At 41.4% G+C, this 123,248-nt stretch overlaps 1 protein-coding gene and 1 non-coding gene across 2 annotated transcripts; both read right to left on the bottom strand.

Moving 5' to 3' along the window:
• Window positions 1-3,771: 3,771 nt before the first annotated feature.
• DENND5A (DENN domain containing 5A) lies at window positions 3,772-99,508 on the bottom strand. The gene is made up of 23 exons (XM_057749661.1): window positions 99,399-99,508; window positions 61,726-61,797; window positions 60,843-60,952; window positions 58,502-59,159; window positions 48,976-49,163; window positions 38,200-38,517; window positions 36,756-36,971; window positions 36,026-36,260; window positions 30,347-30,497; window positions 29,569-29,662; window positions 25,744-25,875; window positions 22,298-22,450; window positions 16,901-16,985; window positions 15,252-15,336; window positions 14,650-14,778; window positions 10,943-11,064; window positions 9,631-9,776; window positions 8,936-9,054; window positions 8,351-8,532; window positions 7,685-7,767; window positions 7,071-7,194; window positions 6,308-6,476; window positions 3,772-4,757 (listed from the first exon to the last, which is right to left on the bottom strand). The coding sequence occupies exons 1-23, from the start codon at window positions 99,505-99,507 to the stop codon at window positions 4,574-4,576; spliced, it is 3,864 nt and encodes a 1,287-aa protein (XP_057605644.1). The 5' UTR covers window position 99,508; the 3' UTR covers window positions 3,772-4,573.
• Window positions 75,940-76,046, bottom strand: LOC130829609 (U6 spliceosomal RNA). Its single transcript, XR_009047622.1, has one exon. It is a non-coding gene; the product is annotated as a U6 spliceosomal RNA (small nuclear RNA).
• Window positions 99,509-123,248: the final 23,740 nt, after the last annotated feature.

Here is a 123,248-nt window from a genome sequence, read left to right as displayed (position 1 = left end):
CCAGGGAATCACAAAGTAGGCCCCTGGGATTCTGGAGCAAAGTCATGCCATCTACAGCAGAGAATTACACACCTTTTGAGAAGCAGTTCCTGGCCCTGGGCCCTGGTTTAGATGAAATGCTTATCCATGAGCATCAGGTGAAAATACATCAAGAACTTCCTGTTATGAACTGAGTTCTGTCAAGCTGGCCAAGTCATAAAGTCAGTACAGCCAGCAGTAGTTCACTGTAAGATGGAAAACTGTTTCCATCTTTGCTTAGTTTGCTGATGGGTCAGCTTGGTATGTGGGTGGAAGCCAAAAAGGACAGTGGCCACATGACTGCCACATTGAGGAGTTGCCTTCAAAGACAGTGGGGGACTTTCCTGGTGGCACAGTGGTTAAGAATCCACCGGCCAATGTAGGGGTCTCGGGTTTGATCCCTGGTCCGGGAGGATCCCACATGCCAAGGAGCAACTAAGTCCGTGCGCCACAACTACTGAGCCTGTGCTCTAGAGCCCATGAGCCACAACTACTGAGCCCTCGTGCCGTAACTACTGAAGCCTGTGCACCTAGAGCCCATGCTCCATAACAAGAGAAGCCACTGCAATGAGAAGCCTGGGCACCGCAAGGAAGAAGTTACTGTAAAGGTCAAGAAGTTGGAAGGAGGGAGGCAGCTGGGACGGGGATGGGGAATGGGGAGCTGGGAGGACTCTGGGGAGGCTGGCAAAGCTCGATTCCTGGCCTGGGTAGTGGTTACAAGGGTGATTGCTTCATAACAACTCACTGAGTTCATTTGCTTGCTTGTTTATTGACCAGTCCCTGAAATCCCAGAGTCTGAGAAGGTGCAGAAGCTGAGTTAGAGCAGGTGCAGAAGCTGAGGCAGGAAGGGCTGCTTGCTGAGCAAACTGAATGCACTTGATCTACCCAGAGCTGCTGGAGAGGCAGTTGATCCGAGTGTCCTTGAAACACTGAGCTACTGAACACGTCTGTTCTCTTATATCACACGTCATTCCAAAAAGGATTTGCAGCAGATTATAAAACAAAACACAGTAGAAAGTGAGACATTCACAGCACAATCAGCTGTTAGGAACAGAAGATAGATGGTTCCAGGAGAGCCCTGATTTATAAAACATGATTCACACTTACCTACTCAGCAGCACCTGCTGTAAAGGGTGTGGCTTCTCTACTGCTTTTGGCTGACTGAAGCCACCATCATCTTCCGTCGGAGCGCATAACCAAGTGCTGGGTGCTGTGTGCCCACCACACAGAGCCATGACCCACTGGACCGCTGTACAAGTTAGACCCACCACCGCATCCGGGAAGGCCATGTAACTCTAACTGGCTTGACTACTAATCAGCACCCACAAGCGGGAAGAAGGCAGAGGAAAAATACTCCCAGGTTACCTAAACAATATTCTTCCCCCTGCTCCTCTGAGACGTGGTCCAGTCATGAGTGAGTCTGCCATGCAGTAGAACATACACTTTTGTTATGAGCACATGCTGCCGGTGACCTGTTCAGGCCACACACTGCACCGGGGACATCCAACTGTCATGTCTCAGCCCAGCCGTTACGCTCTGACCACAGGTTTCCATTTCTCATGTCAGAGGAGGGACAGAGCAGCAATAACATTCTTCACAGGTGTAAATGTTCACAAGAAATGCCACATACTGGTGGCATGGCTTTGGGTTTTTGTGCCTGCAGCATGGGTTCGTTCATTCATTCGGTCCATGTCTACTGAGCACCAGGCAAGGTTCAAGGCCCTGAGATGCCTGTCAGCCCTTCCCTTGTCTCCCACTCTGTGGATGCAGGGCGCACACATCTGCTCTCCTTCCTGCCTAGGACTCAACTCTAGAACTAGACTTCCCCAAGCTTCACAGTCCGGCAGGCACCTTCACATAGCCACGCCTTTGCCCATGCTGTTCACTCTACACGCAACGTCCACTCCTCCGACAGTCCTCCATCCTAAGCAGAACTCGTCGTGGTTGGTATCTTCTCTGATGCCATACTCCCCCACAGCGCTTGCCTCTGAGCGCCTCGAGGACAGGGGTCTGGCTGGGTCTCAGTGAGGAACCAGGAGAGGGCTTGATCCAGTGGGATAGTAACCACCAAGCTCCGCACACAGCTGACCTGTTGCTGGCATGTGTGCAGAGTCATTCAGTCCTCACAACCACCCCAGGAGGCAGGCAGCTACTATCACCATTCCCATCTCACCGACGGTGAGTAAGCTGAGGCTCGGCAAAGTTCCAGAGCTTGCTCTAAGTCCAAGCAGCAGAGCAAGGATTCAACCAAAGGACTTTGGCCCATAGTCTGTGTTAACCAGCGCCAATGAATTCACGTATTCCACAGACACCTACGAGGTACGTAGCATGTGCCATTTCACTGACAAAGTGGATTGCGTTCCTCCCTCATCAAACGTACATTTAGAATTAGCAAGTAATTAGTATAATGGCTGCAGATGTTGAGAAGAAAAATAAAGCAGAATAGGGGATAAAAAGCAACTGTCGGTATTTTAGAGTGGTTAGGGTAAGTATCTCTAAGGACATCTGAGCAGAGACCTGAATCCAATAACGTAACAGTTGTCAGTGGAAGAGCCACAAGCTTGGACTGAGACAGTTCTGGTAACAGCAAACTACTTACATGATGTGTGGCCTTGGGAAAGTGACTAACCTTCTCCGAACTTCGATTTCCTCACCTGTAAACTGGGATTAACCTACACTGGCCTCGCAGAGTTGTGAGGAAAAGGGAGAGGTATGTGTGTAAAGCACCTGGCTTAAGGTCATCTCTGGCCTAGGCCTGCAACACACATGTGCTCAGGAGGCACTGCCTACCTCCCCCACTTCCAGAGGAACCCGAAGACTCCCGCCACCCGGTCACACCCCCTGCCGGCAGAATGGTGCACTGCAGCTGTCCCGGAAGCCTCCAGTCACTCTCCTCGCCTCTTCAAAAAGCCTCACCTGAGCACTGCCAGTCACCAGGGAGGGAGGTGAACAAGAGACCCTCTCTGCCCTCTAGCAGCTTAGTCGAGGGAGTGGGCCCAATGCGAAAGCAGGCAATAACAAGTCAGAGAGGAAGTCCTAGCATCTAAGAAACTTCAGGAGCACATGAGGGAATGATTCACCGTGCCCGTGGGGAACAGTCGGTGACTCCTAAAGCAAACCCTGAACAATGAACAGAAGTGGACGTGAGGGGAGGCATTCCAGGCAGAGGGAACAGAACATGCAAAGTCAGGAAAGCATAAAAGAGGACACTGATTGGCTTGAGGCGCTGCACTTGATTGTGCTACACTTCTGGAGCTTCCTGCCAAAGCAGCTTAGTTGAAGAATAAAACCGAAGGAAGCCGATTCCCAGGACCCTTATAAAGCTCTATCACCTGCCATTCTGGGAAAAAGCAAACCTTCGCTCAGGAAAAAGCTTTCTTTCTCGAGGGCAGACAGGGTCTCCTGTGCCCCGTTGTTCCCACACCCGGTGTTTCTTACCCTTCAAGAAATGGCCCATCCCGTCTTGGTCAAGTGACAACCTCTGCATCCTTGGCCAGGTCCTCTCCCCCCGTGTCTCAGCCTCCTCCTCTGGGTAGTGAGAGATTAACCCTGTCTGCATCCCTCTCAAACAGCCACGAAAGCTCCTGGTGCTGCAGTGGGTAGGACCCAGGCCACGCAAGCCTGTCTAGGCAGTCCTGGCAGGGGAGGCGACGCTACAGCCCAGCCCTCTCAGACAGACCAGACTGCACCTGCCACCACCCACTCCTCACAAACCCCATGAAAGCCAGGAACTCACGCAGTTTTGTTTCAGGTGTTTTATTAAGTGGGCCATACTGCAGCTGGTTTCTAAGTTGCAAAACAACATAAATTTAACAATAATAACATAGCCAGTTAGACTGTGACAGCTTTTTCTTTCCTTAAAAAAAGAAAAAAAGAAAAGAAAAAGACTTAAAACATACAATGGAGGGTTAAATAAATAATACATAAAAAAAGGAAAAAGCTGTTAAAACATGCTTATGTTTACTTCTGTGCAACTGCGTGCCAAGAGGAAACGTGATATTTTGCACGATGATACATCCTGGCATGTCTCCTTCCCAAATAATACTGACGAAAAAAGAAAAGACGTGGAGCTGACTCATCAGTGCTTGTAGAGGCACTACTAAAAATCCCTCTGATTGGAGCTTGGGGCTTCCCGTGAAAGCCACATATCCATAATAATGTTAATATAGAAAACATTAGTTTAAAAACAACGTGGAATGGCCTCATGAACGCAGCAGGGCGAGGAAGCAGAACGGCCCCGCACGCGCCGCAGGCTCAGTCCAGGGAGGCCGCGGGCTCCGGCGCGGCCACGGCGAGGGAGGGCACCAGCTTCAAAATAAGCGGCACCAACCTCGTCTCCCTCTCCCTATCACTCTTTCACATGAAAGTGTGTAAAAAGCAAATCGGCAAATAAACTCTAAAATAGATTATTTATTCCAAAAATCCTCTACTTTTCTTTTTACAGTGAGTGTACATCTCCTCTTATCTCCTGCGTAACTCGCGTAGGTCCCTTTGGGAAGAAGGGGGTCAGAGCTGCAGGAGTCTCTGGGTCCTGCTGCTAGCTGGTGCCGGGAGGTCAGATGTCGATGCCCTTGACCAAGGACGTCTCCAGCGTGATGTTGAACTCCTGCAGTGTCTGCAGCACGCGGATCAAGGAATTGACAAGTGTGTGGTCTTTGATCAGCGCTACATCCTCGTACATGTGTGCGGTGATGGGGCAGTCAGCCAGCAGGGCGATCCAGTGGTGCAGGAGGTGATCTCTGGCAGGGAAGGGTCAGTCCGGATGGTCAGAAGGGAAGGGAGGCGGTTAGCGAAAGGCCAAGGGGGAAACCTGCTCCCTCACTCCCTAAACAACGTCTGAAGCAAGAGAAGCAGAGCTCTCCCCACAGCTCCCTTCCCCTCCCCTAAGAGCATGTGGCAAAGATGCCTCACACGGCTGTAAAAGGCTCCCACTGGGGGCTACCCAGCCCCAGGGATGCAAACCCAACCTGACCCAAACAGGCCCTGGCACCCGCCACAAGGCCTGCTCCTCCTCCCCTGCCTTCCCCTCCCCGCCCCCCCACAGCCCCACCAACCAGATACCATGTGCCGTCAGCACCCCTTCCTCCATCTCAGCAGCCACTCTCTCCTAGAGCGTGGCTCCTTCCCACAGCGACCACCACCACGAATGACACTACAAGCTGACATCCCACACAGCACTTAGCACGTGCCAGGAACCATCATAAGAGATTTAACCTTCACGACAACCCTACGATGTGAGGTAGGTGCTATCAGTGCTATTATTATCCCCACTTTATAGATAAAGAAAGCGAGGTTGACGGAGGTTAAGCAGCTTGTCCAAGAGCACACAGCTAGTAAGTGGCTGATCTGCGATGTGAACCTGGCGAACCTGGTGCCAGGGCCGGTTTGTAAGCACTAGGCCAACTCCCCGCCTTCCATGGCCTCAATGAAGACTGCCTTGCTTACCTGGGCTTCGTGCTCTCACCTGACCCGCTCGAATGAACTAATAACCTCGCCCACTCCGACGCACACCATCCATGATATCAAATTACCACCATCTCAGTCCCCTGATGAGCAACCAACTCTGTCCCAGCTCCCCATGGACCCTATCCTTTCAAGTGTCTCCTCCTCCTACCCTGCCCACATTCTACCTGTTATTTCCTGAGCCCACGTGCTTCGCTTTCTTTAGGGCCTCTCTGCTGCTTTTCCTGAGCCCACGTGCTTCGCTTTCTTTAGGGCCTCTCTGCTGCTTCTGGCTGCTTCCAGCTCCCTCACGTCTACCCTTCTGTCAAGGCTCACCTCAAATACCACCTCCTCCCTGAAGCCTCCTCTGATCTTTCCCCTCTATATGTTCAGCAAACCTTATGAATGCGTACTTTTTTGAACTCTCTCAAACTTCTGCCTTGTACTGTATTTAATCAGGACGCGTGAACTTCTAAACGCTAGGGACTGTGTGTTACTCAGCTCTACTCCCACACCTTCCATGAGGCCTGGCACATTCAAATGTTTGTGAAAGGAATGACTGGATATATATACTCTACTTCAAATTCTGTCGGGGGGAGGTTTTATTCCTTCCCATCAAAATGTGTCCCCTCCTCCCCAGTTACATACATGCTTTCACCCCCCCACCCCACCCCCACACACACGCGTGGTATGTGAAGAAAATTAAGGGTCTCTACCAAGGCCTCCCAGCCCTCACCTGCCCAAGGGCACCTGGTCACGAGCCACTCCGCACCCCCCTGCATCACACCAGGCCTCCGGCACCACCTGCCAGGCTGGCTGCGTGCACAGGGCTGTGAGGCTGCAGTACCTGGCTCCCAAGCACACCAGCATCTGAAACTTGCCATCCTTGCCAATGTTGCGGGGATTATTGTTGATCGCAGTGACAAAGCGGCAGAAGTTCCGGGCCCTCGTATGCCAGTTTTCCTCGGGGACACGTTCATTCTGCTCCAAAGTCTCATAATAGGTTTGTGCTTTTTCTGTGAAGAGGAGACAAGCTTGCCAGTGACAAAGGCTCTCGAAACCCACCTACTCCTGACTGTCCTGCAGGTCCCTTGCCACAGGACTCTCCATGTCCATGCAAGTCACTCAGTGAGAAGAACATAAATGCTCTGATGTCACCAGTCACATTTCAAAGCGATCCTTACGTTCCCTATCTCTCTGTTTTAAATTTCTTTATGTGGCCCTTGGTATGAAGATGGTCCGTTCTCAACAAAACTCTTGAGGGAGACGCTTCTTGCGTCAAATTCTCCACGTGGGTTTAACACAGGGCTTGGACTCCAACGCAAATGGCCTTTTGGACTTACAACGCGCGAGTGTGAGGAGTCACACCGTATTACATACAGCAGATGCTCGGAAAGGAACTTTCCTGTCCAGTTCTCAGGAGATGAGGGGGGACGGGTGGGAGGGCTTCTGCTACTACCCCCGAGAAAAGCCAGGGCAGACAAACAACAGCTGAGTCACCGGATTTGGCGTCTGTACCTCAGACCCCAGCGGTCAGCACTCCCCTTAGGCTGAGGACGCCCCCGTGTCTCTGCATGCTTTTCCCACCCTCACAACCCAGCCCAACTCACCCAAGAAATCCCAAATGAAGACATTTTTGAAGAGCCGCGGTGACTTAAATCCATGCTGGAAAGCCTGTTCCAGGGCCGAGACAAGGCCACATTCTCCACAAAGCAACAGCGTCAGACTACCTCGCTGCGTAAGGAAACAGGGGAGAGCGCCAGGCTCGCCTCAGCCAAGATGCCCTCCCGCCACTGCATCCCCAGCCCACCACCCACACCCGGGCGGGCAGCAAAAGACACGCGGGGATCTTGGCTAGCCTCCTCCCCTGCCTCTGGCAGGGCCTGACTCAGAGCAGCTCTCAGTGAATAGCTGTTGAATGAACAGATGACAGTTCCGGGCCCACAGCGGGGAACCAAGCCCATGTGGCCATTGTTCAGGGAGACCCAGACAAATTCAGAAGAGGACAGACGTACACACGGTTCACTGGAGGTCCAGGGACTCTGCTGGTTGTCAGTGGGTAAGGAAAACAGGGCAACCCGAGGCACAGGACCCCAGAGGAAGGAATCTGGAGAATCTCAGACTGACTGAGGCGCACACTCCATGCGCTGGACGGCCCACAGCACGTGGGCCTGGAACAAGATTCAGCACATTCTCTGCTGGGCTGGAGGGCAGGGAAGCTCACCTCTTTCTCAGGCTTATGGAAGTGCTTCACGATGCCATTGACTGCCTCACCAATGGACTCCTGGATCTGCCCAGTGTTCAGCTCTGATAAAGATCAAGCAGATATCCAGTCTCAGAGGCTAAGAGTACTTAGCTGACTGAGTGAAAGACTGAGGACAACGGGAAGGCCCACGGGAGCGGCGGGGCAGCCTGGACCCGGGGAAGAGTGGCTCCTGCCCACCAACTGTGCTGAGCTAGCTCCTCCTAAAATCTTGGGACAAAAAGCAGAAGCTAATACCCTAGTTCTAAGAGATGCTGGTCAAATTTATTCTCCACTTTGCCCTGGAACATTCGGCAACTAAAAAAGTGACAGGACTTGACAGCGAAGCCCAGGAACCAGGCTGGGGAAGGCCAGAAAGTAGGGTCACAAACAAATAGCACAGAGGACCCCGGCTGGGCTCCAGGAGCTCTCCCCTCTCCTTCCAGTCCTCCAACGAGAGTGCCAAACCCCCACACTGATTCCTGAGAGGAGGGTGACAAGTGCCTGAGGCTGCTTTGTCTCTGCAGGCAGGGGTGGTTCCTGAGGCAGCTGCACAGGCGGGGATCGAGGCTCCCTCCTCAGGGCTCCCAGAAATCTGCCATTCCCCGCGCGGGGCAGCACGCGGACCCACTCCCAGCCCCCACGTACTGGGCTTGTTGTTGGGCGAGATGGTAACGAGCCTCCGGATGACGCTGGGAGACTGCTGCAGGGGCGGGGTCCGGCACAGCCTCTCGTCCACCTCAGGCTGGGATGTGAGCAGCTCCCCGACCAGGACCCGCTCCAGGCTTCCGTCGTCCATGCCCTTGCCCAACCACCGGCCGCACGGGAACCTGAGGGTCGGCCAACAGCCTGTCAGAACGGCCAGCTCCTCCAGCGTCCTTCCCCTTGCTGATCAGCAAGGGCCCTCAACAAAACCAACCCCTGGCAACAGGCTCTGGAACTGGGCTGGGGATCCCCCAAGGCCCTGCGCCGCGTCCCACCGCGCAGCATCAGGGAAGCCACCCAAGTGATGGGTGGTCTGGAAGCTGTGCACCGTGCTGTCACACACCTCCACTTGGAATGCCCTCCTTCTATTTCTTTTCAGGGCATGAGGCAGAGCCAAACAGGAAGTTGCCTCAGCCTATCACAACCTAAAAGGTCTCCTTCAGAGCTTCACAGACCCAAGCATCAAACACAGCCCCTGGGAGCACACCCAGCCCCACTGTCTCAGGGCACAGCTGAGGGAACACTTACTTGTAGGTATGTCCAGTGATCTCATTCCTGACCATCACATACTCCACCAGCCATTTGGCATACAGCCCAGAGTTATCATGGCCTATCTGCACAGTAGTGAGCTTCCCCAGGTTCTGGTACTGTGAGAGAACAGCCAAATAGAGGACAGGGGCTAGGTCAAGAAAACAGGAGGAAGGCGCCACCCTCCTCAGAGGCACAGGTCTGACTGGCTGCCTGCAACCTGCCCCCCAGTATCCGCAAGGGCAGAGATCATGGCTCCACCTACCACCAAAGCTGGCAGAGCAGTACTCACTCTTGAGGGACGATGCCAAGAAAGAAAGAGACCACTGCCTGGGGGGAGACCAGGGCCTGGGGGCAGAAGGCTCTGGAAATGGCAGAGTAGTCTGAGCTCTTGGTGAACATTTGGGCTCAGCAGCTGAAAGAACTCTTGTAGATTTCTCAACACACCATGGACAGGGAGGTATGCAAGTCCAGATGGCTGCCTTCCAGCCAGAGACCATTTAGGCAGGGTGGGCTCCCCCGTCCTCAGTCAACCCTTGGCTCTGGCCTCTGGTCATCTCAGGACAAGTCAGCTGTGCTGAAGCATCACACTGTATAGAGCAAGGCCTCTGAAACCCTGGAGAAAGCTCCCCAAAGTGGCTGCTGAAACTCAGATCCCCATCGAGCCTGTGGCTGTATTCCCGGAGGACACATACCTCGAAGGTCATCTCTAACATGTTCCTGGGAATCTGTAGGATCTGTGTCTCCCCCAGCTCTCCCGAGATGCAGATCCACGGGTTGGCGGTGAACATGGAGCCCCCCAGCTTCTTGCTTGGTACGATCAGGATGTGGTAAGGAATCACTGTTTAGGGGAAGCCACAAAGGCATTGGAGAGGATCAGGAACCCCTCCCATACCTGACAGGGCCCTGACCTGCCCCAGGTGTGCTCACATGATGGCGGGTCCTGGTGCGGAACCTGGAGCAGCAAGTCCTGAGGACCCAGTCTCTCTGGTCGGCTTAGAACATTAGCCAATCTTCCCCTCAATCTCACTCCCCCAGGGTTCTCACCCAAACATCCAAATCCAAGCCCATCTGCAACCTCAGTGCTAAGTTAACCTGTTTCTTCAACAATATCACCAACTCAACACTGTACTGGATTGCTTTTCAGAGCACTTTTCTATCATCTCAAGGACTCTAATAATCATCTCTAGAGAGGCCAGGCAGGTATCACACTGCCTCTCCTGAGGCACTGAGAGGGAAATAGTTTCCCCAGGCCTCCTAAATTCCAGTCCAGTGCTGCTTCCACCGAAGCCTACAACCCTCTTCTCGGAGAGGGAGGATGGGTGTCACATAGAACAAGTTGTTTGGCTGCTGAGTCACTGGCCAACGCGCTAGCCACGGGGCTAATTCAGAATACCCCCCACCAAACAAAGCAGTCCGGCACCAAAGAAAGATGAGGCTCCAGGGGCCTTCTCAGACCATTTTAAACCCTCTTCCTCACTCGGCAAAGAGGGAGACTGAGGCCAACTGCAGGCACAGACACTGCTCACAGACGCACAATGCGTTAGGGCAGAACAGGGCCTGGACCCAAACTTCCCACTGCATCTGGAGTTCTTTCTACGACTTAAGGAAGAGCTGTTTTTCCCTGGGGGCTGGTCGGAACCTTTCAGTGATCTTGAATGACTCTCTCAGCCCAAAACAAGAGGGAGATTTCTCTACAGGAAACGTGTGCAGAGAGAGCAGCGAACGTCAGCCCCCCACCCCCACTCCCCCTTGGGCCCCCAGAGCAGTGCTCAGGACCACAGTGACAACACAGTGGCCAACAGCACGCAGCTCCCTAGTTCAGAACAAGAGTAAGAAGCTTCGGAGGAAAAACAACCTCCAAGGAAGGCAAGTACACCTCTCTCCCCACAGAAGAACGTACAAGTGGTAATCTTCTTTCTTTAGAAAGGGGACCGTAAGTTAGCCTCAGACAGGCTCATGAAGACTGGCATTGAGAAAGCTAGCGGGGAGCACAGGGCTACTCACGGATGGTTGTGAAGACATTGGTGAAGCAAAAGTAATCCACGGCATTGAAAGAGAGGAGGTGATAGAGGAACTGCTCCTTCTCGTCGTCACAGCGCAGGAAAGCATAGCGCTTGTACAACTTTCTGCGGGAGAAGAGGCAACACATCAGTCTCCCAGCCAAACGGAGGGGGCAGAGGCTAGAATGATTCCGTTCGGGCAGGAGACAGCCAGGAGAAGAATACGAGTCCAGCCTCAAGTTCTTCAGGGCCACCAAAGAAAAGGAACAAGCCAGATACCCCTTCTGAGGGCTAAAGGGAAAGTGGCTTCAGCTACAGTAGGAACAGCAAACACCAAACTGCAGCTGTGTCCGACGGCTGACATTCCTGTAACATAAAGCGCCAGAGGTCGCGGGATCCTCTTCCCTAACATGAGGGCTTCTGCAGGGCTCACCCCAGTGTGTGGTGCGGGAGTGGCAACAGCAGGAGGTCTGTGGTCAGCGTTCCTCGCCCTCAGCGGACCTGAGACCCGCAAGGCAGGACGCTGCTCTGAACAGGAATGTACGCTGAGGACGGCTTCAGAGGCAAGCAATGGAATGATCCAGGTCACAGGCAAGGAAGAGCTGTACAGACGACGTCCTTCCTCCCCTCTTTCCAAGTTTCTTCCCATCCCCACCCCTCATCCACTGCTCACTCATCAAAGGCCAACTCCTCTACCTGACACTGCAGGCCTTCTGAGCCTGTACAGCAATGGGGCCTTCTCCAAGCAGCAGGGACACAGAGAGGCAAATGCACAGGCCCCCCGCACAGAGAAACACACAGAGAACAAAGGAAGGTCCCTGTCCTGTCCGCCCAGACTGCAGTCACCATGCCGGAGAGGTATGGGATTCAGTAGACCTGTGAGGTTCTACCTTGACAGTTTATAAGGTACTGTGCACAGATAATTCACCAACCAAAACCTACTGTGTGCAAGTGCTGGAGAGGGAAGCATCTGTCCTCACGTATAGTCTAGATGAATAAATCTGATAAAGGCCACAGTATAAGACATAATCAGTTGTCAAATGAAAGGCCTTCTCTGGGAATTTAAAGAGCCATAAGCGTCAATGGGGCCTGAAGGACAACACAAATTTAGACAGGGGTTATAGGAGAAGGAGAAGGACAGGGTATAAAAGCCAGTTTGGCTAGAGTTGAGGGCTCAGAGGAGTGATCAATTAGCAATGAGACTGAAAAGTGTGGCTACGGTAAAAGGAAGGCAGGCCCTAAACACACAGGCTAGAGAGCTTGTGAGCTGCCCTACCAGTAACAGCTTTCTTAGAAGTAAAGGGAAAGCCATGACCAACTTCAAGAAATTGAGATTTAGCACAGCTGAAGGCTGAAAGGGGCATGAGGATGAAATCCAGGGAGCGGCAGTAATTAAGGAGACAGACGGAACATTGGCTGAGCACCTGCAACGTGTATGTGGGAGGAAAAGCTAAACAAAGAGTCGCACGGACTCCAAACTGTGAACCTGGGTAGGGAGAAGCAGTACTGGGAAAGGTGCATGCTTCATGCCTCCAACGAAAGCAATTTTAATAAGTGGCAAACAAATCGATAATGATAACACAGCCCACCAGTGGTTTAAAAAAAAAAAGGAATGGACAGATACTGTCACAAATGCCATGGGTGCCTGGAGGAGGGATGGACCAAGTCTCTGGGGAGTCCAGGCAAGCTCTGGCAAAGAAAACTGCTGACTAGACCCTGAAAGGGCTGAACACACCCTGAGAAGTGTCATGGGTCTGGTGTGGCTGGAGCTTTAAGCAAACTTAGAAGAAAGATGAGACAGGGGAGGATGGAGTAGTTAGGTTTTGCTGAAGTACACCTTTCTCTCTCCCTATACCCCCAGAAGGCAATCTGTGGCAGCAGCTCTCCTCATTTTCTACTCACTGGAGAAGCACACGGGTCAGCATATCATGTAAGAAGTTACTACATACTGAGTAAATTCTGAGCTTTTGTCCTCTAACAGAGCTACAGTTTAAAGAAACCAAAATCAGCCTCCTCAGCATGGCCTGTCCCGTTTGCTCCTGCCTAGGACTGCAAGTTATAGGCCCTAGACCTTCATAAAGTTCCTGGGCTTGACTCCTCTCGGCTACCTCTCTGCCATGTCCTCCTGCCAACTTGTAGCAGCTCCTGATAGACGATGCCCACACCGACCCATAGGAATCACTCCCGCCCTGTCAGACCCTGGTGCCCACATAGCCAAAGATTCTTCTAAGACACAAAACTGTCCCCTAGAATCTGGTATGCAAACAATTCCCTTCCAAACTCCAGGCTTAAATATTCACTTGTTCTCTTTTAGCTGTCCTTCCAATCTTCAAATTTTATTCCTAAACCTTTTTGTCCCTAAAGGGAATCAAATTTAAGCACTTTAAGAATTGCTATTTTGTAACCTCTCAAAGTGAGCTCTCTAACCTATCAAGATTTTGAAACTGGTTTCTTGCTGTGGTTTAAACACACAATAAAATCTAAGAAAATTACACTTTCACTTTACATAAAAACAGATTCTGTGGCTTTCATCAATTAACTTACACAAAATTTCCCCAAGGTCCACTTCTCTGCTGTCATCCACGGGAAGTCACATAATAAAGGATACCATGAAAAGATGCCCAAGGAATTGACAAGAAGAAAAATGCCCAACAGGCTTGCCAATGATGAAAGAAACAAATGTTACATATAGGAAAAGACAGAGAGGTGGTTATCTGAGAGGCAGAGAAGGGGGACAGCCAGCCTTCCTCCCTGCTCCTGCTCTAGTAACAAAGGATACAAAATCAAGAGAAGGGAACTGTAGGTTTAGTGGCTCCCAGGAGTGAGGAAGAGCAAGGGCCTGGTTACACTGGGCTGGCCCTAGGCTCAGGAGAGAACAAAAGAGATAAGGGGATATCTTAGACGTTTATTTTTTAAAAAATTCTCCAACCCTTTCCCCCTTGAGACAGGAAAGAGACCAAGAAAATGCCCTATGTCCAAGAGGTACACAGGTCACTTGAGTGCCACAAGCAGAGGAGGACTCCCAATATTCTGAGGTATCCAATGAGGATTCCATCCTTCTCACTACCCCTGTAAGAAAGCTATTTTGCAGGGGGGATGCAGATCAAGAAGGTTGGGAGAACAGATAGAACAGAATTATTCTTCTACAGATAAACAAGGAGAAGAAATGCTGCATCACAAAAAACTTCAGGAAGAATACACCACCAAAACAAGAAAAGTCTTCCCATTTTCTTTACGGGAACTGATCCGAGGTAGAACACAACAAGAGCTCATTAGTTGACCAATGGCTGAAAGAGCCTGGATAAACCACAGTAGGTCCCAGAAGAGAAATGAACAGACAAAAGGGAGGACCATTGTTTCCTGCAATGGTTGTGGCTAGAGGCCCAAAGAATCCAGGCCTTTAGAACTAAGTTACAGAGCATTCAGTCAACTGATTATGTCTGAATGGTCCTACTAAAACAAGTGTGCTGTGCTGAGCAGTGCCAAGAGAGTTCATTCATCTACTGCAGTGTAAGTGTACAATAGTGTTCTACACAGAAAGGAATAAAGAAAAAAGAAAGAAGAAATGCTGCAAAACCCTCATATGCAACTTGAATTTAGCCGAATTAAGCAGTAATGACACACTGAATACCCACCCCCCTTCCCAAGGGGATTTCCAAGCCCTCCCGCCATTCCTGGGAGCTGGTTCCACTCCAGGCAGAGTGGCCTTACTTGGTGAGCTCATGGTCTGAGAGAAGCTGCTTCAGGTGTCTGGAAAGTAACTTTTTTTCCATGGACAGTCGCACCCATGCTCTGGCTTTTCCCACGTCAGTCTTGATTTCCCCGATGTTCTGGATGTGCCTAAAGGGGGGATGGGAAAGGGGAAGTGGAGGGCGGGGTGGGAGAGGAACTCATCATCAGTGCCTCCCTTGTAACACCAAAGGCAGCCGGGCAAGGCAGCCCTACCCCATCCTGAGAGAGTCCCTCTCTCTTGTTCTCTAAATCCTGAGCTTCCGTGTAGCTTTGCCAGATAGGCTCACCATAATTTGGGGGGTTGGGGGGAAGACAGTATAGTTCTCAAAAAGCAAGCCTAACCCCAGAACTCTTAGGCCTTCAAATATACTGGTGTAATTCTCCAAAAATGTCAGCAAACACGACTGCTTGTACAGCTCTACAAATGCATCATGAAGCATAGGACCAATGAGGAGGGCTTCCTGGTTAAATGAGACGCTATAGAAACCCAGGTCACTGAGACCCTGCTATTTAAAGTGGACACTTAAGCAGCAACTGAAAATGGGATTTTAGTGGCTTATTACAAATGAGCCCAGACTGACCTCATATCCTGAATGAGGGAGATTCTCAGGGGAGGCATGACTGAGCTGGCATCAGACTTCCTCCTTTCTGAATCAAGAAATATTCCTAGAACAAAAAGTTGGTTAAGTCCAAAGAGATCTGACTACCCAAATAGCTGACTACCTTCTTAACTCAAATCACAAATTTTTACAGGAAAACGCTAGGGTTACTTTGGTAACACTTTGATCAATCATTTCATGAATATTAAGTACCTACTAGGTATCAGATTTTATACTTTTATGCATATTATCTCACTTAACTCTCTAACAACTTATAAGATAGCCATGGATGGTATCACAGAGGAGGAAACTGAAATTCAGAGGTTAGCTTTGCCTCAGTCACCAAGTGGCAAAGTCAGGACTGGAAGGAACGCAGATCCTCTGGCTCCTAACCCAGTGTGTTCTCATCATAACCCATGGAAGAGGTGTTTCCACTAGGGGCCACCGTGCATGTCCTGCTCTTGCCTCAAGAAGGACTACAAAAGAGCCAAGGGAACATGTAAAGAAGATGATCCAGAATGTTTAGGGCCTCTAGATACAACACCTTTATGTCCTCGTGTCTGGCCCAACATTTAAAATTAGTATCATCATTCAGCTGTTCAGAATTTTTGGCTACAGTTTATCCCTTGGCAATAACGTCTACAGCTTTCCTGAGAAGGCTGCTCTCATACCCAGAAAGTGGACAAAAAACTCCTTATGAGGCTACTTAGGGAGCTTTTGTACCTGGTTTTTCGCCAACTATTTCCCCCATGTTCAGTGCTAGCTGAGATCAGCTAATCCAAGGGCAAAGACAACACTGAGTGCACGCCTACCTTTTCAGCCCCACTTAAACTGATCTTTACCATTAGGACAAGAACATCTAAGAAAGGTAAACAAACTCCCTGGCAGAGAGAGGAGAATGAAGGATGGTATGAAGGGGAGATGCTGCCAAGAAGAAAAGGAAGGAGGGAGACTGTCCTGGAAGGAACACTGCAGGATGTTATAAAGAACAATTCCTTGTGTGATCCTGAGTAAATTCAATTCCTCTCTGGATCACAGTTTCCTCCTCTTATAAAATAAGGGGGCTACCTGGTGTACCCCCCAAAAAATAAAAAATAAATAAAAAATAAATAAAAAAAAATAAGGGGGCTGGACTAGATGATTTCTGGGGTTCCTGCCAACTCTGTTATTTTTATTAAATAGAAACAGAAAGCAAGTGTAAGGAATCATGCACACCAGGCCTTGACTTTGAGAAGTTCCAAGGCAGGACACTGACAAACAGCATCTCTTAACTGACAGGACAGATCATCGCAGTGCTCATCTCAGAGAAATAAAACAAAAGATTCTGAAAACACTTGCTCCTAACATAGGACATCAGTATCAATCCAAATTCATTTAAAACCCAAATTTATTCTAAGACTGGCCTCTTGCTGATATAAATCTTCCATCTTGCTCACCAAAAATGTATGAAACACATAATAAAAGCAAACCCCATGGCTTTGGCATGCTCTGTGGTTCAGAGAGCCCTGTGGCTTAAACATTACAGAGTAAAGGCTTCACTGACCTGGAGCGGTCTGCTACAGATGATCACTTCAGTGGGGGATGGGAAGTGAGTGGAGGGAGTTCATCCAATGGTGCAGAGACCATCTTACCTGAGGTACTGAGGCTTCCTGATGTGAGTTTTCTCTGACGGTTTTCCTGATAATGTAACAGGTGGGACCACAATGCTGATTTCCCCTGGAACCAATGCAAGGGAGAAATATCTATCAGTTTCCATTTCTAAGGGCAAGGCATCTAGTGAGCAGAGTCACAGATAATTTGAACACATAACTATGGGCTTTTGCTAAAAAGTATCTGTCCTATTTCTTATCTCAATGTACACCCAGATGCAATGTATACAAATATATATATATTCTCCCTACTAAAATCCAGGAGAAATATAAAGAAGAATGAGAGGGAATAGAAAAAAGAAATGTCCTCCCACTGGGAACAGGAAAACCATTTCTTTTTTGGCCATGAAAGGACATAGCCAAAAAAGAGCCTGGGAGTGGACCAGTGGATAAGAAAGAAAAAAGCAAATAATTTATCAATTTCTAAATGGTCTGTTGGTTGAAGGTCAGCTTGGGTAGTGCATGATGGCTTTTGCACAAAGGAGTGGATACCGAGCCCACAAGATTCTGTGACAGCTCCCGAATTTCCTAAAATATTAAAGGCATTCCCACCCTTAGTGCAGCTTAGGCAGAGTAAGTCATCACAAGGATGAGGATTTACTGTGGAAGGTACTTTGAAGAAGCCTGCAGGAAAGGAGGCTGGTCCTTAACTGCAAGTCTGAGACCTACTATAGTCAACACAGCAGAACCCTGGCATTTGAAAATGTAAAAGCTGCAGTTTAAACTGTTGGAGACACGCAGTAATTTCTCATTTTACCAAGGCACAAATCTGAACAACATTTTCAAGCCTGACATGAGGAAGCAATTCGCCTACCTAGTGAGTGAGCCCAGCTGGCCACCTAGCAACTGCTTTGTCTCTTTCTAGTCATCCTTTAGTACACAGTGACCCTTGCTATGGGATTAAAAATTTTGTTTCATACTCATGCCAAATGCTCCTATATAGTTGATATAATATAAATGTAGTATAAGTTTGTTTTAAAAGTAGGATTTATTGTGATCATTTTATAAGTGACTTAGTTCTGTATTTTATAAGAGTAATAACAAGGACAGAAGCTACCATGTCTTGAGGTTTTCTACGAACGAAACACTATGTTAAATGTTTAAAACACAATACTTTAATGCTTCCAACAGTCCTACAAGGTAGGGACCTCTATGATCATTTTCTTTAGAAAAGAGCAAATTGAGGATGAGAAAGACTAAGTAACTTGTAAAAGATCACACAACTAGTAAGTAGAGTATTGGGACTCAAGCTTAAGGATATCTAATATTTGAACCATGGCTGTAAATAATGATGTTTCTGGAAGAGAGCATTTAACTTTTGAAGTTACATTTTCTGAAGAAAATTTTATTCTCTGGAATGAATGTGGGGATTTAAGGTCTCAAGATTTTTCCCTTGAGAATATCAAGGATCTGTTTTATTTTTATCCACCAACTTGATCTGTTTTGGGGGGAAAAAAATCAAGCATTTGGATGGGAAAAAACCCTCATCTATAGATTAGCAAGCTGTTGACATAAACTTGCTGTATGTTTGGATTTCCTACAAGATTTAACCAAGTTAAAACCCAACAACCTCAAAGGCAGTTTTTTAAAAAACACAAGTTAAAACTAGAAAAGACCATTTTTAAAAAATTCATTGAAATACCAAATGTTTGAGAAAACAGATGTTCAACAACATCAATGAGACAACTCCTATACTGTTACTAACTGGTATAGTACAATATATGTAGAAGACAATATGAGAGCTTAAAACATTCATGCTCTTTTGATTTAGTAATTCAACTTCTAGAACCCACTCATCCGTCCATTTACCGAAACCATTGCATAGGCTCCTAAAAAGGCAGAGACTGCCTTATTCATCACTGTATCCCCCAAATCTAGGCAGACTAGGAAGGCAGCCTCCCTTAACAGAACTGTCTGGATGTGACACACAAATACAGCTGGTCACCAGAGAGTCCTCACATGCAATGATGCCAAACAGCCAAAGGCAAGAGCAACACCAGGCCACTGTGCCAGAAGGATGCCCGGGTGCTCAGGGGTTGCACTGGTGAGAGCCAGGGCAAGAGCGAGAGAGCAGCAGCTGGGCTGATGCCTAGCGACAGGGCAGTGAGGGTGTTCTAGTTCAAGAAGGGGATTATTCTTTCTGCACGAAAGATGCGAAACAACCCCTTTTCATTTACCAGTCCTCAAATGGCAGCGGTTACAAAAGCAGTATGAAAAAAACCAAACCTCCCCTTTAGCTGTCAGAAAACCATACTAAAGAAGGAAGTCTGTGTCCTTGGAAAATGTCACCAAAGCCAAAGGGAATGGTGAGGATAACAGAGATTCTTATGAGGACTTGCTGCAGGCAGCCCTGCAGACAGGCAGCTAATAACAAACCCTAGGAGGCTGGCAGCAAAAACTGCAGTTTGGTACTTTCTAAGCAGATAACATGGGTAGTTGCTCAGTAAGGTGCCCCCAGAGGTGGGTGATAAGATCACCCTCTGAGAGTGAATCTGGTCACAATCGGGTACACGACGGAGGAGACGAGGGAGCCAGGTTGTAATTTCTGGACTGGAACATAACTGAAGAACGTCTCAGCAGGAGAAAAGTGGTCTAAACACGAGCCAACAAAATGGAAGCCTAAGGAGAACATGTTGTAGGAATCCCACAAAGACAGGCACGGAGTTCAGTCCCCAGCTGAACACGTGTCCTTGCCAGCAGGCACAGACCCTCACTTCCTTCTGTGACACTGTCAGTGCTTCACTTTTAGAGCTCCAAAAGCAGGACTCAGAACAAAATGGAACCTCTGCTGAAAAGCCCCCACTATTCTGTACTGGTTTCTCACCAATAAGTAGCCTCTGTCTATCCAAACCGAGAGGGGGCTCAAATGGGCTCCAAAAGAAATTCCCCAGGCTATGGGAATTCTTGAAGGATGTGGCTGCAAAGCCTCAGGGCACAGGTTTAAAACACCTGTGATGATATGGTATTATTATTTTTTAATGCCTCACTAACTCCCTAAAGACTTTCATGGAGAACATTTAAAAGTTTGGGGGCATATGTTTTACCAAAATACCGAAAGAGCTCACCTATATTGCCAGGCTTGCTAAACTTCAAGGAAAATGACAAAATGATTATGTATATTCTACACATTTATTACAGAGAAAAGGAAAGAAACAGAAATCCTCAAGTAGAACCTGGTATAATAAGAGCTGTCATATGCTGCATACCTACCACATGCCACGTACTTTTTTTTACTACATCTAATTATCATAACAACCCTGAAAGGTAGGTTTTTAACGCACTATACTACAAGACTCTCAACATTTTAGGGATGTTATGCACAATTATTAACATTTTTAAAAATCTATAATTACGGTGCTGTTTGTAATCTTGAAAAATCAGAAATAACTTCAATGATCAATAATAAAGGACTGATTCAAGTACTGCACATCTCTAGTGGAAACAATTAAAACTGAGTTTCAGAAGAAGAATAACCACAAACATTTATAGAGAACCTCCCAGATACCAGGCTCTGAGCTCAGTGCTTTACACAAATTATCTTATCAAATCCTCACAAGAATCCTACAGAGGTGGTTCTTTTAAAATTTCATTATACACAGGAGGAAACAGGAGCTTACAGAAGCTAGGTACCATGCTTGGTTTCATAAACTTAAAGCAGGAATTAAACCCAGGACTGATTTATAGTCTCAGCTCTTAAACACTGACTATACTATCACCTAAATTAGCTAAGGACGTGGAAAAGATATTCTGAGGTAAAACATTATGTACGGTATGATCCTATTTGGACTTTTAGAAAAAGCTTTATTGAGACATACTATACATTACCATAAAGTTCACACTTATAAAGTGTACAACTTTTTGTACCAAAAAAAAAATCTTTTAATATATTACAGAGTTATACAACCATCACCACTACCTAATTTTAGATCCTTCCCACCACCCCCAAAAAGAAACCCCATTAGCAGTCACTCCTATTCCTCCCTAGCCTGTGGCAACCCCTAGCCTACTTTCTGTTTATGGGTCTGCCTATTCTGGACATTTTATGTAAATGAGACCATACACATGTGGTCTTTTGTGACTGACTTCTTTCACTTAGTATGTTTTCAAATTTCATCCATATTGTAACATGTATCCATACTTTATTCCTTTTATTGCTGAATAATATTCAACCACATGAATATACCACATTTAGCTTATCCATTCACCAGCATATGGACATCTGGGTTGTTCCAACTCTTAGCTATTAGGAATAATGCTGCTAGGAATATGAACATCTTCATACACGTATTTACATAGATATGTTTCCCTTTCTCTTGAGTACATAGCTAGAAGTGGACTTGCTGGGTCAAATGATAACTCTAGCATTTCAAGGAACTGCCAGGTTGTTTTCCAAAGTGGCTGCACCACTTCACATTCTCATCAGCAATATCTGAAGGTTCCAATTTTTCTACATCCTTACTAACACTTGTTATTGTCTCGCTTCTTTATTTTAGCTATCCTAGTAGATGTGAAAGGGTATCTTGTTGCAGTTCTGTTGGATTTTTAAATACACAGCTGTACATGGGCATATGTGCACAGGAAAATGTTTTGAAGGACAGGTGAGGTAGATTGTCTCTATGCCCATGAGAATGAAAACTCCAGGAGGGCAGAGATCTTGGTGTGCTTTGTTCACTGAGGTATCTCAAGTGCCTACAACAGTGCCTGGCACACTGCAGGACCTAAATAAATATTTGCTGGATACTTATATATATATCCTAATTTTTCCATAATAAAACTGCTTTTGAAAGCTTTTCAAGTTCTTTTCAAATTTAAAAATGCATGAAAGTATAAGTTGTCCATTTTCCCTAGTTATTCAAAGTACAGTATTTTGAAATAAGGAGATTCTCTTGGTATTAAGCAATAAAAATCAAACTTACTCAACTTTTTTGGTTTTCTCTCAAATCTTTAGAAAGTTAAGCTATCTGCATATAAAAGAAATCTTAATGACAGACCTTTTTCCACTGGGAATGTACAATTAGTGAAGGACCCTTAAAATACATTTCACACTTCCTGAGCTCCAAGTTATCTTTCTTTTGTGTTCTATCTCCAGACTAGGGCCAGCTACCAAACAGGATCTACCCAGTTTGGCCTTCAGCTCTATTTGCAGGAAAAAGCGTGCCACTTTTAAAATGTCTGACAAATACACAGATATATAAAGCTTATTTTTAAAGAAGATAGCTTGGATCACACATTTACTTATTTGTTTAACTATTTCAAGTCTCACTCCAAAAGCACCATGCACCATTCTTCAAAGTCAGCCAGCTGGAAAAGTGTAGGAAAGCTAGTGAGCAAAAACAGGAGGGCAGTCTGCTCAACAGGGAAAACCCAGACATTCATTACCTGTTTCACTTGTAGCCCATGACTCCAAATCCTTTCCAGGAGGTCACAAAGGCTGGCAATCAAGGTGTTCTCTTCCACCCCTGTGATGTTGACCTCCCCGTGCCCTAGCTCCACAGCCTCTCGGCCCATCTTCTCCACCAGCATCCTCTTGGTCTACAAGAAAGCAGTCAGTAAGATTAGATACCCACAGTTAGCTGGATCACATTCAACTAGACAGGGTTGTGGCCACCTGCCCAGCATATGTGCTGGGCTGAGAGTAAGACCCCCAGATAAAGAGCGTATTTATTCTCCACCATTTAGGTCAGGTTATAATAGAGTGCCTTCTTTTATAAGAAGATAAAAACACAGAAATCACTGTTTGACCCTAGGCAAGTGATTTCATCACTCTGAATTCAGTTTTCGCATTTATGAGATGAAAAGAGTTGAATGAAACCCTTTAGTCATGCTCACCTCTGACATTCTCTGACTCCCACTGCTTAACTGACCTTATTAAACAAAGCTTGAAGCATTTAATCCTAGAAATATATCTAAAATATTTGTCAAGGGGATAAAATTTGAGGCGGAATCATTTACTTTAAGGTAAAATATCTCATATGCACACTGTAAGACAAAAACAAAAAAACAGACTTTATAATGATAACGGCAGCTTTTATTACTATGTGTCAGGCACTGTACTAAGTATTACATTATCTCATTTAAGCCTAATAACTCTATGAGAAGTATTATTATTTTTCACAATTCACTGATAAGGAAATTGAGGTCAGAGAACTTAAGTAACTGCCCAAATTCACACAGCAAAGAAGTAGCAGATCTGATCTTTGAACCTAAGGCTGCCTGAATATGGAATGCAAGTTCTTAAGTAAGATTTAATGATGTTATAAATTTGTGACATAAAAATCTAAAGAACAAGGAAAAAAATCACCTCACACCCTAACCTTGCAGAAGCAACAACTCAACACTTCGGCATATTTCTTTCCAGTGTTACTATTTTTTAATTTTTTATTGTGAAATATATCTCATATACAGACACATATATGTGTATATGTCAGTGTATGCTATTAGACTACTATAACCATCAACCAGGTTAAGAAAAAAAAATATTGCCCATCTATACCTTTGAAGAACCCCATGTGCGCTCTCCAATCACCCTCCCACTCTAGAAGTGATCGCTGTCCTGACTTACACAATAAAACTACAGAAAAGCAAGGAAATGATGAACACCTATATCTGCATCCCTAAGCAATGTAGTTTAGTTCTGCTGGCATGTTTTGCTATTTTCTTTTCCACTCAACTTTATGTTTGTGAAATTCACACACTGATCAATATATCTGTTGTCTACTTCCAATGCTGTATAGCATTCCACTGTATAAATACACTGCAATTTATTATTTAGTCTCCTACTGATTGGCGTTTGGGTTGTTTCTGGTTTGGGACTATTACAAAGAATTCTGCTGTAAACTTCTCATACATATCTCCTGAGTCAGGCTGCAAAGGTTTCTCTAGGGAATATACCTAGGAGAAGAATACCGGATAATACATGCTATGCTGTTCTCCAAAGCAGTCGTACCAGTTTACACTTCCAACAGCACCAGAGTTCCCTGCTGCTCCACAGGCTAGCCAACAGTTGAGAGCATTAGGCCGATTACTGTATTTCTTCAAGTCTAAGATGTACACTTCTCTACATATTAACAAATCTAAGATTAGGATATATTTCACCATCATTGCTGACCAGGCAGTAGACATAAGGAAGTTGTCACTACCAGAACATGCATCTCGAAACTTGAGAATGAATGCAAGGGGCATGGAAAACAAAGCTCAGAGACAGGAGACAAGCCCTCTTTCAAGAAAGGCAGCATCACCAATGTTCTTGATGGGAGAAAAGACAATATTGTTGGGAAAAAATCATGGATATTGACGACTCAGAATGAACTGATGAAGCTTTTTTGAAATGCCTGAATTCAAAATACCAGTACTGGTATATCAACTTAACTTGTAACAGTAACAATTTTTTCTGCAAGAGGAAGTATATTTGATTTCATCCTATAAATGAGCATCACTTAGAAACTGAAATCATGAAAATCTTTTTTTTCCACTGATGAATAAAAAGGATGTAGTAGGGGCCAAGTTAGCTCAATTGTCCTATAAAGCATAATATACTGACTTGGTTGAAAGGCTGTATTTTTACTAGAAACTTAAGTTCTTAACTAAAACACTGAGTTAAGAATGACTATCTTTTGATCCAGCAATCCCACTTCTGAGTATATATCCAAAAGAACTGAAATTAGGATCTCAAAGATATACCTGCATCCCCATGTTCACTGCAGCATTATTCATGACAGCCTAGATATGGAAACTACCCAAGTATCTACTTATAGATGAGTGGGTAAACAATATGTGGTATATACATATGATGGGTATTATTCAGCCTTAAAAAAGAAGGAAATCCTGCCATTTGCAGCAACATGGATGAACCTGGATGACATTATGCTAAGTGAAATAAGCCAAACAGGACAAACACTACATGACTAAAATAGTCAAACAAATTCATAGCAGCAGATAACAGAATGCTAGGGGCTGGGGGTAGGGAAAAATAGGGAATTGTTGCTCAAGCGGTATGAAGTTTCAGTATTCACAGGCAAGATGAATAAGCTCTGGAGACCTGCTATACAACCTAGCACCTATAATTAAGAACACAACACCGTGCAATTTAAAATATGTTAAGGGGACAGATCTCATACTGTGTTCTTACCACAAAAACAAACAAAAAATGCAAGAGAATATAAGGAAACTTTTGGAAGTGACAGATATGTTTACCTTGATTGGTGGTAATGGTATCACCTGTGTATGCGTATGTCCAAACTCGTCAAGATGTATACATTAAATGTGTGCAATTTTTTGTATATCAATAATACCTTAATAAAGATTTAAAAACTACTATTCTTTTAGAATGGGGGAAAAAAAAACCCATGCCAACAGCAAGCTTAAACTGAATAACACACTTTGGTCTGGCACATAGTAGGCACTCAGTGAATCCTTGTTTCCAGATGCATGAGATCAGTGCTATCAGATTAGAAAGGCAAAAGTATTTGCATACATGTAAGACTAACCAGTCCAAAACAATTCAACTACATTACTTACTTACAATGTTATTTAAAATTAATGATTTTAAGTAACATAAGATGTGTAAAATTAAAAACTACATCTGTCTCTCAGTTTTAAAGAATACATATTAAGTTTTCATCAAGCAAAGTGTGCTTGCTCTCAACTCATGGTATATTTTATTTAAAACAAATACACCTAATTCCAAGTTAACAGGATCTTAACATTAGTACTATTCCATTATATTAACAATATTTTCAAAATCAAGAAAAAAGTGGCCAGAGCTAAGCCTTGGTCTCACCTTAGCTACCAAGGGAAATACACATTCAGAAGTGCCCACAGCTCACCTTGTTGCGGCATTCCTTCAGCAGACCCTCCACAAACTTCCAGTTGGTTTGAGCAATCACCGACGGGGAGAGGTTGGACAATTTGGGCTGGCGGATGGTGCTGCCCATATTCCTGGCTTCCTGGATGTACTTCTAAAGCAAAAAGAAAAAAATCAAAGACTCTTCGTGCCCATGCACACAGACCACAGGCAACCAGTACTGATGGGTGCCTGAAGAGGGCACTATCACCCCTCACTTTCTTACTGCCTCTTTCCTAGGCTCGGGGCAAAGTTTAAAATGCAACACTTGTATCACAGGGAAAACTGAGAAAATATGTCAAATTAATTCTGTTTTTTTCTGATGAAAAGCACTCTTGGCTCTAATGATACAAGAGGTAAAAAACACATGGCTGCAACATGTACCAATGTGCAAATGCCTACAAGCAAGCAAACCAACTCACATCTCAGAGTACTGTTGAGAAAAATCATTTTCCCCACCAAGTTGGGAGGAATTTAATTCCTCTACTCATATCAAAGAAATCCACCCTTGCTAAATTAGGGCCTGGAAAACATGTGTGCACACTCAAAACAACAACTGCACTTTCTGCTTTTCTACAATTTGCTGGTGATTCCCCACATGCTGTCTGTTTTAACAAAGAACCCACATCAATGCAGTAAACTGCACACTGACATCCTCTCACTACCCCAGTTTCACAACCAACCTGTTTACCCCCGACTTCTTTCTTTCCCCATATTTATTTCAGTAGCACAATTCTGTCCATTCTATCTGCTGGCCCTTCAATCTGCCCCTACTACCAGCTTCCAAGATTAGGCTTCAATTACTATCACCTGCATTATCGCTACCTGCCTCCTAACTTGCTAACTACCTCCAGTACCTCTTGCCTCCAAAATACTCTGCCCACAGCCTCCTTCACACAACCACAACCAAAATTTGGATCCTGCCATCTCCTATATTTGCAATGCTTGTCTTTGTCCCTAACAATCCTATCATCCTCAAGACTTAAACAGATGCTGGTTCCTCCAAATAGTCTTATCTGAGATTACCCCCAGACAGAACTGGCCTCTACTTTCTCTAATCTGTGATCAAACACTGGCATGCCTCTCATATGGCCCTTTCAAAAGACTATCTTCTACTAAAGATAGTTGTGTACCTCTGCCTTTGCTCCCTTAATAAACTGGTGTTCCCTTTCAAAGTGTTTACTATAGTGATTTGACCAAGAAAACGTGCTCAATAAACACTACTGAAAGAAATAATATGGAGGTGAGGTGGAAGACCCAGGGGAGACTTTCAAAATAACACCCATACCCAACACCGATTATACCACCCTCACAAAAATTCTAAGTACAATTGTATCCTACAAACCAGCAGTTAAAAGTTCATAACCATATTTGCAATTTTAATTTATTCCTTTAAAAAAAACAGCAAAGGCAAAATATTTTCCCATTCATTGAGGTGCCAGACACATATGAAAACAACATGTTATACTGCAGGGTCTTTTCTCAAAGAGAAGTTGCTGAAATCGGTTTCTGAAGGCCAAGCTCCATTTTCACAACTTCTCTGCAACTCACTAAGGGGGTCTCCAACCTGAGGCTTGTAACTGGAAACTTTACTGGGAATAAGTTGTAGAAGAGCTGAGAAACTGAGCTTACAAGCAATAAGGACTCAGGTGAATTTAAGAATCCTCAATTCCCAGGCACCTGATAATAATATGCCTTTGCTTCTCTGAGAAAAAGTCAAGATTACCTGTTTTAGAAATATGTATCAATGGAACAGAATAGAGAGCCCATAGATAAACCCACGCACATATGGGCACCTTATCTTTGACAAAGGAGGCAAGAATATACAATGGAAAAAAGACAGCCTCTTCAATAAGTGGTGCTGGGAAAATTGGACAGCAACATGTAAAAGAATAAAATTAGAACACTTCCTAACACCATACACAAAAATAAACTCAAAATGGATTAAAGACCTAAATGTAAGGCCAGACACTATAAAACTCCCAGAGGAAAACGTAGGCAGAACACTCTATGACATACATAAAAGGAAGATCCTTTTTGACCCACCTCCTAAAATAATAGAAATAAAATCAAAAATAAATAAATGGGATCTAATGAAACTTAAAAGCTTTTGCGCAGCAAAACAAACCATAAACAAGACAAGAAGACAACCCTCAGAATGGGAGAAAATACTTGCCAATGAAGCAACTGACAAAGGATTAATCTCCAAAATATACAAGCAGCTCATGCAGCTTCATACCAAAAAAAGCAAATAACCCAATCCACAAATGGGCAGAAGACCTAAACAGACATTTCTCCAAAGAAGACATGCAGGTGGCTAACAATCACATAAAAAGATGCTCAGCATCACTAATCATTAGCGAAATGCAAGTCAAAGCCACAATGAGGTATCACCTCACACTGGTCAGAATGGCCATCATCAAAAAATCTAGAAACAATAAATGCTGGAGAGGGTGTGCAGAAAAGGGAACCCTCCTGCACTGTTGGTGGGAATGTAAATTGGTACAGCCACTATGGAAAACGGTATGGAAGCTCCTCAAAAAACTAAAAATAGAACTACCATATGACCCAGCAATCCCACTCCTGGGCATATACCCAGAGAAAACCATAATCCAAAAAGAAACATGTACCACCATGTTCACTGCAGCACTCTTTACAACAGCCAGGACATGGAAGCAACCTAAATGCCCACAGATGAATAGATAAAGAAGATGTGGCACATATATACAATGGAATATTACTCAGCCATAAGAAGGAATGAAGCTGAGTTATTTGTAGTGAGGTGGATGGACCTAGAGTCTGTCATACAGAGTGAAGTAAGCCAGAAAGAGAAAAACAAATACCGTATGCTAACTCACATATATGGACTCTAAAAAGAATGGTACAGCTGAACCCAGTGACAGGGCAAGAATAAAGATGCAGATGTAGAGAACAGACTTGAGGACATGAGGCGGGACAAAGGGAAAGCTGGGACGAAGTGAGAGTAGCACTGACATATATACACTACCAAATGTAAAACAGCTAGTGGGAAGCTGCTGCATAGCACGGGGAGATCAACTCAATAATGGGTGATAACTTAGAGGGCTGGGATAGGGAGGGTGGGAAGGAGTCATGCATGGGAGGGAAGGGATATGGAGATATATGTATAAATACAGCTGATTCACTTTGTTGTACAGCAAAAACTGGCACAAAAGTGTAAAGCAATTATATTCCAATAAAGAGCTTAAAAAAAAAAGGACTACCTGTTTTAAATTAAGATAAAGAAAAAAAATAGGAAAAAAGGCTCCTTCTCCCCAGGTTCAGATAGTCACAGCATTAACCCAAGTTCAGCTTTTCCTCTTTCTCACCCTAACAAATTAACTTCTTTACCACCATACCACACATCCCCGCCCCCCCATGCCTGAAAAAATTTTAAAGGATTTTTCCCAAGTATAGAATCTTATCTTCTGAGGTTCCTGTCACCCCTCCCACTCTCCCTATTCCTGGAAGGAAGTGAATATCAGGCATAAGTGACTACTGAAAGGACAGAGAAAGGCTCTCTTCCAAGCACTGTATCATTCCTGAACATAGGTGCAAATCTAGCTCAGGGAGAAGACGTACATGGTTAGTGGCCTGCTGCCACTTGTGAGACACTGTACAACCTGGATTTGTCACAAGTGAGGCCCATATCAGGTATCAGGAACTAACTTATTAACACTTCTTTGTGGGGAGGACATTTGAATCAGACCAGAGGCCAAGGAAATAGGAAAGAGAAAGAGGGTGTAGCATGATAGCAGGGTCATTCCTTGTCATCCTTAAGGTGTCTTACCTCTCTCTGGTCATTGTCTAAACGCAGGTGTTCTGTGTGCTGCTTCTGGCGGTCTTTACGCCTCCACTGGGCAGGGGCATTCCTTTTTGTCCACCTGAGAGAATTGAAGCAGACAATTAAGAATATTCCGCTGAGAAAGTAAGGTCAACTGACAGGAGAAAATTTAAACATCTAGGGACTAAGGCTGGCCATGGGAAACCACCAAGAAATCACCAGCACTAGCTCAGAAAGCTTGAGAAGGATAGCTTAAAGATTAGTGACCGGGCAAGAAAGAGATGACTCTCCAGGGAACAGAGACATCTCTCTCTCTTGAAACACCTACAAAAACTTCACTTGCAGACCCAAAACTATACTCACGCAACTCTGCCTGGACTTTGATACAACCATCTCCAAAAGTAATGAAGAAGAGCAACCCTGCTAAGTTATCTACTTTCAGTTCAGTTATTTCAACCACCACTTAGCTAAAGACACGGCGTTAGCTAGGTGTTGTATGGATTTAGTCATGAGACAATTTCAACCCATCTGCAGCCTGGCCTTCTACAGGTCCTGACACATGGAGCTATCCCAATATGCACAGTGGAGACAAGAGCTGATGATACTCTGTCAACCTGTTTCCTTGTTCAAACAAGTGAATAACACCTGGATAGTTTCTGTCTTCTCCATATTTGCTTTACAAAAGTCAAGGTCTTCTGGAGATAACAGTCTAGGTCCAGATAGTGTAATAACCCTCACCACTGTGGCTAGGGAGCTAGAACGGGAACCCCTGGGGTTGACTCACTTGTTGCTGGCTGGCCCGGTGGAAAGCACATCAGACTGCAGCTTAGGGAAGAAGCCTGGTTCATACTTCCCTTGTCCAATCTTCATGTCAAGTAAATGGGGGTGAACCGCAGTATGATCAATTTTTGCCAGTCGCAGCTCAATTGCTTTCTCTGGATGAGAATGAAAAAGTAAGTCCAATATTTTAGAAAATATACCATATTCTGGGCCATAAAACAAGTCTCAATAAATTTTAAATAATGTAAATCAAAGTATGTCCTGTGACCAACAATAATCAATAATACCTTAAAATTAACACACTTCTAAATAACCCAGGGGTCAAAAAAGAAATTAAAAAGGAAACAAAGTATTTTGAGCTGAATAAAAATGAAAACACAAAATATCAAAATTTGGGGAACGTCATTAAAATGTTACTTGAAAGATTTACAGCCTATCTTAGAAATGAAGAAAGGTCTCAAACAAATGACCATGGCTTCCACCTTACGAAACTAGAAAAAGAAGAGCAAATTAAATCCCAATGAAGTGGACTTCCCTGGTGGTGCAGTGGTTAAGAATTCGCCTGCTAAGCAGGGGACACGGATTCGAGCCCTGGTCTGGGAACATCCCACATGCCACAGAGCTACTAAGCCCGGGCACCACAACTACTGAGCCTGTGCTCTAGAGCCCGTGAGCCGCAACTACTGAAGCCCACATGCCTAGAGCCCATGCTCCGCAACAAGAGAAGCCACCGCAATGAGAAGCCTGTGCACTGCAACAAAGAGTAGCCTCGGCTCTCCATAACTACAGAAAGCCTGTGTGCAGCAACGAAGAACCATCGCAGCCAATTAAAAAATAATAATAAATAAATAAATTTATTTATTTTTTTAAAAATCCCAATGAAGTACAAGAAAGGAAATAATTAAGGGGAAGGAGATCAATGAAACAGCAAATAGAAAATTAATAAACCCCAAAACTAGCTCTTTCTTTGAGGCCAGCATTATCCTGATACCAAATCAGACCAAGATATTACACAAAAACTATGAACCAAATTCCTCATGAACACAGATGCAAAAATTCTAAACAAATTTTTAGTAAAGCAAATCCAATAATAAACAAAAGGATAATACATCATGACCAAAGAGAGTTTATCTCAGGAATGCAAGACTGGTTTACACATTCAAAAATCAATGAATATAATTCACTATTTTGACAAACTAAAACTACAAACCATATAATTACCTCAAGAGATGCAAAAAAGCATTTGGCAAAATACAACCACCTGTCTTCTGATAAAAACTCTCAAGCAAGCTACTAACAGAAACCAGCACTGTCAACTGATAAAAAAATACCCATGAAAAACCACAGTGATAACACCATACTTAATGGTAAATGCTTTCCCCTTAAGATCAGAAATAAGACAAGCATTTCTTATTCTATTTGACATTGCACTAGAGGTTCTAGCCAGTGCAATAAGGCAATAAGGCAAGAAAAAGAAATAAAAGACATCAAAATTGGAAAGGAAAAAGTAAAACTATCATTATTTGCAGGCAATATGACTGTCTACATAAAAAAATCTGAAGGAATATACAAAAAGCTACTAGTTTAGGATGGTTGTAGGACACAAATCAATATACAAAACTATTATATTTCTATATATTAGCAATGAGCAATCAGAAACTGAAATTTTAAAATACCATTTTCAATAGCACTAAACATATGAAATACTTAGGAATAAATCTGACAAAAGATATGCAAAACCTGTTTCACTGAAAACTACATAACACTGCTGAGAGAAATTAAAGAAGACCCAACTAAATGGAGAGATATGCCATGCTCATGTATCAGAAGACTCAATAATGTTAAAATGTCAATTCTCCCTAAATTGGTCTATAGATTCAAGGCAATCCAAATGAAAATTTCAGAAGGTTATTTGTAGATCGACAAGCTGATTCTAAATATACAGGAAATACAAAGGATCTACAATAGCCAAAGCAACTTTGAAAATACGAAGGAAGTTGAAAGACTAATACTACCTGACTTCAAAATTTAAGAAAAAGCTACAGTAATCAAGACAGTGTAGTATTGGTATAAATGTAGACTAACAGATCAATGAAACAGAAGAAAGAATCCAGAAACAGACTCACGCATATATAGATCACTAATATTTTGACAAAGGTGATGACAATTTATCAGAGAGAGGATAGTCTTTTCAACATATGATTCTGGAACAACTGGACAGCCATCCAGAAGAAATTAACCTGGACCCTTAGCTTACACCATTCACCAAACTCAACTTGAAATGGATCATAGACCTAAGTATAAAGCCTAAGACTAAAAACTTCTAGAAGGATATATACAGAAAAAAAAATCTGTGTGACCTAGGTTAGGCAAAATTTTCTTAGATGCAACACCAAAAGCATAATCTATTTAAAAAAAAAACTGATAAGTAGGCTTCATCAAAATTAAGAACTTCTTTGGAAGACACCATTGAGACAGAGAAAGGACAAGCCACAGAACGGGGAAATACCTGCAAATCATATATCTGATAAAGGACCTATATCCACAATACATAAAGAACTTCCAAAACTCAGCAATAAGAAAACATAATAAAAAAAATGGGCAAAAGATTTAAACAGGCACTGCACCACAGAAGACTTGTGGATGGCAAATGAGCAAACGAAAAAATTATTAGTCATCAGGAACATGCAAATCAAAACCACAATGAGATGCTACTACACACCTATTAGATGGCTAAAACTGGAAAGACTGAGCATACTAAATGTTCACAACAATGTGGAGGAACCATAACTCTCACCCCCTGCTCGTGGGAATGTAACATACACAACTACTCTGAAAGACGATTTGGCAATTTCTTTAAGAAGTCAACATATGAATATCATGGTGCAGTCACTCTACTCCTAGGTATTTATTCAAGGGAAAAGAAAAATATGTCTATATAAAACCTTATATACAAATGTTCACAGCTCCAATGCCCACCAACAGGTAAACAAAGCGTAATAATATCCATACAATGGAATGCTGCTCAGCAATAAAAGGAGCGTGAATGAATCTCAATATTCATTATTACTCAATATGCTAAGAGAAGACAGACTAAAATAAAGAGTACATACTATATGATTCCATTTATATAAAAACCTAGAAAATTCAAACTCTATAATAACAGAAATCATATCAGTGGCTGCTTGGAGATTGGGAGAGAGAGAATGAAGATGGGACAGGATGGAGGTATCACAAAAAGGCATGAGACAACCGTTGAGGCTAACAGGTACGTTTTCAAAACACATAACAAAACTTTTAAATACGTAAAGTTTACTGTATGTCAATAATATCTCAAAAATTTTAAGGAGTAAGAACCTAAAAAGCTGGTAATTCCCCTGGTATTGTCTAGACACATAAAAACATCTCACCTTTGGGCCTTGCTGAGTATCCTAGGTCAAGTGGCCTTCTCTCTCTGGGCCTACCTTATTTCCTACCCTCACTTACTCTCATTCAACAGAACTTATTAAAGTCTCTCAAAGGGCCAAGCACTATTCTAGGCCCTCCAGATACAATGGTGAGCCAAAGGAAAATCTTTACCTGTAAAATTAGTGAATGAGTAAACTGCCATCAAGACCCCTTCTAAATGTAACATTTTTAAAAATCTCTGAAAACACCCCTTTAGTTATATTTTTACCATTTTCCAAACTGACTGATTCAAGAAGCTGAGGTGTCCATGTGGAATGGGGTGAGGCAGATGAATTACTCCTCTAGGCTAGAAATTTGATGCCAGTGGCAAGAACCCTGAACTAGCATATTTGAAGTGCACATCCCAGGGGAATATCTAAGGGATATACCAATGGCATGTTTCCTGGGAACAGAGCATGTAGCTGCCTGGAGGGTCTCTGTGATACCCATTCTTCTGAAATGAGTCACAGAAATGAGGGTTAGTTAACTCTCCTTCCATATCCCAAACCCCACATTCTAACAGGACCACAAGAATTCATGACCTAGCCACAAATGAGATCAGAGTAACTCACATCAGTATCTGGTGTTCAACAAATGGATTACAGATGAGCTGAGAACTGACTACCTCAACCCTTTGGGCAGAAGGGCAAGGCCTCAAGTGACTAGAGTCTCATTTTACAGCCTCCAGCTATAGGCAGACTCCTCCCTTTATTCCCACAAGCCAAAGATAAATATTGTCATTTTCAAGTGTAACACAACATGAAAAGATAGGGAAGTCCTGATTTAAAGTGATGGTTTAGGAGATGTTTCTCTAAACCCACAATCTTGTAAAAAAAAAAAAAAAAATCTCCATCAAGCTCCCAAGGGCCAAAGCCTTAGGCAGGGTTCTGGATCTGAAACTTGATGTGTTTCAGGAGGCAAGGATGGCGGTGTTAGAGTACTCCACTTGCACGGGCAACACGTCCTCAAGTCTTGGCCAAGAGGACTGTCACCTTAATGAAAGGCCCGAAGCAAGAGCTGAAAGATAAAGTCAGAAGGCTACTGAGCATTAACGCTGAGAAAGCCAGGACTCTGTCCAAACTGTATCTTCAAAACCTAAAAAAACGCCTGGCACATTCGTTCATTCAGTAAACACTTGGTGAGCACTTACCAGACACTGGGCATGTAGGGGGTATTTATATTTGGTAAATGAATAAACAAAATATACAAAAGGCTACAACAAGGACACTGAATATCGCACAAGGAAGTGAATACACCACTTAACTGACACCTCAAGCTGAGACTATTCTCTGGCTAAACTGATCCAGACGGGGCCTCTGTGAACAAACAGGCGTATTCCATCGTGCAACTAGCAAACAACTTCTAACATCTATGTGTTCTAGGCACAATGTTAGAGGACTGGGGGTAAGGCAATGAGTAAATACAGTCTCTGCTCTTAAACTGCTCCTTGATAATGATCGCTCAAAAGAACAGAGTATAAAGGGGAGGCAAGAACAAAGCACAACGGGAGCTGAGCGGAGGAATCAGCTCAGCCTGAGAGCGTCAGAGAAGGCTTCCAGAGGAGGAGACACGTCAGCTGGATTTCCACAAGCTGCTTACCCATAACTCACTTGCTCCTTCTTTCTCACTAAAAGAATCTCAATACAGTTCAGGGTAACATTACACCCAGGTCAATACTCACTTTCACAGATTCCCTTGCAGTTAAAGGTGGTCAGGGTTCTGGCCTATGAGACAACAGAAGTTGCTAGGAATTTCTGGGAAAGCTTTTGCTTTCTGATATGAGGGAAAATACAGCTGCCATCAACTTTCCCCTTTGCCCTGAATGTGAACGTAAAAGGCCTCTTGTAACAATGAGGCAATAAGCACGAATATAAAAGTCAACATGCTAAGGACAGCTGAGTGAAAAGATAGAATCTCAATTTCCTGACTAGATTGCTGAACAGCTAAGCAACCACTGATTCTGCACTTCTTGATAATTTGAGAAAAATAACCCCCATTTATCTAATGCACTGCTGATTAGATTTTCTAGTACTTACGGCAGGACCCATTCCTAACTGACACAGTGTTAAAGGATGAGAAGTCGGCCAGGCAAAAAAGACAGAGAAAAGCATTTCAGGCAATGAGAACAACTCATGCAAAAGCAGAAACAGGGAAAGAAGCTGGCATGTTTAGGAGCAGGGACACATTAGTGACATAATCCAAGAGGCTAGAAAGTGCAGCAACAAGGAGGCCTCACTTGCTTCATCCACAGTGGTACACTTCTGGTACATGGATGTGCGCAGAGTAGGTGTCCGAACATTCAACAGCCTGATCTTGTCTACTCGGGAATCAAACACCCGGAGCACAGGATCTTTATCATCATCGTCATGACACATGATTTTGTTGTCAATGAAAGAAGCAAACATCTGGGTCTCCAAGAATCTTGAGAGGAAAGGCAGGTAGGGCTCAGGCTGATCTGATAGAAAAGATGCCTGGTGGGACCAAAAGGAAAAAGTCATCGACAGGGAAGAGGGCATATCAGCCTTCATCAACCAAGGCTACATACCCAAGGGATTCAGTACGTTAATTCTTCTCTGAAGCTTCCTAGGTCTTTATAAAAAGCAAAAAGCAAAACATCTTCACCATTTTTAAAAATTCATGTAATTTCAAATATCCTGAAACTTTGACACACAGGCCCAAACTTACGCAGGTAACCTACTGTGGCAGTCAACGTTCCCAGAATCCTGATGTTCACCCTACATGTGCATCTCTGCCTAAGAAAACTCTCTGACTGAAGGTAAACCACCTGATAGCAATAACCAGCGCTCTGCTCTAAAGCAACCAGACCTTATATTTTATCAACATCAGAAGGGCCATGAACTTGTTTCCAGCACATATTATAAAAGGAAAACTTATCTCCAGTCACATCTTACGAGAGCCTGGCATGTTCTCATTTCTTACCACATCCCCAGCAGGATCATACTCACTTTATCAAAGTTTTGCATCTGCTCCCTGTTGGTGAACCAGGACTCCTTATCCTGGCTGGGCTGAATGACAAACACCTCATAATCTGCAAACATCTGAGTGAAACGATTTGCAAAAACTTCTCGGATCTGAATGTTTAGCTGGTAAATCCTGAGTTCTTCTTCATCACACTGAACTTTGAGATCCTTATTACTACTGGGGTCTTCACGCATTTCCAGCTACAAAAACAAAACAAACCAACCAACCAACCAGTTGAGAACACGCAAGCTTTTCCTTTTATCCCAAAGAAATACAACTCATCCTACACACATACGCTCTGCCCCCGCAACCCCCCCCCAGCTCCGCCATGGTCATTTACTTCCCAGCAAATGGAGAAAATAAACAAAAGAGAAAAAAATGGGAAGAGAAAAAAAAGAAAGGAATTCTGGCATGGAGAAGAGATAAATGAGGGTGTTCCACCAGCAGGTACCCAGCAACTCAATGAAAGTGGAGAGAAACTCTTTACAGGCAGAGAGAGATTCAGCAATAGGGGAAAAGGCACTAGTTATCTCAAGGGTCAGGGGAAGGAAGGAATCTGGGAAGTCAACAAGAAAATGACAATGCAAAGCAGCAAGATCAGACTCTGGTTCTCCCTTCATCTCTTTGATTTTTCTCCCCCATATCACTTTCCCTATCTTTCTCCCTAAAAATGTTTCCTTACTGGTCTTTCTTAACCTTTTTAATCTCTCTAAATATGTATCTGCTCTTCTTTACCTGGCCATGATTTTTCTTTTTTAATATCTGCTCTACTAACTAAACAAACCAGGAAAATGAAATGTTTCACACTTCACTAAAAAAAAAAAAAACAGCCCAACAAAATGATTACATTACCCCATTTTGTTTATATGTAATTTAAGAAAGTAATTTGACAGTGGGGAGGGTGAAGAGATAGGTAAACAACTACAGAAAGTGGACGGTCTCATCAAAGTCAGGAAATGGAAAGTTAGCTACATCCCTGGGAAGAACAGAGGACTAGAATTCAAGAGGACCAGGTTCTAGACTCAAGTCAGCCATAGTATTTAATCTTAGGCAAAACACTCAGGCTCTCTAGGTCAACAATTGCTACTCTATGTGCTTTAGGTTTCTGTGAAATTCACAAGGCAATGGATCTGAAAGAGATCTGAACACAAAGATTGCCACCAGCATCTCTCCAAGTCTCTCTGCTGTAGTGTTTTCAGAGAATGACAGCAGTTTCTCCTTGATGCTGAAGTGACAAGCTACCCAGATTTAGATTCAAGTAGCATTTACTCTAGGATAATGTTTGCCACAGCTAAATCCAGAGTCTCCCCCACAGAGCATCCTTTCACTACTCACAAATATGTTTTGCTCTGAACTGGGTGCTTTCTCATCCCACACTTTATTGCACCAGGACATCACCTTAGCACAGACCCATATACAGCATCTTACCTTCTCCAGGCTCACCCCAGTCCTCTTGACCAAGGCCTGCAGGCGGGCGATAGTTTCATTCTCCTTGAGGAACTCATAGGACTGCAAAGGGGAACCTGCGATGTTTCCATTCCTCTTGTCCGAGACAAGCTCAGAGGCCCGGAGCCTCTTCAGCTTGGAGGCACTCTCGCTACAGTGAAGATTCCCTTCAGGGGGAATGCCAAATGCCATGAGAATCTCCGAGACTTCCTGGACAAACTCCAATTTGTTGGGAAACTGAGGCAAGTCCTCTGGCAGCTCAATGAAGTGGTTGTCAATGTCCACAAAGCAGAGGTTAGCCTGGCAGTCAAAGGAGGATGATAAGTGTGAACAACTCCAGAGTATTAAGGAAGAAGCTTTAGAGGAGATAATGAGTAAGAGAAGAAAGAGCAAACGTCTGCAATGGGCACAAATTAGGTATGGTATACAGAAGATGGGGAGGACCTGAGTTCCAGTCTTCCCCTGTTGCTTTCTAGTTGTGGGACCTTGGGAAAGTTACATAACTCTGTTTCCTCAGCTATAAAACGGAGATAAAAACACTTGGAGAGCGATAAGGATTATATAATGACATAGATGTTCAATATCTAGCACAAAATTCTCACATATAGTAAATGCTCATAGAATATTTCTTGAATTCACAAATTCTTACAATAGTAAAAAGAATGCTATGAGTGTCTCAGAAAGTCTAGGTTCCAGACCTGACTCTGTCACTATCTCCCCATATGACCCTGAGCATATCAGTATCCCTTTCTGAGCCTCACTTCTGATCTGTAAGATTTGGTGGCTGGTCTTGATTTTTGTGCTCCCTTTTAGCTTTAAGATTGCTTCTGAGAGGATACAGAGAGACAGTACTTTCATACATTGCTGGGGAGGTAGGTAATCTGGATTACCAAAGAACAACATGGCAATGTCTACCCTTATTTTACAGACATAACTGACACAGAGAGGTTAAGTAACTTGTCCAAAGTCACACAGCTAGTAAGTAGTAAAGCTGGGATTTGAACTCAGCTAGCCTGACTTCAGTCATACCCTCAAGCTCTTAACCATCCACTCTTCTCCTTAGAGGTCTTACACATTTCTTGTTCAATTTAACTTAAATATTTTATAGTTCTTGTCCCTATAAATTAGAAAAGTCTTTTATTTTTGTATATTTATTTTATACGCATGAACTTGTTCTAGCCAAGACAATTGTCATTTCCTTCACTGCAGAGCATTATTAAATGCTTGTTTGTTATAGCAAGGATGATAATATTACCTATGTCATAGGTTTGTTTTGAGGATTATGAGACAATTAGCATCAAGGATTTAGGACGGTGTTAGTATACAATAAATGTCAATCAATTAACACTGTTATTATCACTGTGGAATATAAAACTCCAATAAATGAATACACACACACACACACACACACACACACAATATACACTATATTACTAAGTAGGAAAATTCCATAATGAAAAGATGCTAATAATCCCCACATTTATTTGTAAATTTAGTGTAAATTTTTTTTAAATCCCAGAAAGATTTTTATTTTCTTCAAGGGAGTATCTGATGAATTGATTCTGAATTTTACCTGAAAAAAATAAAAGAAAAAAATAGCCAAGAAGATTTTGAGTGGAGACTTGCCTTGCTGGATTCTGATACAAACATAAAACAATGGAACTTCCCTAGTGGTTCAGTGGCTAAGACTCTGAGCTCCCAATGCAGGGATCTAGGTTCAATCCCTGGTCAGGGAACTAGATCCCACATGCCACAACTAAGAGTTTGCATGCTGCAACTAAAGACCCCATAAGCTGCAACTGAAGATCCCACATGCTGCAATGAAGATCCCACGTGCCACAACTAAGACCTGGCACAGCGAAATAAATAAATAAATATTTAAAAACAAATAAAGTGCTTTAAAAAAAAAACAAATATAAAACAATAATCTATTGGAAAAGAACAGTCATGAACAGACCTATCCATTGTGGAAGAATATTCAATAAATGTTTGGGGGACAACTGACTGTATATTTAGAAATGTTAAAGTATAATACCATACTTAAAAATAAATTTGAGATAGACTGAAGGTTTAAATATAAAAAATAAAGCTACTTTCTGTTTTAAAAAAGAATCTCTATCATTTAGAGATACATACTAAATACATGATGACATAATGCTGTGTGAGATTTGCTTCAAAATAATCCAGTAGGGAAAGGGTGGAGGATATAGAAAGAAGAGTGGCCATGAGTTGATGATTACTGTGTAATGATGGATACTAGTCTCTTTACTCTTACATGTGCTCAACATTTTCTATAACAAAAAGCGGAAAAATAAATACACCCACAAAAAAATTAAAAGAAAATATAAAAGATTACTATTATGCCTTAGGGTAGAGTTGGGCTTTCTAAACTTTATACAAAGCTAAAACCCATAAAGGTAAATACTGCCATAAAAAAATTAAAGATAATCTGGGAAACAATAATTGTCATACATAACATGTAAAATGTTAATGTCCAAAGAAATTATTGCGATAAAGATAATTTACCCAGCTGAAAAATGCAAACAGGTTATAAAAGGCAAACACAGAAGAAGTTTCAGTTAATTAACTTCAAATATATGAAAAGATGTTCAATTTCACTTATAAACCAAGAAACGCAAACAAAATATTTTTCACCTACTGGGTTAGCAAAGATTTAAAAGATTTACAATGTTCAATGCTGGCAAAGCTACTAGGAAACAAGCACCTCATACACTGTTACTGGGAATGTGAACTAACAACTTTCTAGGAATAATCGTAAAGAGATTTTTTTTTTACCAGTCCAACCGAAGAACTGGAAATTACCAGTATTTTTATCTATGTACTCCTCCCCAATCCCACCCCCAATCTACACAGTTCCATCCCCATGTAATCACTATCCTGAATTCTATGTTTATTATCTCTTTGCCTTTTGTTTTTTAATTTATCACATAGGTATAGTATATGCCTTTAAATTTTTGCTTATTTTTGAATTTTATAAAACGATTTAAGCAGTCCTATGGTACTACTTTTCTTCACTCAAAATTAAGCTACTAAGATTCAGCCATTTTGTTGTATGTGGCTACTCATTATTCATTTTCACTCTTATATGATATTCCACTATGTGGATATACTATAATTTATTTATCAATTTTCTGATCAAAAGGCATTTAACTTGCTTCCCGTTTATTGCTTTTACATTGTTATACATGTCTTCTTAGACACGTGTGCAAAATCTTCTCTTGGGTATGTGCTAGGAGTGGAACTGCTGTGTTGTGAGGTATGCAAATGTTCAACTTTATAAGGCCTAGCTGTGTTCCAAAGTGGTTATAACAATTTACATTTTTACCAACAATCTAAAGTGGTCCTACTGTATATTTTCCAAAGCTTGGGATCATCAGATTTCTTAATATTACCACTTTAGTGGGTACATTTAATTTATACTTCCCTGACTGCTCGTGAAGAAATGTGTATTTTTTGTGCAATGCCTCTTCAGGTTCTTTATAATCTCCTGATGCTAACTCTTTTTTTTTTTTTGGCACACGGGCTTAGTTGCTCCGTGGCATGTGGGATCTTCCTGGAGCAGGGATCGAACCCATGTCCTCTGCATTGGCAGGTGGATTCTTAACCACTGCGCCACCTAGGAAGCCCTGATGCTAACTCTTTATAGGCTATATGTGTCCTACACACTTCTTCTTCTAGTTTTTATCTTTTCATTTTAAGATATCTTCTTAATTAAACAAATCAAATTTATCAATCTTTTATTTTACGGAAAGTGCTTTCTTCATCATGTTTACAAAGTCCCTATCTAAAGGTCAAAAAAGTATTTATTAATATTTTCTTCTAGGAGATTTAAATTTTTGCTTTTGACATTTACCTGCTTAATCCATCTCAAGCTGATTTTATTTTGGCGTTAGGTAGGAATCCATCTTTACTTTTTTCCCCTATGGACAAGCAATTTTTCCAGCTCCATTGTTAAAAAGTTCTTTGGGTTCAGGTTTTTCCATTACATTTTACGGAAAAACCCAAACGAACTTTTTGGCCAACCGATTATTTTACAAACAAGCATAAAAATAAATAATAGAAATATTTTTTAAATTATCAATTACATTTCAAAGTAAAGAAGGTAAACATTACCTAAACTGTTGAATGATTCCTTTATAAATTATAAGATTTTCTACATTTGGTAGAGGTCTTTAGGTATTGTTATTTCATTAAGCTACAGAAAATTTAAAGACTCTATTTATAACATCAAGTGACAAGATGATTATAATAAATTTAAAAGAACATAAATCATAAAAAGAAAAATGGCTTTCATTAAAAAAAAAACTTCTTTGGCACGGTATGCTTATTACATTTCAAAATACTGTTCCACTGACCCTGCTGCTTATCCCTGTACCAATAAGTCTTATATTCTAAGAGGCAGGAGGACCGTAGAGCAAGTCCAGCTTAATATAACTATTCCACAAACTCTCGATCTCTTAAAACTGCACGTTTTAACATATCCATGTGTGCATTCATTCAATACACATTTGCTGAGTGCATAAATTACTCCATTTACAAACTATAGCTAAAAAAAAGGAACTTTCCTATATCCAAGATTCAAAAATTAGAAGAACCACTTTAAATTTCACCTTCTAGAGTTTCTCCCCTAGATAACAACTTTAAACCCTTCCTTGTTAAAGAGGCAATAAATGTTTAACACCTAAAAATAACACCTATTTTTTGTTTATTCCTTTAAGATTTTATAATGATAAATGCCTTCAGGTCAAGCAATTAAAAAGTATAGTAAAGGCAGAATTAAATCACCTAGTCATGAAGATCACCTGCCTCATAAGCCCTGTCCATACAGCTAACAGAAGGAAGCACTGTGACCCACCAGAGGCACACAATCATTTATCCTCTTTTCTCCTCTCTTTAGAGGGAAAAGCCAGTTTGTCCAATAGGAAACAGAGAGGCAGCTAAATACAACTACATCCACTCGACCATGCTTGGCTGCCTCTTCTTCCACTGCTACTGACCCAACACAGCATGTTTGTAAAGAATGTTACAACCCCCAAATGCTATATCCACATATCGTAGATAGTCCTGGATAGAGGTGGCTAGAGAGAAGAAAGCAGCTCAGGCACACTTCAGAGACAGGAGCCTCTGAGACAAGACTACTAGCCATTCTTTACAGAGCTGGGCTGAAGCAGGCAGGGATAAGAAGGCAGAACGAAAAGGAGGCCGTTCAATTCCTAGGCTCATACAACAGCCTCACGCTTTTTCCTCCCAGGACACAGAGGGCTCTGGCAAACAGAAGTAACTTGCAAACCTCCCTCACACCTCTCACGCTCCCCCTTCCTCATCTGAAAAAAAGCCAACTTCTGCAAAACTACTTGGGAGACAAGAAACGGCCTGGAAGAGGCACTGAACCGAAGTAATCAGTGTTCCTCAGTTAACCTCCTGTCTCATTGGGAGAGGCCAGGAAAAGACTTAGCCACTCTGGGGTAGTGATCACATGGATATCCCAAACCACAAAAAGTTTCCCAAATCCCTTCCTGCAAAAGATCACAATGGCCTTTCCCAGCCCTGAGTTCCTAATACCAAATCACAAGACAGCCTCACTTGCTGGTCTATCGCCAAGTTATTCACTGAATGGGAGCTCAACAGATTACTGGGGAAAAGCTAATGAAAAAGTGTCCCAAGAAAGGAGAGAAAAAAGTAGGAAAGAAAGAGGGCCCCAAGATAGAAAGAAGTAACACCCCCTTCCCCTGACATAGCTATGGACAAACTGCCTCCTTCCTGTGCTCAGACCACGAAACCCAAAAGAGAAGCACAGGACAAAGAATGCCTCACAAAGGCAGCTCAGCCCTCTCCCTTGCTCAGGGCCAGCTGAGCTCATGGGTTGGTGTAAAAAGAAACAAAGGGCTTTTCACAGACTTTTGAGGCCCAAAGATGGGGCAGCAACTGATTAATTCCGCCTTGGGGGTGAGGGAATGTACGCGCTCCGTGCCTCTGGAGAAGGTCCCTTTCATAAATCAAGGGTGCCCCACCCCACTACCCTGATGATGCCCACTTGCAAAGGCCCGAGTGAATTTCCCAGCCTCAAAGCTTCCTTCTAGCAGAGTAAAGATACCACAGGATGTCCACCACAATGGTGAAAGCAGTTACCTCTGGGTGGTAAAATCTGGGCTAATTTTTTTTATACTTTTGTGCATGGTCAGAATTTTTAACGACAAATGTATCATTTCTGAGACATCCCAAAGTTGTCTTTCAGAGATATCATCACTCTCCATTCATTATGTGTACCTTTCATGGTGCTTCACTCCTTGAGAAAGCCAGTCTTTTCTCACCAGCCTAAAGTTTTCCATGGGGACTACACAGACTCAGGTATTCCAGAGGTCATCTGCTAAAAATCAAGGTAGAAAATATCCAGCTACATAACTGTCCCCACATATACGTGACCTTCAGAGGAACAGACTAGATGAAGTGGGACTCTGAAACCCTAGAAATGCTTATGAAGTACACACAGGTACTCTACAATCCCATTGTCACTACTCCTTCTCAAGCAGATCACAAGGAGAAGCAAGGTACAAAAGATGCAGCAATGGTGGAGGATGCCAAAGTGGAGGATCCGATATCCCAGAACACAGTAAAATTTTGGGTTTCTCAAACAATCCACAGTTTCTCAAACAGTGCTATTAAAAAAACTGCTGGTCTCCCAGCAGCCTCTTCACATACCTACACATATGAAGCAAATACAGAATGATGCTGAGAGAGCCTACAGGAAACAGAATTTGCCCCAACTATACAGCAAGTGATGCCAAAGATGAAATTAAAACTGAGAAATCTGGCTTCTTGCCTAGTGACCTATTTATCAGATTATGCATGCCTCTTTGGCCCTCTATCTTCAATCATTTTTCATTGTTATTCTTATTTTGACTTTTACAAAATTATAATTAGGTTTACCAGGAAGAGGTGTCAATATTAAATATGCAATCATTTAAAGCAACAACAAAAAGCTCCTCATTCTCCAGTCTTTGATGTCTAGTCTTTATGCACATTTATCAGTAGACAAATACACATAAAAACCCAATACCCCAAAACTCGATGGTTTTCTCCATCACTGTGAAAGGAAAGTCAAAATGGAGTCAGTATGGCAAAGAGGGATCTCTAAACTGGAGCCGGGAAGCCATTAATGAAGTGCTATGTTTGCATGGCTCAGCCTGCATGGAACCTGACCTTCTGACCTGATGAAGAAGAGAACATCAGGACACCTGCCAGAAACGCAAGATACTAACCAGACACTTAAACAACTCGTGACAGTGTATACACTTATAGGACCCCTACCCTAAAATAATTTGTGATTTCTTAAGGACAAATATTTTAACTCGAATCGATCACAACTTTCACCAGGGTAACTTTTAAGAATCTCATGGTTTTTTGTATTTATAAGCCCCAGACTCTCTCTTCATCAGAATACTCTTTCAGGGTTACCTGTATCTGTGTCTCCCCAATCACAATTCTTAAGTTCCCAAATAAACTATTCTTTTTGCAACCTCCTGTATTTTTTTTTAGTTGACATCATTTAGATCTTTTCTTCCTTAATTAATCTTGTCCCACCCCAAATAGCACAAAGCTCTATAGAATCAAAGGAGCAAAGGAGGTAGAAATGGAAAAAACTACAAGGAAGACATTTTGATTCTAAAACCAAAGAAGAGACCAAAAGAGATGCATTTGACTATAATTTAAATATTACAGGTATCATCTAATTATCAGGTGTGTTCATCAAGCAGGCTGACCAGACATGCCCAACAACGTGAGTGCTGCTCAGATCCAATTCCATGAGAATGGTCTCTTCTTTGGAGGTCCTCTTACTTATATTCCTAAGCTATACATAAAAATCTTCCTCCCAAAAATCATTGGTGGAGGGATGAGACAGAGTCATGTTGATTCCAGTGTGTGCATACTCCAAAGTCTTCTTCCCAGGCTTTTTTATTGACTATGAAATTCAGAGTGGGAAAGCCCTTCCCCCAGCTAGTTTCATACCAGCCACAAAAATGACCAAAAGAGGTAGACCAGTTCTATTGGTAATTCAAGGAAAATAAAAAACAAAACAATCTTATTTCTAATGATGCTTCAAGTCTATTTTAGAATGAAGTAGTAAACAAATATTTTTTTTTAATTTTTTTTTCTTTTTTTTTTTTCTCCTTGACTCCCCCCCCCCTCGAGTCCCCCCCACCCTCCCCGCCCCAGTCCTCTAAGGCATCTTCCATCCTCGAGTTGGACTCCCTTTGTTATACAACAACTTCCCACTGACTATCTATTTTACAGTTGGTACTATATATATGTCTGTGCTACTCTCTCGCTTCGTCTCAGTTTCCCCTTCACCCCCCGCCCCCTCCCATACCTCGAGTTCTCCAGTCCATTCTCTGTATCTGCGTCCTTGTTCTTGTCACTGAGTTCATCAGTACCATTTTTAGATTCCGTATATGTGAGTTAGCATACAATATTTGTCCTTCTCTTTCTGACTTACTTCACTCTGTATGACAGACTCTAGTTCTATCCACCTCATTACATACAGCTGCATCTCATCCCTTTTTATAGCTGAGTAATATTCCATTGTATATATATGCCACATCTTCTGTATCCATTCATTTGTTGATGGGCATTTCGGTTGCTTCCATGTCCTGGCTATTGTAAATAGTGCTGCAATAAACATTATGGTACAAGTTTCTTTTGGGATTATGGTTTTCTTTGGGTATATGCCCAGTAGTGGGATGACTGGATCATATGGTAGTTTATTTGTAGTTTTTTAAGGAACCTCCAAATTGTTTTCCATAGTGGCTGTACCAACTTACAGTCCCACCAACAGTGCAGGAGAGTTCCCTTTTCTCCACACCCTCTCCAACATTTGTTGTTTCCAGATTTTGTGATGATGGCCATTCTGACTGGTGTGAGGTGATACCTCATTGTGGCTTTGACTTGCATTTCTCTGATGATTCGTGAGGTTGAGCATCTTTTCATGTGTGTGTTGGCCATCTGTATGTCTTCTTTGGAGAAATGTCTACTTAGGTCTTCTGCCCATTTGTGGATTGGGTTATTTGCTTTTTTGGTATTAAGCTTCATGAGCTGCTTGTATATTTTGGAGGTTAATCCTTTGTCCGTTGTTTCATAGGCAATTATTTTTTCCCATTCTGAGGGTTGCCTTTTAGTCTTGTTTATGGTTTCTTTTGCTGTGCAAAAGCTTTTAAGTTTCATGAGGTCCCATTTGTTTATTCTTGATTTTATTTCCATGATTCTAGGAGGTGGGTCAAAAAGGATCTTGCTTTGATGGATGTCATACAGTGTTCTGCCTATGTTTTCTTCTAGGAGTTTTATAGTGTCTGGCCTTACATGTAGGTCTTTAATCCATTTGGAGTTTATTTTTGTATATGGTGTTAGGAAGTGTTCTAATTTCATTCTTTTACATGTTGCTGTCCAATTTTCCCAGCACCACTTATTGAAGAGGCTGTCTTTTTTCCATTGTATACTCGTGCCTCCTTTGTCAAAGATAAGGTGCCCATATGTGTTTGGGCTTAATTCTGAGTTCTCTATTCTATTTCATTGATCTTCCTTTCTATTTCTGTGCCAGTACCATACTGTCTTGATCACTATGGCCTTGTAGTATAGTTTGAAGTCAGGAAGCCTGATTCCACCAACTCCATTTTTCCTTCTCAAGATTGCTTTGGCTATTCGGGGTCTTTTGCAGGTGGTTTTTTTTCCTGCTCCTTTGCCTGCATGGTGTTTCTTTGTTTCCTCATGGTTGTCCAAACTTTTGGGGTTGCTTGTCCAGCCTTGGGTTAGTTTTATTCAGGAACTCCAGAGCCTTGGCATCTCTTTCAGAATCTTGTTCCACTAGTCACCATTAATGAGATCTCAAGCCTTTCGGAAGGTCAGAGGTCTCAAAGTGCTCCGTTTGGAGGTTCTGAGGGGAATCTGCTTCCTTGCTGCCCACGTTTTCTGTCTTGTAGCTTCCCCCTCCCACCAACCTAAAAGCCAGAAATGGCAACTCGAATCTTTCTCGAAGGGCGTCACTTGGATACTCCAAATATATATTTTTAATCAATTATTTTATATTTGAAACAATAGGACAGAGGAGCGGGCCATCCTCACAGCAAGAGAGGAAAAGCATTCTCTCAAGGCCTTCCTTATCTTGAGCAAGCAAAGTTTTCAAAGCTATCTCAGAATCACTATGATCAGGTCAACTTTTACAGAGCAAACTGTGGCCTATAAAAGAAAACCACTGATTTATTAATATATATCTGGCTACTAAAGTAGTTATAAAATTATTCTATGTGGAATTTCTTTAAATAATGGGGGCAGAAAGTATAGAAGTAAAATACAATTTAAATGTACAATAACTGTTACAGCTAACTATTGAAGACACAGAAATTCACTATGCTACTCTTCTGTGTAAGTTTAAAGTTTTACACAGTAAAAAGATTTTCTTAAAAATACATAAACAATCATGTTTGAAAAAGGCAGTTCACAATAGTATAAACAGAGATAATAATAAACATACCTCAGGTGATAAAGGGAATAAGTGTTTCTGGAATGATATAAAATGAGCTAAATGTTCATTGTTTTTACTTTTTTCCTGGAAAGTTATTTATAGTTCCCAAAATAAAAGAAAATAAACTTGGTGATACCATCCTGGGTTCATCCCAAATCCCTTCTCTCCCTGTATCTTGTACCAAGGCCACAGGCACCAGCACCCAAGCTCCACGTTTCTCTTACCTCTTGAGGCAGCTCCAGTTTTGACCGGTCATCCAGGCCATTGGAATGCAAGCCCATCAGGTACGGCACAGGAGCGTCTAGGAAATGTAGGAGAGAAGCTGGGAGAATAGGAACATAGACATGCTGCCACTGGAAAGGAAACATGAGAGCTGTAATTGTCTCCGCCACAGTCATCAGTCTCTGGTAATCTAGGTCAAAAAAAAAAAAAACACACACACACAAAACCAGTCAAAAACGAGGCACTTGCTTCTCAAATAGTAAGTTAAAATCTTCAACACAATTTCACATTTAGAAAAGAACAAGATAAACTTCACCAAGGGTATGGTATGCTCAGAGAATGATTCCCTTGTGGGTATCAGAGAGACAACCCAGAGATCTCAGTGGACCACAAATTGAAGTACACCCCCCCACACACACACATAGGTTCATGCTAGTAATAAAATTTAATACAGGAATACAATAGAAATCATAAATAGCACCTTGCTCCAAATACTAAACCAGAATGTTAAGTAGATTCCCTTCAGTAGAAGTAGAGTGGGGAACTGGAACAAAAAGAAAAGGTCTAGTCTCTGTTCAGCATGAATGCCAAAACAGCTCATTCACCACTCACATATGTCTCATCCTATAACGAGCTGATGTGAACTCTGCGTTCAAGATCAAGCCCAAAGAACCACCAAGCGTGCAGAAGCTGGTTTTCCACACTAGCGAAATCTGCCCTCCACCTGGCAACTTTTCTTGAATGGGAACAGCATGAAAGTGCCATTTTAACACTTTGATAAAAAGCTTCCCTAGAACCTGAAAGACTCAGAAAGACTGACTTTCATTACTCAAAACTCTTATTCTAGGTCTCAGAGAGCATAGCTTGCAAGAGAAGCCTTGTGCTCAAAGTTTAGCTTTTCTTCAGAATGCAATTTCTAGACTTATTTTTAAAATGAGTACATCAGCAAAGCCAATACAATAGACTGAAATTCAACAAATTAGTATTTACAAATGGTATGATGGTTTTGGACACTTAAGGGCAAAGTAGGAACATAAATTTTAAAATCACATGAGTAATATCCTCCTGGAATGGCTGATTTCAAATGAGTTTTCACAAGAGTTAGACAGTTTTATGCACTAAAAACTCAGCCCACCATTTAAGCAAATCACAGCTTGGTTCATAAAGGAGTTATAAGTAACAAAAAGCTTTCCAGAAAATGAAGAACAATCAGTAGGAAGTGAGCAGAAGCTGGTTATGTATCAACTAGGTAGAAGCAAAGCATCCTGTGTGCTCACCAGTAAAACTCTGGAGCAGCTTACCACCTTGCTCCTGGCTAAGCACAATCTGGAAATCGTTGTTTGTTTGTTTTTTAACTAGTCATGCAAATAAATAAAGACTGATGACTAAAACTTCATCATCTCAAACACTTTGAGTACACTATAGGAAGGTGCCTCGTGCTTCTTGGGAAAACTAAGGCATTTGATAGTTAAGTAATGTAAACAATCAGTGGATAAAACTGAGCTCAGGGACTTCCTACGTGGTGCAGTGGTTAAGAATCTGCCTGCCAATGCAGGTGACACAGGTTCCATCCCTCGTCCAGGAAGATCCCACATGCCACAGAGCAACTAAGCCCGTGTGCCACAACTATTGACCCTGAGCTCTAGAGCCCATGAGCCACAACTATTGAGCCTATGTGCTGCAACTACTGAAGCCCATGCGCCTAGAGCCTGTGCACCACAAAAGAAGCCACCACAATGAGGAACCCGCACACCACAATGAAGAGTAACCCCCCCAAAAAAAGAGTAACCCCCACTCGCCACAACTAGAGAAAGCCTGTGAGCAGCAACAAAGACCCAATGCATCCAATAAATCAATTTAAAAAAAAAAAACTGAGCTCAGAGATTTGATCACAATAATGATTTTTTTTTTAAATACAACTGATTTAGCAGAAGGACAAAAGAGCACAAGTTCTTCATATTCACTAAAGATCAGGAACAGACTGATAAGAGCTCAAGAAGAAAGTCGATCTCATTTTTCACTGTGCCCACACAAAGCAGTCATTCCCATTTTAAAAACTGTTTGGTGAGGACCCTCTCCCCGTTGGAGCAACAACAAAAATATTTCCCAAATTATAAACAAAACAAAACATTTTCAAGGATTAAATAATCTATATATCCTTTCAGAAAAAGAATTTACTCCAACATGAAAGTAAGCAACAACTGAGTAACAAAATTTAGACCAATGCAAGTTTTACCTTCAGCCTGTTCTGAGATTATCTCAATTTCATGGGGCACCTGTACAACTTTGCCTGTTTTTCTGGTTTCTGCTGAAATCTTCCTGCTCTATGATTACTCTAACAATTATTATTAAGAAGAATTCTAATGATTCTCTAGATGAGGCCTCAGTTTTTGTATTTTTCACCTCTCTTTTCTAGATATGAATGCCTGTAAACAACTACTAAGAGCAATAATCTTAGAATAAACAAATGGGACCTCATGAAACTTAAAAGCTTTTGCACAGCAAAAGAAACCATAAACAAGACTAAAAGGCAACCCTCAGAATGGGAAAAAATAATTGCCTATGAAACAACGGACAAAGGATTAACCTCCAAAATATACAAGCAGCTCATGAAGCTTAATACCAAAAAAGCAAATAACCCAATCCACAAATGGGCAGAAGACCTAAATAGCCATTTCTCCAAAGAAGACATACAGATGGCCAACACACACATGAAAAGATGCTCAACCTCACGAATCATCAGAGAAATGCAAGTCAAAGCCACAATGAGGTATCACCTCACACCAGTCAGAATGGCCATCATCACAAAATCTGGAAACAACAAATGTTGGAGAGGGTGTGGAGAAAAGGGAACTCTCCTGCACTGTTGGTGGGACTGTAAGTTGGTACAGCCACTATGGAAAACAATTTGGAGGTTCCTTAAAAAACTACAAATAAACTACCATATGATCCAGTCATCCCACTACTGGGCATATACCCAAAGAAAACCATAATCCCAAAAGAAACTTGTACCATAATGTTTATTGCAGCACTATTTACAATAGCCAGGACATGGAAGCAACCGAAATGCCCATCAACAAATGAATGGATACAGAAGATGTGGCATATATATACAATGGAATATTACTCAGCTATAAAAAGGGATGAGATGCAGCTATATGTAATGAGGTGGATAGAACTAGAGTCTGTCATACAGAGTGAAGTAAGTCAGAAAGAGAAGGACAAATATTGTATGCTAACTCACATATACGGAATCTAAAAATGGTACTGATGAACTCAGTGACAAGAACAAGGACGCAGATACAGAGAATGGACTGGAGAACTCGAGGTTTGGGAGGGGGCGGGGGTGAGGGGGAAGCTGAGACGAAGCGAGAGAGTAGCACAGACATATATATACTACCAACTATAAAATAGATAGTCAGTGGGAAGTTGTTGTATAACAAAGGGAGTCCAACTCGAGGATGGAAGATGCCTTAGAGGACTGGGGCGGGGGGGAGGGGGGACTCGAGGTGGGGGGAGTCAAGGAAGGGAGGGAATATGGGGATATGTGTATAAAAACAGATGATTGAACTTGGTGTACCCCCAAAAAATAATTTAAAAAAAAGAGCAATAATCTTGAGAATCTCAGACATCATAAGAATTTACTTTAAAATTCAAAATTAAGATGAATCAAAAGAATGTAAAGGTGTGGGCGAAAACCTTCAAGTGATATTTAAAGCTGAAGGTCCAGTCTTACTGTGTCCCAACACTGGCTCTTAAACACATACTATGGGGACTTTGCTGGTGGCTCAGTGGTTAAGAATCTGCCTGCCAGCAGGGAACCAGGTTCAATCCCTGGTCCAGAACCACATGCCGTGGAGCAACTAAGCCCATGCACCACAACTACCGAGCCTGCTCTCTAGAGCCTTCGAGCTGCAACTACTGAGCCCGAGTGCCACAACTACTGAAGCCCAAGCACCTAGAGCCTATGCTCCACAACAACAGAAGCCACCGCACTTAGAAGCCTGTGCACTGCAACGAAGAGTAGCCCCCGCTCACCACAACTAGAGAAAGCCTGCGCAGAGCAACAAAGACCCAATGCAGCCAATAAATTAATAGATAAAAATTAATTTATTTTTAAAAAAACAAAAAAACACATATTATGAATAAATATTACACTCAATAATTCCTCCCCCCTTTCAGTGTATATATACATATAGACACACACCATTTCTGGATTTTTTTAAAAGGCAGGAAGGAGTAAGACCTTTTCAATCATGTGAAAACCAAAAAGCTTCTCCTTCCTTTACCCAAAGTGAATAAAGCAGGTGCTACTCCTTTACATGGCTGGCATTCCTGAAAGGTCTGCTCAGAGACAAGAACATCTCACAGTGGGCCAACAGACACGCTGAGTAAAGGAGTCCCTTAAATGCCTTCGTCATGAGCTTCCTGGACACTGGGCTACTCTATAACTCATACTGTACCTAGTTACAGTGTTGGAACATCTACCTACTCTCTAGCCATGGAACCAGGGCACACTAGAGTCTGAAGGAAGGGGCTTCCTCTGCTCCATAAAAGCAGATTTTTCAATAGCACAGACATCTAGTTCTGGTTTTTCCCTACTCTTCAGGATGTGTCTAATACAGTATCTGAAACTCAGCCCACTTATTTCTGCTAGAGTGGGTAACTTCATTTGCCTCAGATTGAAATCCCTGAAAAATTCCCTCTGATGCACTTGAAACTGTAAGACTCTTAGAAACAAAACACTTTAGAGGATGAGAGATAATCTCCTCTTTCAAGGCTAAACTGCTTTCCATTTATATGGTTTAGTTTTACAGATCCTAGAAATGTGAAATTTTATGGCCTCTCCTGTCTGAGTTGTGAATTCCCTTTTCCCTACAGTTTTGTATTTTAAAAACCAACAACCCACCTTGAAGGATGGCCTAATAAACCATGCCTCGGGGATCCAGCAATCTGTGGTACCCACACTAGCATGCTGACCTGCAAGAGCTGTAAGCAATAGCACAAAATCCGTTTCCATGCGCCGGTACAAACGATAAAATCAGCACCTCCTTTGCCACTGCCTGTCTCTGTGCTCACGGTTCCAAGAGGGTGAAACCAATAAACAGGAAGCAGCTGAAGGTCATATGCATCCAAAGCGTTTTAGCCAATCAAAATCAACTGGAAACACTTCAGCTCCAGCCAACAGTCTGGGTTTTCTCACAGCTCCCCTAATGTTGTAATGAGCAATTACTTTTAACAAAAGGAGATAATGCAAAGCATACTGGGATTACAACCACCTCTGAGTGGTGAAGAGAGAATAATCTTAATCACATTCTTAGGACTTCTCTCTGTGCAGAGAAAGACTTAGGATCACTTTACAGATAAGTTCACGCCTAAAACAAACTACAGGGCAGTTCCTGCAAATCAGAAATTGAATTAGAAACTGTCCTTGCATACTCACACTTCTGTGAAAACTGTATGAACAAGGATGCTTCTCATGCAGTCTTTGTTCTTAGGAAACAACCTAATCTATCTGTCCTGATATCTCCAAGATATATTATTAAATGAAAGAAGCTATAAAACAATGATTAGTATGCTCCCATCTGTGTTGTTTTTGAAAAGTATATATGCTGTATATGTGTGTCTATGTCTGGAAAGAAACAGGAAACAGTGATAAGTCTTAACACGTCACTATACATACACCCTTCTGTAATATTGTAAATTTCTACCATATGATTGAAATGCTTTTTTCCCCAAGTTTTACTTTAATATACCATATGTATATCAAAATGTATAGAATTTAAAGAGTATTATAATTAATACATGTACAACATAACATTAAAAACAGTGCAATAGTGCAATTTTTAAACAAAAGTATGTAGGAGGAGGACATGAAAAAAAATCAAGAGATTACTTCACAGGGGTAGGATTTTAGGTCAAAAAGAAAGGGAAGCATTCAACTCTCTCTCTGCTGTTTTTCCACACATTATTTCTTTAAAAAAACTATTATTTTCATTAGGGATGCACAAGAAATTTGATCTCTGGCTACCACAGGAAGGAGAGAGGAAGGAGATTTCACCTTTGAAATTGTTTTGATTACATACTTTGAGCTTGTATTACTTTTGCAAAAAAAAAAACTAACATAAGCTTATGTATAAAATAAGTAACAAGGATATATTGGGGGGCTTCCCTGGTGGCAGAGTGGTTAAGAATCTGCCTGCCAATGCAGGGGACATGGGTTCGAGCCCTGGTCCAGAAAGATCCCACATGCTGTGGAGCTACTAAGCCCATGTGCCACAACTACTGAGCCTGCGCTCTAGAGCCCATGCTCTGCAACAAGAGAGGTCACCCCATTGTTCAAAGGTCAGCTGAAAACTCGCATATAACTTTACAGGTAGCCCTCTGTATCCACGGTTCCACATCCAAGGATTCAACCAACCATGGATCGTGTAGTCCTATAGTACGAATTGAAGAAAATCTGCATATAAGTGGATCCGGGCAGTTCAAACCCATGTTGCCCAGCTCCAGTCAAGAATCAGTAACTAAAAAAGAAGTAAGGGGCTTCGCTGGTGGTACAGTGGTCACTGATTCAGACTTGAATCATCAATGGATGTTAAAGCTATTAGGCAAAATTTTGAAGAGAAACAGTATATTTATAGGGTTTCAAAGTATTCCCCCACAAACTACTTATTAATTGCAAAGGGAAAAATAACTTTCCAGTTAAGAAACTCAGCAGACATCATCTTAACCAAGTGATCAAATTAACCTTACCCAAAATGGGACAAACGAACATCATGTGCCTCCTATGATGATAAAAACAGACATTATGTGCCTCTTGACACAATGCACTGAGAGAACCATGACATCACTTCTGCGATATTGCAGCCAAAAATTTATAACCTTAATCTAGTCATGAGGACACTTCACGCAAACCCAAATTGAGGGACATTCTACAAAATGCCTTGCCTGTACTCTTCAAAAATGTCAGTCATGAAAGACATGAGGAATAGACTACTAAAAGCAATGCATGTTACTGGACTAAATCCTGGACCAGGAATTTTTTTTTTTAAATTCATTCACTTCTATGTGGAATCTAAAAAAATAAAGTAAACTAGAGAGTATAACAGAAAGAAACAGACTCACAGATACAAAGACAAACAAATGGTTACCAGTGGGGAGAGGGATGGGGGAGGGGAAATACAGGGGTAGAGGATTAAGAGGTAAAAACTATTATGTATAAAGTAAGCTACAAGGAGTGGGATGGGGGGTGGGATGGGAGGTGGGATAGGGAGGGTGGGAGGGAGGCTGGGGGGGATATGGGGATATATGTATACATATAGTTGATTCACTTTGTTGTACAGCAGAAACTGACACAACAGTGTAAAGCAATTACACTCCAATAAAAAATAAATAAAAAAATAAGCTACAAGGATTTATTGTACAACACAGGGAATACAGACAATATTTTATAATAACTATAAATGGAATAGAACCTTTAAAAATTGTGAATCACTGGGCTTCCGTGGAAGCACAGTGGTTAAGAATCCGCCTGCCAATGTAGGGGACACGGGTTCTATCCCTGGTCCCGGAAGATCCCACACGCCGTGGAGCAACTAAGCCCATGTGCCACAATTACTAAGCCTGAGCTCTAGAGCCCATGAGCCACAACTAATGAGCCCACGTGCCACAACTACTGAAGCCCCTGCACCTAGAGCCCATACACCACAACAAGAGAAGCCACCACAATGAGAAGTCCACACACCCCAACAAAGAGTAGCCCCCGCTGTTCACAACTAGAGAAAGCCTGTGCAGCAACGAAGACCCTACACAGCCAATAAATAAATAAATAAATAAATAAATAAATAAATAAATAACTTTTGGGAAAAAAATTATGAATCACTAAGCTGTATACCTGAAACTTACATAATACTATATATCAACTATACCTCAACTTTTAAAAATTTATAATGTCATAACAGACATTATTGGACAATGGTAAAACCTGAATACAGTACTGTTATTTTATCAATGTGAGATTTCCTAAATTTATTAATCATAATATGGTTGTGTAAAAAAATGTTCTTGTTCTTATGAAATAAAAGCTTTAGTGTTGAGGAGTCAAGGAACGTGCAGTCTACAATGATTCTCAATGGTTCAGTTATGTTCACACCATAGAGAGATATAGAAGGAATGATAAAATGTGTGCAAATGTTAACAATTGGTGAATTGTGGGAGAGCTGTACAAGAGTTCTTTGAACATTTCTTACAACTCTTCTATAAGCTGGGAATTATTTCAAAACAAAAAGTTTAAATCTTAAAACCTCCAATGACTAAGCATCTCAGAGTAGCAAAGTCCTTACAATGGCCTACACGACTCTGTACAATTTGGCCTCCTGTTAAGTCTCTAACGCTACTACTACGCGCCTGCTCTCTCACACCATGATATCCACCAGGCTTCCTCGCTGTTCTTGAACATACCAAGCACATTTTTGTCACAGAACCTGTGCCCTTTGCCTGGATTACTTTTCCTACAGACATTAACATGGGTGGCTCAGAGTGACCTAACCTAACCACTCCATTAAAAATTGGGATTTCCCTTCCCCCAGTACTATCTTCTTTCCTGTTTTATTTTTTTTCCACACACCTTATTACCACCTTACATACTATATATTTTATTATTTGTTTAATCACCTCTTAAAAAAAGGGGGCGGGGGGGCGGGGAGGGGTAGAGGAAATTCCCTGGCGGTCCAGTGGTTAAGACTCGAGGCTTTCACTGCCAGGGTCCAGGTTCGATCCCTGGTCCGGGAACTAAGATCCTGCAAGCCGTGTGGCCAAAAAAAGAGAAAAATCACCTTTCTTTCCCCACTAAAATATAAGTTCTATTAGAGCAGGAATTTTTATCTATTTTGTCCACCCTGAATCTCCAGCCCCTAGAATAAGTCCTGGTACACAGCACACGCTCAATAAATATGTACTGAAAGAATGAATTTTATGTTACTTAACTGGCTCCTTTAATAACCATTTGTTTCTTTCTGCTCTACTTTGCTGTTCTGTCCAAATCCACTGCTCATAATCACTTAACCTCTCATTTATAAAAACAATTCAGTTATAATAAATAAACAACAGAAAAAAACAATACATCTTCGTTTTTCTCAAATATATTTTTTCAAAACATGGAGGATCATCATTATTGTCAGGCTGAGGAAGGGGCAGAAATAACTGTGCAGAGTGGAAGAACAGAACTGATGGAAAGTCAGTTTCCCATGACCATCAACTCCTGCCTCCTCTTTTCAGCATCAATCAGATGTCAGGAGGCAGGGTTCCCCTCCCAGACTGGAGTGCCCCGCAAAAGGCCACAATGATAGCCAATTAGAAATGGCAGACCTCTCATGTTGCATTAGTTTGCCATCCAGCACCTACCTGCAAAAAATCCGGGTTTCACTCAAACTATAAGAGCCCTCGGCCTTAGAGGCAGCCCCACCAAATCTGCTATGGAAAGAAGAGAGGCCCTATGCAGGGAGAGAGCTCTAGTAAGCACTGACTTACACTGTGAGTAGAGCAGGATTTGAAACTCCAGAAGGGCACAAGTAAAAAGCTGAAACACATTCTCCACCCCAAGCAGTTCAAAGACCTCTTTGACAGGAAAGTCGAATAGGGGCAGCTCATTGGTACTTGGTCTCTGGCAGACGATTGGCCCATAGACCCCGGAAAACTTCAAGGACCGGCCGGGAGGTGGGAGTGGCACCTCGTAGAGTACGTTGTATATGTAGCTCTCAAGGGGCAGTGGAGGGGGCTGAGGTGAAGTGACTGCCTGGTGAAGCTGTCTCAGTACACTCCGACATGCTTTCATGAAGGACATGGGCGTGATGAGGCAGATGCACTTAGAGACATAGAGCGTATCCCGGCTAATGTCGTAGGAGTTGAAGCGCTGCAGCTTGGTCCCAGGAGTGCCTTCACCGTCCTCCATGCCACGGTGGTCTTGGCCATCAGCAAGGGGAGCGTGGAGGACATCATACTCAGCATTATGCATGTGGTAGAGGGTCTGCATTGCACTGCAGATCTGCTTGCTAGTCACCTCCTCATAAAATGTGAGGGCAAACCCAAATGTCCGAGAGCCATCCTCTCTTGTGATAATAAAGGCATGGAACTGAGGCTCCCTGGGATCAGCCTGGGTCTTGAATGCCAGCCCTTTGGGCATGCATAGCTGCAAAAGACAACAAGGAAACAACTGGTGAGAACAGTCACTGCTGATCCTCTTTTCAGAACACCATCACTTATTTACTTAAAGAGCACCTACTGTGCTGGGTGTCTGGGACATCAAGACCAACACAGCAAAATATCTACCCTAATGAACTCCCATTCTAAGACACACAAGTAACTAAAATTATAATGCAGTTATCAAGACTATACAGAAGTACACACAAAGTGCTAGAGGAACACAGAAAAACAACTCAGTCTCAGCCTTCACCAGAAAAGGCTTCAGAGATGAGCTTATGCTACAGTTCATCAGGTAGATAAGAGAAAGAAGGTTATTTCAGGGGTACAAAGAAAATGCATAAAGGAGGTAAAAGAAAGCTTGGAGAATTTAGGTAAGTGGTTCAGCATGACAGCATGTGTTAGGAGATGATGCTAGAAATATATCTAAAAACCAGATAGATGCAACTCCATACCTAAAAATAAACAAAGTTTTAGATTCTATCAGCTCACAAGATTCTGTCATCAATAAAATCTCTTTTCACAGAAAAAAAGGGTGTTCATTTCACATAACGCAAGGAGATGACACAATCAGGATAAAGATGTGCTTTTTTCACTTTAGCTCAGATGGGTTATATAAAGAAACTTGGACAGCTAATCAAAATGACCTGAATCAATCAGTTTCCATTTTCCACTTCTCCACAAACCTGGCTATACAAATGAACTACGAGGAACCTGGGTTAACAAGTACATGGAGCTACATTACAGTATATCCATTACCCTTGAACTTGACTTCTCAAAGCCTAAGTGTTTCCAGAATACAGCATGTTAAAAGGAAATAAGCGCTGGACTAGGAGTCAAAAAACTTGAGGCTCTCTACGACTCAGTTTCCTCCTGCTGTGAAATGAAGATAATACAGTTTACTCTGCCTGCTTCACAGGGTTATTGTGTGCATCAAAGAAGATTATCCTCAAGAAGCTATTAAAAAGTAACAGAGGCAGTACAAAGATGTGGTTAAGAGCAGAGTTCTGGAACCAGACTATGGTATTTAAGCTTGCTCAACGGCTCCTTAGCCATGTGACCTTGAACACATCACTTAACTTTTCTGGATCTTAGTTTCCTCACCCATAAAATATGTGTTTGTGTATGTTTACTTAATATTATCTACATAAGGGGTATTGTGGGGATGAAATGAGTTAATTCATATACAACACTTATCACAGTGCCTAGCACAAGGTGAATACTCAATAAACCTTAGCTTATTCATAACAGTATCCTTCTACAGTTTAAAATGCTGCCCTATCTAAAATTATAATAAAACAAAACTCCCCATTTCTGCCATATTACTCAGATATATACAATATAGGTTAACAGAAAACTTCTTTAAACCTCACTCATCATGTAATCTCAACACTATAACCAACCAATAGCTCAATCTCACAAAAAAGGTCACTGACCCAATACTATGTATTTGTCTGACTCAACAGAAGCACATTGTGACTTCTGGTATATCTGCTATATTCTGAATATTTGATATAGAGATCAAAATGCAGAATCATGAACAATATGCATATAACACCTTCTTTAGAAGTTACTGATAGTTGGTAGAACCACTGCTACCATAGTCTGAACTCACAATCCTACTGTAAATTACTCCATATATTATCTCACACTTGTAGTTAACAATACTAACCATTCCCACTGCATCTTGGTCAAAGGGATTCCAGTCCACGTTCTCAGGATATCGTGCAAGGACCTTAGACTTGAATGTTCGTCTCAATGGTGTCTGCTCAAAATTTTCTCCTGCAAGAAGAAGAATGAAGTAAATCATCTCCACAAAGTCCCTTGAACATACAGGGTTATGAGTATCTGAGCTTGGTAGTCCAGCAAGGTACAGAAATGAAGCCGAAAGGGTTAGTATGCCAACCATCTAAGAACAGGAAAGGTATTATAGTTATTAGATCAGTAAGGAACTGGAAAAGTTTAGCACAGTTAATATTGGACACTGTTAGCTCCCTTGGCTTTTCTTTAAAATGAAATCATTACTACAAACCCAATAGTTAATCTCCTTGGGAGAAGAGGGGAGAAAGCACAAGGAAAGATGAAGGATTATATTCATCTTTTTTATTCCTAAAAGCTACATATAGTTTGCTTAAAGTCAACTGATAACATCATAAAAGCATAAATTATTTTAAATTCAAAATAAAGAACGCATTTCTATGATCTCTAAAAAAATACAAAGGGGATTAAAAACACAAGAACATTAAGAAAGCAGATTTCAGGATAAATCTAATGAGCTATTTTGTCAATTGAGAATCAGATGAAATTTCTGAAATTCTCCTTTGTTTCCCCCTTCCCCCTCCTGAAAACATTAAAGTACACCAAAATAAGGACACTGAAGAGAAAAGAGGAAGAACCAAAGAACCCACCACCTAGAGGGATACAAATATGAAAAATCTATTAGTCAAAAAGGCATAAGAGAGTTAGAAGGTCAAAGGGTACAAAATGCCACTGGAGAGACTTATATAAGAGCCACCAGAATGCTTTGGGTGTTCTCAATTTTGTTTTGTTTTTACCTTCAGTTGTACTTGAAATGAAAGGGCTGGCACCATCCCTGGCTTTAGAAGCCTGTATGTACTGGCATAATGCTATACGATAAATGAAATAACACAGTATTACAATAAAGCAATGTTATTCAAACTTTTTTGACTATGACTCCAGAATGAAACGAAGTTTACATCATGAAGCAACAAACACACACATGATATGTATTAATATACATACATTTACTTAAAACAAAAATTTCACCAAAAAATACTTACCCTTACTATATGGGATATCTTCTCGTAAATTCTACCCTATATCATTAAAACCAAAAATGCTAACTGCAGACCTACTAATGGTCACGATTCACAGTTTGAAAAACATTACAATATAGTATAATGGGATGCAGAGCTCAATAGACATTAAATTACTATAAAGCCACTAGTGCTTTTTCTAAAAGTATACCACCCAAATATTGCTTTTCCCAAGGGATTAGGGAGAAGGGAACAAATTAAATGCACCTAAATATTTCAAACAAATTTAGTAGGAATCATGGGAAAATATGTGGGAAACATGATCAAGGACAACTCAATTGAATTCTATATTTACTGAGTAATCATGTTATACAAGGGCCTGAGGTACTGTGCAGGATAGAGATGAACCAGATGAAGCACCCATCCTCAAGGACCTTTCTGTCAAACATACAGGAAAAGAACATACACAAATAACAATCTCGCAGGAAGTTATTATCTGGGAGCCTCCAGCTTATGCGGTCTATCCATTCAGAGCACACTTGCACAGGATCCTGTTCACGTGTTCTAGACAATAGAATAAATTCTGTTCCAATTAAGTTTTTGGCTTAGAACCCAAAGGGGCTGGTGATTATTAAGGGAGATGCACTCCTCACCAACAAAGGATTGGGATGAACCTAAAGTCAGATAGTCCTTCACTCTAAATCAGCCCAGAGGCATCTCTAAAGTTCCTAAAAGGGTGCTTCCCTGGTGGTGCAGTGGTTAAGAATCTGCCTGCCAATGCAGGGGACATGGGTTCGATCCCTGCTCTGGGAAGATCCCACATGCTGTGGAGCAACTAAGCCTGTGTACCACAGCTACTGAGCCTGCACTATAGAGCCTTTGAGCCACAACTAGTGAGCCTGTGTGCCGCAACTACTGAAGCCCTCGAGCACCTTGAGCCTGTGCTCTGCAACAAGAAGCCACCACAACAAGAAGCCCACGCACCAGAACGAAGAGTAGCCCCCGCTCGCCTCAACTGGAGAAAGCCCGTGTGCAGCAATGAAGACCCAACACAGGCAAAAATTAAATAAATAAATAAATAATCAAATAAATCTTAAAAAGAAAAAAAAATAATAATAAAGTTCCTAAAAAAAGAGTTTATATTATATTAATTCTAAGGCACCTGCTCCAGAAACTAATAATGATTCCAGTCAGAGTTACTGCTTTTATAATTAAAACCTTCGCTTCCGTTTTCTCTCAGGTTTTGTCCATCACCATCATCAGAAGCCCACTTATTCTAATTTTCAACTTCTGACAAGATCCAACCTTCTTTGTTAGTAAAGCAAGTTCCACAATTTCAATTCCTCTCATTTCCAATCCCTTCTTTCAAATTGATTTTTCTGTAACTCTTTTCTGGCAAATTTCATCTCTCAAAATAGATTTGATAATCTTCACTAAAGAAAACTGGCAAAATCAGCAGGCAGCTGGTAATACCGGTAGCAACAAAGCCCTACGGCTATGTTGAGCTAGTCTCAGAGCTTTCACTAACACCTGCAAAGAGTGCAAAGAGCCTACCCGTGGCAAGCCTGCACTCACTGTACAAAGTAATTAAACAGCAAGCAGCTGACATAATATCTTGTCTACAGTCTGACATTCTCAGAATGTATTTTTAAACTGCATTCAGTTCTGGGAGAAGATAACTATTTCTTCCTCCTAAGCTTCTTCACTTTTAATTGTTGGTTTGCTCATTTCCTACTTAGTCGGCTAGAAAATCCCCTCAGTAAAAACCACGAAATATGTGAACATATACATGAATCAGGGCAGTCAGCAATGTCCCATATGAAAGCCTTTAGAGAAAGATGTTTTCCTAAGATGGCTACGAAGTGCCCTCGAAGACATGAAAGCAATTCAAAGGATGGAACAGGGGACTATTTAGGGGGAGAATTCTAAACAACCAGTGAGATGAAGAATGGAGCCAGAAGTGAACATGATGAGCTGACCTGGAGTGCAGACAAAGAGGGGGGAAGCCATGAACCACAGGGAGAAGTGGTCTTCAGATCCTCTGTCCCCACCATCACCTCTCCACCTCCTGCTCCTTCTTTAAACAAGCTGAGTAAAGAAGTCTTGTTAAAGAGGTCAGGAGTAAAGGCACAGCAGAGAGTGCCAATCTTAGACAAAAGTCCTTCTGTGTATTAGACTGGACCAGTAGCAGGAGCATAGTATTTTCACTGCAAGGGGAAGGAAGATGTATAAAGAAGAAGGATGAAGGCACTGAGAACAAACTGAAGCGTCAGAAAATAACAGAGGAAGGAGATCACAAACCTAAGATCTTTTTGTTAAAACAATTCAATCCTTCATCATTTACTGAGGGCTGAGTTTTTTGAGAAAAAGCAATAGAGACTTATTGCCTCAGAACATCTACATAGCCCCACCTCCTGAAACCTATATATGTGTCACGGGTCCCTTAAATTCTCAATTATTTAGACCTTTGGAAATTCAAACAATATCAGGAATATGACGTCACAACCACAACTGTCCTACTGTCCTAGAAACTACAACCAATAATTTTCCCAACACAAATGTCAGCAGGTCTGAATATCAGAACTAAGGCCCATTTCTAACAGCAACTTAAAAATTAGTCAACTAGGTATCAGTCTATCGTTGTGAATCTGCCCCCTGGAAAGTACAGTTCAGATAAAATCACAACAGATTTTTTTTTAAAGCCTGCATCCCTTATAAGGACTTCTAATAAGTTCTTTGTTTACCTGTTCTGCTTTGGCCAAGCCAGAAACAAACTGACATCTGTATTGCTATTAGCCTCTTGGTACTAGCTTAATTTAAATAATCCCAAATGAGGGATGCTTACGCTGAGAAGCTTCAAAGGAACGCCTAAACTCTGAAATGATTTACAAATTTTTGTATGATGCCATTTGCATTTTTCTGGAGAAAGAACACAATTTCTATCAGATCTTAAAGGATCTCATGACTCAAAAAAGTTAAAAACCACAGCTCCAAATGTTTCTCTTAATTTGGGCAGAAAATATTTTGACCACTTAAAGGTTAACCTAAATGGGCAGGTTTTCACACAGTCTAAAATAAAATACACATACTACTAAATAACTGCTTTCTAGGTTGATGATGACCCAAATTAGGACTGTTATTTTCTCCTTTCTTACCATAAGAGGTCTGTGTTGATTACTTCCTATATTCATGTGAACGAGCTAAAAAAGAAAAAATAATAATAATAACATCCTCAAAACTTCTGTCTGAAGTCCTCCGTAAGGTCACCTGAAAATGTTCACTGAGATCTAAAGTTGCACGTTTATATAAAATTTATTACATCTGTGTTTTCAAATGGTAGAGCAGATATGAAAAGGTAGGCCGCCAAACAGCTACCTGAGAAAGACCCAATATGGTTATATCTCAACCTGGTTTATGTTGAACCACACAAACCTTCTCCAGATCATAGTGTTAGCTTAGATTCAAGCACAATAAAAGTAACCACCATTTCCTGGGAAACTATTTATGGGACACATCTGATATACCTACATCTTGGATGAGATATACCAAATAAAATTAATATTTCAATTTCTAAACCTATCAGTAATCAGAGTTGGGATACACTAAAGGAGCTTCACATAAAATTTGAAGTTAAAAAAAAAAGGGACCTCCCTGGTGGCACAGCGGTTAAGACTCCGTGCTCCCAGCGTAGGGGGCCTGGGTTCAATCCCTGGTCAGGGAACTAGATCCCACATGCATGCCACAACTAAGAGTTCTTTCACATACAACAACTAAGGAGCCTGCCGGCCGCAATTAAGGAACACAAATACCACAACTAAGACCCAGAGCAACCAAATAAAGAAATAAAATATTTTTTTTAAAAAGAGCTAAGGACATTTTTATATCTGATCCCTTGGAAAAGATGGGGAGGATAATATAAATATCTGTGAAACTAAAACTAAAAAACAACAGCAATAAAAACTGACTTTTTCAAGAGAATAATTTATATCTAGTCTGATGGAAGTTGGGCTTCCAGCCATAGCAGAGTAGCTCCTATGAGACCAAATCTCTTGCAGATAACTATGAACTGCAGACAAAACATAAAAAACAACTACCTAAAGTTACTAGAAAACGAAAAGCAGGCATATTATGAAGGTAGATGGAGGGTCAACTCTTGGAAAAAGGTAACAACACTGGGTAAGTGTCCCCTCTTTATGGCTTTTGGCTAGGCAGGTCCCAGTCTGTGCCATGAGAGGCAGCTAAAATTCAGATAAAAATCCATAGTCTTACTAGCTTGAGGAACCAGAGGACAGACTTTTAAAGGCAACCACAACCGCTGGGTAGCAAGGGAAGGAAATCCCAGAGATAGCCAGAAGCAGGGTGCCCCAACTCTATTTATAAATGCTGCTCAAATCTCCGGCTGATCCCTGATCCATGCGTGCATGGAACAGAACCCAAGCAGCTAAGTTAGGGCTAAAAGAACTGAACTGAGATTTAAGCTGCCGCTCACTGTTGGGAAACAAAACAAACAAAATTCAGTGTTCTTTACAGAAAGGTGACGAATCCAATCTCTACAACATATCATACACAATGTCAAGGACATGATCTAAAATTGTTCAGCATATAAAAAAGAAAAAAGAAAAACATGACCCATTCTCAAGAGAAGAGTCAATCAAAAGTAACTGACTTTGCATTGGGATTAGCAGACAAAGATTTTAAATAGCGATGTTCATAATGAATGAAAAGACAGTACAATGAAATAGTACAGTTAAGTGGACGGGCTTAACAGCAGTTTGGAGATGCAGAAGAGTTAGTGAACTTAAAAACAGATCAACCAAAAAGTACACCATCTGAGAGAAAAAAGATTAGAGAGAGAAAGGGGGTCAAGGCTGGGGGGGACCCAAAGATATGTGGGGCAGCAAGTCTAACGTACATATAATTGGAGCCCCAAAGGAAAGGAGGGCAAATGAGGTAAAAAAGAATATTTGAAGAAATGATGATCAAATTTTCCCAAATTTGGTAAAAGATATAATTTACAGTCAAGAAGCTCAGTTGAATCCCAAACAAGATAAATACCAAAAAAACTCATACGCAGTCAAATTTTTGAAAACAAGAGAAAAAAAACTTAAAGAGAAAATCTTGAATGGAGCCAGAGGGGAAAAAAATACTTTAAGAAGAAAAAATGATTGATATTACTACTGCCATTTTATCAGAAACAATGGAGATTAGAAGACATGGAACAACACTTTGCAAGTACTAAAAGAAGAAAAGAAAAAGGCCTTGTCAACCTAGAATTCTATAAACAAACAAAAATCCTTCAAAAATGAAGGCAAAATTAAAACACTTTCAAGTAAAAGAAAACTAAGAGAATTCATTGCTACAGATCTGCACAAGAGTGGGAAGTGCCCATCCCAATAGCTTACATACTGTATGATTCCATTTATATAACATTCTGGATAGGACAAAATTATAGACATGAACAGATCAGTGGTTGCCAGAGGTCAGGGATGGGGGGGGTGGCTATAAAAGGGCAACCCCAAGAATTCTTGTGGTGAAGAAACTATTCTGTATCTTCACTGTATCAGTGTCAACATCCTGGTTGTGACAGTATACTATAGTTTTTCAAGATGTTACCATTGGGTAAAGGGTACAGGGTAATCTCCAAGTATTATTTCTTACAACAGCATACGAATCTACAATTAAGTCAAATAAAAAGTTTAATGTATTTAAAAAGTATATTTTTAACTTTAAAAGCGTGTCAAAAGTTGTTGTATAAGAAAGGGAGTTCAACTCGAGGATGGAAGATGCCTTAGAGGACTGGGACGGAGAGGGTAGGGGGGACTCGAGGGAGGATGGGGGGGAGTCGAGGGAGGGAGGGAATACGGGGATATGTGTATAAAAACAGATGATTGAACTTGGTGTATCCTCCCAAAAAATAATAAATAAATAAATTTTTTTAAAAAAAGGTGTCAACGTTGGGCTTCCTAGGTGGCTCAGTGGTTAAGAATCCACCTGTCAATGCAGGGCACACAGGTTCAATCCCTGCTCCAGGAAGATCCCACATGCCGCAGAGCAACTAAGCCCGTGCGCCACAACTATTGAGCCTGAGCTTTAGAGCCTGTGAGCCACAACTATTGAGCCCATGTGCTGCAACTACTGAAGCTCACAAGCCTAGAGCCCGTGCTCCGCAACAGGAGAAGCCACGGCAATGAGGAGCCCGCGCACCACATGGAAGAGCAGCCCCCCACTCACCGCAACTAAAGAAAGCCCATGCTCAGCAACAAAGACCCAACACAGCCAATAAATAAAAAACAAAAAAACAAACAAAAAAAATGTCAATGTTTTTAGCAACCTGCCAAGGTTTTAAAGCAGAGGCTTCAGGCAACACAATTCAAGCTTTCAAAGCTATACCTTGGACAGAACGCTCTGAAGGCAGCTGAGCTATCCCTCTTTCCAGGCCCGAGACAGAAGTGTCACACAAACTGCCTCACCTCACCACATCAACACCAATCCTATAAGGTCTACTTCACATTATCTACAGCAAGAGTAATGAAATTCTTCCCTCTGGCAATGAACATAACCAGGTTGTTATGCTATCCTTTGTATCCTGGCATCCTGGGATTTCCTAGAAGTGATCCCGTTAGTGACACTGGTCACCAATTCAGTGCCAGCGCTATATAATCAATTTCCTTCCTGCATTAAAAGATGTCACTATATTTTTCTTGTTACAAACATTTCTGAAACTGATTGCCCATCAGAATATTACTACTAATTCATACTTAGGTTTTCAGTGCATGTTGAAAACCAGCTGGTTTTATCTTAAATTCACTTGTTACCCCAGCGTTTTAACTCTCCTTGTCTTCTAGATAATTTCTGAATCCCTGTACAAATCAGAGATCACCTTCTATCATCTTTGACTAACAGGGCACAATGCAGTAAGAAAAGAGAATGCAAATTTCTAACTAAATTAACCTTGTTATTACTTTGAGATGACTACTTCATTACTATCAGCACTTTTTAAATATAGACAACTTTAAAACACACAGTAAGACAAGCAAGCAGAGTTTTGGTAGCTAAAGTAAGCCATCTTATACTACCCTCATCACTGTCTTCTTCCTCTCGTACACATAAAATTGAGGTAAATCCACAACTCCTGTAGCATAAAGTGTTCCTTGAAGAGACAGCCTATACCTGGGCCCACATCACCAGATGACTATGGTGCTTAGGAGTCAGACATTCACAAACAAATATCCAGAATGTAGATAGTGAGCAGCCCCTCACCTTGCATAAGATACAAGGCCTCTTCTAAGGCACTGTCTAACCCTGTTTACCAGGCTTTTCAATGAAAGAGCAACTGAATCTTTCTGTTACCCCGATGTGTTCCCCTGAGGCAGATTTGTACACTTTCTTTCTCAGCATATTTTCTTTGTTAGATAACTTCAGATCTGTGTATACAGCCACTACTTTTATTGATCCTTTGCCTCCTGCTTGACATCATCCAGGCACCATACCTAGTTCAACTCATGAACCTAGTATTCCTAAAACAGCTAAACTTCCCATGTACCCAATTTTAACAAGAGACTGAGATTTGAGAACCTATCCAGAGAGGACTGCTCCAAACCACAGCCAAGACAGAATAACTTCGGTAGCAAGGCATCAAGTATAGATACTGCCTCCCTTTCAGCCCAGCTGAATACCCTGCAGGGCACACATCTGTAGAGCTAATATCTTGAACTAAGATACGGAATTTGCTGTGTTTAGTTGGGGAAGCAAAAAGCTCTCAAATTCATAATGTTTCAGTCCAGACTGAAGAACCCAGTCCTATGAGTTGGAAATACACATACTGTTCTAAATAGAGTGAGGTCTCCCAGAGGCTTTATGTGTGTATACACAGGCGCTTTTCTCTATAAGCTGGGCCCTCCAGAAAACCAGGCTTAGGCAAATCCACTGCTCTGGAATCTCTAGATAAGAAGTAGTGGAGAACAAATCTGAGCAATGGTCCCCATGCTCTCCTCAATGTCAAATTTTAAAATAAGCAGCCTAGATTAAATGTAAGCAACTAGCCTAGAAGGCAGGAGAGAGGGTCAAGGTCCCACCTTGGCTACTAATTGTATGACCCTAAACAATTTACTGAGTTTCATGGGTCTCACTTTCCTCAAGTGAAAGATAAAGAAGCAGAGAACTAGTTGGTGATACGTATGGGTTTTCCCAGCTCAATCATTCTGTGACTTAATGACTGCTGGGCCTAGAGTCTGACCAAGCGTGGAAATTCTACCTTTCAAATTGTAAGTTCTCCCTCTATTGCCTCTCTCTTACCAAAATCCCACCAAAACAGTAGTAGAGGTGGGGAAGCATAAACCTGCAGAATGAAAGTGAAGATAATAGCAACAAAATTTTAGAAGCTGCAAAGCGATGGATGAATCGTTGTTATTGACAGTAGACTTGAGGTAACTAAATTACAACATAACCTCCAAAAAGCTCAGGAACTTGTAGCATCAGGTACTTATGGAAGTAGGGATTAAGACGAGGCTAAAAACAGAAGGACTGATTGAAAGTCTATTTAAGGACCAGCTGGCATCAGCTCATGAATAGATAAACAAAATGTTGTGTAACTACACAATGGAACATTATTCAGCCATAAAAAGAAGTGAAGTACTGTTACATGCTGCAACAAAAATGAACCTTGAAAACATTATGCTAAGTTAAAGAAGCCAGACACAAAAGGCCACATGCTGTAGAATTTCATGTGTATGAAATGCCCAGAATAGGCATATTCACAGAAACAAAAAGTGGTTGCCAGGGGACTAACTGCTAAAAGGTATGCAGTTTCTTTCTGGGATGATGGAAACGTTCTGGAACTAGATAGCATGATGGCTACACAACACAGTGAGTACACTAAAAACCACGGAAGGAAGTGTATACTTTCAAATGTCACATTTTATGTTACATGAATTATATCTCAATTTTAAAAAAAGAACCAGCTGGACCCCACCCCACCCCCACTCCATACCTTTTCCACTCCACCTGGCCTCTTCCACTCCAGAAGAAAACGAAATTTATTCTTTACAATGGATAAATAAAAGAATGAGAGGGGAGGACAATGTGGGTGATGGTGATCAAAAGCTACAAACTTCCAGTTATAAGATAAATAAGTCCTGGGGGTGTAATGCACAGCATGGTGACTACAGCTAACAATACTGCACTGTATATCTAAAAGCTGCTAAGAGAGTAAATCTTAAAAATTCTCATCACAAGAAAAAAAAACTCGTAACTATGGTGAGAGAGATTAACTAGACTTATTATGTAATCATTTCATAATATATACATATATCAAATCATTATGCTGTATACCTAAAACAATATATTGTTATATGTCAATTATATCTCAATTAAAAATAAAAAATAAAAAAAGGGACTTCCCTGGCAGTCCAGTGTTTAAAACTCCATGCTTCCATTGCAGAGGACATAGGTTCCATCCCTGGTCGGGGAACTAAGATCCTGCAGGCCGTATGGCGCAGCCAAAAAATAAATTAATTTTAAAAAAGAAGAATGGGTGTCTATACTCGGGATTGCACAGTTATCAAGCATTAACAGCTGAGAAACCACAGACACAGAAGAGAGCAAGGGTATCATTCTAAAAACAGGGAAATAAGAGAAAATTTACATACTGAGCATTGAGACCCTCAGTGCTCTTCCACTACTTGGCTCTCAGAAAATTGGCAGCTAGGATTATGCCCTCAAGGCAGAGATCTGAAGGAGCCTTTTATGTCAATCTGACCAGCACAAGAAAAAAGACCTAGAGATACTGATGGTACAAGGAAAAAACTATGCAGCCAAATCATTCTATAGTGAATCTCTCAGTAACCAAACCCCACCTATAAACACAGAGCTTCCAATCAGCTTCTTAGTGCATTATTCTTAGATGTAAATGCATTGCCTGAGATCATGAGGCATTTGGGAAAAGACTAAGATTAAAGAAAGACACCTCTAGCCAATCAATCAATCAATCAATCAATGCAACTTTGAGGAAATAGAAAATTATGTAGGAAAAGAAGCTTTGAAAATACTATCATCAGGCTTAGAAGCAACAACACCCCAGTAACAATGAGCACAACTAGCGCCCAGATCTTTTTTTCTCCAGGTTTGTTTGTTTTTTTGTTTTGTTTTCCTTCAGATCTTTATTGGAGTATAACTGCTTTACACTGTTGTGCCAGTTTCCGCTGTGTAACAAAGTGAATCAGCTGTGTTTATACATATACCCCCCACAGCCCCTCCCTTTTGAGCCTCCCTCCCATTCTCCCTATCCCACCCCTCTAGATCATCACCAAGCATCAAGCTGATCTCCCTGTGTAGTACCCAGATCTTGGTTTCTAATATTCTCCAATAAAAAGAACCAAGGCTGGGACTTCCCTGCCGGTCCAGTGATTACGACTCCACCTTCCAATGCAGGTGGTGCAGGTTCAATCCCGGGTCAGGGAACTAAGGCCCACACGCCAGATGGTGCGGCAAAAAAAAAGAACCAAGACTGCTTAGAGAAACAGCTGGTTCTTTGAGCAGGAAACATACAGGAAGAGCCTGGAGCATCATGCAGTGCCAGAAAATAAGAAAGTGCTCAAGAAAAACCCACAATGATGGGGGCACATCAAAGAGACACAGGAGCCAACTGAACCACCTTCCAAGGGCCAAAGCTAGAATAATCTGAACAACAAAATAAAGAAGTTGAGGGAATTCCTTGGCTGCCCAGTGGTTAGGACTCCATGCTTTCACTGCTGAGGGTCTGGGTTCAATTCCTGGTTGGGGAACTGGAATCTGGTAAGCCGCGTGCACAGCCAAAAAAAATAATAAAATAAAAAAGCTGAATTATAACCCAAGGAATAAAATAAATATCCACGAGGTGATACTAATATAAATAAATGATTAAATAGAGGGAGAATAGACAAATCTCCTGTGCAGCAGAATTCTAAATAATTTATACAGATACGCTGCTCTCGAAGAGGTGGAAAATAATTCCCCACTCCTTAAGGGTGGGCTGGCTCATAGGAAAAATCTGACAAATCTGACAAACATTGGAAAAATCTCACAAACGCTACCAGGAGATCAAGATTAACAAAAATGATAAGTCATGTTCAGAGTATGTGTGTATTCCTGATATAATATGACAAAAATGACATTTTACCTCTGTAGCCTTCCTCTCAAAAAACCACAACCCCAGTCTAATCACGAAGAAAAATCTCACGCACATCCCGACTGAGGGACATTCTACAAAACAGTTGACCAATATTCTTCAAAGCTGCCAAAGTGATCAAAAAGAAAACAAGCCTGAGAAACAGTTACGGCTAAAAGAAGCCTAAGCAAACATAACAACTATTTACAATATGGTATCCTGAATGGGGAATACTGGAACAGAGAGTTATGCAAAAACTAAGAAAATATGAATAAAGTATGGAGTCAGCCCAGGAAGTCAAATATCCAAATAATAGAATCCCATAAAAAGAGAACAGAGAAAATAAAGGGGGAAGATCTTATCAATAGAGTAATTCAACAAAATTTCCCAGAAATAAAGTGCATGAATTCCCAAATTTGAAAGTGCACTCCAAAGATCCAGCACAGTGGATAAAAACAGACCCACAATTTAATTATAATAATGTATCAATACTGGCTCACTAATTGTGACAAACATACCATATGAACGTTATGGTACTACTATTAGGGGAAACTGCATATGATGTATATAGGAACTTCCCATACTATCTTCACAACTTTCTATAAATTTAAATCTATTCTAAAATAAACAATTTATTTAAAAGATTTCTTAAATTATATCCCATTTAAACAAAATGTCCAGAATAAGCAAATCTACAAAGACAGAAAGTACATTTGTAGTTGCCTACAGTGGGGGGATATGGACTTCATGGTATGTAAATTATATCTCAATAAATTGTTTAAAAAAAATAAAGAGACAAATAACAAGAAGCTTGTGGAAATTTAAAAGGTGCTCTGCAAAAACTGAAATTAACCAAGAAAGATGTATATATGGTGTGAGAAATAACAGATGTCTGATGATTCATTTCCAAGGAATGTAGTAAAAGTTTCTGGACGTGACCAAAGGCTCCTACCAGAAAGTAAGGGGCTAAGGTTCCCGCCGAAAGTGACAGAACAAAGGGAGGCGGGGTAACACTCATGTCATCATAAGGGAAGTCTAAGCCCTCCAATCAAATAGTAACAAAGTACACATTGTAACCTCATTGGTAGGCAACCTTCGGAAAGCGGGTCAACCCTGTAGTACTCAGCTAATGAGGAACCAGGGGAGGGATTTGCGAACTAGGGGATAAAATGCTTGCCCTGGCTGTCCTGGGGTGTGCCTGTCCCAGACATCCACTCCCGCAAGACCGTTATTAAAGTCTTGCTTTGCTGTGCTCCAAGCTTCCGTGTCCTTTCTTTGGTAATTGGACAGGTGAACTTTGTTTACCACATATGGGATGCAGGACACTGGATCTATCACAAGAAAGGGTAGCAAAGTATAACTCCAAGATAAAGAGACAATCTAAGGTATTAGCTGTGCAATTGGCCTAGCAAGCCAAGATTTCAAACAATCCAGACTGATGGAGCTAGAGCAAGGATCCATAGTTTGTGTAAGATTCTCAAAGGGATCTGTGAATCAAAAACTACCATAAGCCACTGCTTTAAAGCATCCATTATAGGTCTCACCCAAGCGTCAAACCACAATAGACTACTACAACAAAAAAGAATTTTTCAGATGTTGCAAACCTCAAAGAGAAGAAATAACGAGAGTAATGTAGATTAACAGAGTTTTCCTAACTAGATATGATCATGTAGAAATAAAAGGAAAGAAAGGAAATAGAGGCACAGTTAAAGCACTCAAGAAGCCTGTGAATGTGACTTCAGATGAAACTTGATACCTTACTCTACAGAACTTAAGGCATCCTGAAGACAGTGGTATTTTATTTACATTTGTGATTTCCGTCCTACCTACCTCAAAATACAAAATGATGTATAAGAAAAATAACACAAAAATTTTAAATTAGAAGAACATTAGGGCTTCCCTGGTGGCTCAGTGGTTAAGAATCCACTTGCCAATGCAGGGCACACGGGTTCGAGCCCTGGTACAGGAAGATCCCACATGCTGCGGAGCAACTAAGCCCCTGCGCCACAGCTACTGAGCCTGAGCTCTAGAGCCTGTGAGCCACAACCACTGAGCCCGAGTGCCACAACTACTGAAGCCCGCACACCTAGAGCCTGTGCTCTGCAACGAAGAGTAGCCCCCACTCGCCACAACTAGAGAAAAGCCAGTGCACAGCAACGGAGACCCAATGCAGTCAAAAATAAATAAAATTAATTTAAAAAAGAACATTAAAGGAAGAAAAAAAAAAGAGAGATGTTAAGTACCTATGACATAACTTTCCCATAAATTGCAAAAAATTATAGTTTGCCTACAATATATATATTTTTTACTTAAATACAGTTGACTTACAATGTTTCAGGTATACAGCAAAGTGATTGTTATACATATATATATACACACACACATACATATATACTTTTTTCAGATTCTTTTCCACTATAGGTTATTACAAGATATTGAATATAGTTCCCTGTGCTATACAGTAAGGCCTTGTTGTTTATTTTATATATAGTAGTGTGTATCTGTTAATCCCAATTTAAATTCTCAATTTATCCCCTCCCCCACCTTTTTCCCCTTTGGTAACCATTAAGTTTGTTTTCTATGTCTAAGAGTCCATTTCCGTTTTGTAGTTAAGTTCATTTGTATCATTTTTTTTTTTTCATTTTCACCAAGAATTTTATTGAACAGGATATTCATCCTTTTGTTCCACTACCTTCTGCCATTTTTCAGGCAACGTCATAATTCCATCTTCCCAAAACTTTTTATCTTTTTGAGAAAAGAACTCTTTCAGGTGCCTTTTACAGTCTTCCAGGGAATTGTAATTTTTTCCATTAAGCGAATTTTGTAAAGACTGAAATAAATGGAAATCTAAAAATATGGAACGCTTCACGAATTTGCGTGTCATCCTTGCGCAGGGGCCATGCTAATCTTCTCTGTATCGTTCCAATTTTAGTATATGTGCTGCCGAAGCGAGCACCATTTGTATCATTTTTTAAGATTCCACATATGATATTTGTCTCTCCTTGTCTGACTTACTTCACTTAGTGTGATAATCTCTATGTCCACCCATGTTGCTGCAAATGGCATTATTTCATTCTTTTTTTATGGCTAAGATTCCATTGTGTATATATACCACATCTTCTTTACCCATTCATCTGTTGATGGACATTTAGGTTGCTTCCATGTCTTGGCTATTATAAACAGTGCTGCTATGAACACTGCGGTCCATTACAATATATTTGTAAGTAATTCAACACAGAAAAAATTATGGAAAGAAATATACGAAATATTAAACATGGTTATATTCTAGAAGGCTGGACTGGGTGATCACTATTTTTTTCTTTATGCTTTTATCTACTTTTTAAATTCCCTACTTTGAGCACCTATGATCTCAAAGAGATTATACTAAAAAATATGCATAATTTAATAGCAGATTTCTCTCGAGCTGGTAAAGAAGAGATTTTTTTTCAACTAGGATTTAGAATACTAATTTAATTCCTAATTTCTACACTGCAAAACTTAATATTAAAGTACAAGGATTACCAAAAAAAAAAACCCTCTTCCTATTTATATGCACCAATTTAAAGGTGAATACTAGAAGATTAATATATCATGTAGTTCTTTTAAACCAAAGAAACATGTATTAAAATAGTCACACAATATTAACACAGTATTTGAAAACTGAACAAAATTTTAAATTTAACTCAAAGCCAAAACAACTGTGGGAGTCCTGACTCATCACCTACAAAGGGATTTGCATAACTACATTATTCATTGACAGCAAAAAGGAAAATAACCATCACTCCCTGCCTTGTTACTAAAATCCCTCTTGGGAGTAAAAAGTATTTGAAATTCATAACGCAGTACTACCTTATAGTGAAAAATCTACCAAGACTTTAGATTTAGTTTCCAACTTGAGTCAACATTGTTCTCCCTTCCCAGATTACCACAAGTGAGTAAAGCAGGGTGCCCTCACAAATAAAATTTCCTCCTTCCCAGATTTCTGCTCACCCAATAACCACTTTCTCTGTGTTTTTGCAAAGATTTCCGAAGTGGAAAATACAGATCTTTTTCCTTAAAGCCCGCACTGTCAAAGTTTTCTATATATCTTTTTTAAGTCTTAGAAAATGAAAAGCATTCCTCTTGAAAAACTCAATTTCATGAATCCAAACCTTCCATAATTATCCACACATTACTCCTGCGCATCTCCTCCTCTCTTGGCATTATATGGAATGAGAAAGCTTGAATGAAAAAAATAAAAGAAAAATCATAGATACCACCTGAAATCCACTGAAAACATTTCCACATAGTATATTACTTCATTAAGCTTCACCACAACCCTCAGAGGGATTTTACAGATAAGGAAACTGGCTCAGGGATAAGTTACCAATCGGTATAAAGCAAAATGGGATTAGAAACCCCTCCATACACCCATCCAATGTTCTTTACACCTGCTACACAAAAGTGTATGTCTTTTAGAATTTTAGAATTTAGAGCAGTCAAGAAGTACAATCTTGATGTAAAAGTAAGTAATATTCATCAAAAGGCTAAAAAGCCTAAAACCCCAAGTCCTCTACTGCGATACAGAGCAGTATCCTCAACCCACAGGTCATAAGAGGGGCTCCTCCCCAACTAAAGAAATCTAAATCTCCTGGATCACTGCACCAAGCACCATCAATCTTCAAGTTGCCATACTCTTTAGCAGTTAGGACAAAGATGGCCCCTCAGAGCCTTCTCTTGGTACTAGAGATCCACAGAGAGTAATAAATGAAGTTAAACTGGGGGCCCAACCTGCCAGTAACTCAGCTTAGTAGGAGGAACATGAAATCACAAGGCTAGGGCCTTCTATCTGTCCTTGGAAGAAAACCAAGACTAAAAGCCACCACTTTTGCCAAAGTTTTAGATGAAAAGCTTCTTAGAAAGAGCCCAAGGAGCAAATGCTACATCAATTTTTCTCTCTCTACCTTCTCAATGTCCATTGTCTTCTATATCTCTTATACTCTCTTATCTGGATAGACTATGAAAATGAATCAGTTCCATTTAGATCAACAACCCTACAAACACTGATCCTACTTTTCCTAGAAAATCACAGGTATGCTCAAATGAGGACCCTAGCAGAGTGACTAACAGGGTGGGAACTTTCCTGCAACAGAGCTATTTTTAGAGGCAACAGTGGCAGCTGATAGTCTTCAAGCCATTACAGTCAAATACCATCATTTCTCTTTTTCTCCCCAACTATTATTTTTCACACGGTCTGTCTGGTATATTCTTGTTTATTTTACTTGTTCCTCTACCTAATTCTTTAATCCTAGCTTCCATTACTATGCTCTAAATAGCTTATGTTACGGCCAAATAGGATGACTCAACATTGCTTAAACACCCATAGTTCCCCGCTCATCCACCTTTTACCTGCCCCATTCACATCCTAAGGTCTAAGTTGTTCCTATCCTTCAAGACTTCATTCAAAGGCTGCCTTTATTATGTAGCTAACTCTCTAATTGAGCTAAACAGCCGTATCTTAATAAACTGACTTCACTGAAGGCAAAATTTACAGTTAATACATTTCCATCCTTCCACCTGTTTCCAATGAAAGCTCAGTTCTTTTGAATAGACCAAATTTATCCTTTTTTCCAGACTTAACATGCCCTAAAATGTTGGTACAGCAGTCAGAGAATTAAACACTGAAATGGTTCCAACACACAAAGTGACACCTTTGAAAGAAGCTCAACCAAACTAGCACATCACAAAAGCTGTAAAAAAAAATCCTTTGATCTGCTAAAGCCACTAAAATTCTACCCAAAGGCACCAAGAAAAAATAAATAGCACCCACTAAAATAGCACTCAAATAGCATTTTTTCAAAAAGCTATTTCTCATAGCAGAGCTACTAACAACTGCAAGAAAAAGAAGAAAAGCAAATGCTTAACAACAAGAAGATAGTTTGATATATTAAGGCACTGGAATACAATCTAACCATTAAGGCAACACACCTAGGAAAAGAAAGAATTCCTCATTAATTACAATATTAAGTACAATTGGATTAAGAAGTCTAAATACAAATGTTGATCAAAATTTTTAGAGCCAATGGCTCCCAACTAGAGGCCCATAAATGAAATAGTGATGATAGGGGCATCATTTTTAATATTTCAAAAAGCTATACTATATAAAAGTATTATATGAACTAAAAGGTTAAATTCCTTTGCCTTTGGCTGGAAGTACAGACATGGCTGAGAGAGATCATGGGTTTGATTCCAGACCACCACAATAAAACGAGTATCACAATACAGTGAGAGTGCGTCACATGAATTTTTTGGTTTCCCAATGTGTATAAAAGTTATGTTTACACTACACTGTAGTCTAATAAGTGTGCAATAGTATTATGTCTAAAAAAACAATGTACATATCTTTTTTTTTAATTAATTAATTTATTTGGCTGCACAGGGTCTTAGCTGTGGCACACAGGATCTTCCTTGCCAAGCGCAGGATCTTTTAGTTGTGGCATGCAGGCTCTTAGCTGCGGCATACATGTGGGATCTAGTTCCCCGACCAGGGATCAAACCCGGGCCCCCTGCATTGGGAACGCAGAGTCTTAGCCATTGGACCACCAGGGAAGTCCCCAACATATATTAATTGAAAATACTTATTGCTAAAAAATGCTAACCATCATTGAAGCCTTCAGCAAGTCAATCTTTTTTGCAATAATAACATCGAAGATCAGTAATCACAGATCACCAGAGCAAATACAATAATAATGAAAAAGTCTGAAATACTGCCAGAATTATCAAAATGTGAACCAGAAATATGAAGCGAGTAAATGCTATTGGAAAAATGGAGCTGACAGACTTGCTCAACGCAGGTTGCCATAAACCTTTGATCTGTAAAAATGCACTGTCTGTGAAGCCCAATAAAGCAAAGGGCAATAAAATGAGGTATGCCCATATCAACCCAAAGCTGTACTTCTAAGTATTGCAAGGCAATCAGAAATTATGACTGCCAATAATATACCTTTGAGAATTTTTAAAAGTCCCATTATAATTTTATAAATGTGGGGGGAGAGGGTTAAAATACATAAGCTTTTTCTAACTTTTGATTATGAAAAGTACAATTACCATGTATCCATCACCCAGTTTCAACAAATACCAATGCATGTCCAATCTTACTTCATATCTGTACACCCCCATACCAAATTATTTTAAAGCAAATCTTGACATTTTATCTACAATATTTTGGCATGTGTCTCTAAAAAATTAGACCTCTTTTTTCTTTTTACATAACCATAATACTATTAACACACCTAGAAAAGTTTGACCAAAAGAATACTTAATGCGAAATATCTAGTCAGTGCTCAAATTTCCTTAATTGTCTCATAAGTGTTTTACTACATAATGGTCTTTAATAATTAAAAAATTTTTTTTGTTTCCGGGAATTTTTTTAATAAAATTGTTTAAGAGCATGAGGAGAAAAAGAGGCAATTTCTCTGTATGAATAAACCAGAAACAAATTATAGAAACTTCAGGTCTGGCATAAGATCAGGAAAGAGGGATGGTTGGAGTTAGACATGATTCTCAAAATATTTAACAATCAGTACAATGTGGGCAGCAACCAATCAGGACAAATGCTAGCCACACACATATGGTATACAGACTGGATATCAACCCTGAATAGAGCCTTAACTAAAGAACAAGCAGAGAGGCCGCAGGAACTGGCTTCCCATGCTGAAATTCAACCCTGTCTGCAGCGGAACAATAAGCTACAACCACAGCAGTCACAAGCAAAGTTACCACAAGGTCTTGATAAACATATCTTCTACTTGGCATAGCTGTTAACTGCTGGATCACTATAGCCTGCAAGTGTTCATCCAAGCATCTATCATTTGAACTAGGCAAAGAAAGAACCCTCTTTTAAAGCAAACAGCATGGGAAAGCAGAAAGAGTTCTTGATTCTAGCATGACCTAGAATACAGGCTGTCTGTCTCTAAAAAGTTAAAACCATAATATCTGGCACGGATAACTGAGTAAGTTAACACCTGAACCTACTGCTTGTGGGTCACAGCTTTTCTTCAGTTTTTTTAGCTTGCTAAAGAACATAAAAGATAGTCTTATATGATTATTTAGAATCCTTTCATAAACATAGGGTGTGCCCTGATCATTTTAAAGTAAATGTAAAACAACATACCTAAAGAAAAGCAAGAGGGAGAGAGCTCTTGAAAAGACGCAAGAAAGCCTAGAATTCTAGGCCTGGTTCAATACACAATCTTATGTAAATCACTTTTATCCTCCTGGAGTCCAGTTTCTCCACCTTCATGTAAGGTACCTGCCAATTCCCCCAGTCTCACCTGCTACCATCCTGCTCTTCCTCTTTATACACTATCTCTACTAACCCACTTGTAGTTCCTCAAATATGGCATGCTTTTTCATGCCTTCATTCTTTTTGTATATGTTATTCTCTGCCTAGAGTGACCTTAACACCATTCGTTCTTTGCCTGCTTAGCCAAAATTTACACTTATTCAAGTGCATGCTATCAAAATCTACAGTAGTCCAACAATGTTGCCGTTTCTCCATCTCCAGGTTCTTCTGGAACTCTTCTGTGGGAGCTATTGTCAGAGCTATTTACTGGTCAAAAAACAAATCTGCTCCTCTGAATGTAGTTCATATGATATTTTCAGGTCCCTCACCACCCTAGCTCCTAGAACTGAAATCATTACCCTATCCAGGTGTGGTCTACACTAACATCGTTTAAAAAAGCACTATCCACTCACTCTTTCAACAACATCTATTAATGCAAGCTAAAACCACAACTTTCTATCAACAAAATCACACTTTTGCCATAAATCCAACTTGCAGCCAGCTATAAGCCTTACATTTTTGTGTTGCTATTAAGCCATGCCTCCCTTCCATACTTCTACATCACCTATTTCTTTTTTTTTCCTTTGGGTTTTTTTGTTTTTTGTTTTTGATGGCTTCATGCGGCTTGAGGGATCCTACTTCCCCAGGGCCATGGCAGTGAAAGCGTCAAGTGCTAACCACTGGACCGCCAGGGAACTCCCTGCATCACCTATTTCATCATATAGCCCAAATCTCTTATTACCGACTATATCTTAATCATTCCCTTCAAAACATTCTTGAATCAAAAAATCATAGCTAACAGTATTCCCCTCTTCTACCAGTCTACTCCCTTAATAAATAAAATGTGGGCAGTTAAGTCACTTACATATTCCTAGTGGGCCCGTGTTGGCTCTTAATAATGAGTTTCCTTTTCTAAATCCTCATACTACATCCTTAATAAACCATTCAGATTTTAACTAGGAATATGTCAAGCTCTTACCTTCTCCTCAGACTTGAAAATATGTCTTTTGTGGTAATTCTATGATTCCTTAAAGGTTACTGACAGTGACTAAATGCTAATCATCCCAAAATTCTTTCAGAACTCTGGGGTGTAATTTAGGTCAGGAGGCTTGAATTCATTCAGAGGTATTAAATGCTCTTATGTAAATGCTTATTGATATCAGGTTTCAGTCTCCTCTTACCAATTCAGTTCTATCCTTGCCAATCTACGATAATTTACCATGACAATGGCTGCAGGGGTGGGAGGGGGGAGCTTCTGGGGCCATTTCAGGCTTGGAGATATTTTTTTCAAATGTGGTTATTTGGGATTTCACATTTAGAGTATCACCCAGTATAAAATATCCTTCTCGAAGAATATTTTATTTATCACAATAAAAGTTTTTTTTTTTTAGGGTTCTTCAATGCAAACCCATAAAACTGTTAGAGGAAGAGGAGATGCTAATTATAACACAGTTCTTACCACAGCAGCAAAAACCAAACTAGCCAATCTATTCCAAATGAGACTAAAGAAGAATTCTGAAAATGAATACACTTCTGCTACCACAGAGAGGGAAGAAAATGTGCCAAGCCAAAAATTTCAATTGTCTCTCAAGGTGAAAATATCCCCAAAATCCATCAACATATCAACCCACAGATATTTACTCACTGTGCAAGGCATTTAATCAAAACAATTCATCCAAAATCTAACATCATACTCACACCCTCGCAACAAATCCAAGCTATAAATATAAGCACAGACATGTTTTCTCCACTCAGCCACCATGGGATAGCGACCTTGTCTAACCCAAATTCATCCATTCTATGACATTACTACTTGATTCCATACTCAAGCAATTTATCTATCCATCTTCATTGAGTTCCTACTATGTAGCACACAGCTCTATGCTGCTAAGTGCTATAGAGACATAAAAATTTATCATTCAAAACTAACCCCTCCTGGAATTCATGAACACATTTGAGTAAACTTGTATCTCATTTTCCAGGCAGACAGGCCTCACAAATCTGAATGGGCCTCTCATCCAGATGAAGCTGTGGTATAGATACTATAATAGTGGAAAAAACAGAACTTTAATGACAGCTAATCTAAATTCAAATACTAGTTCCATCTCTTGTTGAATTTTAAGTAACCTGCCCAAGGTCTCTCTTCTATAAATCTCAATTTCCTCCTCTGTAACATGGGGATAATAATACCTATTTCATAGGCCTATTGAGAGGACTGAGTGTGTATATAACTGTAAAGCATATGGGACGTACTTGTATGGAGCACAAGAGGCTAAAAAAAGCAGCCATACATCCAAGAATAACACCTAAATCTTTAACCCTGAAAATAAGACACAGAAATGCCCTGGAAATTCCCAAATGCTTCCCCAAAAGGATGCCTCTACTGCATGAAAGTGACAGCATATATCTGCTTCACAGAATGAGTACCAAAGCAGAACCCAGAACAGGAAACACGCCTGTACCAAGAACAGTAACCTGTCCCTAAATCCAAATTTCAAACCACAGCTTACAAGGAAGCCCTCAGCAGTCTTCTTTCCCAGGGTGCACAGATTTAAGAATCTGGGAGCCTCCTGTCAGGTTGCCCTCAATAACAGAAGAGAATTATCTTCACCCTTAAGGGCCTTTATGGCAATAACTTTTTTTTTATAGTTTCCTAAGCCACTAAAATGTTACCATTTGGTACTAAATCAAAGAACAATGACTAGCATTTGTTTTCCTAACTGTGTATTGAAAGCACTGTACTGGTCATATCAAAGCCTTGGTTGTACTTCAGGCCCAGCTGTGACAGCAATGGAAATGTTTCTCTTTCACTCTACAGAATACTGATAAATGATGCACACACGCAACACACAGACGGGGGAGCTTTTTCAGTCAGTATAGAATAGTGTTACAGCACAGTGCTTAAGAGAGTTAGTCCTGGGACTGCAGATCTAAATGTGAAAGGTAAAACAACAAAAGCTTCAGAAGGAAACACAGAACATCTCTGTGACCCTGCAATAGCAAAGATTTCTTAAACAGAATACAAGATGCATGAAACATAGAGAAAACTGATAAAATGAACTATATTATAACTAAAACTTTTTGTTCTTCAAAAGTCACCATGAAGAGAATGAAAAAGAAAGACACAAATCATATATGTATTACACTTGTAATATGTATAACTGAAAAAAGAATCATATCTAAAAACATAAAAGAATTCCATTAAATCAATAAGGAAAAAGAAAGACCACCTAAAAGGAAAAAATGGCACAAGACCTGGATACTTCTGTAAGGAGAATACACAAATATCTGATAAACCTTTGAGAGGTACTCAACTTAATTAGTCATCCATAAAATGCAACAGCAATACATAACCACTAGAGCAGCTAAAATGAAAAGGAAGGAAAATGCTGAGTGCTGGTGAGGATAGGGAGCAACCTACACTCTCAAGCACTGGAACTGAGGATGTAAATTGATCCAACTACTGTGGAAAACAGTATGGCAGTATCTACTAACGCTGAACATAAACCTATGACCCAGCAACCCCACTCCTAGGTATATACTCAACAGGACAAAGTACAGGTTCACAAAAAAGGCACATACAGGGAATGTTCATAACATATCACTGTTGTAACACTCAAAATCTAGACACTACCCAAGTGTCAACAACAGTGGAACTGAGAGATAAATTACGGAATAGTTTACACGATAGGAAACACTGCCATGAGAATGAACAAACTGCATATAATAGTATGAATGAACCTCTCAGACATAATGTTGTGCAAAAAGAATCCAGACACAAAAAAGCACATAGTGTATGGCTGCATTTATATAAAGTACAAAGACAGGCAAAACTAATTTATACTGTTAGAAGTCAGAGCAGTGGTTACCTTTGGTGGGTGGGAGGGCAATCACTGATTGGAAGGAGCACAAGGAAGGATTCTGGGGTTCTGGCAACATTGGTGTGCTCAGTTTGTGAAAATAAATCACAGTGTGTACTTTGACACGTGTACTTTACTGTGTTTGTTTATTTCCTTAGTAAGGTTTTGTTTTGTTTTTTAAAGAGTATACTCCAGATTCTGACAGATCTGAGTTCGAACCCCAGCCTTTCTATATATTAGCTGTATAGCCGCAGGCAAATTATTTAACTGTGTTGTGCCTCAGTTTCCTCATTCATAAACGGGAAAAACAGAATTTTGTCATATGGTTGCTAACAGGCCCAAATGAGATAATGTATGTAGTACTACAAGTGTGAGTCAAAAATTATCCACACTCTGGCTGTAGTATTTACTTTAAGTTTTAGAAAAGACAATTACACCATTTTTCATTGTAATCTCCTTACTTTTCAATACACTTTGTCCATCTGTCAACAAGCTTTCATATTCCCTCATTAAAAAATGTTTTAGGCTGAGCTGCGAGCCACGAATGCACCACTGTCTTGACTTCTTTATCAGAAGTGAATCTTCATCCTCGTAAGGCTGCTTTCAGGGGACCAAACAGGTGAAAGTCCAATGGATCAAGATCAGGACTATAGGGACAACTCTTTAATACCTCAAAACGAAGTTTTTGCAGCATGTCGACAGTGTGGGCAGAAGTGTATGAACATGCACACCCTCGGACCAAAAAAAACAAATCCCTGCACGCTGCTCTTCTTTGTGGCAAATCACAAGTGGGGTGTCCATTTCTGCTCTCACTGCAGTTACAAATGAACTGATGTTCACACCTGCACAGCAGTGACTGGGGAGACAGTAGCCTTGAACGGAAAGCGCTGTTAAGACAGTGCAGTCAACAGAAGTTTTAATATAACTATAGTGCGTATAATTTTTGACTCACCCTCGTGTTACCCCATTTCCACTTGCTATGAATGTCAAAATTATATAGAAAGTTAAGTGATGCAAAGAATAAAAATGTTAGTAATAGCAAACATTTAATGGATACTCACCATGTACCAGGCACTATTCCAAGCCATTTAATGTTTTAACTTATTTAATCCTACAAAAACCCTAAGAGATAGGTTTTATTTCCACTTTAAAGATGAAATAACTAAAACATAGAGAAGTAAATCACCCAAGGTCACACAAACAGTAAATGGAGGATCTGAGTTTGTAATCCAGGTGACAGATATAACTTTTAGGCTACACTAGATCCTTTATTATCCTGGCAGAGACCCTCAGTTTTAAGGGAAGGAGACCAATACAGATATAGATATGGATTCACAAATACTTACTTCTTTAACAATTTGCACAGTTTGTATATCATATCACGGGAAAAAACACTCACCTAAGAATTAGGGACTCCCAAATTCAAGTTTCAGTGCCAGGTTAACTACCCAGTTGTGAGAATTTAGACAAGTTATTCAAAAACTTCCCAGCCACACTTTCTTCCTCTGTAAAATGACAGGTTTGGAAAGTCTAACTAGCTCTTGCTTCTATTCTATGAGCCTTCATGGCCTATTTTAAAAGAATATAGCATAGGACTTCCCTGGTGGCACAGTGGTTAAGAATCCAGCTGCCAATGAAGGGGACACGGGTTTGATCTCTGGTCTGGGAAGATCCCACATGCTGTGGAGCAACTAAGCCTGTGTGCCACAACTACTAAGCCTGCATTCTAGAGTCTGTGAGCCACAACTACTGAGCCCACAAGCCACAACTACAGAAGCCCATGCGCCCTAGAGCTCACGCATCGCAACTTCTGAAGCCTGTGAGCTCTAGGACCTGAGTGCCACAGCTACTGAGCCCATGTGCTGCAATTACTGAAGTCTGCACTCCTAGAGCCCGTACTCCGCAACAAGAGGCTACTGCAATGAGAAGCCCCCGTTCACTTCAACTAGAGAAAGCTCGCGTGCAACAATAATGACCCAATGCAGCCAAAAATAAATAATTTATTTTTTTAAAAAAAAGCACACACAGACGATTCAAATTACAAACACAAAGGATTAATAAATAGCTTTTTTTTTAAATCTACTTTGGTAGTCAAAGAAATACAGATTAAAACATAATGATATCCCAAAAAAACCCAAAATAACAAGAATTAGTGAGGATACAGAGAAAGTAGAGCCCTCATGCATTGACAGTGGGAATGTAAAATGGTGCAATCACTGTGGAAAACAGTTTGGTAGTTCTTCAAAAGGTTAAACATAGGGTAACCAAATGACCCAACAATTCCACTCCTGAATATATACTCAAAGCGGTGTCCTAACAAAACCTTGCACACAAATGCTCATAGCAGCACTATTCATAATATCCAAACAGTGGAAAAAACACAAATGTCCATCAATAGATGAATGAATAAACATCCATACATACAATAATGTCCATCTAATGGAATATTATTCAGCGATAAACAGGAATGAGGTCCTAATTTATGCTACAACATGGAAAAACCTTGGAAACATTATGCTAAGTAAAAGAAGCCAGACACAAAAGACCATATACTGCACAATTTCATTTACATGAAATATTCAGAATAGGCAAATTCAAAGAAACAGAAAGCAGATTAGAGGTTGCCGGGGGTTGGGGGGAGGGAGGAACAGGGAGTGACTGTTCAATGGGTACAGGTTTCCTTTTGGAGTGATGAACATGTTATATATATCATAATGGTGATGGCTGTACAATATTGTGAAATGTACTAAATGCCACTGAACTGTACATTTTTAAATGGTTAAAATGGTAAATTTTATGTCATGTGCAATCTACCCCCCCCAAAATATATATATATATAAATGATTAAATGATGGCAAGCTAGAAGTGAGCATAAATTGGTACAACACTTCCAAGAAGAAATTACATTACATATGAAATGTGCTTAAAGGTTCATCTACTTTGACTTAATAACTGGCTTACTGTTATATATACTAAAGCAACAGACACAGATTTATATAAAGTATATATATTGTAAAATTATTTATCATAAAAAAGTATATACAAACCACCCAAGTGCCAAGTAATCATTAAAAGTTTTACAGTTCACTCATACTTTGGAATCAAATAACAATTAAAATCATGTTTATGAAGAATATCAAAGGGTATGAGAAAAACATTCAAGACATTTTAAAAACATGGAAAAATGATCAAAATATAACAGTAAATTTAAAAAGCAGGATACATTTTTTTCTCTTATGATCTCAATTCTATAAATCTATATTAGTGTACATATTTTTTTTCACTGCCAGTGTTTTTAAAGTATTTCCTGACAATCAAAATATTCCTAAGAGATAGAATTGCTGCAAATCAATGAGAAAAAGATAAACAACACAACAGAAATATGAAAAGGACTGAACAGGGAATTCACTGAATAACAGACACGTATATGAAAAGATGCTCAGCCTCACAAATAATTAAATTTAGATTAAAACAGACATTTTCTTCTTAACAGATTGAAAACATTTTAGAAAAGCAGTTAATATTTTGTTACAGATGTAGAGAAAAAATTGGTAGACTCTTACTGTTGGTGAGTCTAACCTTTTGAAGAAGGCAATTTGGCAATATCTATTAAAACATAAAATGTACATTATTCCTTGGACTCACAAAGGCTAGTTTTAGCAATTAATCCCATAGAATGATTCCCACAAGTGTAAAAATACATGTATAGGATATTTGATAAAAGAAAAATTTGAATATATTCACCAGAAAGATCTCTGTATTGATGTGGGATATTTTTTATGTTATTTATAAATATACAGCATGTTATAATTTGAAATAAATCCCCTTTTTACTTCAGCTTGTTTGAATGAGTTTCTGTTCCTTGTAATTAATTAATTCTTAACTAGGCGCAATAAAATTTTAGGAGAATATGCAGTTTATTGTATGTCAATTGTATCTCAATATAAGTTCTTAAAGAAAAAATAAAATAAAACTATAATTGCTGTGGGGAAAAAAAATTCAGGAGAATACTTCCTGATATTGAGAAATACTCATGATAGAACATTAAGTGAAAAAGAAAATCAAAACACAAAATGTTTACATTTCACCTTATCACAGTATGTAAAAGTATATACACATACACCCACATATAGTAAAAACTGGAAAGAATATTGGTGATGATTATACACATGTAAACATATATAAAAATACATCAAGCTATATACTTAGAACTTGTGCTTAAGGTAGACTGCAATACAAATTTTTAAAAACTGGAAGGAACTACAAAAAGACATCAAAATGCTATGAGCTTAATGCCGAATAGTCACTCATGAGTGATTTATTCCTGTACCTTTCTATAATTTCTAAGCTCCTTATAAGAAATATGTACTTTATAATTTAAAGTTTTATTTTCAGAGAGAAAAAAATACCACTCCTTACATGGCTGACCTTCAAATATGTTTTTTCCAACCCTCAGAGTCAGTAACTTATGTATAGGCCAAAGGTATTTTTGTACATATTAAATGAGCATTGAACTAATCAATGAATAAATCAGAGAGACTATGTTTTTGTTCAGGGTCACACCCTGAGCTAAGCTCTCTACAGCAAATTTTGCAAGACATTAACTACAAAGCTAGAAAACAGAACTCTTTCCCTCTCCTGAACCCCAACAACACCTCATTATCTGCTCCTCACTTAAGGAACTGATTCTTTTCTGCAGTTATTGGTTTATATGTGCCTTACTGGTCAGAAGACTATGAGCTACAAGGACAGTAACTCTATCTCACATATCTATGCAAACAAGTGTTCCACCCATCACTGCTGGTCTTTCAATAACAAAAAGGTATATATATGGTAGAGGACTTTAGAGACAGGGAAAAGAGGTTTCCAATTCTTGCTATATGAACTCAAGCTTGTTATTTAAATTCTCTGCACTTTAGTTTCCTAACCTGTAAAGTGAGGATTAATGTCATTTGGTACCTAGAATTGAAATGTATTCAATAAACAATAAATGGCTATTAATTATCAGGGATGAAACAGCTTACCCTAGCCTCATCTCCTTGCCTGTGTTCTCCATTACCTACAGAGTACTTGTGAGCGTGATGGTCAGCTGAGGCTAGCACAAAAGTGGGTAGAACAAAGTAACTGGTCCTTACGAAGACGAACTCAATGACCCCGGCCTCATTAAGTTCATCACACTCATAACCTACTTAGCGAAGCAGCCAACAGAGCTAGACCAGCAGACCAAAAATCCTCCACAAAACATTAAACATTCTTCTAGAAGATAAAACTACAAATGCTTAAATACCAACTTTCCACACAATAAAACTGCAGCAGAAAGAATGTATTTCATAGAGATGTGAGCAAATGGGGATAAAAAAAGAATACTAGCTAATTACTTAGCAAAAAAGGGATGAAATACCATTTGAACACACAGAAGCTCGGAGTTAAGCAAAACTGGTTGGATGTCAGTTTAGCAGGGATACTTCTAGGTATTTGTTTTATTTTTCCCAACGACAGACTGTGATCCTAAGTCCAGAGGACTGGTTAAATAAACTAAAACTAGATTCAAACAAAACAAAAAAACTATTATTAGATAAAACAAAAAACAAGCAAAAAACTATTATTAGATAATTTAGCTTCATACATTAAAAATTACAAAATAATCACAGTGCAATACAAAATGCTTCTCCCATCACCATCTTACCTCTAAATCTGACGTTGGCCCTCAGCTTTTTGAGTACGGGAAAACAATCATTGCTACTCTTTTCTTTTACAGACCTCTACCTTCTTTATTACTCAGCACTTGGAAAAGTTGTGGAAGTGTGACTTCTTTAAGTTCTAAAAAGTTAACTACTATGCTTTATATCAGAAAAAAAATGTATCTATGATTACATACAAGTCTTTGAAAATCTGAATAAGCAGCCTTTACCTTTTGATAATTAATACAAATCTTTATCAAATACCTAGTATGTAAAGCATTTCTTCTAGCAAAGCTAAGAAATTTGTCTACCTGACTCTGGAACAAGAGAAATTATAACATAGTTCTGTAATGTTTTAATCTGTATAATAACCTATGGTTTTTATAATCAGGAAAAAAATTTTAAATGTAATTGTCAGGACTTCCCTGGTGGGGCAGTGGTTAAGAATCTGCCTACCAACTCAGGGGACACGGGTTTGAGCCCTGGTCTGGGAAGATCCTACATGCCACGGAGCAACTAAGCCCATGAGCCACAACTACTGAGCCTGTGCTCTAGAGCCCACGTGCCACAACGACTGAGCCTGTGTGGCCCAACTACTGAAGCCCGTGTGCCCTAGAGCCCATGCTCCACAACAAGAAAAGCCACCGCAATTAGAAGCCCACACACCACAACAAAGAGGAGCCCCCACTCACCACAACTGGAGAAAGCCGGCATCCAGCAACAAAGACCCAACACAGCCAAAATAAATAAGTAAATAAAATTTTAAAAATAAACAAACATAATGGTCATTGTCAAATAAAGACTCTGAGGAAAACAAGAAAAAAGACATCTAACTTACCCAAAATAAAACCTCTGGTTTTCTTCAACAATATAACAATAATTAATACCTATCTTCATGACACTGATAGCCATTATTCTGAAACTACAAAAACAAAGGGAAAAAAGGACACCAGAGATAACACAACTGAGAAAGGAACCAATTCTTTCAACATTCCTGGAAAGTAATTCTAATGTATAATTTTTTTAATGAATGTAGTTTGTTGTAAATTGGGTTTACGCACTTATAAATCCATGGCTTATGATTATTATTTCGAAATCATTTCCTTCTCTGTCCTCCTGACTTTAAAAATCCTAAAAGTTTCTTAGTTGCTTCCCATTACCTTTCATCATAAAGAATATGGTAAATCTGAAGTCACAGCCAGCACCCAACAACAACCACAAGAAGATGCAAACTGCAGGCTACATTGAGGGATTTCTAAGGTTAGGAGGTGCAAACTCTTTTTTTCTTTTCAAAGAAAACGGATCTCAAACAGCATAAGACATCCTGAAACAGCCACACAAAAAAAGAGCTTCTTAGAAACAAAGCCCCAGTAACTATTTGGTCTAAGAAAAACATTTCCAGAACTGATAAGAATGGGGAGACAGGAAAATATATATATACACACACAAAATAACAGTCTTAACTACAATTCAAAAAATGAGTGATCTGACTCCTCTCCTGACAGAGCTCCTCTACTGCATTGTGGGTTGGGGACTGAATCAAAGAGGCCATGCCACAGCTATACTACTCAATGATTAAACCATTGCTTCAGTATTTCCAAATTTATCATTTTAAAAGAATAATCCCGGGAATTCCCTGGCGGTCCAGTGGTTAGGACTCCGAGAGTTCACTGCCACTGTCAAGGGCTCAGGTTCAATCCCTGTTCGGGGAACTAAAATCCCACGAGCTGCAAAGCACAGCCAAAAAAAAAGAAGAATCATCTCATCAATGGTGAGACAGCAGACAGAAGAACTGGATTTTAGCAGTTCTTTCTAACTTGCTGGGTGACAGTGGCCAAAAAATTATATTTTCAAGTGGGGCTGAAAATATTAAAAAGTGTTTAAAAACTATTAAGTCATTTACAAATATTTATCATTACCATCTGTCAAAAGTGGTGGCTGGACTATCTCAGATCTAGCTCTGGCAGTTTTTGATTGTGACCAATATAAATGAATGCACACTCATACTACATTTTGCCAACTAGGAGTAGTTTAGAAAACAAGGAATCCCACACTCACAGAGGGACAAAGTTTAATAAGAGGAACCTCCACACATCTTCTGCCTGTGCACAGCCTCTCAGCACTCCATGAAAACATTTCAGACTAATGCAGCTCGTTCAGCCCAATCAGTGGACCACAAGATGGCCTAGCAAAATTATGACCTGAATTGCCCAGCACAGTAATGAACAAAACAAACAAAAAAATTACTAACCTGGCTCTCTTTAAAAAGGGACTGTGACAGATCCCACGGACGAGAATCAAGCAAACACCCTGAGGATAACATCTGAGAAACCTGATGGTCTAAACCACAGCCGTTCCCATCTCACCTCCTGGAGCCACACCCGGCCCCTTGGAAGCACACTGAAAACAGCCTGAAAGCTGGCACATGCCCTCACTTTCCACCATGACAGGACCCTGACACTCATAAACCCAGTCCAGGGTTCTATGTACTCCAAACCAAAATCTGTCATCACAAAACATCTGGAACATAGGCATCTGACCAATATCTGCCTCAATAACTTTTGAGAACTAAACCTAAACATCTGGCAACGACAACCTGTGTGTAATCACTGAATTCCACAAGAAGTCATCAGCTTCTAAAAGGCAAGGTTCTCTCTCTTTTACTAGGTCCTATGCCACATCCAGAACCTAAAACATATAAAGTATAGGTTCCCTCATGTGTACCCAGGTTCTTGAGAGACCTCTAAGACCAGCTGACAGTAATTTAAATCCAGGGATGGCAACAGGAATTGAAGGCCCAAGCCAAGTAGCGCAAAAAAAAACCCAAGCTTTTAAAAGGATATAGGACTGGAAATGGGTATTGCCAAAGGAGGCCCCAGGCAAAGAAAACTTTATTTATAATCTAGTACAGAGGATAGAAGGGCTGAACAGAGTCTAAGAGAGTTTGGTTTAAGCACCAAACACTGGGACACGGGATTTCCTCCTAAGAAGAGAGGAGCAGAGCCCCAGTGTTATTAAAGTAAAATCCACTGACTTTCAATGTGATCCTCCCTACCTGAGGAAGTGTGAAGTAGAGTGCTCTTATGTTAAGAATATAGCCTCTCCAACTAAATTTAGCATATAATTTTATACCACCTTGGGCTGCTCTGTAATTATTTTCTGTGTGTTAGTCTTTCCTCTTGACTTATTTGCTCTACCTTATAAAAGGAAACACAGGACCTAACTTAGGAAATCTCCCCCTCCTACCCTGACCTCTGGAAGTAACCACAGATGCCTGAGGTAAGCTATCAGGGTTTGAATTTTTCTTCAGCTAGGAGTCTGAGCTTCAGAGCAGTGATGCCTTCATAAAATGACCATGAGAGAATCTGCACAGAATTTACCAGATTGGTAGAGGAAAACAAAAATTAAGGTTAGCTCAAATTGACTCCCTGTTTGAAACTGGCTAATCAAACTTTTTATACCCACTTCATCTCTGAGAAGAGATAACTTCTTTTTTCTTTTAAATAAGATATCCTTCTTAGTCATCAAGAATATGCAAATCAAAACCACACTGAGATACCACTTCACACCCACTAGCATCAAAAAGGTAGTAAGTGTTGGTGAGGATATAGAGAGTGGAACCCTCCAACACTGCTAGTGGGAATGTAAACCGGTACAGCTGCTCTGGAAAACAGTCTGGAATTTCTCAAAAGTTTAAACATAGAGTTGCCGTATGACCCAGCCATTACACTCCTAGGTATATACCTAAGAGAAATGAAAACATACGTCCACACAAAAACATGTACACAAATGTTTACAGTAGCCTTATTTATAAAAACCAAAAAGTATATAAATAACCCAACTGTCCATCAACTTATGATAAGTAAAATGTGGTATATTTATACAGTATCATTCAGCCATGAAAAGAAATGATGTACTGACACATGCTACAACATAGATGAACCTTGAAAACTTGCTAAATGAAAGAAGCAAATCACAAAAGACCATATATTGTATGATTCCATTTATATGAAATATCCAGAATAGACAAATCCATAAAGATCAAAGGTAGATTAATGGTTCCCAATCAACCTACTGCCCTCAAACTCTCTTCTTTCTTCAACTCATAAGCACCTGCTTTTACAAAATTGTAAGTACAATAACAAGAGTAACTTTCATTTTAATAAAAGGTCTATCCAGTTTTCTCTGATAAAAAATAAAAAAATTTAAATATAAACAAAATAAAAGGTCTAGAAGGATCTACATTAAAATGTTAACTACTATTTCTGCAAGAAGAGAATTAGCTTTTCTTATTATCATGGATGTGAATAATAAGGATGTTGAACTAGTACTGATTTGGTGATAAGAAAATAAAAATTTCTTCCCCCAAGGAGCAAAAAAAAAGTAGATTAGTGGTTGCTGAGAGCTGGGGTATGAGGGAGTTGTAAGGATATGGGAAGTGACTGCTAATGGGTATATGTTTTGGGGGGAGAGTGATGAAAATATTCTAAAATTGATTTTAGTGATGACTGCACAACTCGGTGAATATACTAAAAAACACTGAATTGTATACTTTAAATAGAAGAATGAAATCCCAATAAAAGTGTTTTCATATATTAGAGAAAGATAAGACATATAAAGTGATAAAGCAAATGGAGCAAACTGTTAATAGTGAATCTAGAAAAAGGATGCACTGAAGTTCTTTGTACTATTCATGTCAAACGTTTGGTGTGAAATTATATTAAAAGAAAAAGCTAAAAAAAAAAAGATATCTCTCTTGATAATCACACACAGTATTCTTGCTTAACATGAAACAGAACCCCACACTAGAAAAAACTGCCACGTCTGCTCCTGCCCCTGCTAGACAAACATGTTACTTGTCTCCCCCTCCTCCCCAACTCATCAAATTACTGCAAAGCATGCAAAGCATCACTCAAGTAGCAGAAAAGAAGGATAAAACATGGCAAGGGAGACAAATATTCTCCAACTTTCTCAGGGCCTCAGGTTCCTCATCTGTAAAATCAGAAGGTTATATAATCTCTAAGAGAGCTTCCCTGTTTGACATTCCATGATTCTGCTGTTCTAACTTCATTGCCCAATATAGTTAAGGAGAAGTATGATCTGATCAGTCCTCTGGCTTTCCTGGACAGAGAGCATTTTTTCTCTCTTCTAATGATGACATTAAGAGATGATTTCAGGGTATGTCAGTGTTCTAAGTAGGTTCATACAGGACACTGGGCAGTTTCCCACCTATGTTCCCAAGCCCTCTCTTTGATTCTTGGCAAGACCCACTCAGAGCCTAGGAAACTAGAGTAGTGGATGCATGAACCTAGGATACTTATATCTCAAAGCTGGGTACAGGTCAGTGCAGAGGAGCATAAAGATTCCAAAGTAAGAAATAGGTTACTAGCATTCTGAAAACTTAACTCTCAGGCAGAGATAGGGAAAGTAAACTCAGGAGTCACATGTCGTGGTAAGCCTTCTCCTGCAGTTACCTGGTGGTGACCATAAGAAGAAAAAGGGAAAATGAAGATGCCCAGAACACCCATCCATCAAAGAGATCGAAAAAGGGACTGGACTCTACTGCCACCTGCCTCCCCACTCAGAATGGGCCAACAATAACAAAAAGTCAAAATCAAAAAAGTTTCTTCCAGATTTGCTTATCTCCTTAACAAACTCAAAAAGCTAATAAGCAGATACCATTTCCTAAAGTTGGCTAGACTTCTGCTTCACCAATAGATTACCTTTCTGTCCTTCCACCCAAAGTACTTCTTCAGCTAACCAGAAAACAAAATTAATTTTCATATCTTCCTCAGTTCCTTGCACAACAAATAACTACATGACTTGCCTAAATGCTTAAGCTTAGAATAAAAGGGAAGAGGTGACAGGGAGAGACTCCTACAAATTCAGTGACTGGAATCTATATTCAACACAGCAAGCTCTATGTTTATTGCTGCAAAGAGAAAACAATGAATCTTAATCTTTCTCCATAAAGCCAGAAGGAACACTGAGGATCTCTGATCTGCTTGCTCTGGATTCACTTCTTAAAAGTATAGAAGCTATCTGAATATGTAACTTAATTTGTTTGGAGAGAACATAGACTCCTCAGTACCTCCCTAGAGAATGTGGGTGCAATTCACAACTTCCTGTAGTTTCATTTACTATGACATCATCAGTTTAGGAGCTATAAGGCAGAGAGAAAATGCACCCTGGAGAGTCTCAAGACTGACCCGCATAGAGCTATTTGTATTCTGTTTTGTTTTCCTCAAAGATTCCCTCTGGGTAGTCCAGATTCCCCTATCAACCCACCAGAAATGAAATGAAGGAAAAAAAGAAATCCTTCAATCAGTGCTTATTCTAACAAAGGCCACCTACTGAATAAATAGTCTTGGCATTCCACTACTGCAACCACATTTAAAAAGGCAGGAAAATACCCTTCTTTACACATTTTATACAGCTCATCCCCCCCCTTCTTTATTCTCTCAATAAGCTTTCACAGGGTTATAATTTGAGTTTGCTGAAAAGCCAGATAACAGATATTCACTAAAAGAGAATTAACATTTTTGAGAGTCTACTTGATGAGATACTTTTTATCTACATTCTCTTTTTTGTAGATGAAGACCCCAGCAGAGTTATCAAACTTGGCCCCCAGTCATGGAGACAGTCAATGGCAAAGCGAGAATGTTTAACACCAAAACCCATGCTCTCACTGACAAATCAAATCACTTCCCAGCTCCACTCCTAAGGTTTATCATTTGCAAACCAATCTCTTTATGTTTGAAAACCAAATGTCTATAAAAATAACACTGGTTTATTACACCAACTTAAAGTTTCTTTTACTGGGGAGAACTGTGTTATTTTTAGTCTTTCTCAACATATTAGTGTTTTCTAAAGATCCAGCCAAGCAATGAGATGCAGTATAGTGTCACAAGAGGAGCACTGGATCAAAATCAGGCAATTAACTAGCAGGACATAGGCCCTACTGTCCTTCCTGGGCCTCATTTTCCTCTCTGAGGTCCCTTCTAGCTCCAAAACCATGAACTGAATTCCAACAACTATTGATACATCACAAAGTCACAAATTTAACAAACAGGAAACACAGATGAAAAATTAACATCAGTATTATAAAAATCTAAAGACCTAAAAAGTGAATTTAAAGCTACCTCAACAATAGGCCTAGTATTAACTGTATTACTGCTTCATGATTTTTTTCTCCACCTGCTATTAATTTGAGGAAATAGTGTATTTGCCCTGACCTTGTTAAAGGTCATCAAATTATCACTTTTTTAAAAGACAGTCCATTTTGAAGTATGCACCTAATTTTTATTTTTTCATAAGAAACACCGAAATTTTTCTGGTGGGGGGGGGGAATTTAAAAGAAAAACACACCAACCCCCCCCCCCCACTTGTCCTGTCATCTCTGAAGCTAAGTAAAATCAGTCAACAGGATAATCACCTTCAGGAGAGAAACTTTACAGTGAACACATCATGACAGAGCAGTAGAAAGGAGTATCTCTCATCAAATCAGGATGACACAACAAACCTCCACCCACATGAAACCTGCAAACTGCACCCTCCAGACAAAAACTTTTCCAAAACTGTTGCGATTCAAAGGCTCCAATGACGGTGCAGTGGAATTCGCGGGGATTTTACAGCTTTGACACCGGTGCGGTGGCATTCACGGGATTTTACAATTCTGACACTCTTGCGCAATTAGTGCCATATCTATCCGTGAAGATAGCTTCACTTCCCCACCACTTCCCTTTGAAAGACGACTTGAAAAGCATCACTACGCAACCCAGGCTCTCCAACTAGGTTGCTGCCCTTTTAGTCACCAATGACGCTGGCCTCATAAAGAACATAAATTATTTTCAATAAAAAAGGGATGGCCCCGGGATACAAGCCCTTTCCAGAACTAAGGGAGTTCTCACCCTCCTTGGTGTGACCCAAGTTCACTTGATTACTTCGCGTCCCATCAACCCAGGAGGTCCAGCCCAGGGCTGGGTTAGAACGGTTTTGAGGAACTGCGATCACAGGCTTCTTGGGACGAGGCCAGATAAACTCACCAAGTTTTTGTTTTTTCTTTTTTTTTTTTTTTTAAGTCTTGGTGGAACTTACTTGAAAGTGGGACGTGGGATGTCTTCTTCCCTCCCTAGAGGGTGTTCGAGGACAAGCTTCCCTTTATTTTATACTAAGTCACTCAACCTTCACCAGACTCAGAATACAACCCTTCCCTCCTCCTCGTCCCGGAGGACCTGGCCACAGCGCAGCGGGGAGCAGGGGCCGCTCGGAACCCTCACGGCCCAGAGCCCCTCGGCCCGTTTCCCCTCCTCCAGGCCGACGCCCCCTTCCCCGCGCCCGCCTTGGGTCCTTGCGACCGACCCTCGTCTGGCTCCCGGGACAAAGCGGGGGTGGGCGAGGATTCCTCGGGGGTCCCCGGCGGCCCGGGCTCAGCACTCACTCACCCGACAGCTCGTCCGGCTCCAGCCCGGTCTCGGTGTCCAGCCCGCAGATGACAAAGTAGTCGGCGAAGCGACTGGGCGCCGAGCCCCCTCCGCCGCCGCCGCCGCTCATGGCGCCGGGGCCGAGCCGAGCCGGGCCGTGCGGAGCGCGGAGCCCCCGCACCGGGCGCCCGCCCGCCCTCAGGCCGCCCCTCCCGCCGCCGCCGCCGCTACCGCGGCTCCGGCCGCCGCCCCCGGCCTTGGCCCGGTCCCCGCGGCCGCCGCGGCTGCCGTGACGGGGCAGGGGGGCACCGGGCCGCCCCGCGCCGCATCCTGGACGCCTTCCCCTCCGCGCCGCCGCCGCCGCCACCAGCCGGGAGCGCCGCGGCCGGAGCGAGCCTGGAGAAGGGCGTAAAGCTCGGAGGAGAGCCCCCGCCGCGGCCCCCTCCCGCCGCGCCTGCGCAGGCGCCATCGGGGAGGGGGCGGGCGCCTCGCGGAAAGGATGACGTGATGCTCTTCGGGCCCGGCGGGCCGCAGCTTCCCAGGCGGTCTCCGCAGCGCGGCGGGCATCTGCTGGGGCGCCCGCAACCGCCGTCCCCTAGGGGCTGCGACTCCTTTAGGGAAGACAGAGAAGGTGCGGGATGGGAGGACGCATCCCGCAGAGCCGGGACCCTGGCCCATGCTCCGCGCCACCTCCGCCTCCCACTAGAGGTCTGGAGATCTCCTCTTAAGCCCGGCCCTGTCACTGGAATAGGGTCGCACGATTGAGTTCGGAAACCCACCTCATCCTGACTCCAGGAAGCCCGCCAGCCTAGACCCCAGATAGCACCTTCTCCCTGACCCCGCCCCCTTACGTCCATGCCTGGCCCTTTTCCTAGTACAGCTGAGAAGTTTCCCTCTTTTGGCCGAGGCGGATCAGCCCGCCCTGTATTTACCCGTGGCTTACAAATGGGGAAACTAAGGCTCCGAAAGAAGCAAAGATTTTCTCCAAGGTTACATAGAGTCTAAGAGACAAAGCCTGGATTACGATTCCGGGCTCGTGGTCAATCCGCGCTCGCTCATCCCCACTCCAGCCAGGCCTTCTCCCATGCACCAGGCTGTCCCTTTTTTCTCTCCTAGAGCCTCCAGAGGCCCATGCCACTTGGGAGCTCCCCTTCTGCTTCTGAGAATTCTCAGTTCCATCCCTGAGCCGGTCCTCCTGAGAGAAGTGAGGGATGAGGAGGAGAGAAACTTGCCTCCTGGTACTTGTGATGGGACCCTCCGATTTTGTTTCCCACAGAAGCTAAGCAGGAAAATGGAGATCAGAAACCAAGAAAGCAATGCACTAGACTGGGCTCTACAAACAGAATGCTCAGATTTGAATCTCTGCTTTATCATTTACTGTGTGACCTTGGGCAGTCTCCTGGTGCCAGCAGTCATGTTTTTTGTGAAGATTACATAAGATAAATTCGCAACACAGGTTAAATGGTCAGAATAGTGCCTGGAAGTAGAAGGCACTCAATAAATATTAGAGATTATATTATTATTCCAGCAAGAGGTGTGCCTGGGATTTGCTCTGGCAAGCTGCTGCTAAAGGCCCTAGAAGGCAGCTGGCTTCCCCAAGGGCTAACCCTGGGCTCTCTTCTGGGTTCTCTCCTGGGTACCTCTCTTAAGTACTGGTTCCCAGGGGGAGGGTGGCTTGGAGGTCACAGCCAACGTCACTTGGAACCATAGCACCTGCTCCTCTTTGTATGTAAACTGCCTGAAGTAGTAAGAGAAAAGTGCAGAAAAGGTAGCTTCACAAAGTGTTTTTAGGGTGATGCCTCACCCTCTCTTGCATGCTGGGGACACAGAGACAGTAGAGGAGGCTCAGGGAGCTAAATGGTTACAAAGCACAGAAGAGGGGACATCTTTCCAAGTTGGGGGATGGTCAGGGAAGGCTTCCAAAAGGAGCTATAATCCGACCTGAGTTCCAAAGGATCAAAAGGAATTTCTCAAGTAAAAAGGTGGGGGAAAGATGTTTCAGGCAGCATGTGCAACAGGGAGTGACAGATCAAAGTGGTTACATAGAGGCAACAAAAAGTAATTCATTTCTCTGGGAGACAGAGAATTACAAGGAGATGAAACCAGGGAGTGAGGAGGGGGACAGGGCAGGAAAGGCTTCGAATGCCAGGCTAAAGAATTTACCCTGTAATTTTACCCTATGTCAGAGGAATGGTAAACTGGAGGAATTAAAGCTGAAGAGTGACAAGATCTCTCTTACATCTTAGAATAATCACTCCGGGAGTCATGTGGAAGAAGAGACTTGAAAAAAGTTTTAATTATCCTCAGTTTGAAGTCCAGAAACTTTTTATCCAATGTGTCCAGGGTGATCAGGTGCTAGGAGACCTCTCACTCTAACTCAACTCATAAAACAAGTTAGAAACAAAAGACTGTATTAATTTGCTCCGGGAAATGTAACTGCTCAGAGGCCGAGAATACTCAACTGTAAAATGATCTCCTTCCCAGTAGGAAATATGTTTGGCAGAGTGATTGCTTCTTCCAGAGTCAGAGAGAAAAACAGAGCTGAACGCTTTTAAGTTTTAGTGTAAATCCTCCCTCCCACTCTTACTAGCTGTGTGAGCTGAGGCACATCAGTTAACTTCTCTGGAATGAGAATCATCATTCTTACCCCCACAAAATTGCTTTCAAGAATCGTAAATTAATTTTTTTAATGAATGAAGAAAGGAATGTTACATATCCGGAACATAATATACTCTTAATAAGCGGCAACCTGGGGCACCCATTTCAGCATGAAGGACCTGAGAGAGAGCAAGTCGACATCTGAGGGAAGGGAAGTCCAGGAAGGGGCGTGAGGCAAAAGTGTGCCTGGAGTGGCCAAGGAGCAATAAGAAGGCTAGGATGGCTGGGGAGTGCTGGGGTGGGAGGAGTGGGAGAGGAGGGTAGCTGTGGTTATGTTGGCTTGCAGTTCGCCAAATAATTATGTTTCCCTTTCCACAGAGTATGGAGCTGTCCCTAGGCAGCAGCTACCTGGTCAGGGAAAACCTTTCCCACCCCACTTGCAGTCAGATGTTGGTCATGTGACTGGTTCTCACCTGTAGAATATGTGAAGGACTTTATGTGTGTCACTGCTAGATTAGTGTATTTTATCTATCTATCTATCTATCTATCTTTCATTTTTGGCTGGGCTGGGTCTTCACTGCACGCGCAGGGCTTTCTCTAGTTGCAGTCAGCAGGGGCTACTCTTCGTTGAGGTGTGCTGGCTTCTTATCACATTGGCTTCTCTTGTTGTGGATCATGGGCTCTAGGTGCTCGGGCTTCAGTAGTTGTGGCACACAGGATCAGTAGTTGTGGCTCACAGGCTCTAGAGCCCAGGCTCAGTAGTTGTGGTGCACAGCCTTAGTTGCTCCGTGGCATGTGGGATCTTCCCGGACCAGGGCTCGAACCCGTGTCCCCTGCATTGGTAGGTGGATTCTTAACCACTGCGCCACCAGGGAAGCCCAAAATTAGTGTATCTGAGACGCAAATGTGCAGACTTCCCTAATGGTCCATTGGAAAGCCAAAGAATCCACCTTCCAATGTTGGTTCTATCCCTGGTCGGGGAACTAAGATCCCACATGCCATGGGGCAACTAAGCCTGCATGCTCTAGGTCCTGTGTGCCACAACTAGAGAGACGCCTGCACACCACAACAAAAACCCAGTGCAGCCAAAATAAAAACTAAAATAATTTTTTTTAAAAAGAAGCAAATGAGAGAAAGGGGAACACTTTCTACACTGTTGGTGGGAATGTAAGTTGGTGTAGCCACTATGAAAAATAGTATGGAGGTCTCCTTAAAAAACGAAGAACAGAATTACCATATGATCCAGCAATCCCACTCCAGGGCATATACCTGCCGGGATCAACTCGGCGACTCGAGGTGAGTGACGGGTGCCGCAAGCTTGAAGGAGACACAGACACAGACTGAAGAGAAAGATGGGACCGGGGGACTCAAGACCTCTAGGATCAAGAGCCCTGCTGATTGATCCCACGTTGCTTTTATTGAGTTCTCGGCATAGCCTAAGGGTCTAACACTCCCAGGTTAATCCCATAAACAATCAAAGGCCTCACATGACTGGGGGCAATGATCTTTGTTTGCCTCCTGGGTCCTGATTTGAGCAGGGTGTGGATTTGAGCTGGGCGTGGCATGGGTTTGAGCTGGGCGTGGAGAGCAAAGCAGCCCTGGGGGCAGGAGACCTCTCTCAGAAGGATTAAGGGTCTGTGCCCCACCCGTGTTGGCCCCTCTGCGACTGTGCCTGTCTTAGGTTGTTCCTCCCTTGAGGAATCTTACCCGTCTCTGGCTAACCAGTCATCCTCCAGGGCCAAACACGGTGATATAAGGAAGGCTCTATGCACCACCCCTGTTGGCCCCTCTGCGGCTGTGCCTGTCTTAGGTTGTTCCTCCTCTGAGGAATCTTACCCGTCTTTGGCTAACCAGCCATCCCTCAGGACCAAACAGGGTGATATTAGTCTCCACGCCCCGCACCCTCAGCTCCTCCACTGCTCAAGCAGGACATTCTGAATCCCATCGATTGGCCCACATACTTCAACATTTTCAATGTTTCAAAAAGGTTCCAGAATGTCTTCCCACATATACCCAGACAAAACTATACTTTAAAGATACACGCACCCATGTGTTCATAGCAGCACTATTCACTATAGCCAAAACATGGAAACAACCTAAATGTCCATCAACAGATAAGTGAATAAAGAAGATGTGGTATATACACAATGGAATACTACACAGCCATAAAAGAAAGGCTACTTCACTTAAGTCAGAAAGACAAATACCATATGATATCACTTATATGTGGAATATAAAACATGGCACAAATGAGCCTATTTACAAAACAGAAACAGACTCACAGACACAGAGAACAGACTTGTGGTTGCCAAAGGGGAGAGAAGAGAGGAGGGAAAGACTGAGAGTTGGGGATTAGCAGATGTAAACTATTATATATAGGATGGATAAACAACAAGGTGCCACTGTATAGCATAGGGAACTATATTCAATATCCTGTGATAAACCATAATGGAAAAGAATACTAAAAAAGAGTGTTCATATATGTATAACTGAGTCACTTTGCTATACAGCAGAGATTGGCACAGCACTGTAAATTAGCCATACTTCAATTAAAAAATTTAAAAAATAACCAAATGAGATTAATTAAAATGTTAAGAAACAAATGAGGCTTCATCCCTCTCTTTTTTTTTTTTTGCCTTCCACCAGCTAGAAGTAGAGAATTCTGAGGTTCTAAGGAATGGCAAAATAGAAGACAGAGGAGCCTGGATTTCTGAATGAACTACATGGAGGAAAGGCTCCAGCTGACCAAGAATACCCCCCACTGGACTGTTTGGTGAACAAGAAACAAACTTCAATTCTGTTAAGCCATTGGTACTGTGGGGTTTATTTGTTATAGCAGCTAGCATGACCATCACCCAAGTAGAAGATGTTGGGGTTGGGGAAGCAAATCATGCAGAGCCTTGTAGGTACACTGTAAAGATTTTGTCTTTGTCTCTGAATAAAATGAAAAGTCACTGGAGAATTTTGAACAAAGGATTGTCATGATCTGCCTTGCTTAAAAGGATATGGGGACTTCCCTAGTGGCACAGTGGTTAAGAATCCTCCTGCTAATGCAGGGGACACAGGTTTGAGCCCTGGTCTGGGAAGATCCCACATGCTGCAGAGGAACTAAGCCCATGTGCCACAACCCCTGAGCCCATGTGCTGCAACTACTGAAGCATGAGAGCCTGGAGCCCGGGCTCCATAACAAGAGAAGCCATTGTACTGAGAAGCCCTTGCACCACAACGAAGAGTAGCCCTTGCTCACCACAACTAGAGAAAGCCCACATGCAGCAACAAAGACCCAATGCAGCCAAAAAATAAAATAAAATAAATTAATAAATAGGAAAATAAATAAATAAACAAATATAAGGATATGTAAGGTACTATTTTATTTTACATTTATTTATTTTTTAAGCTCTTTATTGGAATATATTTGCTTTACACTCTTCTACCAGTTTATGAGGTACACCAAAGTGAATCAGCTGTATTTATATATATATCCCCATATCCCCTCCCTCCCGCGACTCCCTCCCACACTCCCTGTCCTGGCCCTCTAAAGCATCACCCATCATCGAGTTGATCTCCCTTTGTTATACAGCAACTTCCCACTAGCTATCTATTTTACATTTGGTAGTGTATCTATGTCTATGCTACTCTCTCACATCATCCCAGCTTCCCTTTCACCCCCCACCCAAGCCCCATGTCCTCAAGTCCATTCTCTACATCTGCATCTCCACTCTTGCCCTGTCACTGGATTCCTCAGTACCATTTTTTTAGCTTCCATATATATGAGTTAGCATATGGTATTTGTTTTTCTCTTTCTGGCTTACTTCGCTCTGTATGACAGTCTCTAGGTCTATCCACCTCATGACATATAGTTCCATTTCATTCCTTTTTATGGCTGAGTAATATTCCATTATATATATGTGCCACATCTTCTTTACCCATTCATCTGTTGATGGGCATTTAGGTTGCTTCCATGTCCTGGCTATTGTAAATAGTGCTGCAATGAACATTATGGTACATGTTTCTATTTGGATTCTTTTGGTTTACTCTGGGTATATGCCCAGTAGTGGGATTACTGGGTCATATGGTAGTTCCATTTTTAGTTTCTTAAGGAACCTCCAAAGTGTTTTCCATAGTGGCTGTACCAGCTTACATTCCCACCAACAGTGCAGGAGAGTTACCTTTTCTGCACACCCTCTCCAGCATTTATTGTTTCTAGATGTTTTGATGATGGCCATTCTGACTGGTGTGAGGTGATACCTCATTGTGGCTTTCACTTGCATTTCTCTAATGATTAGTGATGTTAAGCATCTTTTCATGTGTTTGTTAGCCATCTGCATGTCTTCTTTGGAGAAATGTCTGTTTAGGTCTTCCACTCATTTGTGGATTGGGTTATTTGCTTTTTTGGTATTAAGCTGCATGAGCCGCTTATGTTTTTTGAAGATTAATCCTTTGTCCGTTGTTTTGTTAGCAAGTATTTTCTCCCATTCTGAGGGTTGTCTTTTTGTCTTGTTTACAGTTTGTTTTGCTGTGCAAAAGCTTTCAAGTTTCATTAGGTCCCATTTGTTTATTCTTGATTTTATTTCCTTTATTCTAGGAGGTGGGTCAAAAAGGATCTTGCTTTGATGTATGTCATAGAGTGTTCTGCCTATGTTTTCCTCTAGGAGTTTTATAGTGTCTGGCCTTACATGTAGGTCTTTAATCCATTTGGAGTTTATTTTTGTATATGGTGTTAGAAAGTGTTCTAATTTCATTCTTTTACATATTGCTGTCCAATTTTCCCAGCACCACTTATTGAAGAGCCTGTCTTTTTTCCATTGTATATTCTTGCCTCCTTTGTCAAAGATAAGGTGCCCATATGTGCTTGGGCTTACCTCTGAGTTCTCTATTCTGTTCCATTGATCTTCCTTTCTATTTTTGTGCCAGTACCATACTGTCTTGATCACTGTGGCCTTGTAGTATAGTTTGAAGTCAGGAAGCCTAATTCCACCAACTTCATCTTTCCTTCTCAAGATTGCTTTGGCTATTCAGGGTCTTTTGCGTTTCCATACTAATCGTAAGTTTTCTTGTTCTAGTTCTGTGAAAAATGCCATTGGTAATTTGATCGGGATTGCATTGAATCTGTAAATTGCTTTGGGTAAGATAGTCATTTTCACAATATTGATTCTTCCAATCCAAGAACATGGTATGTCCCTCCATCTGTTTGTGTCGTCTTTGATTTCTTTCATCAGTGTCTTATAGTTTTCTGCATACAGGTCTTTTGCCTCCTTAGGCAGATTTATTCCTAGGTATTTTATTCTTTTTGTTGCAATGGTAAATGGGAGTGTTTCCTTAATTTCTCTTTCTGCTCTTTCGTTGTTAGTGTATAGGAATGCAAGAGATTTCTTCGCATTAATTTTGTATCCTGCTACTTTACTAAAGTCATCAATTAGTGCTAGCAGTTTTCTAGTAAAATCTTTAAGGTTTTCTATGTATAATATCATGTCATCGGCAGAGAGTGACAATTTTACTTCTTCTTTTCCAATTTGGATTCCTTTTATTTCTTTTTCTTCTCTGATTGCTGTGGCTAAAACTTCCAAAACTACGTTGAATAATAATGGTGAGAGTGGACACCCTTGTCTTGTTCCTGTTCTTAGAGGGAATGCTTTCAGTTTTTCACCATTTAGAACGATGTTGGCTGTTGGTTTGTCATAAATGGCTTTTATTATGTTGAGGTAATTTCCTTCTATGCCCATTTTCTGGAGAGTTTTGATCATAAATGGATGCTGAATTTTGTCAAAAGCTTTTTCTGTGTCTATTGTCATATGGTTTTTATCCTTCAATTTGTTGATATGATGTATCACATTGATTGATTTGCATATATTGAAGAATCCTTGCATTCCAGATATAAACCCCACTTGATCATGGGGTATGATCTTTCTTTTGTGCTGTTGGATTCTGTTAGCTAGTATTTTGTTGAGGATTTTTGCATCTATATTTATCAGTGATATAGGCCTGTAATTTTCTTTTTTTGTGACATCTTTTTCTGGCTTTGGTAACAGGGTGATGGTGGCATCATAGAATGAGTTTGGGAGTGTTCCTCCTTCTGCTATATTTTGGAAGAGTTTGAGAAGGATAGGTGTTAGCTCTTCTCTAAATGTTTGATAGGATTCGCCTGTGAATCCATCTGGCCCTGGGCTTTTGTTTGCTGGGAGATTTTTTTTTTTTTTTTTTTTTTTGGCGCATGGGCTTAGTTGCTCCATGGCATGTGGGATCTTCCCGGAGCAGGGATTGAACCCATGTCCTCTGCATTGGCAGGCGGATTCTTAACCACTGCGCCACCTAGGAAGCCCTGTTGGGAGATTTTTAATCACAGTCTCAATTTCCGTATTTGTGATTGGTCTGTTCATATTTTCTATTTCCTCCTGGTTCAGTGTTGGAAGATTGTACTTTTCTAAAAATTTATCCATTTCTTCCTCGTTATCCAATTTATTGGCATATAGTTGCTTGTAGTAGTCTCTCATGATCTTTTGAATTTCTGTGGTGTCCGTTGTTACTTCTTTTTCATTTCTAATTCTGTTGATTTGCATCTTCTCCCTTTTTTTCCTGATGAGTCTGGCTGATGGTTTATCAATTTTGTTTATCTTCTCAAAGAACCAGCTTTTAGTTTTATTGATCTTTGCTATTGTTTCCTTCATTTCTTTTTCATTTATTTCTGATCTGATCTTTATGATTTCTTTCCTTCTGCTCTCTTTGGGGTTTTTTTGTTCTTCTTTCTCTAATTGTTTGAGGTGTAAGGTTAGATTGTTTATTCTATATTTTTCTTGTTTCTTGAGGTAGGACTGTATTGCTATAAACTTCCCTCTTAGAACTGCTTTTGCTGCGTCCCATAGGTTTTGGGTTGTTGTGTTTTCATTGTCATTTGTTTCTAGGTATTTTTTTATTTCCTCTTTGATTTCTTTAGTGATTTCTTGGCTGTTTAATAGTGTATTGTTTAGTCTCCATATGTTTGTATTTTTTACAGTTTTTTTCTTGTAATTGATATCTAGTCTCATGGCATTGTGGTCAGAGAAAATGCTTGATATGATTTCAATTTTTTTGAATTTACCAAGGCTTGATTTGTGACCCAAGATGTGATCTATCCTGGAGAATGTTCCATGTGCACTTGAGAAGAAAGTGTATTCTGTAGTTTATGGATGGAATGTCTTATCAATTAATTCAAGATGGTCTAATGTGTCATTTAAAGCTTGTGTGTCTTTATTTATTTTCTGTTTGGATGATCTGTCCATTGATGTAAGTGGGGTGTTTAAGTCCCCTACTATTATTGTGCTATTATGGATTTCCCCTTTTATGGCTGTTAGCATTTGCCTTATGTATTGAGGTGCTCCTGTGTTAGAGGCATAGATATTTACAATTGTTATATGTTCTTCTTGGATTGATCCCTTGATCATTATGTAGTGTCCTTCCTTGTCTCTTGTCATAGTCTTTACTTTAAATTCTAATTTGTCTGATATGAGTATTGCTACTTGAGCTTTCTTTTGACTTCCATTTGCATGGAATATCTTTTTCCATCCCCTTACTTTCAGTCCATATGCGTCCCTTGGTCTGAAGCGGGTTTCTTGTAGGCAGCATATAGACAGGTCTTGTTTTTGTATCCATTGAACCAGTCTGTGTCTTTTGGTTGGAGCATTTAATCCATTTACATTTAAAGTGATTATTGACATGTATGTTCCTATAAACATTTTCTTAATTGTTTTGGCTTTGCTTTTGTAGGTCTTTTCCTTTTCTCTTGTGTTTCCTGCTTAGAAAATTTCCTTTAGCAATTGTTGTAAGGCTGGTTTGGTGGTGCTGAATTCTCTTAACTTTTGCTTGTCTGTAAAGGTTTTGATTTCTCCATCGAATCTGAATGGGATTCTTGCTGGGTGGAGTATTCTTGGCTGTAGGTTTTTCTCTCTCAGGACTTTCAGTATATCCTGCCACTCTCTTCTGGCCTGCAGAGTTTCTGCAGAAAGATCAGCTGTTATCCTTATGGGTTTTCCCTTATATGTTATTTGTTGCTTTTCTCTTGCTGCTGTTAATATTTTTTCTTTGTGTTTAATTTTCATTAGTTTGATTAATATGTGCCTTGGTGTATTTCTCCTTGGGTTTATTCTGTATGGGACTCTCTGTGTTTCTTGGACTTGATTAATGTTGGGGAAGTTTTCCACTATAACCTCTTGAAATATTTTCTCAAACCCTTTCTTTTTTTCTTCTTCTTCTGGGATGCCTATGATTCAAATGTTGGTGTGCTTAATGTTGTCACCAAGGTCTCTGAGAGTATCTTCCATTCTTTTTTTTTCTTTTTTCTTTTTCCTGCTCTGTGTGAGTTATTTCTCCCATTCTATCTTCCAACTCACTTATTCGTTCTTCTGCCTCAATTATTCTGCTATTTATAGCATCTAGAGTATTTTTAATTTCAGTTATTTTGTTATCTATTATTGTTTGTTTGCTCTTTAGTTCTTCTGAGTCCTTATTAACTGTTTCTTGTATTTTCTGTATTTTGTTATCGAGATTTCAGATCATCTTTACTATTAGTACTCTGAATTCTTTCTCAGGCAATTTTCCTATTTCCTCTTCATTTATTTGGTCTTGTGTATTTTTACCTTCTTCCTTCATCTGCAACATATTTTTTTGTCATCTCATTTTCCCCCCACTTTGGTTGGGTGGGATTGTGTTCCTGTCCCACGGGTTTTTGGCCTGAGGTTTCAAGCACTGGAGTTTGTAGACTGTTGAGTATAGCTGGGTCCTGGTGTTGAGGTGAGAACCTCTAGGAGACCTCACTCTGATGAATATTCCCTGGGAACTGGGTTTCCCTGTTAGTCCAATGTTTTGGACTCAGAGCTCCCACCTCAGGAGCTCAGGCCTGACCCTGGGCTTATGAATCAAGATCCCACAAGCTGTGTGGAGTAGAAAAATGAAAAAAGTTAAAAAAAAAAAAGTAGGAGAACAGCAGAACAATAGCAAGATAAGAAATACGATAATAGGAAACTAACAGATGTGTTAGAAAAAAAAAGCTGGAGCAACAACTGGAAGGTAAAACAACTACAATAGCCTAAATGAGGAGGTGAGAAGAAAAAGAAAGAAAAAGAAAAAAAAAGGCAGAAAAGGCCTTGGTTGTGGAGGCGGGGCTTAGACAAGGGCAGGGGTGGGGGGTTGGGGGAGGGAAGTTAGCAGTGGGCAGGGCCTATGCTTAGAAAAGGCCCTGGGGGTGGTGGCGAATGGGGCTTAGGCCCAATGAGGCAGAGGGGCCCAGGAATACCTCTGGTCCTGGGAGCAAAGCACCAGGTCAAGGTACCCTGCAGGCTCCCTGGGCCTGAGTTGGTGGAAGAAATGCTAGGCACCTCCCCTAGTCCTCCAGTCTCGGAGGGTCCCTCCCCCTTGGGTTCTCTTCTTCCTTACCCCCTCTCTCCTATTCCCCTAGGACCCTCACAGCTGCAGGGGGCACTGGAAGGCAGGAGACCAGACTCTGATGCCTAATAGGCTTCCCAGGGCCAACCGGGCTAGGGTAACGCCTGTGGCACTTCCCCAGATCTCCCAGTCTCATAGGGCCCCTGTCTGCCTCCCCCACCCCACCCCACCCCCAGGTCTCAAGCAGCTGGAGGGGGCCCTGGAGTGTGAAAGACCAGGTCCATGAGCCTAGCAGGCTTCCCAGGGCTAGTGGGCTGGGGAAATACCTTCTTCACCTCCCTTGATCCTCCAATTCCAGAAGGTTCCCTCCCCTGCCCACCTCTCTTCTTCTCCCCTGCTTTCCTTCTACACCCCTAGGACCAGTGAAACCTAGAGGGGCCCCTGGAGGACCAAATACCAGGCCTGGGGGCGCAACAGGCCTCCCGGTGCCAAGTGGGTAGGGAGATTTCCCGCAGAGTCCCCCCGATCCTCCAGTCCTGCAAGGTGCCCCCCACCACTGTCTGCCTCTCTTCTTCTCCTCTCCTCCCTCCCACGCCTGTACAACCCACTCAGCCGGAGAGACAGAGGGACCAGACTCGGGAGCCCAGCAGGCCCACCGGGCCCAAGTGGGCAGGGGAAATGCCTTCCACTCCTCCCCCTGCTCCTCTGCTCCTGGAATGTCCCACCTCCAGTCTGCCTCTCTTCCTCTTCCCCTGCCATGCTCCAATGTCCCCGGGACCAACACATCTGGGAGGGGACCCTGGAGAGTTGGAGACCAGGCCTGGGAGCCCAGCAGGCTTCCCGGGCCAGTGGGCAGCGGAAATGCCTTCCACTCCTCCCCCGATCCTCTGATCCCAGAGAGGCCCTCCCCGCTTCCGCCTCTCTTCCTTTCTCCCCATCGCTTCCCTCCTTTACTTCTAGGACCAATGGCCGGGAGGAGCCTCGGAAGGTGGAGGACCCCCCCAAGAAGAAATACCCGGTGGTGCCTCCTCTATTCTTCTGACCTGCAGAGATCTCTTCCCACCCCCACTGTCTGCCTCTCTCCCTCGGCCCCCTGTACCACTCCCCCCCATGCCCCCAGGATCCTCGTGCCCGAGGGGCCCTGGAGAGTGCAGGACCAGGCCCGGGAGCCCAGTCAGCCTCCCTGACCAAGAGGGCAGGAGAAACGCCTCCTTGCCTCCCCGTCCCCCAATCTCAAAGCCCCCATCCCCACCTGTCCACCTCTCCACCTCCTGGCCCCTCCTCCCTCCTTCCCACACCCCCAGGACCCAGGCAGCCCGGGGGCCTTGGAGGGGGGAGGGCCCCGCTGGGGAGCCCAGCAGGCCTCCTGGCCTCCTGGGCAGGAGAAACCCAGTTGCATTTCCCGATCTCCCCAGCCCCCAAGGGTCTCTCCAGTCGGGAACCCCCCCCCTCACCCAGCCACCCCCCAGGGGCGCCGGTTCTGTCAGGCTTCCCCTTCCCCGCCCCCCTGACTGTCCCCAGGTCCTACCCAGTTGCTCCGGGGTTCCTGTGGTCTGCTTGGGCCTCAGATCCCCTGCCGGCCTCCGGCAACTGATCTATTTGTGGGGAGACGCAATCTCTGCGTCTTCCCACGCCGCCATCTTGACCTAAGGTACTGTTTTAAGCACTTTATATATGTTAACTCTGCCTAGAACTTGTCCTGAACTCAGATTTGTGTATCCAACTGACTTCTTATTATCTCAATCTGGAGGTCTAAGAAGCATCTCAAAGTTAACAGATTCCAAATCAAATTTCTAATGTACACCCATAGTACGCTGCCGCTTCCACAGGCTTTCCCCATCTCAGTAACTGGCAACTTCATACTTTCAGATCGTGCCCAAAACCTCACACACACTCTTCTTTTTCTCTCTCTCTCTCTCTCTCCCCCTCCCTCCCCACACATACACACACACACACACCCCCACACACACACTCCACGTCATATTCATTAGAAAATTCTATGGTTGTAAAAGTTTTAACAATAAGTAAAGCATAGCACAGTTCTGTCTACTTTTAACCCTTGTTTAGTCCAGAAAGTTATAAATGGAAGCTGGAAAAAGAACAGGTTACCGAAAGTGTGAAACATCCTGGTTACATGAAATCCAGAAAATCAGTAAGCATGTTTTGAAAAATATTTTGTAACTGTATCTTATGTTACCCCTACCTTTAGTGAGTGTTACTGGATAATGATATCAATAATGGAAAAACTGGGGAAAAAGACAAATTCGTATTGTATAAAATACAATGATATATACCGTGCATGTAATAAATCCCTTGTTTTTAATATAAAGGAAAAAAGAATATAATTTTTATTAATAAATCAGTTTCTTTCCCATTGCTTAATACACATTCAACAAATATTTTTAAGATATCAGTTTGAAAGACACGAGATTACTTGCCTTATTACTCCCTTGGGTGTTAGTTCTTCCCTGGAGAAATGCAGGAACAACAGGGCTAACCTTGCAAGTCTGTAGCTTACAAAAGCAACACCAAAGTAAAGGGAGGGAGGATATGATCACAGTAGATCAGCCCAAGAGCAGAGCAAATGAGCCCCTAAGAAGGGTTCACATAGATCCGCTCACAGAGCCAAACCTTACTCTGAAAGCTGGAATGAGGTCATTTGCGTATCTTCAATCCACACTAACTGCAAAATTATATATCTTAGCACTGCAGTATTGTTTGTAAGCGCAAACAAACAAAAAACCAACTGGAAACAATCTAAATATTGCTTTAGGGAACAGGTTAAAGAAACTACAACTTGTACAAATATTGAAATATTATGCACCTGTAAGACAAAACAAGAAAAAAAGGAAAGAAGAAAAGAGAAGAAGAAAAAAAAGAGACTCATTAGGTACTGATACAGAAAAAAATCCAAGATATATTGCTAATGTAAAAAGTAAGGTGCAAAACAGTGTGTGTAATAGTTAAAACATGAAAGTAACCCAAGTGTCCATCAATAGGTGAATGGATAAGCAAAATATAGTATATAGATACAGTGGGATATTATTCAGCCTGAAAAAGGAAGGAAATTTTGACGTATGCTACAACACGGATGAGGCTTGAGGACATCATGCTAAGTGAAATAACCCAGTCACAAAAAGACAAATACTGTGTGATTCCACTGATATAAAGTACCTAGAACAGTCAAAGTCATAGAGATAGAAAGAGAATGGTGGTTGCCATGAGCTGGGGGCTGGGGGAGTGGAATGAGGAGCTATTGTTTAATTGGCATAGCGTCTATTTTGCAAAATGGAAAGAGTTCTAGAGAAGGATGGTGGTGATGGTTGCACAACATTATGAATATACTTAATGCCTCTGAACTGTACATTTAAACATGATTAAAACAGTACCTTTTTTTTAAAATAAATTTATTTATTTATTTATTTATTTATTTATTTAATTGGCTGTGTTGGGTATTTTTGCTGTGTGTGGGCTTTCTTTTGGTTGCGGTGAGTGGGGGCCACTCTTCATTGTGGTGCATGGGCTCCTCACTGCCGTGGCCTCTCCTGTTGCAGAGCACGGGCCCCAGGCACGTGGGCCTCAGTAGTTGCAGCACATGGGCTCAATAGTTGTGGCTCACAGGCTCCAAAGCGCAGACTCAATAGTTGTGGCGCACAAGCCCAGTTGCTCCACGGCATGTGGGATCCTCCCAGAGCAGGGATCGAACCCGTGTCCCCTGCATTGGCAGGCGGACTCTTAACCACTGCGCCACCTAAGAATCCAAAACAGTAACTTTTGTTATGTGTATTTTACCACAGTTTTTCAAATTGAGAAAAACATCCACATTAAAAATAAAATAAAATTTCAAGGTAACTCATCATTCTTTGCTCTGAACTTATTAATTGGACGCTGGCTTTTAAAAATGAAAAGGTAGATCTGAAATAAAGGTACAATTAAAATACAGGAGAAAGCAATACGGAGGTATGGGATTAAGAGATACGAAATATTAGGTAGAAAATAAGCTACAAGGATATAGTGCACAAAACAGGGAATACAGCAAATATTTTATACTAAGTATAAATGGAGTATAATCTTTAAAAGTTGTGAATCACTATACTGTACACCTGTAACTTACATAATATTGTACATCAACTCTACTTCAAAAAATAATACTACAAATAAGCAAAATGTATAAGAAACAGTCACTTTAAAATTTACATATATTTATTTATTTATTTGGTTGCACTGGGTCTTAGTTGCTGCAGATGGGCTTCTTGGTTGCAGCATGCAAACTCTTAGTTGCGGCATGCATTTCGGATCCCGTTTCCTGACCAGATACCAAACCCGGGCCTCCTGCATTGGGAGCACAGAGTCTTAACCACTGCACCACCAGGGAAGTCCCCAAAGTCACTTATTAAAGAACAGCTCTGAGTGGAACTCTGAATGGATCTCTGAAGTCAGACACCCAAGGTTCAAATCTGAACTTTACCATTTACAAAATCTGTAATTTTAGGTAAATTTCTTAGCCTTTCTGTGCCTTAATTTTTTTATCTGTAAAATGGAGATATTACTTGCCTCATATGTTTGTTGTATGAATTAAAGTGATACACGTAAAAAAAGGTGTGTGATATGTTATCATCTGTGTAAAAAAAGATAAAATAAAAGAAATATGTACTTTATTCTTTCTTGTATATGCATATACTATTTTGGGAAGAATAAATAATTCTGTTAAAATTTATTGCTTCTAGGGACGGAAACTGAATGACAGGGATCAGGAGTAGAAGGGAAATGTTTCATTTGTACTTTTTGAGTTTTGAACCATAAAGATGTATTATCTACTCAAAAAATCAGTATTATTAAAACTTTTAAAAATGCCATCCCCTTCCTCCAGTCTCCCCTACTCACACAGAAAGATTAAGCTGCTAGACACACAGCTCTAGCTGTGCTACACCCTGCCAGTCAGAATCCTCAGTAAGGTGTAAACTCTTTCTAGTATGACTGCTAAGGCTTTGTATAATCCAGGCTCAACCCACCCATCCTGTTATTCTATTAACCTCCCCCTTCACGCTATCTCCAGTCAAGCCTTACTACTCACGACTTTCCCAGCTGTCAACTCACTTGGGATCAAAGTATCCATAACCCCTCCTCACCTTGGCATTTGGAAAGCCCCCTGTTAATCACTTACCTGTGGCTCCTCCTCTGTTACCCACCCAGGTTCTTGGACTCTTTAATCAATACAAATTGATAGGAAGCCAGACGAGAAATTCAGGCAAGGCCTTACTGGGACTTGTGCTGCAGCACAAGGGAGTGAAAACAAGTAACAGGTGCCCTTGCTCACTCCCTGAGGGGAATGAGTTGATCCCTTCAATGGGGTGAGGGTAGCGGCGGTCAAGGGGTCGAGCTGGAGGGGTGGCTTGGGTGGTCTGCCCACCTCCGTGGTGGTGCTGTTGCAGGAATCGTGCCAATACCCTGCTATTGCTCCCGACACCTCAGAAGTGGCAGCTCGGTTTTTGGTATTTTTGTATCTTATTGTTCATAATTTGCCCCAACTGCTATGCATGCAGTTATTTTTAGTTCCTATGCAACCACTGCAGCGAAGGGTCCAAGGCCCCAGGTCCCAACCTGACTCATCTCCGCACATCCCATCTCACCCCATTTTCTCTGATTTGTGTCAGTAAACACATACAAAACCTCCCTGCCCCTACCTGAGCCTTCTAACAACCTAGAAGTTCAGGCCTTAGATTGGGGCCCTGTTAATCCAATTTAGACCTGTATCTCTGAAAGGGAGGGAGAGCTTCGTGGATCCCCAAATCCCTGGGCCAATGGCCTCTTCCACTAAGAAAACCTCAGGAGCAGGAACTTCACTACTTCCTCCTTCCAAACCAGGTGTGCTCTGAGGCAAAATGGAAAAGTGGTGGGACCCTGTGTTAGGCAGATGGGAGGACCCTCACCTGGCTTAACACACCATATAGGCGAGGAGGCTGGGACAGTCTCCCTAAACTTCCCACCTGTACATTCTTGCCTTGGCATCAGGTAGAGCCTCTGAAGAGAAGATCGGGCCAAGGCTGGACTCCAAGCTAATATCAGATGAATTGCCTTCCTTCACCTGCTGACCTCCCTCTGGGCCCAGCTAATGCAGCACCTCATCTAACAGTCCACCACTGGGGACTCCTAGAGCCCTCTCCACACAGGGTCTTTTTTTTTTTTTAATAAATAAATTTATTTATTTATTTTTGGTTGCACTGGGTCTTCGTTGCTGCACGTGGCCTTTCTCTAGTTGCAGCGAGCAGGGGCTACTCTCTGTTGCAGTACAAGGGCTTCTTATTGCAGTGACTTCTCTTGTTGTGGAGCATGGGCTCTAGGCGCACGGGCTTCAGTAGTTGCGGCACACAGCTCAGTAGTTGTGGCTCACGGGCTTAGTTGCTCCGAGGCATAGTGGGATCTTCCTGGACCCGGGCTTGAACCCGTGTTCCCAGCATTGGCAAGCCGATTCTTAGCCACTGTGCCACCAGGGAAGTCCCTCTACACAGGGTCTTGATACCACCACTCACTTTCCTTCCCTCAAAGCAGTCAAGGTCAGCAATGCCTTGTTTATCCTTTCAGAGACAGTGCATAGCTATACTAACGGGGCTGCTTTCTCCATCAAGATGGGGATCAACCAGACCCTACCCAGCCAGAGCCTGCCCACTCCCAGCTCACGGTACAGCATTCAAGAAAAGTCAGCTGCTGACCCCAGAGGTGCTCAAAACCCTTCCTCTCCAATGCTCAATGAAGATTTCACCATGTGCAAAGTGAAATGAATCCCACTGATCGTACAGAAAAAAGTAAGCTTCACGATACGGGCTTTCTTAAGACAAGAAACACAGATACCTCTGGGTATAGAGTGACATACCCACAGCCATCTCTGGCATTCAGCTCTCTCTGCCCATTGATCCATGCCCTGCTGTCCCACCAACCCTCAGTACCTCATTCATAACCAGCATCAGGCTCCTCATATCTCTCAATGACACAAGCCCTCTAAATCGGTTGAGAATCAGACATCACCTTCAGCCATCACAACTCACGGCAGCAAAGAAGCCCCAGAGAAGGGTCAGCATTAAGCAGCAACTGCTGTCCCGCGGGCTGGGGAAGTGTGAAGTTGAGCAACAGGAAGAGCACATTGCAGATAATGTTCACAAGTGATGCAACTTTCCCAAAAGTTGTGCTTGAGCCTGTGCGTGTGTTTATCTGTATGTGAGGGAACATTTGTATATAGAGTTGATCATGTATATGTGGGCACTTACATGTATTAGATGTATGTCTGTGAATTTGCACGTGTAAATAATTGTGTGTGTGTGTGTGTGTGTGTGTGTTGTGTACCTGAGGAGGCTGAGATGGAGCAGAGTTGCTAGACCAGATGAGCAGAGGGGTACCTTTGGCTCCGGAAAACCTAGGAGTAACTCAGTGGTGATCCCTTCTGTCTACTCCTCCCTTCTCTCCTCCTGGGTTGAGAGCCTTTTGAGAGTCTGGGTGGATGGCCTTATATGTGCTGTGTCCCGCCCTCCCCCTTAGACTGTGAAAACAGTCCCTTGCTATTCCCATCAACTTGAGAGCCAAGAGCTTTCTGGGAAAGGCCAGATGGTCTGCTGAGGGGAAGTGAAAGGCCCTTGGACCAGTTCCCCAAAGGAAGATATATTTAACTGTGGTTGAGCTCTCAAAGATTTTTGGGGGGGTGATGGAATTGTTATATATTTTAATTGTGATGGTGGTTACATAACTGTGTGTGTTTTTCAAAACGTACAGAATTGTACACTAGTAAGGGTGAATTTTACTATAAATGATACCTAAATAAAAAATGAAATATGGAAAAAAAATATGGAAAAATCTGTACAATTAACAATTGAATATTTTAGTATTTTTTTCAGCTGACTACAAACATACAGTGTCACACTATCAATTTTCTAGGTTATATCAATTTGCCTTAAGTATGACAAACAAAAATGAGTAAGAATAATTACATATAGAAAAATTAAGGATATTTCTTTATTGAAATGATTGTTTATAATAAATAATGAATTGACAGAATTAATACCACACAAGACTTTTAACACATCAAGAATTAACTATAATCAGGCTTCCCGGGTGGCGCAGTGGTTAAGAATCTGCCTGCCCATGCAGGGGACACGGGTTCGATCCCTGGGCCAGGAAAATCCCACATGCTGTGGAGCTACTAAGCGCATGCACCACAACTATTGAGCCTGTGCTCTAGAGCCCATGAGCCACAACTATTGAGCCCAAGTTCCACAACTACTGAAGCCCATGCACCTAGAGCCTGTGCTCTGCAACAAGAGAAGCCAGTGCAATAAGCCCACGCACCACAACGAAGAGTAGCCCCTGCTCACCGTAACTAGAGAAAGCCCGCGCTCAGCAACAAAGACCCAAAACAGCCAATAAATAAACAAATAAATAAATAAATTCATCAAAAGGAAAGAAAGAAAAAAAAGAATTAACTATAATCAAAATAAACTGAATATCTAAAAAAATTCAGAGCATTTTGTCCTAGTTTATATTTGGGGAACACTTTGTCTTTATTCATACATAAGGATATGTTCCCTTTTTTAAAAAATATTCCTCTTTTTTCTTTTTTTTTTGGCTGTGCCTTGCAGCTTGTGGGATGGTAGTTCCCCGACCAGGAATTGAACCTGGGACCCGGCAACGGAAGCACCAAGTCCTAACCACTGAACCACCAGGGAATTCCCAAGATATTCTCTCTTTTTTCTTTTTTATAAATTTATTTATTTATTTAATTGGCTGTGTTGGGTATTTTTTTGCTGTGTGTGGGCTTTCTTTTAGTTGCAGTGAGTGGGGGCTACTCTTCATTGTGGTACACGGGCTCCTCATTGCCGTGGCTTCTCTTGGTGCAGAGCATGGGCTCTAAGTACGTGGGCTTCAGTAGTTGCAGCACATGGGCTCAATAGTTGTGGCTCACGGGCTCTAAAGCTCAGGCTCAATAGTTGTAGTGCATGGGCTTAGTTGCTCCTTGGCATGCGGGATCTTCCTGGAGCAGGGATCGAACCCGTGTCCCCTGCATTGGCAGGCGAATTCTTAACCACTGCGCCACCTAGAAAGCCCGATATTCTCTTTTAAAAATACAGTTTAATGTACTCTATGGACAAAGAAGAGATATTATTGGGTTGCTGGTAACTGTGGAGCTTGCAAAAGAATTATTAATAATTGTTATTAAATGCAATATACTCACAATATCCAATAATCTTTTAGCAAATGTTAATGAAATGGTTTGGGTGTTTTCTAAGTCTGAATAAAAGTGCATGAAATTTCAGGATGAGGAGGAAGAGGAAAAAAGAAGTAGATGCCTCTCCTGGGGACTAAAAAGAAGCCTGGCTCAGGAGAACCCAAGTTAGAATCCTAATTCTGCAACGCACTCAGATAATGTGACCTCGGTAGGTCCCTGTCTCTCTCAAGTCTTTGGCTTACCCAGTTCTACAAAGAAGGGCTTGGCCCTGGGTACAGTTTCCAATAGCTGCATCTTTGAGAATTCTACTATTGCTTTCCCACCTCAGGGAACCTGTAATTAGAAAGACATCTCTGAAACAAACTGCATCGATCGTTTTCTCACTTTTTATTAACAAAAGATACATTAATCTGATGTTCAGACCTTTTAATTAACACAAGATACGTAGACCACAAAGAGTTAATGTAATTCTAGCCAAAAACAGAAGAAAAGGAGGCTTGGTGGGGTTTTTTTAGCCTGCACAGGCTTCTCCTAGATAAAAATATTATTCCCATCCACCAGACTTTCTTGAATGTTAGAACTGGCCAAAAGCCCCCTCCAAGGCAATTTTCACAAGGTCCCGGGGCAAGGCAATATAAACCGAGGAACTATGGGTTTTGCTTCTCAACTGAACGCCTCTGAGGCTGTGATTCAGAGATGTGCCCGGGCCACCCGTTGGCCTGCTGCCTCAACTCCTGCCTGCAGCCCACTAAGTTTGCTAAGCTCAGGTTGTAAGTTACCCACATCCATGCCTTTAAGCCCTGCGGACCCTGAGGCTAACGGGTAGGGCTACCACCCACATTGATACAGACTGAGCATTGCCCCAGAGATACCATTCCTTGTAGTCACTATTCATTCACATAGTTATTATGACAGTTTTCCAACAGATGGCAGTAAAGTATCTTAAGAAAGGGGCATCTTTTCCTAGTTCACCCCAAATGACAGTATGCACTACCAGCGGGGCTGCATTTTCTCTGCATTGCCCAACAGGGCACTGGTAAACAGCAGGACACAGGAAGTAGACCTGTGCCTCACTAGTTGCTCACGCTCTCAGCTTCTTTCAGTCCCTCTGCTCCTTCTTCTCCCTCACCTTCCAGCCTCACTCATCTGTTTGCCAGTGCTCTATACTGGATATAGTAGTTGGAGCCAATATTCATTCTTACCTCCTTCTATTACACCCAGGGCCACCTCCATGGGTGTTCCACCTGTGCACAGGACTCTGGATTCAGAACTTGATTCAATGCTGGGCTGTTGCCATCTTAAACAAACAAAAAACAAACAAACAAAAAACTGGGGGGAGGTTGCACCTCACAGCTTTCCAGATCTTAATTCCCTAACCAGGAATTGAACCTGGGAACCCGGGTCCCTAACCACTGTACCACCAGGGAATTCCCTTAAATTCCTAATAACTTTATCTTTGAACTTGTGCTTTGTAAGCGAAGTCTGATGGAATGAGGGCGCAGGCACAGGAGCAGATGCTACACAAGCAAATGCACATCCGCTGTTCTGGTGGCCTGATTCCCACACAGTGTCTGCAATATTCCATAGGTGGTGAATTCCAGTTGACCTGTGATGCCTGGGAATTCAGCGAGACTCAAAGCCAGTATAAGGCAGGCATGTTATATCTACAAATGCAGAAGCAGGGTGCTGACTATCCTGACAGGGTGTGCTTTCTATTTAAACCAGACATTGCTTCTAACACAAAAAGAAGGCAATGGCGCTCTAAGAGATGCAAACGACTGAGGAACCCTAGCACATTCTTATTTATGTGACTTCCTGTAGTAACCAATGACTTGCTAAAAATGGTGACATAGAAGGCAAGGGAAAAACAGGGCAACCCGTAGTTCCTTTTCCTTTCTTACTCGTCAGTAAGCCCAAGAATGTTGGTAGAATGTGTGCTCATCAGGACGTGAAATAAAAACCGTTGAGTTACTTTTTGCAGTATTTCCACTATTCATGTCTATTCATGTAAGAATAAAATGTATATGCATGTATGAGCTTCAAAGTAGAACTGTATAATTTCGGTGATTCTGCATTCAGTTAAATGAATTTAACACTGCCCCTGCACGATATAAAGTTAAATATAAAATTCCAGCTAATAGTTTACAATTTTAATTTTTCTTTACTCAGACCAACATTGAATAAAAACACCAGGACAAGTCAAGAAGACCCTGGAAGGAAGGAAAAACCTATACATTTTAGTACTTTTAATGATACTAACTTTTTTCTGCTCTTTGAACAAAGGGCTCTGCATTTTCTTTGTTTTCTTTTTTATTGAACTATAGTTGATGTACAATATTATGTTAGTTTCTTGTGTACTGCACAGTAATTTGACATTTGCATACATCATGAAATGACCACCGCAATAAGTCCAGTAACCATCCATCCCCATACAAAGTTATTACAATATTATTGGCCATATTCCTTATGCTATATATTTCAACCCCGTGGCTTATTTATTTTATAATGGGAGGTTTGTACCTCTTAATCCCCTTCACCTATTTTGCCCCTCCAGCCCCACTCCCCTCAGGCAAACACCTGTTTTTATCTCAATAGCAATGAATCTGTTTTCACTTTGGTTTTTTTTAATACCATGTTTTATTATACAAGTAACGCATACATAAGAGTATAAGGAAGAAAAAAAAAATCACCCACAATGCCATCCTCAG

The sequence above is a fragment of the Hippopotamus amphibius genome, chromosome 9, assembly GCF_030028045.1.
Source record: "Hippopotamus amphibius kiboko isolate mHipAmp2 chromosome 9, mHipAmp2.hap2, whole genome shotgun sequence".
NCBI classification, from domain to species: Eukaryota; Metazoa; Chordata; class Mammalia; order Artiodactyla; family Hippopotamidae; genus Hippopotamus; species Hippopotamus amphibius.
Note: the sequence above shows the minus strand (reverse complement) of the source record. Positions and strands in the feature narration are given on the sequence as shown.

What these genes read in the sequence shown, in the direction of transcription:
- DENND5A (XM_057749661.1), bottom strand. Translation starts at nt 99,507, where the DNA reads ATGAGCGGCGGCGGCGGCGGAGGGGGCTCGGCGCCCAGTCGCTTCGCC. An exon ending in AATCCTGCTCTACTCACAGT is followed by an intron (nt 49,164 to 58,501) that starts GTAAGTCAGTGC and finishes TTTTTGACCTAG; the next exon opens with ATTACCAGAGACTGATGACT. An exon ending in CTTCATTTGGGATTTCTTGG is followed by an intron (nt 6,477 to 7,070) that starts GTGAGTTGGGCT and finishes TCCTCTTCACAG; the next exon opens with AAAAAGCACAAACCTATTAT.